Source organism: Rutilus rutilus (genome assembly GCF_951802725.1).
Source record: "Rutilus rutilus genome assembly, chromosome: 11".
In the NCBI taxonomy this organism is placed as follows: domain Eukaryota; kingdom Metazoa; phylum Chordata; class Actinopteri; order Cypriniformes; family Leuciscidae; genus Rutilus; species Rutilus rutilus.
This window is the reverse complement of record NC_140216.1, coordinates 17,440,780-17,584,958: the sequence shown is the minus strand read 5'-3', so window position 1 is coordinate 17,584,958 and position 144,179 is coordinate 17,440,780. Positions and strand designations below refer to the sequence as shown.

The window sequence follows — 144,179 nt, the reverse complement described above, 5'->3', positions numbered from 1 at the left end:
AAGGTAAACCAACATATGAAATGGATGAGTCCAATCCTGACTGGGCTCCAACACTGCACCTGGGACACTCTGAAGTGCATGTTACCGAGTCAGACCGGTATTCTCGTCGACTACAACGACAACAAATGACCGTGCCAGTAGCAGGAGACGACTCTGAATCCCAAATGCAGGGAGAAACCACTGCAGCACAAGAAAAGGAAGGTGATGACCAGGCAGAGGCAGAAGTGACAGCAGATGCGGGAGGTGGTGACCAGGCAGAGGTGGGAGCTGTAGAAGATGAATGTGAAGAATGGGCGGATGTGGAAGCCGCAGAGGATGAGGAAGGTGGAAACCAGGCAGAAGATGAAACAACAGCTAAGAGACAAAGAACAGAATGTCAGTTCTGTGAGCGCAACAGTGCAGAAATCAACCGTCTGTTGCAGGAGAACAGGGAGCTTAGGTGTGAGCTGAACAAGAGAAAGATGGATGAGGACTTCTTAAAGGGTAACACAAATAAGGTCAGGTACTACACAGGACTTCCATGCTTTGCCATTTTATTGTCATTGTTCACCAATGTTAAGGCTTTCCTGCCAGGTACCAAAAAGTTGTCATCCTTTCAAATGCTTTTGTTGACACTCATACATCTTAGGCTTGATCTTCCTGTACAGCACCTTGCCCATCTCTTTAATGTTTCACCTACAACTCTTTCCACTGCCTTTACTGACACCATAAATGTTTTGAATGCACGGCTTAATCCATTGGTGTGCTGGCCAGAGAGGCATTGCTTACAAGCTACAATGCCACATCAATTAAGCAGAAAATGTATCATGTTTATAATAAAATTTTTGGTATGGTCTTACCTTGCTCTTGATGTCTGCGTTTCAAGGCCATCTCCACCAACATTTTTCCATGAGAGTAATGGGCCATTACGTTATCACAGAGTAATAATAGAAACAAGCACTCGGCAGTCTACACTTTATTTCAAAAGATGTGTCGTGTGTTGTGTTACGTTTGGTGTAAAGAGTGGCAATAAAAGAGCGGCAAACTTTGACAGTATGACAAAGCCAGAGTACAGTAACATCACAGCGGCACCGTAACATCTCTCTTGATGCCAGGCTAAACAAAGTCAGAACACCTTAACTCAACTTCAGCGTGCTGGAACAAAGGCAACTGTTACGGCGTTTTGCTGTGGTTTCTCGTATGGTTTTGGAAGTTACGGTTGTCATAGCCCTTTTTCTCGTTAAAACAATCAAATTGACTCAAAATATTTATTCACATGATAAAGTAGGTCTCAAATACCACAAAAATGACACTAACTAATTTTTGACCAAAAATGATGTTACGGCGTTTTGCCTTTGTAGGGCAGTATTGGTCTTGTTAAGTTCAAAAGTAACAGTCTAAAATGGGAAAAATCGATCACACTTTAGATTTAGCCGGGCTCAGACTACAGAGTTTTTAAATACTAACCGATTGTGAAATCAAGTTGCATCACGCACATAAAGCCGGGACACACTTAACGGCTGTAAGTTCGATTATGGGCCCTTTTATACACTCAGTGCAATGCGGTGCCAGGCGCGACGCAAGTGTTTTTAGCTAGTTTCAGCCCGACGCAGTTATCATTTTCACGTCCTGCTCCACGTCGTTTAAATGGCAAATGCATTTGCACCCATTTGTGTATTCAGTTGCATTGTTGGCGCATTGCTATTTTGAGGAAACTGAAATCAAAACGCTTAACCACTCGCCTCAAACCGTTAGTCTGCTATGAGCAGAGATGGGAGAGGAGGAGCGCTAAAGTAAAACCCTGCCCTCTGTTCAATATTCCGTTTCACTTGGAAATACGTCACAACACTGGAGAAAAGTCGTTTGCAACTTCCGGTTCACAGGGACTTTAAAGGGTGCATAACGCATACACTCTGCTTATTACACACTGGGACGTGCAGCACAAAAACATGCAGAATATTAAAAAATAAAAGGATTACAATGTGAAAGATTATTATATGGTGGAATCCGGCTTGTCCCGTAAATGGTCTGCTTGCGCACTTTTAACCTTGCGCACGAAGCCATGAGCAGATCTGTTTGCTCTCTGGAGAAGCGTTCAGCCTTTCTTTCCGCTTGCAAATTCCGTCATGTAAATAACAACCCACCATGGTGCGAGCGCAACTGGCATTTAAAAGGAATGGGAAATGACACTCTAATTGGTTTATTGCACGTTACGCCCAAAACAATTAATATGCAACGTGCCTATATAATAATATAATAGTCAAAGTTTAGAGTTAATTAATAGACATTATAAAATCTCAGTTGAGAGAAGATATAAACCCTGAAATAACACTGAGCAATAAAGCCAGAGATGAACAGTTTTTTGTAATGTATTGTCATATCTGTGTCCTCTTATGTCAGATTCTTACATTTAATCAATAAATTCAATCCGAATTAGTATGTCTATTACCAATCAAATAAAATCAGTATTTACAAAATCCATTTTTGTATTTACACTTAATGCAGATCAAACAGAGCATGAATGGATTTGCACTGCAATTCTAATTGCATAATCAGTGTCAATGCATTAATAAATAATTAATTACTGTTTTATTTACTTTTCCTCCAAAATGTAAAGGATTACTCTTAATTTTTCTTTCTAATTACAGTTACTTCCGATGTAATTCCTGTATAGACTACATAACAATTCTATATAAAACAATAGTAGATTTATCATCAAAATTGCACATGCTAAAATGTAAGTAACCTTCTTACATTACATTACACTTTGTAATTAGATTACTACTAATTACTCTCTATCAAAAGGATTCCATTACTTATTGCTAATTATTTTCTCAATCCCATATCAACCCTGAGCAGTTGAACAATGCAAAGCTGGACATGAAACTGCTCTTTTAGTTCTTTCAAATAAATAATATTGTAATAATGACCTGTCAGTCAGCGCTAGCAGCTGGGTGCATTATGGGTAATAGTTTGTTGGGAGTTGATTTATGCGTTATTAAAGCAAGATGGTTGGGTTTTTGTGTTAGTAAAGTTATGTGTGTTTATGTTCAAGTTAGTTCAGGGGCCTGTACCATGATGGTAGTTGAACAAACTCGGGGTTACAGGATTGGTTTTGAGTCGACAAAACCAAACCGATGCAATCAGGCTTTATTGGTACCATGACGCAGCTCATCAACTTTCTCTGTCAACTCAGGCTTTGATCCTTAAGCTATGATTATGGCTATGAAGGTGGTATTGCTGCCATCCACAGACAAACTCTCAAGCTTCGCCCTCTCCCCATCCCATCTGTTCCCTCTTTTGAACACCTCTCATTTAAACTCTTAGGCCCCACTCCTCTGACTATTTCAACAATATATCGCCCTCCCAAACCCAATCCTTCCTTCCTGTCAGATTTCTCAGAATTTATAACTCAACTCTGCTCAACTTCATCAACCATATTACTCGTAGGTGACCACATCGACTCTTCCACCTCCAAACCCACCACGGATTTCTTGGACATTATACACAGTTTTAATTTCATACAACATGTCAATTTCTCCACCCACACCCGTGGACACACTTTGGACTTGGTCTGCTCTACTGGACTTAATATTGACACTCTCTCACACACAGACCTGGCCATATCTGATCATCTCGCCATAACATTTCACATCAACCTCCCCAGCCCTCATTCCAAGCAGACACGCACCATATCTTACCGAAATCTAAAGTCCCTCTGTCTCACCTCCCTCTCCTCCCATATCGCAAACACAATTTCCATACCCAGCATCCCTGAAAACTCAACCACCGCCGACCTAGTAGTTCACTACAATTGCACACTCACATCCAGCCTCAATACTCTCGCACCAGTTAAAACTGCAACAGTTACATTCTCCCGCTCTGCTCCCTGGTTCACCCCTGAACTGCACAAACTCAAAAAAGAACGCAGACAACTGGAACACCTACATAAGAAAACTGGACTCACTGTACACCTACAAGCCTACAAGGATCACAGCCATCATTATAGATCAGCGCTCACATCAGCCCGCACAGCTTTTTATTCTGGTATCATTCACTCTGGATCCTCCAACCCCCGGACTCTGTTTGCCACAGTTAATAAACTACTGAAACCCATTGACAATATCACTCACTTATTCACCATGGACAAATGCAATAATTTCATCGACTCCTTTAAATACAAAATTGACAGCATTCACCAAGAACTCTCTGTGAACATCTCTCCTAGCACAGACCCTCAACCTGACTCATCCCTTCCATTTCACACCACTCTCCCCTCCCTATCAGTCATTACAGAAACCGATCTCACTAACCATTTCAACAAAATCCACCTCACAACCTGCCCACTGGACCCCATCCATCTGCACTGGTCAAGCTTTGCCTCCCCTGCCTCAGCCCACTCATCATGGTCATCATCAACTCCTCTCTCACCTCTGGAACAGTTCCCTCTTCCCTCAAAGTTGCCGCCATCACACCAATACTCCTTGGTGTCTAAAATCCTGGAACGCTCGGTCACTTCTCAACTAAAACATCACCTCCTCTCCAATCAGCTCTACGAAAACTTTCAGTCTGGATTCCGCACTCATCACTCTACTGAAACTGCACTGCTCAAAGTAACAAATTACCTCCTGCTCGCCTCTGACTCTGGTTCCCTCTCCATTCTCCTCCTACTTGACCTCTCTGCCGCTTTCGACACCATTGACCACTCCATCCTTCTACAATGCCTACAACATCTTGACATCTCTGGCTCAGCTCTCTCCTGGTTCACCTCCTACCTCACCAACAGATCTCAATTCTTATCCATCAACAACTTTACGTCTCACACCATACCTGTCAATCAAGGAGTCCCTCAAGGCTCGGTGCTAGGTCCCCTTCTGTTTGCTTCCCCTTGGACTTATTCATAATCACGGACTAAAATTCCACAGTTACGCAGATGACACACAACTATACCTCAGCACCAGATCCATCACTCCTGCCACAGTATTAACCATCACAAACTGCCTCTCTGCAATAAAATCCTGGATGAACGCCAACTTCCTTAAACTCAACTGCAATAAATCGGAAATCATCGTCATTGGTCCCAAATCACTCCTCCCCTCCTCCCAAGACTTCACTCTCTCCGTTGATGGCCATACAGTTACCACCTCTCCCCAGATCCGAAATCTTGGTTTCATTTTTGACCCCACACTCACATTTAAGCCCCATATCCGTCATATCACCAAAACTGCCTTTTTCCACCTACGTAACATTGCCTACGCCCCACCCTCTCCACATCTGCTGCTGAAACTCTCATTGCAGCAAACCCATCACCAAATCAACGCACCGAACTTTGGGGGACCGAGCCTTCGCCATCGCTGCCCCCACCCTTTGGAACTCACTCCCCATCCACATCAGAAACTCGGACTCACTGACCACCTACAAAAAACTGCTCAAAACTCACCTGTTTTAGCTCGCCTACAATCTATAATAGCACTCTCATCTTTGTTTGTTTGTTTCATTTGTAAAGCGTCTTTGAGTTCCTTGGAAAGCGCTATATAAGACTTATGTATTATTATTACTCCACGCGCGCGTGCACATAAAAGAGTGACGTCGACACTGAACAACCAATCGCGTTCGATATGGATAGAGCAAGAGCTATATATTTTTCCGCGCAGGAGCAAGAGATTATTCTTCAGAAATATGAAGAATATAGAAGTGTTTTTCAAGCACGCAGTAACACTGTATCTGCTGCCAAAGCAAGAGAACAATCTTGGAGGAAGATTGCTGGTTGCGTTAATGCGTAGGCTAAGTTAAACAATTAATGTACATTTTTGTAGGCTAATCATATTAAAAATGTATTAAATGCTAAAATGAAAATGTGTGTATTCGTGTTCATACATACATACATACATACATACATACATACATACATACATACATACATGTATGTGTGTGTAAAGGTATGTAAAATGTGAATGTATAGGCTATTACATCCTAAGAAAGATTGATATTCATTGATTTTTAGATGCAACCCCAACTCCAAACGTTCTTGGCAGCAGATCAAGACAAAATATAAAAATATAATTCAAAGTGGTGAGTATTTACCACAACCTTTTATTATTTTTGTGAACATTTAATCACAAACACTTGTTTGCAGCAAACAGAAAAAAGTGTGAAATAAGGAAAACTGGGGGAGGGCCACCTCCTCAAGATTACACTGTGGCGGAGGAGTTGGCGCTGAGTAACAATAAGATTATAGATGGGATTGCAAGTGCTGTACGGTCTGACCCTGGTTCTGGCTCCTCTAAGCAAGTGACACTGGGTATGTGTGTGCAATGCATTACTAATGTTTTGAAAAAAAGTTAAATATGGCTGACTCTGTTCTGCAGTAGAGGGAAATACAGTGTCCCTGTTGAAGCCAGCACACATGCACACAGTCTCCTGCACAGAGGTCAGTATGCAGCAGACAGAACACAATGAACATAACCTGCTTTATAACAGTTATGCTTTACATTGGCCTTTTATTTATTAGGGTGAACCAAATGATGAAGACACTGTCTGTGTGTTCTGAGACAGTTGCTGAGGTGAATGCACTGGGCTTTTTATTATGGCACACATTTTAATGTCATAATTAAGTGACTGGCCCTTACGCATCTCTTTTATTGTAGGATTTTTCACAACCTGCCCCAGAAACTGAAGCCTCTACCTCAATGGGCTACAGAAGGAATGTGAACAAGGTAATGCTTTAAACCCTTGACATAAATTACAGTCAGTCCTATGTTTGTAGAAAGTCATGCCACTTTTTGTGATTTGATCAACCTCCAGAAAATGTGTAATGATTGTTTGTGGTGGAATTGTTTCAGGTGGAAACAGACTCAGTCAGGGCCCTTTACAAAAGGAGTCTAGAACTAGACCGTTCACTGAAGGAGCTGGACTGTGAGCTGAGGAGGCTCCAAATTAAAATAATTAAATTGGAGATCAAACAGCTGGAAAAAACAGATCTCAGTATGTGAACTTTTTTTAACCAAGTAAGCCTTTAGTATGAACACTATGAATGTTTATTAATGTAATTTTTCTTGCTCTCTTTCTTCCTCCCTAGCCACATGACCAATAAAACAGTTTGAGACCTATCTGCAGTGTCAGTGTGCTTTTAAAAATATTAAAATATTGTATTGTGATTGCATCTCTGACAGCTGCGCCAGCTGAGTGGTCAAGTGTGATGGGATCAATTTCATCAGGGAGAAGCTGGTTTTGTGGTGGTACTCGCTCCTTTCTGATAGTGGCTATATTATGCAGAATGGCACATGTAGCCACTATCTGTGATGCCCGCTCTGGTGACACTAGGGCTAAACGATACATCGAATTTTCATCGTCATATGAACTTGCGCGATGAACACATCGCAACAGACAGCCTGACACGATGAATAAGGGAAAGCAGTTTATTACATGCACCAAGCGCATGTAATAAACGTTTGACCTATCACGTTTAGCCCTGAAGACATGGTTGGCGCGTTCATGCTATTTGGCCAATCAGGTGAAGCCCCAGTAAGTGTCAGCTACGCTCAGATTGATTTGTGAGGTGTCAATTTAGTTGCGACACTGTGCCGTTAGCAAATACGATGGCGGAGGAAGGAGAGAAGAGTGAGGAAAATGTGGTGGCTGACGAAGACCTTGTGGTGAAAAAGAACAGCACTTCAGCTATGGAATTATTTTGGATTTAGGAGAGATGACGCGTTACAAACACAGGTAACTTAGACTAACCATGTTCCATACACAATGATATTCCGTACAGATGACCTTTTCCCGCCGATCGCTGAATAAATATGAGCCATTACAGTTATTTTAAATGGCCATTTTTATTTCTATTTATTTATTTATTTGAGTATAAAAGTTATTTTCCCCACATTTGTTTTATTCAAAGAGAGATGTTTTTGTTGAGTTTACAAAAAAAATATTTTAAAAGGAGCAGGGGAAATTGAACGTTAATTTCTTATAGTTATAATGCCTCATTTATGTGTAATTTGTTCAATAAAAGCATGTCAAATTATCTATTTGATTTCTTTATTCAGTGGGAATAGGCTATTCAATGTTTAGGTTCGCAAAGAACCTATTAAAGCACTAAGACATTGGAACAGTATAGCTAACATTCACATTTGAATATTTATCGCAAGTCATATCGTCATCGCAATATTAAAACAATGTTATGGCACATCGCAGCTTTTCCTCATATCGTGCAGCCCTAGGTGACACTCTTAAATGCCTAAGGCAGTTGAAACGTACCTTTAGGATGCCAAAGGTCATCTCGATCTTGACCCTGGTTTTACTGAGGGCCACATCGAAGCGGTTTTGTGGCCCTGTCTGAGGGTCAGGATAGGGGGTTAGCAAAAAACCTCTGGCATGCATAACCTCTATCTCCTACCAACAGGCCATCAAAAAGCCCTGTCATAGAACAGAAAAGGGGAAAATTGTGTAAGTTTTGCTATTAAAATTAAAACTTTAGTGTACTGTACCAAATTTAACTTGCCTTCCTCAAAGCGCTGACACAAAATAGACTCACGGAAAATTTGTGAGTCATGCACTGAGCCTGGCCATTTGGCATCCAAACTTGTGATCATGCATTCATGATCACAAGTCATCTGCAGATGAAATGTACAGTAAATAATTGTCCTATCTGTTAGTTACTATTTATTTAAAGATTGATCTCAATGCAAATAAAAATCATTTCACATAGGCTATATAGTAGCCCTACCTGAACATTAAGGCTGTGAAAGGACTTTGTTCACATGATCTGCCTCATGTTCTCCTAGAGCTGTGGAGTTTGCAACATGTGTGCAGTCTATTGCTCCTATGACTCTAGGGAATCCTATCATAGGAATTAAAAATATATATTTAAAATCATTCTTAACAGGTAGCTACTGCAGACTATTGTATAATAGATTTCTAAGTGTGAAATATGCTTTTTTTTGAAGAAAAAAAAATTAGTGTGAAAGGTTAAATTTGTTCATGTGATGTCACCCTATCAAGATTATCTTACCGGCAATTTTATAAAAGCCCTCTTTTATGGACATGGTCGATAAATGTCCAGGGAACACAATGAAGCTATTTATGTACCCCTGCAGAGCGAGGACCACCTTGCTAATGGTTTGACAGACCGTGTTTTTCCCTAGATTCTCTGCATCACCGACCGCATACAAGTATGTACCACTTGCAAAAAAACGCAACGCAATACATACCATTTGCGGACGGTACAGTAAGGGCATGGCTTCGAGTCACATTTGTTATGTGCGGCTCAAGAAGTTCACAAAGATAAGACATTCCTTCCGTGGAAAATCTGTATCTTTCATACAAGTAAGTATCAGGAAAGTCAAATGGATTTTGTCTGTCCCTAAAAACTCTTTCTCTACGAAGTGCTCGTCTAACAATTTGCGCGGAGATGTCCACAGGATTTGGGAGAAAAGGTGAAGCCATTGCAACAGAGAACAGACGCTGGGAATTAGTTACGTCACCTATATGTTTCTTTGCTCACAGCTGATTGGTCAAACTTCAGTCTGAGATCTTGAATCCAGAACATAACCTGCCCCGGAGCAGGTTAGCCGTGCAGTGTAAGATACCATGGCGACGAACACCGATTAAAGCCTAAAGCTACTTTCATAGTACCTAAAACCCAGGGTTGGCGGAAACTAAACTGGAACATAGCTGGCTAGCCACCTAAACCTGCTTTATGGTATAGGCCCCAGATGTTATTGGTTCATTTACTGCTTTATGTAAAAATGTGGTTCTCACCGTCATGGAGGGAGATGTGTAAGGGAGTGACTTGACAATGGGGTTTTGTTTCTGTATGTAATATTGAAATCAGGTTAAATGAAAAGATAGAAGACAGTATTGACTCCTGCTGGTATGTTATACTGATGCTCATTCCGCAGAATTTAATTTATGGTCGTATGGTAAATGAGACATGAGTGTTCATAGCTCGTGCTAGCAATAGTGAGCAATAGCAAGTATAGTGAAAATAATATAGCATAGCTTAGCTTTAGTCAGCCACCACATTATATTGAATAACTGGCAGTTACTACAATATAAAAGTGCAGAAATTATTCAATTTAAAAAAGTGAACTTACTGAATGTTCTCCAAGTAAACATAAAACAGTAAAATGAAGTGTTCATGCATCATACTTAAATTATGAAAACATACAATGTTTTGTTGTTCAAATTAAATAGTTTTAGTTTTCATTGGAGTTTGCGTTTTTTGTTAGCGCGTGCGCAGTTTGAGACTTCAGCTACTCGGCGGTTAGGTGTCTATGGAAGTAAAATAATGCCAAATGTTTTTGAAACAACCTAGGTTATGCTCGGCAATCTACTGCTTTTCCTGCAGTTCCTGGATGTCAATGTTGAATTTACTGTCGAATTTGAACCACTGAATTTGTGGAAGCAAATTTGCAAAGTGAAATAAAATGGACCGAAAATTGCCTGTTAAATATTATAGTTTGTATTTTTAAACAGTTTGACTATTTTGGAAGTGAAATATGAAAGGTGAATATGGATTATTTAATTTTTAATAATGAAAATGTGTTTGAAATGTTTTGAATTGAAATATTCACAGCTTAAATATTCAACCATGTTGAATTTCAGCCCATAAAAATGCAAGCCCTAAAAATACAATGCATTAAATGCAAGCATGGTTAATGCAATGCCTATTTTTTTTTTTTCAAGTAGTGCAATTCAACAGGCTTTTTCGTTTCAAAAACATTTGGCATTATTTTACTTCCATAGGTGTCTGTCTGCTGCAAAGACTGTAAAAAAATATCTGTCTGTCTGCTGCTGGTGAGAAGTCGGTAGCGGAGTGCTGCCTTCAATTCAGCGTTTCTGCAGACAGAGATGGGCAGTATTTTAATTACATGTATTTGAAATACAGTGAGGAAAATAAGTATTTGAACACCCTGCTATTTTGCAAGTTCTCCCACTTAGAAATCATGGAGGGGTCTGAAATTGTCATCGTAGGTGCATGTCCACTGTGAGAGACATAATCTAAAAAATAAATAAAAAAAATCACAATGTATGATTTTTTAACTATTTATTTGTATGATACAGCTGCAAATAAGTATTTGAACACCTGAGAAAATCGATGTTAATATTTGGTACAGTAGCCTTTGTTTGCAATTACAGAGTGGTACTACCAAATATACCGTTTTTAAAAAAATACAACAAAATTCAAAACGCGGAAAATTCAGGTCGTATAGAAAGTAATTTAGCGGTCGGGAGCATTTTGGCCGATTACAGAGCTGCACTGCAGTTTTCTGGCGCAAACGTGGTGGTGGTTCAAGAGAATCCGTGTATCATTCATTCAGGTGTTTTTTGGTTTGATATTAAGAGTAGAAAAATAAGAAAACAGCTTGAATATTAGATTTCTAATATTCTTAAAATAGTCCTCTGCTGCTGCAGTTGTAAGGATTCTTAACACGTTTAGGCCTATTGCAACTACATTTAATCTTTTTCTCATCAAACAACCAGACTAACGAATGGCTCGACACAACCCATACCGAAGAGCCTACAGGACTTTCTTCTGTGTAGACCAGCAGTTCTCAAGTGCCAGGGGGTCCATGAAAATAATTTGCTATAAGCAAAATATCAGAGGAGGAAGAGTGCTTTCCTGAACAGCAGCACAATACTGATTTTATACAATTACAAAAAAATAGCCTACTTAGTTCCAAATAGCCTAAATCGTTGCACATCCTCAGTGTCCTTGGCCTGAAAACTTTCCAGCAGTTTAGCAGCTTGAGATGCTCTCTGAAGCGCAGACAGGAGCCGAAACACAACGATGTATCTTGTCCAAAAACCTGCTTGAGCTTATTTAACTGTTATTTATTTTATTATAATGTATTGATTGAAAAACGGACTTTAGATGTTGAATATTAAAATTCAGCTTTCCAACAAAAATCAGCGCTGATTAAGAAATAAACAGGGAGTGCAGGTTAAGATTATTCGTTTACAGTGAATTTATGAATTAGTATGGGCTGCTGGTGGTGCTTGAGACTATATTTGTCATTTTGTGTTTCTGTGGGGGGAAAAAATGAACAATAATAAGGCTATAAGGATACGCTAAAAGATGCTAAATGTAAAATGTTTTTCTCTATTTAACAGCATTAGACTGTCTTACAACAGTGAAAGACACCTTCCCTTTTCATCAGGTAAATTGCATGTCTTGTGTGGCTGGATGTTGGGCTCGTGAACAATAATAACGTTGTTCATCCTATCGTTACTGAAATATAAATGTGGGCGCGATCAGCCGTCAAAAGATTCTGCTTGGTTTTAAAGCCTTCACTTATGATCTCTCATGTGAAGGTGGGCATACGCAAAATCCACTTAAAGATAGATTGTATCATCCCATAAATTTTGCGTTTGAAAGGGAAACTCCCCTAGGCAAGGCAAGTTTATTTATATAGCACATTTCATACACAATGGTAATTCAAAGTGTTTTACATAGAAGAAATTAAAATAATCAAAAGAAATAAGAATAATTAAAACAGTTTAGAATAAAAAAATACAAACAGTCGGACGAACAGTGGCACAGTGCTCATTCATTAAATGCATAGCTAAACAGATGTGTTTTGAGTCTGGATTTGAATGTGACTACTGTAGGAGCACATCTGATGTCTACTGGAAGGTGGTTCCAGCTGCGGCTGGCATAATAGCTAAAAGCGGACTCACGATGTTTAGAGTGAACCCTTGGTACAGTGGTGGTCAGAATTAATAGCACCCCTGGTAAATACAATCAAAAATGGCTGTAAAAAATAAATCTGCATTGTTTATCCTTTTGATCTTTCATTCAAAAAAATGCACAAAAATCTAACCTTTCATTGAAGTAAAAGAATTGAAAGTGGGGGGTAAATCACATTATAAAATAAATGCTTTTCTCCAAAACATGCTGGCCATAATTATTGGCTGTTATTCCCTGTTATTAAATACTTTTTGCAACCTCCTGTTGCCAAGATAACAGCTCTGAGTTTTCTTCTATAATGCCTGATGAGTTTGGAGAACACCTGACGAGATCAGAGACCATTCCTCTATACAGAAGCTCTCCAGATCCTTCAGATTCACAAGTTCATGTTGGTGCTTCTTCTGTTCAGTTCACCCCACTCATTTTCTATAGGGTTCAGTTTAGGGGACTGGGACGGTCATGGCAGAAGCTTCATTTTGTGCTCAGTTACCCATTTTTGTGTTGATTTTGATGTTTGTTTTGGACCATTGTCCTGATGGAAGATCCAACCACAGCCCATTATAAGATTTCTAGCAGAGGCAGTCAGGTTTTGATTTTTTATCTGTTGGTATTTGCTAGAATCCATAATACCATGTATCTGAAGAAGATGTACAGGACCTCCAGCAAAAAAATAGGCCCACAACATATAAGATCCAGCAGTAAATTTAACCGTAGGCATGGGGTACTTTTTAACCCTGTTTGCACCAAACACATCTGGTGGGTTTGCTGCCAAAAAGCCCTTTTTTGTTTCATCTGACCATAGAATCTGGTCCCTTTTGAAGTTCCAGTCATGTCTGACAACTGAATATGCTGAAGTTTACTTTTTGAGGAGCGAGGAGGATTTTTCTTGAAACCCTCCCAAACAACATGTGGTTGTGTAAGGGTTGTTTGATAATTTTTTTAAGGCTTTCTGACCCCCAAGACTCAAGTCATCTCTGCAATTCTCCATCTGTGATCCTTGGAGAGTCTTTGGCCACTCAAACTTTCCACCTTGCATTAAGACAATATAGACACGTCCTCTTCCTGACAGATTCGTAACATCTTTAGTTGATTGGAACTTCTTAATTATTGCCCTGATGGTCAAAATGGGGATTTTCAATTCTTTAGCTATTTTCTTACACTTTATATTTTTTGATGCTCAACAATCTTTTGATGCACATCAGAACTATATTATTTGGTTTTACTCATTGTGATGGACGATTAAAGAAATTTGGCCTTTGTGTATTCGTCATATTTAAACTCCTGTGAAACAAGAAGTCATAGCAGACAATTTCATGTTCCTAGTCACCCTGGTGTGCTAAATAAAGGTCAATATTAATGGGAATATACTTCAGAGATATTTTACTCGTAAAACATTCTAGGGGTGCCAATAATTGTGGCCGATGTGTTTTGGAGAAAAACATTTATTACATAATGTGATTTCCTCCCCACTTTCGATTATTTTACTTCAATGAAAGGTTCGATTTTTGCGAATTTTTTGAATGAAAGATCAAAAGGATAAACAATGCAGATTTATTTTTTACAGCCATTTTTGATCATATTTACCAGGGGTGCCATTAATTCTGACCACCACTGTATTTCTAGCTGATGTGATCTGTTGGGTTTATATTCAGTGAGCATATCTGGAGTGTATTGAGGTCCTAGGCCATTGAATGATTTATATACCAGTAATAATACTTTAAAATCAATCCTAAATGTAACTGGGAGCCAGTGTAAAGACCTGAGGACTGGTGTGATATGTTCATATTTTCTGGTTCTGCTCAGAATCCTGGCAGCAGCATTCTGTATGAGCAGCAACTGCAAGTTTCTCTATAGTCTTGACTGTAAACATTCTGATAGTATGCTGATTTAGTTATTGCTTTGACATGACTACTGAAACTAAGGTCTGACTCCAGAATCACACCAAGATTCCTGACTTGATTTTTAGTTGTTTGACCCTAGAGTGAAGGTATGCGTTCACCTTGAGAACTTCATCTTTGTTTCCAAACGCAATGACTTCAGTTTTGTCTTTGTTTAACTGAAGAAAGATTTGGCACATCCAACTATCGACTTCATCAATGCATTGGCACAGGAAGTCAATGGGGCTGTAATCGTTAGGCGATAGGGCTAAGTAGATCTGTGTGTCGTCTGCATAGCTGTGGTAAACAATTTGGTTCTTTTTCATTATTTGGCTCAGTGGGAGCATATACAGGTTGAACAGGAGTGGCGCAAGAATTGAGCCTTGAGGGAATCCGCATGTCATGGATGTCCACTCAGACTTATGGTCTCCTATACTCACATAATAACCTTTCCCTTCTAAATATGACCTGAACCATTTTAGGACTATCCCAGAAAGCCCCAGCCAGTTTTCCAGCCTGTCAAGAAGTATGTTATGATTGACAGTGTCAAATGCAGCACTGAGGTCAGGTATCAAGGAGAAAATCAACAGAGTCAGCAGATATGCTTGGTGTTAAAGATATAGCCTTCATAAATAGTACACTAGTGTTCTCATTTAAGCATCTCTAATTGAGCATCTAGCTTCAATGGCAGGAGAGATCAATATATTCAAGAAAATACAGAAATGATTAGTGCTACATCCTTAATAACAATCGATGAAATGTTTAGACCCTTACTGATAAGTAAATCAAGAGTGTGTCCACGATTGTGTGTGGGTCCATGTACATGCTGAGTCAGATCAAACGTTTTTAAAACAGTTTTGATTTATTTTTCCATATTGGTTTCTGCATCTATGTGAATGTTAAAATCTCCAGTAATGGCAAAACAGTCAAACTCTGAGGTAATTGTTGATAACAGTTCTGTAAAGTCCTCAGCAGGCTGGAGAGTATTTAGGAGGCCTGTAAATAATGATAAGTAAAATGCGTGGAGCACCTTTTAACACAATACCCAGATATTCGAAAGATGGGTAATTCCCAAATTATATTTGCTTACATTGACAGACATCTTTAAAAAGAGCAGCTACACCCCACCTCTTCTACCCGCTCTGCATATAGCCTACTCATAAAAGTAAAGTTAGGAGGGGATGTTTCATTGAGGACTGTTGCACTGCAGCTGTCTTCTAGCCATGTTTCATTTAGAAACATAAAATCCAGGTTGTTTGTGGTTAAGTCGTTGACTAGAAGTGATTTATTTTTAAGTGAGTGGATCTTTAAAAGTGCTAACTTAACAGTCTTACTTTTTGTCCCCACAGCAATCATAGGTTGACGTGTAATAGGCACCAGATTAGTTAGGTTTGTTGTACGGTGTTTGAAGGCCTTAGACTTTCTATCATGTAATAGAACATCAGTAGAGAAAGATACAGGCACACTGGGACCTGACACATATCACTGAGAGCTGGTATCAGTTGTTTTTGGTTCACCTCGAGCTGATGGAGGAGGCATTGTGGCAGAGGCCGAAGAGCTCTCACAGAAGGAGGGGGAGGGCGAGCTGGGCCCGCAGGCTTTGGTGGTTGTGGGGCCTGACGTTTTTTGGTTGATATCTGGTGGCTCGCAACAAAAGAGTGGGATAGTTAGGTTCCAGCATACATCAGTTCTTCCATTTTCTCTGAGAAGCACAGAAGTGGAGATGCTGGAGAGAGGGATAATGTGTCTGGTGAGAGGGGCTGTTGCTCTGGTGTTATCGGAGGCTGTAATATGCTGTCCTAGCTTCCCTGGCTGTTTTCCAGGAAGTTGTCCTTGGGTGCTGAATCTTGGAGCAGTTCTAATATGTAACAGTCTGTCTGTGGTGAGCTCTGTGGGCAGGACTCAGCTGAGATTGTGTCCGTGAGCAGAGGTTGTTGTGGCTGAGTGGTGTTATCATTGTCCTTGTGTGATTTGTCAACCGCATGTCCATTCAGGTGCTGAAGTGAATTCCTGTGGTTATTCATACTGTGTCCAGGTGTGTGTGTGCCATTCAGATTGAGTGGATTGGCACACACTGTAGAAGGATGATGGATGGAGAAGTAGATATTGTCGTTTAGAACTCTTGAACCAAGTTTGTTTGGGTGGTGGCCATCCTGTTGAAACAGCTGTCTCTGACTCCAGAAAAGATTGAAGTTGTCAATGAAGTTTTATATTGCAGGCTTTTTGCAGCCATGTATTAAGCCCAAGCAACCGTGAAAACCTGTTTGTTCCTCTTACTGGGAGTGGTCCACTGATGAATGTCTGAACTTTCAGAAAGTTCATTGAAATCCTTTTTAAGGAGTTCTGACTGCTCTTTATGAATACCATTCTTCCCCACTTGAATGATAAGTCGATTTGCAGTCTTATGTTTCATCAGAACGTTCTGAAGTTCATTCCCTGTTTACATCGGAAGTTGTTGCTTGTGGAAGGCAGCACGTAGTTTAATCCCTGCTGCTAATGTTTCTGATTATGGAGTCACCCACTATAAGAGTCCTGTGCTAGGCTGCGCTCTGAGCTGAGTGCCGCTGTCTGCTTGACCTTGAGTGCCAGTTAGCATCAGTATTCGATTTGATCTTTATTTGATCACATTCATCATGTTGAATTCAATCATATTCAAGTTGGCAGTTATATATTCAAGTTGGCAGTTATAAAACCTCTTATTAAGAAACCACAATTAGATAACACCATATACATCATATAACACCAATTCTATCATCTCTACACTGGTTACCTATAAAGTTCCGTATCAATTACAAAGTATTACTACTGACCTATAAAGCCCTAAATGGTTTAGCTCCCCTGTATTTAACGGAACTTCTATCGCACTACAATCCATCGCGCTCTTTAAGATCACTAAATTCGAGGCTTCTGGTCATTCCTAGGATATCTAAGTCCACTAAAGGAGGGAGGGCGTTTTCACATTTAGCTCCTAAACTCTGGAATAGTCTTCCTGATATTGTTCGAGTCTCAGATTCGCTGTCCCAGTTTAAAACTAGATTAAAGACGCATCTCTTTAGCCAAGCATTCACATAATAATTACCTTTTATACCACAGTTGAATCAGATTGAATGCATTAATATTATGAACAGCAGCTACGCTAATTATTTCCCATCTGCTTTTCTGTTGCGTCCCGAGATAAATACAGATCGTCAGCTCCAGTTTGTATCCAGCCTCCCATGGAAACTACAGATGCCCCAACACCCGTGAAGAGACGACTCGACGCCCGTGAAGAGAAGACTCGACGCCCGTGACGAGACGACTCGACGCCCGTGAAGAGACGACTCGACACCCGTGAAGAGACGACTCGACGCCCGTGAAGAGACGACTCGACGCCCGTGAAGAGACGACTCGACGCTGGCGATATGTTTATGCCCTAAATCAATACATGATTAACTAACTGTATTTCTCTATGTACATTTCTGAAATGCACTTTCTGTAAAGCTGCTTTGAAACAATATGTATTGTGAAAAGCGCTATACAAATACATTTGAATTGAATTGAATTGAATTGAATGTTTTGGGATTCCACATCTACATTCATTAATACTTCAAATATGTTCTCAAGATGTATAGGCGGTGGTAGGAAACCACTGTTTGCAATCCTTGTCAAAGCCGTATCTGGGGTAGAGGATGCTACCGCGGCAATATGTGATGCTCGTGACAATCTGATGTCTCGAGTGCCTTTGGGTCTCGCTCCCTGTTTGTGCCATCGATTTGTATGTCGATCAGTTATGGCTTGTTTTTCTACACTCAGTATGGTCTGTCGGGGAGCACTAGATTCATGGGACTCACCGGCTGTATGCTGAGGGCGTCCATGACGAAGCACTGTTGTGTGTTCCGTCTGGTTTGGTGGTCCCACAAGTAACTTTGTTCAAGAACTGCAATCCTTTGTAAAAGTCTGTGGCTGTTTGTGCAGCAAGTAGATTCTTGAACCAGAAGTGGCATTTTCTCTCTTATCCTTTTGAATGTAGGTAGTTGTGTTTTCCCTTCCCCGGAATGTAAGCTGATGGCTTTCAGTGGTAAACTGGTCGGATTAAAATAATTCTGCTTTTTTGTAGTAATCCAAGCTTTGTCGTTTGAGCACTGTGCTGATTTGCTGAAGTTAAAATTAGGTGATAAAAGGAGATAAAATATAAAAATATAAAAGCGATAGAGCAAAGCGCGGAGCAGTAAGCAAGAGCGACCTAACAGTAGCTGAACAGGAAGTCGTGAAATATATTTTTCCCTATAGTGAAATATAATTTTTATTTTAAATATTATTCACTATTTTTCTATATACTGAAATAGTGAATCAGTTGTATTATATACCCATATATTGTGGAAAATAGGAATTATATCTGAAGACCTCCGATGTAAAAGCCTCTAAAAGCCACCTATGTCAAAAAAAAGATAATAATATTGAGTGAATGCTCTCCGCACATAGTATATACGTTCATCAAATACTTTCACTTCAAACTCACTAAATCCCAGCCTCAGCCCATTCAGAAATGTCGGTACTTAGGTAGAAACCTATATATAGGAGCCTTATAAAAATGTTAATATTAAAGAAAAACGTTAGACGGACTTAGAGGCTTTTGCATCTGAAGTCTTCATATGTTGTTACAATGCTATCCTTTGGCTTAGTGTGTGAATTTAATCAGCTCAGTGACAGCAGATGAAAATTATCTGTTTATATAACACCAGTGCTCATTAATGTGTGTTGTCATTGACAAATAAATAAATACAGTTTATATATATATATATATATATATATATATATATATATATATATGTATATATATATATATATATATATATATATATATATATATATATAAACTGTATTTGAATATATATATATATATATATATATATATATATATATATATATATGCATTCATTTAACACATGTACAAACACAATTTAAATATTAAATATTTTAAATTACACAGAATTTAGTGAATATGCTACATATTTAGTCAATTTGCTCTAAGCGGCCTGGATCCGACTGCTGGTCCTTGACTTTGAGTGGGTGACTTGTCCACACCTGCATTGTCCTGTCGAAGGAACAGACATAATCATGTAATGCTGACCAGATTTAATGAGTGATTCTTAAAGAAAATCTAAAGCCAAACTGCTTCTACCTTTTCAATATGAGGGGTCCGAATTGAAAAGGATATGATTATTGTCCCAGATTAAATTATTAAAGTGTTTAATAATTTCTAAATCTAAGTAAAATTGAGAGATAGGAGGGTCTAACCAGTGCTCTTTTCCGGGTCAGCTGGGACCTGGGCTGAAGGCTGCTCTGAGTTCTCTGGTTCAGTTGTGAAGTGGTTATCCGAGGGACTTGATGGTTGTAGCTCCTCAGTTTAAGATTCTGCTGCATCTTGTTGTCAATTTCCACACATAGTTTTTGTGGAGGTGTCTGACACAAACCTACATTGTCCTGTTGAGGGAACAGATACATGTATAATCGTACAATGCTGGGCAGGTTTAATGAGTGCTTCTTAGACTAAATCTAAAGGTGTATTTTTTTAAATATAAAAATATAATATAAATATAAAACGATTTTAAATAAAGGACCTTGAAAACATAGTAGCATAGTTAAAGGCAGTGTTTTCTTTTTTTGAATAAATCTTAAAATGAGTAAAAACAAGAGATAGAAGGGACGCTTCAGTGCTCCATGGGCACACCCTCTCACTCCAACAGGGCATGGGTGCTCCCTGGGGAGACCCGGGAGGTTGTTGTGGGGAACGCGGTGGAACACATCTCCATCGATGCCAATGTAACCAGGTTTCACTGTCAGAAGCCTGACACTGTGAGAGTATCCATCCCTAACTTCAGTCAAACATAGCAAACCAGTGGGGTGCATGAAAATGGAATGGGCAAGACCACTTCAGGGGAACATGGGGAACATGGCAAGACCTGGACCTGGCCGGTGTCAGTTCATCCTTTGAATTCCCATACTCTGTGACCCACTCTCACTTCCCTCACTCCTGTGGCCCCTAGATGCAAATGTCAGAACTCAAAATGTTAGTTTACAAACTATGGTAAAATATATGGTATGTTCATAATTGTACTAAGTATTGTGCAAGGAGCTGTGTGAATTTATGATTTGATCATCTTCCTATAATCATAATTGTTAAAAAGGCCTACACTAAAAAAAAAAAAAAAAAAAAAAATATTGGGGTAGAAACAATTTTCACTCAGAAATGTTACAATTGATACAAAGAAAAGGCAAGTAATACATTGAATATGCTATATGCATGGAACGTTCTTACGAACTTCCACAATTATATAAGCCAGCTGGAAAACTTCCAGTGAAACAGCACTTGTTGGTGAGTTTTGACAGTATCAATAGTGTAGCCTAATAGGTTCAGGTTCAAGGTTCAAGGTTCAAAGGTTTTATTTGTCACATACTCATACAAGATGCGCAGTGAAATGTTTTTGTGACACGCCCTGTACTTCTGTGCTTAATTGTAATAAAAATAAATACAATGTAACAAAAAAAAAAAAAACTATTTGTAACAGTAATACTGTAATAGTTTAAAATTAAGTGCTGTGAGAACAACAGCTGAGCACTGCTGTGTTCCTTCTCAGCAAAATTCAATTCGAAAATCAGTTTTCACACTTTCCCCTCTGATGTATCTAACTGTTCTCTCAGACATTTCTTGTAAAATCTTCAGTACTTTACTGGCAATTTTAATCACGTTTTTTACAATTGTACTGCAAAAAAGTACGTTTTGTTTTACTGTGAGTTTACAGTATTGGAAAACAAAAATGTAAAGTTTTTTATTCTTGTTGGGTTTAGCTGTGCTGCTATACTTTTTTTGTTGTTGGTTTATTTTGTAATGTTGGTGTATTTTGTTTTTATTTGTTGAATGTCACTATTGTTGTGTTTTGTATGTCGAGAATTGATGTTGCAACTTTCAAAGTTGTATCTCAGCAGTTGCTACACTATTGTGACAGATCATTCTACAAACAGTTATGAATATGAAATGAGTTATTTGTTAATATTCATGCTTAATTCTAGAATAAAATCTTCTCATTCATGCTAAGAATAGTTTGACTATTCCAATTAATGGAATACACTAGATCTAAATGTTCTGTAAATCAAAAAATTATTTGATTTATTCTAACAAATTTTTTCATTTGTCACACTTCTGACTTGGCTAGATCAGAAATTTAAAGGTCTAAGATCCCAAGCAAATGGAACACTAATCACCATTACTGTGATTTCAAAACAATTACAGTATAGTAAACAATTACATTTCTTACAGTGGCATGGTTAAATAAACCTTTAAAATGTGAATTCACAGTAAAACAAGATCAGTAGATTACTGTGATGTTAGCATCATTCTGCTGTTGATTTACAGTCATTTGTAAGAAAATTACCCAGCATGCATTGAGTTCACAGTAAAAAAAAATGACTACAGTAATTTATTGTAAAGGAATACTCTTTAATCCTGTAAAATCCTGGCAATTATTTATAGTGTGCTGTAGACCTTTTTTTGGTGGGTGACAGCAACACCAGAGGCATTTGACTTTAGAGTGCTGCAGACTGTTCCAGAGCTCTCACTAGTTCAGTGACATGTATACAGTATATTGAATAGCGAAGGACTCATGCTACATCCCTGTCTCACTTCATGATTCTGAGGGAGGATATTCTTGTTCAGTCAAAAACTGTGAGGAATTAGACTCCACTGCTTATTCAAACAACAATTCACACATAGTTTCAGAGACAAGTCTGATCTGCATTCAAAGCTAAATGGAGGGCCACATGATGTAACCCCATTAAATGGGTCCTATTATGCCCTTTTTAGAAAGTCTTGATTTTGTATTTGGGGCGGTGAACAGTCTTACAAAAGTGAGAGCTTATAAAAAATTACAGTAAATGCTATGTCAACACTAATGTTGGCTAGCAGGCAAGCAGAGCCAAACAGATTTGCCCTTTGTTTACATTGAGGCAACAACATTAAACTTAGAATTGGAACTGTTAATAGAAAACGCAACTAGAAATAATAAGACATAAGTTGTAACCCACAAACAACAGATTGTCCCAACAAAGTGGAAACTGATCTGTTTCAGGACAGACTGATCTCATGAAATGGCGTATGTATGACACGCCAATTCGTATTTCCATTTTTGGCGTGCTATCAACACGCATAATCGCTTTTCAGCGTGTTTATCAACGCCGTTGACTTAACGTTACATTACTCTCTATATAAATATATATGACTTACCCCAACCCCGTCCCTAAACCTACCCGTCACTGGGGTTAATACCATTTATGAGTCTTCCCCTACCATCCTAGTAAAAAAATATCGCTCCCCAGATGTAGATTTACATTTTGCTTCGTTTCGCTCGGACATTTAGACATACACGCGGAATCACTCGGACATTTAACGGCGTAGACATACACGCGGAAGATGACGGCGTGGACATACACGCGGATAGCTCAAAATGCGTATAGATAACACGCCACTTGACTTGAAAGTGGCGTGTATGTTTACGCAAAGTCATGATGTCATGTTGTTCAGGAGAAGCTTTTGAGAGTAGCCTGCATTGTACTCTCTTAGGTTCTGGAAGACAAACATTGGGGTTATAATGTTCAGGAACAGAGTTTAAAATAAATTTTAACCACTCTAGGTTTGTCAGCCTTAGGAAGGTCAAACAAATGAGTTTTGTAAATGGGGTGGAAAAAACTGTGTCTATATGGCATAGCCACAACACTGTCTTCTCTAACACAGCTCAACCAGGCCTCGTCCACTTTTTTGCGTATTCCGTGGGCAGAGATTATTTAAATAAGGAATATTGTGACTTCATAAGATCTGGAGTCATTTGTTGTAGTTCTTGGAAAGTGGATTCTGTTAAATAAAATATCTCCCTTTAGAGTGCACTTTGAGCTTTGTAACCTTGCTTTTTTATGCTCAAACAGCAACATTACAGATCCAAATCCAAATTTTTCCAGATCCAAATCCAATATCATATGTTTTCCCAATTAAACAACACATATTGTATTTATTTTGACAAACACTGTGTTTTTAATGTGGCACACAGGTGGAATATATTTATGGAGGAATCACACCAGTGACAAGAAACACTGGGGCCATGAGAGGATCATCTGAAGACCGAAAATGCAAGAACCAGAGCAGCTTTAGCAGGAAACTCTGGGCCAGGGAGGATGAGAGATGAGCTCTGGGACTAGAGCAGCCTTGGACTCCAGCTCTGGCTGAGGCTGCGACAGCGAACACTGGGGAGGCTTTGGCTGGAACTTCTTTGGCAGCCGTCATGAAAGAAACCTTTGTGATGGACATGATGGGCATCAGTGTGACCCGTTCAGTCATGTCAGGAACCTTTGGAAAGCTGCGCAACTGGAGCTGCTGAGCTGTGGAACCATAGCAGTATCCTCCAGGTTGGGACAGGGACTTGTTATATGACATCTCTGACCTTCTTCTGGAGTAGCAGCATCAGGATCCCGGGGTATTTTATTTAGTTACATTTTATTTAACAGGGACAATGGATAGTCAATGACAGCCCCAGAATTAGCTACAGAGCTAAAATTCATCTGCTGTCCCTGGGCAGGAAAGACTAAAGCACATAACATAACTAAAACATTCAGCAGCAATAACATATACAATAAACTTCTCACATAACAAATGAAAAATACATTCCAAATAATATAATACAACAATACTTTCAAAAATATTACCCTATAATGAATATTTCATCTAAAATAAACAAGATAAAAAAAAAAAACTACCAAGATTATATAACCAGTTTCTAAAACACAGTATCAATGATCACATGTTTGACTCATCTTTAACCATATTTTCAAATGTAACTTAAATTGTGAAAAAGTAGGACACCATATGATATTGGTTGGTGTATTATTTCAGTTATTAACTGCTCTAACAGCTGAACAACCAAAATCAGTAATTATAAAATGCACTTCACAATCACCTTTTGATGAAGCTCGTTTGTCTTGTGTTCTCAGTGCACAAAGAGACAAATTATTTCAGGGGTGGTGGTGCAGGATTATTAACAATTTCATACATTAAATAATAGGGGTGTAACGATACCCTCATGTCACGATTCGATACATATCACGATACTGAACTCAAGATTCAATATTATCGCGATACTCCAATACATGGTAAAAGGTTAACAAAAAATGTACTGTTGATTAAAATGCAAAATGTTATATTACATTGAGGGTGTAAATGAATAGGCTGGGACTTGGTGCTGGTAACCTAATGCACAGGACATAGTGACACCAGAATAAAAATATTGATGAATCTGAAGCTGAAAATACAGAATTATTTAAGACGAATATGCTTGCACTCTGTCACTGACTAGATACATTTAAAATAATGTAGGCCACTTTTTACTGGTAACATAAGACATTTGGCATTATCAGAACCCACAAATATTTCCCCATTGCATTATTATACATTATATTCAACAGTATAGTTTAATGTAGTACTGACACTAAAACTCCGTAAACGTGATTTTTTTCACACACAGTAATTTTCAATGTGGATGAACTGTTTAATTTGTCAATGGAGATATCTATTTGGTCTATGAAAAATCATACTTTTTAACATGCTTACAAACTAAAAAGTAGGGGCCCCAGGGTAGAGCCTTGAGGAACTCCTGTGGAACAATCTCTTAGGGAATATGTATGCATTTCAATCCGAGTGCACTGTTTCCTAGATATAAGATAAGACTAAATCCCTTTCATTGTATTGACTGAAAAACGAAATGATAATTTAGATAAGAGTATTTGATGATTTAGCATATCAAATGCATTTTGTAGATCAAGGAGCACAGCACCTCTGTGTCTTGTCTGGTTTTGACCTTACTTGCTATGCTGAATAAAATAACATACAGCAGTTTCCATCCAATGCAATTTTTGGAACCCAAATTGCATAGGACAATAAATTTGTCACGTTTTGAGTTTCTTTGTTCATGTTTAGAGTTCAATGTTAATTGGTTCTTTCTTCCTTCTGTTTCCCTGGCTGTCAAGTTACAGATTGATTTGAGTCTCATTAGATCCTTGGTTGCCCTGTGAAATAGATTTAAACCCTGTGTTTTGTTCTGTTTAGTTGTCTGTTATAGTTGCGTGTTACCGGTTGTTCTATTTCATAGTGAAGAGTGTTTTGTTTCTAGTTATTTTGTTAATAAACCTTTTTCTGCTGCACTTAGATCCTGTCTTACTATTATTTGCAACTGTATTGTGACAATTATTTTGTGTATTAAAAAATTCACAAATTGCTCAGTTACTTTTTTCCCCTGCTATTTTAGTCAGTTCACCGGCCTTGAAAACTGGGGTTACTAGCCCAGTTTTCCAACAATTTGGGAATGTAGATTGTCTAATTGATAGATTTACAAAATAAGTGGGACTAAAATAAACTAATTCGTTATACATCAGCGTCCATCAAACTGATATCGCTGCTGTCTGGGACAAGTTGCCTGCTTCCCGTGGTACTCGCCCTTCTCAAAATACTCTAGAGGGCAGTATATTGCTGTCCCTGGAGGAAAGAGTTTGTCTCATGTGTAATGTTGCTTTACCACTGCATGTTTTCTCTACATTTGGCATTTATTTTAGTCACTGCAACAATATTATTATTGGCTTTTCTTCTTCTGAGTATGTAGTTAGTGCATTGTTAATATATCACTGTATTCTTTTCATTTAATATTTTTGTCAGCAGTATTTTAATAAGTGTCTTTTTTTTTCATCTTCATCATTGGTGAAATAAAATAATTTGTCAATGAACATTATCTTCAGAAACTTAGTTGATGAAATTGATGAGATGAGACTGGTTATGGCAAATACTCATCTGAAAGAGCTTTAGTGTGACATGTCTAATGGTGAAACACGTTTGAGAGATAATACATACCAGAGTAGCACCACACCCGAAATCAATCCAAGGTTCAGCATCTTGATGTCCCGATGGATCACCCCCCGGGAACAGCACACAACAACGGCGTCAATCACCTGCCACATGAAATGACGCGCCAACTTCTCACTGAAGAGGTTGCTATGATACTGCCAGAAGTGGTGAATGTCCACGAAGGGCGTGGGGTGCTCTCCATTATGTACTGGTCTGGATTGTCCTGCCAGTCCAGCAACTCTATGATGTGGCGACAGCTGAGGCCTTGATTGGCCATGAGTATCAGGGCCACCTCAAGTGGATCTGGTCTATGGTCAGGCTAGAGAAAGAAATATATATATATATATATATTTTTTTTTTAAGATGGTTAGATGAAGTTGTTTCTCAAATAAGGATTTAGGCCAGTCTCTTTCTCTATTGAAATATTTGTACTCCGTGATTTAGGTATCAGAGTATCAGAGCCACCTCAAGTGGATCTGGTCTATGGTCAGGCTAGAGAAAGAAATATATATATATATATATATATATATATATATATATTTAAGATGGTTAGATGAAGTTGTTTCTCAAATAAGGATTTAGGCCAGTCTCTTTCTCTATTGAAATATTTGTACTCCGTGATTTACATTAATCTTAGATGTTATAAATTGCAAACAGTGACTTAGATGAGATGACACGGTCTACTTACAAAATTGATGTATAGCATGTTCTCCGTCTTCACTGCGAATTGCAGCCACCTGAAGGCCATCCTTATGATGGGTCCCTTCAAAGACGGCACCAGATCCTCCTTCCCCATTCTTTTATCCGATGCCACATTTACAGCAAATATGGTCTAATAAAACATAATTCTAGATCTAAAGAGAGGAATATCAACCAATGCAACTATATTAAATATTGCAGATTCATATTAATTCTTAATTTACTGCTACTTTTGACTAGTTGAAATTTGAAAAACTTAATTTCATCAAACTATAGGTCATAATCTACATACAGCATTTATCACATGTTATGGAAGAAAGTCACTTTTTTATAATGTGATGGTGTTGTGTGTGTAAATAATGACATCTCCTGGATGGTGCAGCATCGTTCAGTATCCTGGTCCACCACACCCTGATTTACCTGCTCATCATGACCTTTGGTAAATTTGGGGTGAGCACCACTTGGGAAAAAAAGAGGAAAACCTCCGAAACCTCCTATTTTTCTGCCTCTTATTCTTTGTTTTCTCTCCCACTCTATCCTTTTTCTCCTGCCAGCCTCCCTCACTGATACCCACAGGTGTCTCGCCAGGACGAGGATGGATCTCCGCCTTGTGGTTGGTGGGTTGTATGCTGACTGAGGGGGCTTTTCTCTGGGGTCACCTCTCGTATCTTATAGGTGTTGCGAGGTCATAGTCATGGAATTTAATGGCTCTTTTTTTTATTTTTATCATTAGTGGGTGGAGTCCTATTTCTGCTCTGCAGACATTATTTTGAGTTTTTTGATGTAGGCCTACCTATTTTTTTTACAGTCTATGAGGCCTACTCATATATTTTTTCAGAATTCTGAGTCTCTATTGGGCATTTTTTCCATTTAGTGAACCTTTGGTTTGTGAGCGGGCTCCAGACCTCACATCCGTAGAGATACAGTAGGTTGTATAACCAATTAAATTATTTTTAGCCAGATTTTAATTGGGATGTCATTTTGATATTTTTCTTAATAGCTTAATATGCTCGTAATGCTTGTTTTGGATCATTCATAGCCTTGAAGTTCCCTGTGTTGCTGGTGTTAATACCGAGATATGTGTAGTTTTGAGTGAGTTCAAGGGACATGTTGTCTAATCTGTTATGACCATAAGTTATGATGTTGGTCTTGGAGACTGTGTTTCGGGGTTAACTGACAGATCTGACAAGGTGTGCTGGAGGTCTAATGCCTGCAATCATTCAGTCAAATGCACAAAACCTGCAAACTAAAAACATTATAAACTTTTACCAGGCGATAAACAATTATAGTTTAGCCATACGTTCCGGTTGAAATTATATTACCTTTTTAAGTAATCCATGAAACCTGCTGAGAAACAAAGAGCATGAACTAAAATTCTCAGTTCCATGCGCATGTCCGGAAACTATGATTGAAGAAGATCTGCTTTATGTTTGGCACTGGCCGTCCTTTTACAAAGTTGTCCATGCCTAACCATCATGCATAACTCATTCATGTTTTTTTCATACATGGCTCCCTGCAATACTCAATTTTGATTATTCAATTGCACCATCTAGCGGCCTTTTATTGCACGACGACAACCGCTACAACTGCAATAGACCGTTCAAGCGGGTAGGCCACTCCGAGACTTGAGGTAATACAATATGTCAAATTAATATTTTGTGTTCAATCATTGACTTGTGTGGCGATACTAATTTGAATAATTTCGGAGTGGGGTCTTGTTTCTTGTTGCATAACAATGACTGCTGTATGCCTTGCTGCACCCCCTTTTTATAAAATAATTTGTTATTATTTGTTAGTGATCTGTGAATTTATTTTATGCTGGCTAAAAGTTATGTCTGTTTGTTAATGTGGAATTTGTGGACACAAATTAGATTGGTGTGGTAAGACATTGTTTTTATTTTGAAGTCAAAAGTTGTGAAACCCTGCTTCCTAAGAATTTGAGCAGAAGGCCAGCTACTAGTGTTTTTATTACTTAGTTTACTAATTATTATAATTCATGGAGTTATTATTTAATAATTCTAGGCTATCTATTACATCAACATTGCTGATCACCATAGCCTAGGTTAAGTGAGTGGAATCCTATCCAATAAAAATTAATAATCTATTTAATTAAATTCCTTAGAATAAACAATTATTTGCAGAATATGCTTAGAGTATTCTTGTGCTATTTTTATTTGCCTGTCACTATTTAATTATTCAGCTGTAGGCTATCATTCAATGAATGTATATATCTGAATATTTCATTTAGTATTGCACAGTGATATCAGATGCATTTTATATATTCAGAAAAGTTTAAGTTATTAAGTGGTTTAAGTATAGCCTACATCATCTTTTAAATATTGTGCAATAACCAATAAATGTGAAATCCTGTGCTAAACGTACACGTATGTATATGTTACAATTTAACAGTAAATGCAATGTTTTAAGGGGGATATCTTCCCCAATTTCCCCTATGCAAATTGGTAAGGTTTTTTAAGTTTCAAAACCACAAAACCTTTGCATCACAATCCATATTATGGGATTTTGCGCCATCTAGAGTGCAGCGTAAGACTTTTACTGATCTCATAGGTTGCTTTAATCAAAAACATAAATATGTAATGCAATTCTATAAATTGAGATGTGGATATCAGACGCATGCAAAGTTAAGAGTCTTTGCAACATGCAAACACAACCACCGCTATGCGCACAAGTTACTACACTTAGTTACATCTGATTGGTTTGTTACTTCAGCGATTTTTCTGTACCGTCGTCTGATTGGTCCAATAGTTTTGCGATGAGTCTCCTAGCCAATCATTGCTAATTTTTGAGTTATTTATTAGTAACCAGAATGAGGAGGAAAGATTGACTTCCGTGTTTTTGCTTTAGTCTTGGTTGTTTTCTCCGTCATCATGGGTGCGTGTATGGCCTTGTGTTCGCTGGCGAGCTGCGTAAGTATAATATTGTTTTAAAATGGCTTAGCCTACTTTTTTCCCTCACTTTATGTTGTCAAACTTCAACGGGTAACGTAAAGACAGCAACGCATTTTCCCCCAAAAACATTTCTTTTTCATATAGGAGGCTGTTTCCTTGTTTTGTTTACGTATAAACTATAAAGTGTTGAGAAAACATAAATAAATGACTGTAACGTTATAGCCATTTCTTTGTTATCTCAAAACTTTATAAACCATATAGCTACTTTTCCTCACGAGTTTTTCGGCCACATTTGATTTGACACTTTCCTTCAGACTTAACATTTCCATTTTATCAGTATTTAATATAAATGTTTAACATACAGACCCAAACTACTCATATAGTTGACATATTGTAGGTCGTTCCCCCTGTATGACAGGGAAATTAGAGTATTTGCTGTTTTGAACTGTGTTCTTGTCCTGTAGGCGTCCTGTCTGTGCGGCTCTGCGCCATGTCTTTTATCAGGATGTTGCCCTTCTACATACAACTCCACTGTGACCCGTCTGGCCTTCTCCTTTTTTCTGCTGCTGGGCACTATAGTGTCCATCATCATGATCCTGCCAGGCATGGAGACACAGCTAAAGAAGGTACACAGACTGCTGTCTACAGGTAGTGCGTGGGCTCACAGCATTGCTGGTGTGCTCATGAGGATCCAAGTTTGAATCTGTCCCGATGATCCCACTTCCTCTCTCTGCATTCCAGTCCTAAAAAACAAAAACAATGAAAACATATAGACCAGTGGCAGAAATAGTTTGTAGTAAAGAGCAATATTTGAAGATTTCTTAATTTGAGCGCAGGAATAAACACAAATCTGTAGGTTTATATTTTCATGTGTATTAAAAGAAAGTTAATCATTTTTTTTTTTTTTTTTTTTTTTTTACATAAACAGTTCTTTGGCTGGTTTGTCTGCCTTCTCTCATTTGTGCTATGCTTTAGTAGATTTATGAAAACACAGCAAGCTTAAGAGAGGCAGCTGAGACATTCTGTTTGCATTATTTATGCAATTTTGTGGGTTATACATATCATTATCTTAAATGTAAAATGGTTGTTCTTTTCATTAACTTTAGATTTTTTTTTTTTTTTTGAGGATTTATAAACACCCACAGTATGTTAGTAAGATGTTAAAACACATTCTGGACGTGATTAAAATGCATTCTTTGATCACTGTGTAAAACTGCAGATGTTTTTCTTTTTTGGTGAATTTATCAACAGATTCCTGGTTTTTGTGAAGGAGGCTCTTCTATACCAGGGATTGAAGGGAAGGTGAACTGTGAGATCATTGTTGGCTATAAGTCGGTCTACAGGATGTGCTTTGCCATGGCCTGTTTCTTCTTCCTCTTCTCCATCATCATGATCCGTGTGAGAAGCAGCAAGGATCCACGAGCCACAATTCAAAATGGGTATATTTTTACTGTTTGCTGTTCCAGCTGGCATTCTCATAAAATCTTTACTAACTCAAATATTTTCACTAACAAGTGTTGCCCTCTACTGTAGAAAGCGTTTTTTTTTTTTTTTTTTTTTTTTTTTTATATATATGTGAAATTCCTGTTTCTGTCCAGGAAGTCTTACATAATGACTCATGTCAATGTGACTTTTTTCTTTTTCAGTTTCTGGTTCTTCAAGTTCTTGATTCTGGTCGCTCTTACTGTGGGAGCTTTCTTTATTCCAGATGGAGCATTCAACACAGGTAAGTAAGCTGATAAATAAGAAAATAAAGACTATAGTTCAGTAATTACATGAAAAAAAAAAAAAGGTTGTTGCTGTTTTTAATATATTTTTTGTTTCACAAATATTTTTCCACTCATTACAAGTTATGGTAAATGGCCAGTGTGATCTTTGTGCGGCTGTTCTATTAAAGATAAATCACTCTTTATTGTCATTCACAGCTACGTAGGTTTTTTTCAGTACTCATAGTTCCCATGCATGAATCGGTGGGCGGGGCTAAAGAACAAGTAATCCAAACAAGTAATTTTGGCTTGGTTTCAATAAAAGCTGTTTTTGGACTAACAAGGACGTTTTGATTTCTGAAACGTACAGGATATCTTTTTAGTACAATGACCTCTTATAGGTCAAAAGACCAAGGAATGGTCTTTTGAATGGTAAAGGGGACCATGACCCCTTTAAAAAGTCTTCTAGTTATGCTTTGCTGTAAATCATTTTATTTAAAAAAAGAATTGCTCTTTGTGAGTGCAGTCTCTATAAAATAAGTCACTTTAAGGTGGCATGGACAGCTGGTAAAGTCATGTCAGTTCATTGGGTCAAAAGGAATGGATGTAAAACTTAAATGTTGTCCATTGCAGTGTGGTACTACTTTGGTGTGGTTGGGTCCTTCATCTTCATTCTGATTCAGCTCATTCTGCTGGTGGATTTTGCTCACACCTGGAACCAAAAGTGGGTGGAGAACGCAGAGGACGGGAACCATAAATGCTGGTATGCAGGTATGTTCAGCAACATTGTTTCCCCATGACTAAGCTTTAAAACTGATGACGGTAAAAGCTGAAAGCATGTGAAACGATAGAGTCACAAGCATTACAATCTATTATGTCCTAACCAGCTGCAGCATTGAGAAGCAATAGACTTTTTCACAGACTATGATGATGCAATTCCACAATTACTAACATGGTAAATCTAGGAAGGTTTTTTTTTTTATAGCACTATAGTTTGTGTTATATTACTTTGACATTAACTTGCAGAGAACTAGTTAACGCTGCAACATGAGTGTTTATAATACAACGGCTAAGGGATTCACGGCTAATTTGGCATCTTTCTTTATTATAACCAATGTAATAAGTCTCACTATGTTTTTTTTTTTTTTTTTTGCTCTTTTGTAAAGTCATGGAAATGGCATCATAGTTTGCCTTTGGCTATTTGAGTAAATGAGAATGCAAAAATTTGATTTGTTGTAGTTTCCGTTCGCCACTATTGAAGTTTAGCCAACTATGATGACTTCCGCTTCGGAGAACCCCGGAAATGTGAATATTGACAGATGTGTGTTTTCTCCACAGCCCTGCTCTCTTTCACATTGGTGAACTATATCTGTGCCTTCGCTGCTGTGGTTTTGTTCTATGTATTCTACACACAGCCAGATGACTGCACAGAGCACAAAGTCTTCATCAGCCTCAACCTCATCTTTTGTATCATTGTGTCTGTGGTGGCTATCCTTCCAAAAGTGCAGGTCATTCCCACACTCATTTGATCCATTTGTGCTCATTTGTTTTCTTGTTTTTCTCTTTGTCACTCTTATGCAGCGCCAAGACTACGCTCAAAAGGCTAAAGCTGTTCTGCTTTGGGGTGTTTTGGGTTTTGTGGGAGTGTGTAGAATCAAAATGTGAACATTTGCATTGTATATGTGTTACAGGAATCTCAGCCGAGTTCTGGTCTGCTCCAGCCGTCTGTCATCTCTCTCTACACCATGTATCTCACATGGTCTGCTATGAGCAACAACCCCAGTAAGTCTCACAACTAGATCACATGTCCATACCAGCATTAACCTCTTTAATGCTGTTTCACTTTTGTTTATTTTAATAGATGTTTGGATTGAATTACTAATTTAGTTACTAATGTATGTTGACCCTTCTCTTTAAAAGAAAGTTTCTGAAAAACACTGTCTGGTGTTTACATGTACAATAAAAAGTTGATAAATTAGGAATTTGACATTGAGGTGATTTACATTTAAAAAAAGTGAAATCAGAGTAAATCAGATCCAAAAAATTAGGTTTGATTTATCAGGTTTTGTTTAAACGTTCTAGAACAACGATCTATTGTGGTTACATAAGTTAAAAATAAATGATGTTTAAATACAGTAGCTGTAATGTTCAGCATCTATCCAAATTTTTTGTTTGTTTTTCACCTTTATTTGGATAGTATATTGCCTGGACAATATATTTTGATAGTGACAATATATTTAACTCTGACTCGGTCAGCAGGTTACTCACAAACCCCCCCCCAATTGGTTTTTTTTTCACCAATTGGTATGTGTTCAAAGAGGCTGCCACATCTGATGGTGTGATAAGATATTGAAGAATATGCTTCATCTGTTACACGTTACATCAACAAATGTGTAGATGATGTTGCTCCCTCCAGGAAAATAACAGATCCCCCAAACCAGAAACCTTTATGCAGATGTCTGCTCGCTCCTCAAACTATGAGATGCTGCTTTCAGGGAAGGTGACAAAGCAGCATTGAAGGAACCAAGGAACAAACTCACTGCTGGAATAAAAAGAGCCCAGGCCACATACTCCCACAGGATCCAGGAACACCTGGAGACTAATGACCCCCGGCGAATGTAGAAAGGGCTAAAGGACCTTACCGACTACAAGAGCAAAAACTACAACAATGCTTCTGTTAATGATCCTTTTTGCCTCATGCATTGAACAATTATTTTGCTATTTAGGCAAAATAAGGGTGCTGTCCCTTACAACAACTGGGGTAAAAAGGACTCTACAGAGAGTGAACCAACGCAAGGCTACTGGCCCAGATGGGATTCCTGGACAGGTGCTGAAAGAATGCTCGCACCGGCTGACAGATGTCCTTACAGACATCTTTAACATCTCGCTAACACAGTCTGTGGTTCCAGCATGCCTCAAAACTTCCATCTTCATTCCTGTACCAAAAAAATCAACAATAACCTGCTTCAATGACTATCGGCCTGTGGCACTCGCATCAATCATCATGAAGTGCCTTGAACGGCTGGTCATGACTTGCATCAAGACCATCATCCCACCCACACTGGACCCCTTACAGTTTGCTTACTGACACAATCGCTCTACTGCAGATGCCATATCATATGTCATCCACCTGGCTCTTTCAAATCTGAAACACAAGAACACGTATGTCACAATGCTTTTCATCGATTTCAGTTCAGCAGTTAATACTACTCTGCCACAGACACTCATCAGTAAACTCTTCATACTCTGACTTAACGCCACACTCTGCAACTGGGTTCTGGACTTCCTCACTTTAACAGAACTCAGGTAGTAAGGATCCACGAGAATACATCACACTCTCTCACTCTGAACACCAGAACCCTTCAAGACTGTTCCCAGTCCATTACTGTTCACACTACTCACCCATGACTGTATTGCTCAGCATCAGAACAATCACATCAAGTTCGCTGACGATACAACAGTGGTGGGCCTAATCTCACATAACGAGACAGAGTACAGAGAGGAGGTAAGAGACCTTGAGCTGTGGTGCACAGAAAACAATATGTCCCTTAACTTCAACAAGACGAATGAAGTGATTGTAGACTTCAGGAAATCTGCTATTTACCCTCCACTGCACATTAATGGAGCGGCGTTGGAAAGTTCCTGGGGGTACACATAACTAATGATTTCTCCTGGAACCAGAACACCACTTTCCTGGTAAAGAAGGCCCAATAATGTCTACACTTCCTGAGAAGGCTTAAAAAAAGCTGGCACGAGTAAGAATTTTTTTTTACAAACATAAACTTTTACAGATGTGTAGTGGAGAGCATCTTGACCAATAACATCACAGTCTGGTTTGGCAGCTGTTCTGCCACTGACAAGCGGGCCCTACAGAGGGTGGTAAAGTTTTCCTAGAACATCATTGTGTCCAGACTTCCATCTATGGAGGACATATACAAAGTCCGGTGCATTAAGAGAGCAACCAGAATTGTAAAGGGCAGCACCCATCCCTCTGCTGGATTATTCTGCCCACTGCCATCTGGAAGAAGATTCAGAAGTGTCCGAGCACGGACCACGAGAACAGCTTTTCTCCCCAGGCGATCAGGTTACTTAACAGCGCTGGCTGACTACTGCCATTCCCCCTGCCCCCTACCCTATAGGGAGAGAAATTACAATAAAAATACTTGAACTTAAGTCTGACGTCACGTGCCACCGTTTCCGGGTTCAAACGCTCTATCAGATGCCAAAACCAAACAACATATGGTACTAATAATCTCTCACGCTGTGCAGTAAACTATGTTTCTAAACTTTATCTTCATTCCGAAATACCAGATGGCCAAGCAGTGATTCATATTTTATCTATTGTTAAAATATTGGTGTCTGGGTTGCCATGAGTCCAGAGATTGTAATGTAGCCTACACTGTGAGTTTAAAAAAGCTTACCTTAAATGTGTAATACAAATAAATAGTTCTAATAAACAGCTGAATCTCACTTGAAACGATTGAAGGCTTGACACCGGAAATAGTAATCCGTCCATGACTTTTAAACGGATAGAGGGGACAGGAAGCAATGTGGTAGAGAGAAGCTGACAACTCACTTGTCTAATATATTTTGTATATATTTTCGTAATATATTTCTGCTGTTTTGCTAATTTATACCTCCTGTTAACTTCAAGTCAAGTCAAGTCACCGCGGTTTTAACAATATAGATTGTTTCAAAGCAGCTTTACAGTGATAATAGGAAATTAAAGTAACAGAGATTGGTTTGGCTTCACAGCAGCTCTAGAATAAAGTTATTGTCCAGCTGAAGTTAGTTTTGATTGATTCACTTCCGTCACAACGAACATTAGTTATTAACTTAACACAACACCGTTCTAACAGAAAAGCCTTAAGTTCTCTCTGCGCAAATTTTAAAAACGCGAACCTATGAGAACGCTGATGGTGTGCACATGCATATTACGTAGGTATGCGCGTTTGAATATATATGTGCGCAGATGTGTAGTCCTTCACAAACCAACCCTCAACAAACTACTTGTCTGGCCTTAAAATTTATAATACAGAATTTTTATCACTTCTGCGTAGCCACATGAAACCGGAATTATCCCGACCAGGTTTTGTCTGTACAGAGATAAAGGGAAGGGAAGGAGGCCTTCACAGGGGAGAGACTAGTTGACACTTCAGGACTGCGTTATCGTCGTGTCCGGGCGCAGGTCCTTCATCAGATCTGGATACGGCCTGGATCTGGACTGCGGTAAACCTCGGGATAAACAGAGAGACTAATATTAGCGTAGACGCCATTCTTCTTATGATGTAACAAGTACATCAGGATTTATGGGAAGTGTTCCCAGTTCCGGCTGACCTAATCTATGCAGCCTAACATTGAATTATAGAAGTCTATAATGTGTTATGTGTATGCTAGGTCAAAGAGATGCGTTTTTAGTCTAGATTTAATTGAGTGTGTCTGCTTCCCGGACAATGTTAGGAAGACTGTTCCAAAGTTTTGGTGCTAAATAGGAAAAGGATCTACCGCCAGCAGTCGATTTTGATATTCTAGGTATTATCAACTGGCCGAAATTTTGAGATTGCAATAGACGTGAAGGACTATAATGCGTTAAGAGCTCGCTCAAGTACTGCGGAGCTAAACCATTTAGAAACTCTATTGGACTATATAGTTCAGAAACTCTGTTAGAGTTCAACCACACACCCTCTCTTTAAAACCTCACCCTCCAAAATGTGCAAAATGAATGACAAGCAAAGAGAGAGAGTCTAATAGGCCATATCAGAGACAAGTGACAAATTGCACCCAAATTTTTCACAACACCGATTTCAGTGTTAAGTGAGTGGGTATCTTAGTATAGTATCTTAATCAGCATGGCTGCATTTATTTGATCAAAAAATACAGTAAAAACAGTATTATTGTGAAATACTATTACGATTTCAAAAAACTGTTTTCTATTTTTATATATTTTTTAAATTGTATTTATTTGTGTGGAGACAAAGCTGATTTTTCAGCATCATTACTCCAGTCTTCCATTTCACATGATCCTTCAGAAATCCTTCTAATAAGATGTAAACTGTAATACATTATTTTTTAGGATTCCTTGTTTCTTAAACTTCAAAAGAACTGCATTTAAAAAAAGAAATAAATCTATTGTAACATTATAACAGTTTTGATCTAATAAATGCTTCCTTGCTGAATGAAAGCAATAATAAAATAAAAAATTTATAAAAAAAAAAAGTTAATGGCCTCAAACTTTGACCAGTAGGTTATTGTCTGATGGTCTCTTAATAATCGTTTTCTCACACTACATGATTCCATTACAAAAGATAGAAATCACTTGCTTATAGACGCTATACCAGAACAAAGGAATTCTTGGAAAGACATCGGAAAATTCCAGACGCCAGTTGTTTGTTTACATAAGTGAATGCTGGGAAATAAGACATAAACACATGGAGCTGCTTGAATGGAAAAAATGACATACCTCAGCAACCTCCAGGCCAAATGTAATAGGATTTAATGCAATTAAACTTTAAAGGAGCATTTTTACTGTGGAGCACAGTATGAAAGTTGTCCCAATTATTGGCCCTCAATCATGAACTCAGAATAATTGCATTATAGCCAGTTAGCATGTGTAAAATGAATAACAGGATCAGTATCTATTTTAGAGTTTTACTGTATGCTGTTGTTTCCTTTATGAATTAACATGTATGACACATCTTTTTTTCTCTCTGTGCACAGATCGTAAGTGTAACCCCAGTCTGTTGAGTCTAGTCAATGGCGGGCCAACAGCACCCACTCCCACCAGTGCCCCCGGTATCCATACACAGTGGTGGGATGCTCAGAGCATTGTGGGTTTGGTCATCTTCCTCCTGTGCACACTGTATGCCAGGTGAGCTTATAACCATCATCCTTACCACTGCTAGCAACAGACAAGGACTATTTAATATCATTAGTTAAATGAAAACCAGTGATGCTGAGCAGTATATCTAATATAAAATATTTCAATATTTTTTTAACCTTTTTATTGTATTCAAATAAATAAATGTATTGTAGAATTTGCTTCGAAATGGCTTAAAAACAATTACAAATAAATTATAATCAAAGCATGAAAAACATTTTACCTTAATGCCCTCATGCTCATTACTTGTCTACTGACAGGATTTGTAGGAAATACAATGTCCAAATGAAAAGCACATTGAAATAATTGCTATGTTCATGATATTTGCTTATTTTACATTCCTGCGTAAAGTTTGGGGTCATAAAAGGATTAGTTCAATCCAGAATAAAATGTCCTGATCATTTTCTGACCCCCATGTCATCCAGGATGTTCATGTCTTTCTTTCTTCAGTCAAAAAGAAATTAAGGTTTTTGAGGAAAACATTCCAGGATTTTTCTCCATATAGTGGATTTCAGTGGGGACCAACGGGTTGAAGGTCCAAATTGCAGTTTCAATGAAGCTTCAAAGGGCTCTACACGATCCCAGCCGAGGAATAAGGGTCTTATCTAGCGAAACGATTGGTCATCTTGCACTAGCTCTGCGATGCCCATCCACAACTTCACGCATTATGTAATCACGTTGGAAAGGTCACGTGTGACATAGGCGGAAAAAAAACTCCATTTGATTTTCTCCAAAATCATTTAACATCGTTGTTTTACCTTTTTTTGTAAAGGGCATTTGACCTAGTCTTTGCACGTTCGCTTTGTTAACACTGGGTCAGTGCTTCTGCTACACGCGTGACCTTTCCAACATAATTATGTAATGCGTGAAGTCGTGGATGCTCATCGCAGAGCTAGTGCAAGACGAGCATTTGTGGTTAAAAAGTATGACTGTTCGAAGAAAATGACAGATTGTTTCGCTAGATAAGACCTTTAACCCATTGGTTCCCGTTGAAGTCCACTATATGGAGAAAAATCCTGGAATATTTTCCTCAAAAACCTTTCTTTCTTCAGTCGAAAAGAAACTAAGACATGAACATCTTGGAAGACGGGGGTGAGTAAATTATCAGGAAATTTTAATTCTGGAGTGAACTACTCCTTTAAGATTTTTAAATGTGTTTGAAAGAAGTCTCTTATGCTCAACAAGGCTGCATTTATTTGACCAACATTATTGTGAAATATTATTTAATTTAAAGTAAAAAATTTCTGTTTGAATTTAATTTAAAATGTAGTTTATGCCTGAATTTTCAGCAGCAATTCAGTCACATGATACTTCAGAAATCATTTAAATCTGTTTTAAAAATGTATTATTAAAAAATATATATATATATATCTTTCTGACCCCAAAGTTTTGAATGGCACTATATATCATCATCAAATCATATTCAGTATATCCGCCAAAAATATAAAATTGTAAAAAAAATGTTTTTGTAAAATGTCTAACTAAGCCACATTTTACATGTTTTCTTCTCTTTTTCTAGCATTCGTTCCTCAAACAACAGCCAGGTGAACAAGCTCATGCAGACAGAGGAAGTTCAGGGGCTGGCGAGCGCTGATGAGCATGTCTCTGAGGATGGCGTGAGACGAGCTGTGGATAACGAAGAGGACAGCGTCACATACAGCTACTCGTTTTTCCATTTCTCCCTCTTCCTTGCCTCCCTCTACATCATGATGACCTTGACCAACTGGTATCAGTGAGTGTCTAGAGCAGGGGTATTCAATTAAAGTTCCAAGAGGTCCGGTCTCTATATTTCCTTCCCAGCGGAGGTCCGGGCTATATATATACACTACCGTTCAAAAGTTTTTTTTAATGTTTTTAAAAGAAGTATCTTCTGCTCACCAAGGCTGCATTTATTTGATAAAAAACAATAATAATAAAAAAAACAGTAATATTGTGAAATATTATGACAATTTAAATGACTGTTTTCTATTTTTATATATTTTAAACTGTAATTTATTCCTGTGATCAAAGCTGAATTTTCAGCATCATTACTCCAGTCTTCAGTGTCACATGATCCTTCAGAAGTCATTCTAATATGATGATTTGATGCTCAAGAAACATTTATGATTATTATCAATGTTGAAAACAGTTATTTACGTTTTTATTTCATGATGCTATGATGATTAGAAAGTTCAAAAGAACAGCATTTATCTGAAATCTAAAGCTTTTGTAACATTAAACACTACCGTTCAAAAGTTTGGGGTCAGTAAGAATTTTAATTTTATTTTTTGGAGAAAGAAATAAAATAAATCAATACTTTTATTCATCAAGGATGAGTTAAACTGATCAAAAGTTACAGTAAAGACATTTATAATGTTAGAAAATATTCTATTTTAAATAAATGCTGTTCTTTTGAACTTTCTATTCATCAAAGAATTTTGAAAAAAATGTATACACAACTGTTTTCAACATTGATAATAATAATGAATGTTTCTTGAGCATCAAATCATCATATTAGAATGATTTCTGAAGGATCATGTGGCACTGAAAATTCAGCTTTGATCACAGGAATAAATTACAGTTTAAAATATATTAAAATAGAAAACAGTCATTTTAAAATGTCACAATACTTCACAATATTACTGTTTTTTTTTTTTTTTTTTTTTTTTATCAAATAAATGCAGCCTTGGTGAGCAGAAGATACTTCTTTTAAAAACATAAAAAAATCTTACTGACCCCAAACTTTTGAACGGGAGTGTATATATAGTCTTCAATGATTAGATGAGGATATTGGGCCCTCAGAGCCAAAGCAGTGGCATCTGAGAATTTTTCTATATACTGTGTATATATACAGTGCTCAGCGTAAAAAGTGCTCCTTTGAAAAGTAAAATTAACACCCTAATTTGAGTTAAACTGAAAAATGTGTATTCTAAGTTATATTATTAAGCTTACTTTTATGTTATAAGTAAAACAGATGTTATATTAAACTTAGTCTTGTCAACATTTTGGAAATTGTTTTTGTTCATTGAGATAAAATTTCATTTACGCTGAGCACTGTATATATATGTATATATATATATATATATATATAAAAAAAATACAACTTTCATCAGTTGAGTCCAATTAGCTATGAAGATTAAAAGGTTAGATCAGGTGTTTTATCAAGCTATTATTATCTAAACATTTAGATGCATATGAAAGGCAGAAGGCCATGTGACAGAAAAATATTGTATGTGGATTCAGGGTTTACATTTTTTAAGTATGGGCCATTTTTTTATATTTTGCTTAAAATAAGCATCTACTAAAAACAATGTACATAATCAAAATGCCCTTATCATGAGCAGAGCTAAGTGGACCAGTAAATTTCAAAGTTTAAGTTGTCTTTCCTTGCCATCTACTAATATTTTTCCCAATTATAACATTGTTTATTATGAAATGTTCTTAACATGCTGAATAATAATGCTAAATGTAGATGAAAAAAAGAAATTGTCACAATCCTGGTTTGTCATATGTATGTATGACAGATAAAAATAACTATATTTGCAGCATTGTTTTCTGCAGTGTTTTAGCAAAAGTTCTATCTAGTAAAATCAATCTATTTTACTGCTCACTGTGTTTCTGCTACAACAACACTGTGTTGTTAAAATAACCACTCATCTGCAGCTCTTAATGTGGTGCTTTAGTGGGAGAGAGAAACAACGTGCATGGAACGGAAAGGGCTTGAATGAAGCGTGTTTGGCTCTAGACAAAAATATTAGAGGAAATAGTGCCGAAAGATCATTACCATAAATGACCCTGAGCACTTGTGCTGTGTACCGCTCCGTTGTTTTGATGAACTGCTCACTTTAAACTGTAGAAACTGTAACATGATGCTACAGTTGTCATTATGTCTCACAGTCCGCCATTTGAATATGCCTGGTCTAGAATATCCTAAAACAACACAACCTGTGATCGCCCAGTATTTTCCCTTTCATTTTGTCCATAGGCATTTCAAAACAGGTCTTCAATCCTCCGTAATCAGTTTGTATGGAGAAAATAAATTGGGTTTTTTTCTTTTGGAAACAAATAGTTCCACTTTACATCATGCCGTTTTTGAGTTGAGTTCTGTGTATATGTTAATGTGAAAGGATTGAGTGCTAATTATTCCTTAATTTTTTTATTATTTCCTTCTCAGGCCTGAAACCGACTATGCAGCCATGAAAACCACTATGCCATCTGTGTGGGTGAAGATCTGTTCGAGTTGGCTGGGACTGGCACTGTACCTCTGGACTCTTGTGGCTCCGGTAATCCTGGCCGACCGAGACTTCAGCTAAACGCCCATACGATTCTACAAGTGGCCTTATACATATTACCTTATGCTGAGTTCACTTAGTAAATTACAGAAGTTTTTGTTTCTTAAGATGTTTTGAGCCCTTGAATTATGCACACTTGTAAATCTTCATAGGACACTTTTCATTTACATTTTTGTTGTTACATAATCAAAAACCTTTATCAAACCTCTTCAACCTAACCCACAATACACCTGTCATAAATGAGGCTTCGATCTAGGTAAAGACTAAATAGGGCACTTTTATGTATAACTCTTTCTGTTTTAAAAAATTATCTAGAATTCTTTGTGAATTCATGTATACTTCAATTCACATAATCTGACATCACACATTATTTTATACATCCATTTCTGGATATTTTATTGTTCTTTATATCTGTCTTGGGTCCAATTCTGTTACAAATTGCACTACGTTTGATCAAATCAAAGATGAATGTTCAGTTGGAAATGAAGATCGCCTTATACGTCAAGATTTTGATGAAACATTTTTGTAAAGGAGTGTATCCATTTACACTTTCAAAGCTTTATGATGACATTCCTGACCAAAAAGATTCTAGTTCTGGTTTTGTACTTTATTCATTCTTATAAAACTGATTATTAAAGAAAATGTACACAAGAAGTTATGGTTCATCAATCAATTTATTCAAACCCTGCTACTGTAATACAGCAAGTTATTCCCTCTAGATGGAAGTGTTGTTGTATATGGTTACTTGTGTTTTTATTATTATTTTAGAAAATGAAAGCCAAATGACCGCCAAACAAATATAATTATTTAACTTGCATCTGTTCAAACCCTGCAATGTTATGATATGTGTCGTTATCCGTGAAGAATGTAATTTGCTAGTGATGTAATAGTGAGATCCTAAAGTGTACTGCTTGGTTGTGTGACGTGGCTGATGGTGCTACACCATGGAATCCTTTTCCCTTTACGCATCACTTTGTGCTGACCTCACTAATTGTGCTCTCTCACTTTCCACCCGCCGGCTGTCCCACTGCGGGTATCTCCCTGTCTATCTTGTCGTTATTCCTGATGGTTTTATGTCAGCGCAGCGGTGCATACACACACTCCAGGGAGCAGGAGGCAAAACTAATTCTGTTATATAACCAGTAACTACACCACCACAACATAGTCTAAAGTAGGACTGTGTCTGCTTGAGTAAGGTGGCTGCCATCATGTCAGCACGGGAAGCTGAAAGCCCAAAACAGTCTTTTCACAATATTAAACTCCCTCTTAAGGGACTGACTCAAATAGAGGATGATGCACTGGCTAGGGACCCTATTGCACTGACTAGATGTGTGTGTTAGCTGTCAGGGTAATTAAAGGTTCAGCTGCCCTGCCGCTGAGACTCAAGTGTGGTGTGTAGGGAGGCTGCCATGGTTATGTAGCTGGAAAAACAGCAACGGTTTACACCTGCTCCATAACAACAACAGTAATTGCTCCTAATGGTGTCTGATTGTGTTGGCCATTGGAGCTCATTTTAGGACCTACAGTGGGGATAGTGCACCAGGGGAGAGGCAAAAAAGCTTTCATTATGAAAAATGTTTCAGAAATGCTGTTTAGTGGATCTTTTTTAAAGTCAGCATGAAATGCTCTTCCGATGACGAACTTCCATCACTCATCCTCTGTCTGTTGCTCTGTTCCGTACACAACAAATCCAGAGAAACGATTCTACACATGAAATATGACACAGGTTTAGTTCACTTCAAAATGAAAACTCATTTTATTCACGTTCAAGTTGTTTCAAACTTGTATGAATTTCTTTATTCTGCTGAACACAAAAAAAAAGATATTTAGAAGAATGTCGCTAACCAAACAGTTGATGTATCCCATTGACTTCCATAGTATTTTTTGTTCCTATTATTTTAGTCAAATGGGGTCCATCAACTGTTACTGACATTCTTCAAAATATAAAATAAATGATGACAGAATTTTCATTTTGAAGTGAACTATTCCTTTAAGATATGTATGGGATTTGTATGTGATCTTCGTACGATTTGGGTTATTTTGAGAACAATAAAGGATGTGTACATCCTGTGTGAAATGCTAAGCAGGTGCAGCGACTAGCTGCTTATTGTATAAAAGGATATAAATAACATATTTCAACAACATTATATGACCAAAACTCACATTCGATCGTAATTGGAGGTTATTACAAACACTCAATTGTGGTTTAAAGTGGGTTTTGAGTAAAAGCATAGTATTAATTAATAAATTGTCTTATGTAGCGTAATGCTAATTGTAGCTCTAATACAGGTGCAGTTATATTTCATGATATATTTTGTCATAAGAATTCACATAAGGTCATAAGAAAATGTTTTGTTTTGTTTTCTAGAATGTAATGATAAATGTATATTGGGATCAAAGTGATGCGGATTGGCATGCCATGTACAGCTAGAATAAAGGCTAATAATGACTGAATAAAAACAAAAGAATAATGATAAATGAACAATGAAGATTAGGTCTCATACTCAGCAGAGGTGTAAAAGGTTTGTCGAATGAGAGCAATAGAAACTGGGGCAGTTTGCCATGCCTGACATAGAGTGCAGGGGAGCTTACAGGGGGCTATTTTATTAGCCTCAATCATGTTTGATTTTTGATCTGGTCGAGACTTTAGTTATTATGTGACAGACACTGTAACAGTAATCACATTTTACACTTTTTAGAGAAAATAAGAATTAGCCTTGGACCTCCAGAAGCTCCCTCAGTAGGATTTACTGATAAAAATATCATAACTTTAGAACTCATAACAATACAAAAAGTCTTTTTTGTCTGAATTATCATTCTCAAACACAGACCAATGACGCCTAAAAAACAGCATATCATGATGAAAGCAGTTTTATTTAAAATGATTCTTGTGAACAGGAAAGTTCGATTAATTTTGAAAAAAACACATAGCCTACATAGGCCTACTGCTCAAAATGAATCTAAAAAGCATTGCGTAGCCCAATTCATGTTTGTTAAACTTGAGTGGGAATGAACTGTTCATAATGTGATCCTCTACACATGTGGCTGCTCTGCTAGACTAGTGAAATTTAGGAAAACTGACTTCATTCATCCAAGTTGACTGAAAGTCAGTTTGGCTCAGAAAAGTGAAGTTCTGATTAAAGCTCGAGCTGCAGTTTGTACGCCACTTGCGTTTCTTTATTGTCTAATACAATTAACAACATTCAGACATTTTAAGTGAGATCTAAGTATCCTAACGTGTTTTGGGGAAACTGTAGGTCTGCATGGAAAACAAACTCTCTGTAAACGCATGCAGTGGGACAAGCGTGCGGGTGCACTGCCACTGACAGTTCATTGAAGGGGGCGTGGCGCGAGCCGCTCAATGGTCTCGTGCGGGATAGCGTGGCGCGCGGCGCTTGCGCTCATCGAAGCAGCGTGTTCTGCGCGAGATTGCAGTTCTGCTTGTGCCAGCCTGCCCTGGACGAGAGGAAAGACATGTGCCAGCATCTAACAGACCTGCCTCTCCGGACGTAAATGCTACAAGGCAATCGGTTGACCGAGTCATCGTGGAATTAAAGATGGTGAGGGAACGGCCACGCTTTCAGGTAAACGTCTTTTCTGACATTGTTTTACTGAGCTTTATTGTGTACACAGATCTGTCCTGCAGGGTACAGTAACAGAACATTACACCCGAAGAACCCAAGTCTGCCCCATGCGGTCTGCAAAATATGCTTTATTCGCCAGATCTTTTATAACGACGCCAAATGCAAACGTTCAGTGCGTCAATTATTTATATTCTAATGTCTTTGCAGTGAAGTCACATGAGCCGTAGGGCTCATTAGGTAGGGCACACCAATCTAGGTGCCAAGGCACAGGGTGGGTATATGTTGCATTGTCAGTGGTGTAAAGGGGGTCACTAAACATGTTCAGTGGCTTCGGTAAGACTACAGTCATGTGTTTCCCAGCTGCCCTCTTGTTGATAGCCATTTTAACATGCAAGCTCTTTGTTAGCGGGAGTAAACGTTAATATAGTGGAACTGAAGTAAAATGACATCATCGCTCTTTTCTTACCGTTTATGATTTCAAGTGCAGTTTATAGCATCATCAGGAAATCCAGACTCTCAGCACTGAGAACTTGGAGCATTAAATATATAATTAAGGGCAAATGCAGATTAAAGCAAATGTAATAGCCTATAGCCTACTGAATTTATAGCGCCTGGTCAACGCGTTAATCTTTGTATTTTGCCGTTTTGTCGCTAAAACGCCGGACTGAACTATTGGAGTATTGTAGGCACACAGAATTCCCGGCATTGTCCAGAGCGCGATGAAATCATCAATAATGTTGCATAATCACAGAATGCGGGATTGGGTTAAACGGGGGTCATTGCGTGCGTGTCAATCCTAGAAAGATGCGAAATGCCACCTCATAATGACGATTAGTCTATCAATCTAGCAGTCCATCGCGTCGTTTGTTCATCGCCTTTGTTAACATAGACATACACGCGCAGTAGGGCAGCATTAGTCTACATTAGCCTAAAGAAAACAGAGTGATTCTGCTTTTCTTTATTGCACGAGAATTCGAGGCGAGCGTCCTAATCGCAACGCGACAAAAGCTTCGATGCTAAAGGAGCTTTCACACCGCGCTAGTTTGAATCGTTGTTCTCTATACCCAGGCGTCGCGTTTTGTGACATTATCGTGTCGTTTTTTAGACGAAGTGTAATGTTAACAATTCAGATTTAGTCTCGAAAACCCAGCGCTCTGTCTAATTGTTCTAAATGGAAAGCTCCCTAATAGTAGGCTATACGCTTTGGTGATTATAAAGGAGCGTTGTAGTTTTGTCGCGTCGCTCGCGCTGTCGATGGGATGACGCTATCTCTTGCTCATGTGATTTATGTTAATGTGGCCTAATTATAGTCCACCTTTTTGTCATTTCCAGCCATACTCTGCCTGAATAAGCCAAAGGCACATTATAAAATGAAAATAATTTGAGCAAATGAGATTATTGAAAAATGAAATCAAGGGGTTTAGATTTTACCTACTGTAAAACTGATATTACCCATCCATCATCACCCAGAAACCTAGACTTCTGGGCTGTACAAGAGTATTCTTGTGTTTGAGATATTCAGAGAAATAGTTGTGATGTAAATCTGATTTTTTTTTTTTTTTTTAATGCATGTTGTGGTTTAATAAAATGTCATGTGAGTAGCCTAATAACTCTGGAGTCATAGAAAAATTATGTCATAAGCACTGATTGGCTGATGATACCACAAGAACACACAGTCTCAAACCATTCTAGTAACTAATTGACGGAATTGGATAACATTTACAATTTCACTTACACTATTATTATAATATAATGTAATATGAGTTTATTATTGTTACACAGACAGATGTTTCTGTAATTTAAAATGTGACCAAAGTATGCAACAAATTAAATGTAAGTAGTACGATGCACCACATTATCATGGATTGTTGTTAAATTTTTTGTAGCCTTTATTTAATATTTAATAAGTGTGCTTAATTGTATTGAATGTGCATTTGTAGTGCTCTTCAAACCTTAAAAGTATATTTTTTAAAAACATGTACTTGCAGATAATATAATATGAATTAAATAAAATTCCACTTATGTGTACTTCAAAAGAGTACACTTTCATTGATATGTTTCTTAACACAGTAAAGTAAACTTTTTGAAAAGTGCACTTTTTAAAAGTCCAATTAATGTCAAATGAAAAGTTTTACTTTAAGTAGCCTACTTTTTAAGTCTTTAAAATTTTAATGTTTTGACTAACATACTGAAGCACATGTAAGCTACTTTATTATACTTTTTACTGTAATGTTTTATTCAATATTACATTTAAAGTAAAATATTTTAGTTCACCGGGCCGGCAGTACACTTTAACCATATTTCAAATACAATAGAAGTAATTATACAATTTCATATAAATAATATTTGTACTCAAGTTCTACTTAAGTTGTCACGGTCATGTTTAATTTCATTGTCTTGTTTAGTTTCTAGTCATCATTTGCTTTGTCACTGTTTTGCCTGTAAGTGTACTTCTTTTCCATAAGGACTTGAAAAAAATAGTTCACTAAAATGTTTTAATTCTGTCATAATTTACTCATCCAACATAAAATAATTTTAGAAGAATGTTTCAGCTATTTTTGCCTATACAATTAAAGTTAGTGGGATTCAAAAGCACATTATCCTCACTGACCTTCGTTGTGCAAAATAATAATAAAAATAATAATAATAATTGAGGTCTAAAAGTCATACAGGGGCAGAATGACATGAATGTGAGTAGTAGCCTAGATTTTAATTTTTTTTGTGAACTGTCCCTTTAAAGTAAATGTGTGTGTATGAGATGTGCCATTGGCTATTCTCACTACAGATGAAGGCTTAATTGCCCAATTAATTAGGAATGAATGTATCATATTCTGAATAATGAATAACATTATTATTATTATTATTAATGTCAATAATAATAATCATTCATAGACCATCCAACAAATTCCAGTTATTAATCAAACCCAGTACACCCAAATGATCCACTAGCCAGGAATGTGTTGTGATGGAATCAGTTCTTTCACGCAGGGCCCACAAAGGAACCTTTCCTTGTGTTTCAGATGGCCTGGCATACTGACATACTGATAAGGCAGTCTTAATGACTTTCCATGAAGAAGTGGGATTTTTCAGGTTGCATCGGACAGGCCATAGGAATCTCCCCAGTGGTTTCCAGGAAAGCCTGTGACAATATTTATCTTTCACTTCTTTTTCTAAGAGAGCATAAGCGCAATGTTGCTCAAGAACGACCGGGATCTTGCCTCACACAGCTTACTTTCTGTCTACGGCACTGAGCTTCTCCTTTTTGTCCAGTTGGCCTGCAGTTCTCAGCTCAAATCCACATGCAATAGGCCGCAGTGTATAAATGACTGGTAAACTTTACAACTTTTCAACAGAGTCCAGCATTAAAGTAACAGAGGAAAGAAAAGGAAACTGGTTTCGTAATGACAGCCTTATATTGTGTGTAAAGTGAATGGTATCTGGTTATGTAACCAAATATAAAGATACTTCTTACATCGCTCAATGGCTACCTCATATAATCCCAAGTATTCCCTTAAACTCAAACCTGATGCTTAACTGTCCTTCCCGTAACTCCCGTAACTCAGCTCTCCTCTTTGCTAAATGTGTTCTGCCAGCATAAGGTTTAGCTCACAGTGCCTTTTCTCTCTGAGGTTATTTAAGACAATCCCTCTGTAATCATACTTAAAGCCTCAGCCGTTATAGTCCAGAGGAATAAAGCCTCGATTGTGAAACTGATAGGCCCAGAGCCCAAATGGCACTCTGAAGGTGTGTCATCAGAGCCAATACGGAGTTTGATTTCTTGATACCTGATACAGGCACAGTTCAGAAGGAATTAAACCCATACTATCCAGACAAGAGCCAAACAAGGGCCAAATCTGCTTTAGTGCTTGAGCTGTTTGATAAGTGTATGAGAGGGATGACAACATGACTCATATTTGGTGATGTGCACCATGCTGAAGCTCTGGCTTTGATATTGACTCTGCCAAAGTTTAAAACTTGAGGAGATTACAGTAAGTCCAAGTTGGCCAAATATGTTGAATTTAGGGTTACCGTGATACCAAAATGTCAGCAGTCAATGCTGATGCCAGTGAAATTTCACTCTTCTTTGTACTAATTTTAATACCACAGCCAAACAAAAACACCATTGAACACACACTACTGATCTGCAGTGTAAATATTTACAAATTAAATTAAAACAACTGAATCTAGCCTTACAATACTTACAGAACTACGTTATGTATTCATAACTGTAATAAGCCTCAAATGCCTTAATTATTTAGTAAAATGACTAGGTAATAAAAAACAGCAGATTTCCTGTAAAGCATTATTTTATTAAGCAAAATAATTAGATAAAGATAATTAAATAAATAGAAAGCATGAGAAGGACATGAGAAGGACATGAGGAAGATTAAACATGAAACTGTACTACCGATACTAACAATGATTTTAGCATCATCTTGGTACTGAAGTACTGGCTCTTGCATCCCTAGATGCATTCATTTCTCTGTACTGTAAAATTCCCCACAGCTTCCCCTCAAATCAAAGCAGTGCTAAGCCACTGAATTATGTAAACATTACAGGCTGTCTATGATTTCAAAGGTTTTAGTGTACAGCCATCAGCAAATTCCAGTAAAGTCTATATTGATATCAATGTCTCATTTACATGTAGACACTTTGAGTTGCTGTCAGTCAGGTGGACCCTTTGGAGAACTGGGACTTGGACTGGGGTCCAGCCCACCTGAGCAGTGCACAATAACAATATCCCCTTAACTGTAATCAGAGATTTGAGAGTTTCAATATGCATGGGCTAGAATTTGGTATATAGGAAAGGAAACTGTAGTTATAGGTACTTAAAAAGAGTAATCATTCTTAAAACACTGTACCCAACAATTAAAGGTAGGGTAGGCAATTATTGCGGAGAGGTTAGCAATAGCAAGTTAGCTTTGAAAGCATGAGATCCCACTCTCCCTTCAGAGCGCTCTTCAAAGCCACGGCTTCTCCAAACCACATGAACTCACACAGCCAGAGCAGAGACTGCAAAGCATCACGAGAAATGAGTCTCAGTAATGATGAAATGATGACTCAAACCACTTAACATTAGAATAATAATGAATGTAAACAACTTGCAGAGCTCTTACTTGTACCACCTGACTGCTGCAGATTCATTTCGGCGTTGATAGTGTTGACATAGAAACTCACAGATTTGAATCTGAGGACGTGAATAGTTCCAGGTTGCCAACTCGTAATTACGGTAACAACATAGCGTAAACAAAGTATAAACTCTTTGTTTTGGTTCAGGAGGAGATGTAAAAGGTGGCTTCTGTTTGTTTGTGGCGCTCAGTGACTGTCTGTCCACAACTCCGTATACCCTTACGGAACGCGCCGATGATGTGTGATGTCTGCGTGAGCACGGAGGTATGGAGATACATATGTACAGGCAGGTTGGACATTGTATCATTACATATGGCCTGAAAGCAATGATTGGATGAACATGTTTTGGTCCTGGGACTTCCACAGAAGATATACAGTATGTATATGTTTTAATATTAAGACACTTCTATTATTGATTGCTGTCAGGATGTGATGAGAGTTTAAACCGGTAAAACAAAAAGTGTTTATAAAACAAATTTCCTACCCTACCTTTAAGCCTTTACAATTGACAGATATTTGTAAAAGTTTTTTTTTTACAATACTGTGTTATAATATGTAACCACCTACCATTGGTCCATGGTAAATACGTAATATGTAGGAATGTTTTGCGATTCTGCTTTCTTTGACATGGAAATACATTTCTGATACTAGAAATTTCAAGGTGTATTAGTACTGATTTATTTCTGTATCTCATTGTTTGCCATTCAAAGTATCTCTTTATTTTCTTGCCTTTGCCTTAACCCTTAAAGACATTTTTGGAGCACCTGACTCGTCTGTTCTTTTCTTTGTTTTTCTAACCCATTATAGCAGTCAGCATCAAGTGCCATATATCATTTTAAACAGGAGAACTTGAAGTTACAATTTAGCTACAATTTATTACTTGGATATTCTAGATTTCCAGATGAAATTTTGTCTGCATGTAACAATCCCTAAGCAATTTATAGCCATTTATTACAACATTGTTACAGGCGATTTTCAGTGAAAAGCTGGTGTTTTTTTTAATTTATTTACTGACAATGTAGATGTGTCCAAAAAAGTTCAGGAAATAAAATAAATAGAAACATTGTTATATAATAATAAAACACTGAAGCAAAAGTGACTTAAATTATAATGTAATATATAATAATATAATATAATTATAAATGATGATGATCTAATATATGTTACTTTTGCTACAGTGTATATATAGGCTGTGTGTGTGTGTGTGTGTGTATTCAATCTGAACATGAACAACAAACTTGCAGCAAGTAGTGAAAACAATTGTGAAAATTGTCTTGTGCAACAAAAATACAAATTATTTTCACAAACTATATAAGAAGTATTGGGTTTCTTTGACGAATCAATGCTGATCAAAACTTGATGACGCAATCACATTCATTATGGAGTCTCTGAATGTCCAAAAGCGAAAAACCCGATAAAAGCCACAAATCTCCTCTTTAAATGACTTTTTAAAGCATACAGATTGGATTAGCGGTTCAAAAGTTATTAAACATTTAAGAATAATTGTTATTTTTAGCCGCCGGTGGCGGTATAGGTCTTTTATTAATCCAGTCCAGATTAGCTAGATCTGCTGCTGGATCCTTCCTTCCATCTGTTTTATTGTTGCACTGTTGTGGTAGGACAAGGTTTGTGTATAAGATTAAAGCAAGATGAATTATAAAGGTTCGAGGACCTCATTCAAAATGCCCTCGACTTAATCCAAACTCAAGTGGGATGCCTGGTGCTCCTTGACTTCCTGTTGTGATTTGGGATGAGTGGTTTAATGTGCATGTTTTGTCCTTGGCCCGCCTGCTTTGCCCCTGTCCACGGTGCTGAAGCACATCTTGTTTGGAACCCAGAACAATGCTGGGGCTTGACTAGGCCTGTCATGAAAACTACTTTTCATTGGCCGATATACATTGTCCCAGAAATAATTGAGATATGCAATATTATTGTCATTTTAAGACTATTTTATGCCTCTAAATATATAATCATAATATAACAGAATAATAATGTAAGTAGGCCTACACCATTTCAAATGACAATGAACTTTATTCTTAAGAATATTTAGATACTGGATATGAAGTGTCAAAACACAATAATAATATTGAAATAATAATAAACCTTTGCTAACAAAAAGTGCAAAATAAGTTGAAAAACAAACACAAAATGCACTTACATGTAGATTTTTCATTTACATTATTTTCCTGACCTTTTCTCATTAAAGGGTGTACACTATTGCAAAAAAATCTTTGAGGGCCGTGGTTTACAACGCTGCGTCTATCTATCTATGAATGCTATAGATTTCAGGGCAGGAGGGATTTGGAAGTGTGCCGTAGCCTGTCTCTTAATTCAGTGTGGGTGAAATGAGAGAACATATGTCTGGTCCCTCTCCGCATGACATCACCTTGCTATCAGAACTGATCTGTTTGTCTGCACTGCTCTCATGGGGTGCAGCCATTGTCCCTTTCATAATAAATCTCTCTCCTCACTTTCTTTGCTCTCAATAATCCAGGATAGTCAAAATTGGAATTGTTTTTTTTAGACAACAGATGTTTAGCTGCTTTGTTTCATTTTAAATTGTTGCTGGTAACACCAGTTGTGGCATTAACGACTTAGGCTCACTGGAAAATGTTACTCTACCTACATTTTTGCAAAATCGTACATATGCATACGATTCACGGTAGTTTCCAGCTGAAATGAACACTACTGGCATTAAAACCCCAACAACTTTTTACACAAGATTATCGAGTATTCCTTGCATGATACATGTTATGACCTCAAAATACTTTTAAAATAGTTCATGCTTTGTAAACTAATACATTTTCACATTTGCATCAAATAACCAGCTCCTTATGTATGGCTTTTCTGGTGTAGAAAACTTTCCCGGTAGCTCACCTGGTACAGCATTGAGCTCTACAAAAGCTTATAGAAGCAAGCTAAAATGGCATGGTTAGGTCAGCACATGCATTTTTATTTCATGTTATGTTGTTTTGTTCACACAACCGGTTAGGTTTAGGATGTGTTTAGTGTAAGAGGTTCAAAGGAGCATTAACCTTTTATCGGGACTTCCAAAACATTTCATTTCTGAACTGTCGCAATACGTATGCAACAACAAACATAATAAAACGTTGCAAGATTCACTTTCATTTGTTTTGGATAAAACTTAGATAAAAATGCTTTTAGCGGCATTCACTGGACATTTCACTTTGAAAGTGTCGCAAAATGCTCAAGAAGCTACGTAATATGATTTTGCAGACGTGTTGCCTCAGGCATGTTTTTCCAATGTTCCTGGGTTGGAAATTACACAGTGAACATCAAGATTCAAGCTTGGGTCTGTATGACACAACAGTAGCTATTTAACATTAGCTGAGTGTTAATATCCTGCCTGACACCATTAGCTAGTGCAGTTGCCTATATACTCCAATATTCCAATAAATGTTGTACATTTATATTTTTATGAATCGCATCACATAATGCTTTCATCTCATCTCAGCTCAACCACTTACTCAGCAGTTAAGACAAGACAATACTATGTAGGTGATCCGCACATGTCCATCATTTCTCTATGTGTGTACTAAAAGTGTGTGCAGGCCTGATATGATGTGTGAAGCAATAAGCTTGTGATTTTCAGGTAAATGTAGATTGGAAAAGCTTGGCAAAGGGAGCTGCCCTTTGTCCTGGAAACTGTATGAGGAATATGTTGCGCTTTTAAATCACATTATTGCATAGTAGATTTGTATACTTTTAGTTCACCTGAGTTGTCTGATATAATAAGGCCATTTGGTGTGGATGGTTTCTGTGCATCTTTGCTTGATATGAAAATAGGGATGCTTGTCCCTTGTGTTGTGTAGGGCATCTTATTGATTTTGCCCTACTAGAAATCAAGAGCCAGTGATGCCACTGCTAGTTCCGCCAAAATTTAGTTTTGATTGACTTGAAAAAAAATCATGCATTCGCTATGTTCTCTTTTCCTAAGGGTGTGTTCACACAGGTTTGTCCTCTGGTGCGATTGTTCTTTTAGTGTGGTTCATTTGAATAAGTGTGAACGCTGCTAGCTGAACCCTGGTGTGCACCAAACAAGCGGACTGAGACCCCTGAAAAGGTAGGTCTTGGTCCGCTTCCAAATGAACTCTGGTATGCTTTGACAGAAATGTGAATGCAACATGTACCAAAGACATCTAAACAAACCAAAAACAAGACATGATGTCACCAGATCTGTCACCAGAAAGGATAGAATGCTGAAGCATAGCTGTTTTTTTCTCGTCATAGGAGCTACTTTGCCCATTTAAATTCTCCTTGCAGCAGATCTTCATTTGCATGCAATTCCTATTCCTGGCACTGTTTTGACTGTTTTACACATTTTAAGTAAGTAAGTTTAAGTCACATTTCAAAACACATGAATGCGTACAGCAAGGAGCAAACAAAAGCATCACGAGTATTGCCATATAAATGCATAAATTCGAGTCACAAACCGCTCCAAGTATAACGACACATTCAATCTCTTCTAAATCTACAGTAGTTACTATGTGAATGCAGCATAAGCTTGTTTTGGTTCAGGAGGAACTGTAAAAGTTGGCTGCTGTTTCGTTTGCGGTGCTCACGCTGAGGTCAAACATTTTATGGTCCTATGCCTTCCACAGACTATATATATACATATAAATACATTTAGATCACTTACCTTAGTGATTGCTATCAAGATGTGAAGAGACTTTCAACCAGCATAAAAAAATAAATAAATCTAGAACAAATCAGCTACCCTGCCTTTAAGTACATCATCAGAGTATTTAAAATGCAGTTTTTCCTTTTGGAATTTTCAGTGTGAACACACTACTCAGTAGTATAGTGCATAAGTACTATTCTAGTACTAAGTACTGTATGTGCCTACTGACTTTGCTTTCTAAGACTGATACTAGACATTTTTTTGCACTGATCTTCAAGGCCATTACATTTTGACATTCCTGAGAAATGTTATTTAATTATTTATGTATTTATTTACTTACTTACTTACTTGTAGGGAAACCAAAAACTGTGTAACATTGCCAGAATTAACTCTGTTATCTTATTATTCGTATATAGTTGTATTATATATACATATATATATTATTTCCAAATGTTCTGTGATGGGGTTGAAATGAGAATGACCCAATATATACTGTTTTTATGGTTTTGTATGTTCTGTGTATGCTGTTGGTGGAGGATGGATTTTCTTTAGATTTTTGTCAAAACAAGTGCAAACATGTTCTTTTTTATATTTATAATCCATTACAAAACCGCCATTCTAATCCTCAGCCACACTTTTTTTTAATGATATAAGTGATTGCCTCTTTTCCATCTAAACATCTCTGTCTTAGTCAGTGAACTACCATTTAACAGTGTTGTACAACTTTTTCCAAAAACATTTTAATGATTTTCATCCTACAAGTCACTACACTAACTTTATACACTGTAAAGATGCTGATCATCTTTTGGTAAAATAATGAGGGCTTTTCCAGTAAGCAACACAAGAAACAGTAATAGCGAGTGGTAAGTCAGGAATGAGACTGTTAGGGTGCTCAGTGAGGCTCTTTACTGGAAGTAAGGTGACTCATATGTGATGAATTTTCTTTGAGTTCTCCTACGCTTTCTGGTTGGATAGAGTTGGTTTGATCCATCTTGGTTTAATTTGCCAAGGTCCAAACTTGTGATCTTGTGCTGTGACAGCATTTTAACAGCAGTGACAATAATATGCTGGGCTCACCTTTTCCAAGAGAGACTATATTACTATTGGACAAATATTGGCAGTGTTACATACTGTGTAAACAGGGCTGTTTTTACAGTTAATAACACATCTTCCAGAAAAGCCCCACCACAAAATATGTTGTGGCTACAAATATATGTTTGAAGTGCAGGGGTCTCTGCATGTACTTCTGTACCTTTTTTCAGATCACATTTTTATTTGAAGGAGTGGTCCAGTCTATGGTTTTCTTGTTACATTAGCTGGGAAGGCCATCATAGCTTTAGTTTTTAGGGCTGTTTGTTTAAGTGCGTGTACATATTTTCATGTATTAGTGTATGTATGTGAGTTTATGGACAAGGGGTGTGACTGGTCCCCACCCCAGACGAGTTCTTTTTTTAGCCCTATCAGGCGTCCCTCTGGATGCTTACAGGGAAATGGAAGACCCTCATTTATTGTAAATAAATGGCACATACACATACACATTTTCTTTGACACTCTTAAACAAACACACGTATACTTACATTTAAAATTTACATAAACGAGAACCAACAAGGAGTGACTAAAGCACAGGAATATATATACACTATACAAACAAAGGCAGCTAGATAAGGAACATATGGAAGAAAATTAATGCCAAATGTATTTGAAACAAGAAAGCTTGATGAATTACACTAATTGAAAAAATATGTATTGCATTAACCATGCTTACATTTTAATGCATTGTATTTTTTAGGAATTGCATTTTTATGGGCTGAAATTCAACATGGTTATATATTTAAGCTGTGAAAATTTAAATTCAAAACATTTCAAACACATTTTCATTATTAAAAATTAAATTAACCATATTCATCTTTCACATTTCACTTCCAAAATATTCGGTCTGTTTAAAAATACAACCTATAATATTTTCGGTCAATTTTACAGGCAATTTTCGGTCCATTTTATTTCGCTTTACAAATTTGCTTCCACAAATTCAGTGGTTCAAATTCGACAGAAAATTCAACACTGCACATCCGGGAACTGCAGTAATAGCAGTAGAGTGCCTTCTCCTCTCCAAAACACAAGATGGCCACCTGATTGAGGATTATGTGGAGGAATTTTTAGAGCTCTCCTACATGGTACCTTGAAATGAGGGCACCTTAAAAACAGTGTTTTTGGAGCGGGTTGGACTATCATCTTGTCAAACAGGTTCCAGCGGTTTCAACAACCACTTGTTCCCTGCAGCGGTACATCAAGGATGTCCTGTGGCTAAGTGGACCAGCGTCCAGTGACTGCTCCAGCCCCTGAGTTCAGCCCAGAGCCCGCTCCTCCAGCCCATGAACCCAATCCAGTTAATAACCTCAGAGCCCCTCCCAAGAAAATAGTCCCCGGTCATAGTGGCCAAGCCTGGCTCCCATGGCAAGGCCACGAAGGCTGATCCTCCCTGGCCTCTTGAACTTTCTGATCCGCCCTGGCCTCCTGAACTGTCGGATCCTCCCTGGCCTCCTGAACTGTCAGATCCACCCTGGCCTCCTGAACTGTCGGATCTTCCCTGGGCTCCTGAACTGTCGGATCCTCCCTGGCCTCCTGAACTGTCTGATCCGCCCTGGCCTCCTGAACTGTTGGATCCTCCCTGGTCCCTCCTGAACTGTCGGATCCGCCTTGGCCTCCTGAACTGTCGGATCCTCACTGGCCTCCTGAACTGTCTGATCCACCCTGGCCTCCTGAACTGTCTGATCCGCCCTGGCCTCCTGAACTGTCGGATCCTCCCTGGTCCCACCTGAACTGTCAGATCCTCCCTGGCCTCCTGAACTGTCGGATCCGCCCTGGCCTCCTGAACTGTCGGATCCACCCTGGCCTCCTGAACTGTCGGATCCGCTTGGCCTCCTGAACTGTCGGATCCTCCCTGGCCTCCTGAACTGTCGGATCCACCCTGGCCTCCTGAACTGTCGGATCCGCTTGGCCTCCTGAACTGTCGGATCCTCCCTGGTCTCCTGAACTGTCGGATCCACCCTGGCCTCCTGAACTGTCGGATCCGCTTGGCCTCCTGAACTGTCTGATCCGCCCCTGGCCTCCTGAACTGTCTGATCCACCCTGGCCTCCTGAACTGTCGGATCCTCCCTGGCCTCCTGAACTGTCGGATCCACCCTGGCCTCCTGAACTGTCGGATCCTCCCTGGCCTCCTGAACTGTCGGATCCTCCCTGGCCTCCTGAACTGTCGGATCCTCCCTGGCCTCCTGAACTGTCACATCCGTCCTGGCCTCCTGAATTGTCGGATCCGCCCTGGCCTAGGGGTGGGCGATATCTCGATATTTAAAATATATCGAGATATTTTTTAAACACGATATGGATTTTGACATATCGTATATATCGATATATTGTTTATATTTAATTCTGATTTCGCCACTTTGCTTGTTTGCCTTCTCTGTGCTATGTGTGCTCGCCCCCGCCTCCTTGCTTTTGTTCCCCCTCCCCTCGCGTGTTGTCTCATTCAACATGGCGGCGCCCGCAACCAGCCCGGACTCCCGGAGGCTACAGAACTCGTCTAAAAAAAAAGGACAACTGGCTCCATTATATGGAGATTAGGGGTGTAACGATACATGTATTCGTATTGAACCGTTCGGTACGAGGCTTTGGGTCCGGTTTTCGGTACGCATTTTTCCTGCCGACTAAAATTTCGTTATTTCAAATGTAGGCGCTCATAATGTAAGAGATGCCGGCGCGACCACAACATTGCCCGACATCAAATGGTAAACGCAATGCAAGCGGAACGAAACTGCTCGTTATTGTGTGGTTGAAGGACCGTTTATCAGTTTGGACCAGTGCAGCGTGAGCCGATCGTGATCATGCGACACTGTTACTACACAGCGCTAATAAGAGATCCAGTAAAGAAAGCATTTTGAATTCGCCACAGAAGTATTAAAGGACAAGTTCGGTATTTTACACTTAAAGCCCTGTTTACAGATCGTTTCTGATGAAATAGAACGGTTAAGATTAAAATTTGGACACATGCTGCTGGCCCGAGAATTTTCGGTTTCTTTCGCTTTCCCCCCCACCTACAGAATGGCTGCATATGTGCACTGGAACAATCCTTCCTAAAACACATTAAACTTTCGTTTACAAAGACGTGAAACTCAAAAAAAATCGCTGCAAAAGATGCTTTCCAACAGGTTTTATCGTAGTTTTTGTCCAACTCCATTGACTTGTTTTGGATGTGCTGTGAGGTACGGTATTACTCCGCCGCCAGAAACTGGACTGGAGTGTCTATTATTCAAGCTCTCAACGGAAGAATGTACGGGTGTGAGGCGTTTGGAAAAATAGGTCCACAGTTTTACAACGAATGGTAAAACACCTGTTGGAAAGCATCTTTTGCAGCGATTTTTGTGTGAGCATATCAGTGAACACCCCTGACCACTCGGTGAGTTTCACGTCTTTGTAAACGAAAGTTTAATGCGTTTTAGGAAGGATTGTTCCAGTGCCCATAGGCAGCCATTCTGTAGGTGGGGGGGAAAGCGAAAGCGAAAGTTCTCGGGACAGCAGCATGTGTCCAAATTTTAATCTTAACCGTTCTATTTCATCAGAAACGATCTGTAAACGGCTTTAAGTGTAAAATACCGAACTTGTCCTTTAACATCGCTGCGAGATCTAGTGAGAAGCATTCACATTTCTCCGTTATTAACGGATCAAACAGCACTGACGTGGAAACCAGGAGAAACATTGTGCCATGAATGAACTATCCAGTGTCCACAGATCAGCAACATTCACCATGGATTTACTGTAGTAACACTAACTGCAACCATGGAAGTTTGGCAGGAATAGTAGGCTATAATGCCTTCAAGTAACATTACGTCGGTTTTATTTTGACATTATGAATACAATTGCCTCAAATGTTAATCTGAACTAAAATAAACCTTTGTTTATAACTAACTTACTGTTACATTTAATTTTCTGTTTTGTTTTATATGCTCCTAAGAAGAGTCAATTATAGCTCCAGAATTGCTCAAAGTAAAACAATATCATACTTTATGATGTTAGTTTTAATTATAAAAAAATTATTATTTAAAAATGTCGCAGAAGCACTTTGTTCCTACATGAACTGCCTACCTCTTTGCACTCCAATAAAAAAGACTTTGTGGTATTTGGCATATTTGTTTTTGTAGTAGTTTTTGGGGAGTTATTTTTCCTGTAAAGATATCGAGATATATATCGTATATCGAGATATAGCAAAATATAGCAAGATATATTTTTTGCTCCATATCGCCCAGCCCTACCCTGGCCCCCTGAACTGTCGCTGCCGCCACTGGAGGCCCCCTGTCCCGCTAGGCCTCACCCTCTTCGGCCTCCAGGGCTACCCCCCTCCCAACCCTGTAAAGTCTTTGTGGCGTGAGGACACGCCTTCCGGGAGGGGGGCGTTCTGTCATGATGTCAGTTTATTTTGATTTCTGTTCTTGTCTGTTCTGTCTTCCTCCGCCCCCTGTCTGTTTGTTTCTATAGTTTCTGATTGATTGTTAGTTCAGTTCAGGTGTGTCTTGTTAATTTGCTCTGTCTGTTTAAACACTGTGTTCTGTCTTGTTCTTTGTCAGTTCTTAACATTGCATTTTGTTGGTTGTTCTGTTCCCGATCTTGTTCTTGTTCCTGATCCTGAGAATTTGTTTGGTATAGATTTGAGTTTATTTGTAAATAAAGACTGCTGCACTTAGATTCTGTTTCTTCTCTGCTGCAACCACCATTGTAACAATTACATCTCGGTTGTTAAGTTTTCTTAACTTATATTATAGCTTGTGCAACACTGTGCTGTAATACTACTGTTATAAAGAAAATGCTTAACATGGCTTATTAGACTAATGCAGTAATAAAAGATCAAACTCAGTATACACGTTGATGTACAATACACAACACTATATACCATATACAACAAGCAGATGAGGCCAGAAAGTGTTTTGCCATATACAATCATTAAATCTCTGTAAAAAAACAAAAAACAAAACCTTTAACTTGGCTTAATGCATGTAGGCTATAAAAAGACCAAACTCGCTATTTTGGTCATGCAAGCTACACTGCACACTTAGCATTTTCTTTATAATGGTTTTCTATGGGAGGATACGCATTGCATTAATATTCTGGGCTTAATCTGCTTAACTGTACATAGTATGTTATACCGAATTTGGTCTTTTATCATCAAAATAAACCACATTAAGAGTTTTTTTTATGTGAAAATGCCTAGTTCGTTATCACAAATTTAGGGACCATCTCTAAAGTTACATACAACATTGGTATACACATTTCTAACTTCAATAACATTTTAGTAGAATGTGCGTCTTGCTTGCATTTTGCTTGCATCAGTGCGTCGAAAGCACACATACTGTACACATTTTGTTTGTGGTTCAATATAATGGACTCAGCGTGCTTACTGTACGACTCCTGTACGTCACTGATCGTCTTTACATTAAAACTACTAGTGATACAGTGGTTTGCTTTATCCAGCAGAGAAACGTAGTTTGCATATCATCTCGCCATCGGTGGGATGTTTTGACGTTCCGTTGAGTGTATTTCACTCAGCACGATCCGTGAGGACTCGCGCTCTTCAGTAACAATGACAAGCTTGTGTTTTAAAGCTAAACAGACACTGGAATGAATAATTAACTGAAAACTGGAAATGTGAGTCACTGTTCTCTCTGCCATCTCTGATGTAATAAGCCTAATTTTCTTTACATTTGCACTGTTTTGGATTGATTGTTTGAAAGAATTCGCTCACTGAATCATTGGGCTGAAAATTTTCCCGGATTTTAGCGGCTTAAAATTATCTGATCGCAAACAGAGAAGTGGAATTGGGTTAAAGGGTTAGAATATAAATTTCTGCCTACCTGTCACGATTTGGTCTCGTCTTGGTCACGTTTCATGTCTTTAGGCTTGTTCGACTTGAACCGGCGCTGCACAGACCGATCGGTTTATGACATCAAAGTACCGCGAGAGCAATTCAAAAGCATAAGGAGCCGTCTACTTTCTATTCGCTCTCGCGGTACTTTGATGTCATTCCCTGATCGGTCTGTGCAGCGCCGGTTCAAGTCGAACAAGCCTTTTGTCATGTTTCATGTCTGTCATGTGATCCCCTGTTCAAAGTCATGTGATCCTGCAATGTGTTCCCTTGTCTGATGTGTCATGTTGTCATTGGTTCATTGTTTCATTGTTTCATTGTTCACAGGTGTCCCTTGTCAGGTCATTAGTCTTGTGTATTTAAGCCTTCATGTTTGCCATGTCTTTTGTCAAGTATTGTTTCCTGTAGTCCACTATTGTGTAAGTCTATGTTCGCCTTTATGTCCACGGTTTTGTGGACCGTGCCGTGCCGTGCCGTGCCGTGCCGTGTTTTATGTTTAATATTTTTTTGTTTAAATAAACTGCACTTGGGTTCTCAATAAGCTTGCCTCCAGTGGATCCGTTACACTAGCAGGGATAAAGGTGTTTGTGGCATTGTAAATTCTCAGTGTGATAAACTCCTGACTTCTAAGATCTACAGCCCAGTTTATAAACCCCCTTTTTTAGAATGGGGTCCCTCACAAAAGGATGATCATATTGGGGGTCTATGGCATCTAAAAATTTAAAACCCCTGGTTTAGACTATATGTGAGTGAGTGATTGTCCCTCTCTGTTTTGCAGGTGACATTGAGCCCAGAGTTTTCTCCTTTGGTGCAAAGAACAGGATTTTCAGACAGACCCACCTTGAGTACACTGGTAAGACAGAGACTCATAGTGTCTGATATTCTAGTCTAATGTGACATGACAGGCAAGGACAGGTTGAATGTTGAGTAATTCTGGGTACATGTATTCTGTCTATAGTTATCTGCTGTACTGTTATCCTTTCTTTGGAGAGAGCTGGTACAGGTCTTATAAAGTATTATTTTTTTTATTAATGTGCAGTGACTACGCTTTCATGTACATTTCAGTTTTTCAAATATACTGTTGTTTTTGAAAAATGACTAATAAATTTGTCCGTTGCACCACATCTCATAGGTGAGCACACATTTTTAAAAACACGTCTTGAATCCCTTCTTCACTAAAGATACAGTTGCTTGGCATCTTGCATTTTTAAAGGCTCCTTATGCCTGTCACTTTTAAGTTAAAAAAGACATTGTCAGATAAGACAGAAACTAAAGCACTTCTCAAAGAAAAAGTGCTGTTTAAAGGTGATTTTCAATGATTTACACCACAGAGTTTACAGTAGAGCTTAAATCGGGCCTAACAAATCAAGCCCGACCCTAGCCGAGCACGCTGTGTCCGAGCCCGGCCCGACCCGACACGTTCACTGTAATTATGAGCCCGAGCCCGATTTAAACCCGACCATTTTTAATATGTGGGCCGTTATAACCAGGGGCGGCGCCAGAATTTTTTTTAAGCAGGTGCTGCTGTGCTAGATCATTTAGGCTACAGGGGGGAGCTGCGCAGTTATATATATTATATAAATACTATTAATAAATGAGCAAAAATTGGCCACTCAATATTCAATATTCAATTATTTTAATTATCACAATTAAAGTTTTAATTTTATTAAATTGAACAAGCACAACATTCAGCATTCAATCAAATATTCTTAAAGATTAATTATTATTAATAATGTTACTTCAACATATTGTTATTTCAACATAATATGTGTGTGAGCAACAAGCAAGATGTACATTTGTAAATTCGGTGACAGCGTGTGTTACGAGTTTCAAATGGTGTAAGTGACCGCGGCGCGCCGGCGACTCCATGTCATGATTATATTGTCTGCTATATTGCTTTTTATGTATTAAATCCAGGCAATTGGTTGATGAAAAATGTATTAAAATTAAGATACAATTTATACTAAATGAAATTCACTTTAAAGAAAAGCTTTCTTCAAAACAAAACTTAAACTTGAAACTATGTGCTTACTTAATGGCTAAAACACATAGGCTACTACAGACTCTTTTTTTGTACAAATTGCAGCACATTCATTTAATTCTGAATTTTGCACATGTAAGTTGAAAGGCATTTGTTTGTGCATAGTAAAACATATCTGTAACATTTATCAAGTTCATAATTGTGCGTGCATTCATTAATTATTATCTTAATGAATAGGCCTAATGCGACAAGGAAGAAGCATGTAAACTGCGTTGTTTGTTTATTCAGAAATAGTTGAATGGATCGGGAAAGTAACAAAAGAGGATATTGAGGCCTGAGGCTGACTACTATAATAATTTCTGTCATGGCAAGACTGCTTCATGTGTCTGTTCATCGTCGAAGTCCCCGTTTTTTTGCTGTCATAGGCAAGCAGCGTGCCGCATTTAATGCACGAGACAAAGCCAACACATATGTTGTCACTCCCCACGACTAGTTTAAAATGTTTCCATACCTCCGATTTTCCTCCAAACTTGCTCAAAGTTAATTCTCCTGTTTAATTTTTTTTCTTTGCTTCTTCAAGCTCCATGCTCTACTTAGAATAGCAACTTAGAATAGCCTACAGCACGCACAGCAGGTGTGATGCGTCACGCGTGTGAGACTGCGAGTGGACGAGACGCTGCGCATGACACGTGACGTGCTTTATCAAGGGCCCGACCCGACCCGAGGTCTCTCTGTCCGGGCTCGGGCTCGGGCAGAGAATTTAAGCTCTAGTTTACAGTTTTATTTTTGCTGTTGTTGTGTGAATGGTATTTTTGTGAATGGGCCAATGCTTGTGTATACACAGTGCATATGGTGCATTTACCGGAATCTGGAAATTATAGGCGATTTACCTATTTTAATGTCTGAAAGCAGCTATTGTAGCTGTAAAGTAATGGGAAAAAGAAAGGGGATCCAGGACAGATCCCTGAGGTACCCCATGTCCCCTTTCCACAAACAATGTGCTGCTGCTGGTGTGGTTATCTCAGTGACAGTGCCTCAGGATAGTGCCTGCCCAACAAGGCTATGGATCTGCAGAGCCAGTTGTTCAGTGCAGGCTTAGTCCCAGATCAACCCTTAAGGAATTGAGATCCTGGGGTTGAATCTGCGTCCAGACTATAAAACCTGCCGACCATCCTGCTACAGCACAAACATTTTGTAAGGATGCACCCCTAATGAGTCCTAGTGGAGTGCGCCCTAACCCCTAGAGGTGAAGCCATTCCGTGCACCTCATAGGAGAGGGAGATCGTATCAGTGATCTAATGCGAGATACGTTCCCTCTATTGTGGCTCCTAAAGCAGACCTGAAGCTGAGAGGATTTACGCCACTGGCCTGAGCTGTGGACATAGTTCCTCAGAGCACAGACCGGACATAAAAGGTGAGAACCACTGGCTGACCAGCCATAGAAGGAACTTTTGATATATAGCCGGTCTGGGAAAGTTCAAATGTATTCTTAAAATTAAGAGTAAACAATGTGTCATGTTTGTTAATGGGAAGCTTGTTTAGTAACATATTTGTGTCATGTCATCATTCAGAGAGGTTTGTAGTTTCCCCAGTCCAGTACCAGCATAAGCACCAGCACAATTTGAGTGAAAATGGTAAATATTTACTCAGGATGCAAATTTAGTCCTAACGCTATCCCTATACCTACTCCTACCAATAACTTATCCCTAAAATCAGAGAGAAATGATAGATGAATAACACTGATGTAGAAACAACTAATCCTGCTTGTAAGCCTAAACTTGACATAAACTGTAAGCCTCCCTCAAACCGGATTGGTTGATTGGAATGTTGTTCCAGGATCAACAAAGATGATCCAGGAACATGTTGTACTTGGTGTTGTACCAATGAACATGTTGTACTACATGTTGTACCAATAAGGTTTGAGGGAAGTTTACAGTTTATGTCAAGATTCCTTGGTGAAATCATGTTCACCTAGTTAAAAAAAAAAAAAAAAAAAAAAAAAAAGACTAAAAGTGAAAAAGGAGAAGACATTAAACCAATGTCAGAACTTTTTTGTTGTGATATTTACTTTTTCTGATGATATTAGGGGGCATTTTTACCTTCATGAGGTCATATTTTTTCTAACCATATGAAAATGGGATAGCACGTGAAAGTGTGTTGTCCATTTACATTACTTAATTTTAAACTTTTCCTATTCATTACAATTCTCAATATGAAAAATTGTAGCTCTTCCCTATTCAAATCAACATCAAAATCAAAATGTATGCAAAGTATTCAGAGATACAAAAATAATTTACAAACAGCTAGACAAGCACCAAAACACCCTGAAGCAGCATTGAAGCTCATTCTAGTCTAAACTGGTCTTTTCAGCACTGATGTGTTTCAAGTTTGCCCTTTCTCACCCAGCAGCCTATTACCTTTAGTACAGCACAAAGTACTGCACACTGAGCTTCAGATTCCTTCAAACTGTATGAATGGAAAGAAACAGAAAACTTTGGTGATGTCAGAGCTCCTGATCCTATTTCAGCTGGAGCAGAGGACATTCTCCAGAGCCACTCTAACTGGACCCCCTTTTTTCCACCTGTGGCCATTCTTTTCCATTTTTCCATTCTTTCCATTCTTTCCATCCTGTCCCTTACGTAAAATAAGTTTATTCAAGTGTTCTATTAGTATACTTCTTTTAAACAAAAAAAAAAGAAATTAAACTATAAGAAAGTATACTTTCAGTCTACATTTTATATATTTCTCAGAAATATACTTAAAATTACACTTAAGTGTACTTGACTTATACTGAGAGAAAAGTCATCAAGTATATTTGGCCTGTACTTGTACTCAATCTTTTGATCGAGACTTAAGTATAATTAAGTATTGAAAGTATACTTGGCTTGTAGTTGTGTTAACTCTTTTGATCGAGTAGCCTATTAAATATACTTTTTTTACATCGTTTTTCATATACAGTCTTATGAAACTTACATTGTTTGAAAATATTGATTAGAATATTGATATAAAACAGATATGTTTCTAATTCTGCGTATCTGAATTTTTGTGTAGGCTAGTCCACTGAAAGTGTACATAGGAATTTACTTTAATTCTACTTTACTCTTTCCCCACCATTGACTGAATTTTCCAGCCATCCATGTTTTCACTGTTATACGGTAGGGGGCGCTATGACACATCTTCTAGTACAGAATCTCCGTATCCGTATTCGTATAAAAAAATATATCTACATTTGAACATAGTAGTATACTGCAAGTGCAAAAATAATATATAAATAGCATAATGTTATGTTCACTTAAAGAAAACTTACAAGTATACTTGCAGTATAAACTATACTAAACTAGTAGTTTACTGAGAGTACACTTCAGTGTGTACTTTCATAAACTAAAAAATGTACTACTTGTATTAAAATAGTAAACTACTAGTATACTTATAAGTTCACTTGTAGTACAGATGCATTACAAATGAGAAACCTATAGTTGTGTGCTTAAAGTTTACGGCTGTTACACTTGTAGTACACTTAAACGTATTCTTCATATACTAAAAGTGGTCCCGAGCAGTATTGAAATAGTACACTTACAAGTTTACACATTGATATTTGTATACTTACAACATAAAGTATACTTGAACATTACTTACGTGTACTTGTAAACTTGTAAACTTATGTGTACTTACGTGTAAAATGAACTTGAAGTATACTTCTTTTTCGTAGGGGGTGCTGAAAGCTGAATGGGAAAGTGTGCTTGAAGTGTGTCCCCTCAATCTCTCCACACTAGAAAAAGAAAACACAAAGCAAAATAACTAGAAATGTCCAGTTCTGTCCGGAATGAATGAGGGAATCCTTAAAATGCTTCTAATAATGTGTCAACAGACACTAGATATGCATTATACAAAATTACCTTTCAGTTAGTGCTGTTGAAGATTGCGTGGGAAATACAGCTTCTACTATAATTTTATCAAATATGATTCGTTTTGTTTATATTTGCGGTTAGTCAAAGTCTTTTTGCTAATCCATTTCAATTTGGAATTGAAATTCCAATTCCCCCCCACCCCTCCCTGAAAGTATATGACACATTTTGGCATTGATAAGTGGTATCTGTGCCTCCTCACTCATAGAAAATCTTTACTGTCAATTCACCGTACATGAAGCATAATCTCAACTCCCCTTTGCCTCACGGTTACTGTGCTAGACTACGGCAGCTCATTCATACATTCAGCCTCTCTCTCTCCCTGGCTCTCTCGCTATGACTCACTCGCTCTCAGCCTCGCAGCCTTCACTCAAAGCCTGACTGCTCACACATATTAGCAAGGCTGAAGAGGAGACCTGCAGCTTCCAGGTAAAAAAACAAAACAATGATGATTACTAGTCTAATCTGCTTGATTACCAGATTTCACACACATCCACTTCTGCAGAGCTCACATTTACAGGATCTTGATGCTGCTTATCTTAAAGGGCTCTAAGCTATCTGTATAGTTCGTATTATGTGTTATACTGAATTGTGAGAGTCATATGTCTGGTTGTACAGTATGTACCAACTGACGTTGAGTTTGGGAGGCTGTGTGCTGCCTGTAGTGTGCTGTGCGTGTGTGTGTGTTTCAAATGGCTGCCAGTACAGAAGGCTAGCAAAGAGAGAATGAATGGACTGACTGTACTGTGTATGTGTCCTCCTCTACGCTGCTGCTGTATGAATGAGACTCGGGGCGGATGGATGCCGGGGTTGGCCCAGGGCTTTTTCACTGGTGGGAGGGGAAATTTAAATCCCGGGAGATGGACGTGAACTACAGTCTAGATGAAGTCATTCGGATTGGGCTGATTGTTTGCTAATGATAAGCGTCAGGTGTACAGAAAAAAACTTGGAAGAATAAATGCATAGGAAAGCCAAGAGATTGCTTATCTGGAATGCCTGACACAGGTGTTTAGTGCATCAACAGATTCAGATTGACTGCCGAGCATATATGCTTTGTGTAGTTTATCTATGTCTGCATGAGTTATGTTTATGTAATATGAAGTTATAAAGAGAGATTTCATTATTAGCATGCAGTAACTGCAAACAGAACAAATGTTGCTCTGATATCTCAGAATTTCTCCAGTATTGTTAAAATATGCTTTTTATCTGTCTTGGTCCTTTTAACTTATAATGACAATGTTTGTGAGCATTTTTAAAGCTTTATTTATCACGTTATAGAGCCACAATAGTGCAATGACTTTGCTAATCCTGGGCTGATCATTTGTATTTAATTTAAAATGAAAGAAATCCTATTATTATTATTATTGCACTCATCTTTTGAAATTGAATTGGAAATTTGTTTTATTTGATTATTTAAAGGACACAGTGAAAAGTTGTTTTTCCTTGTCCATCACCTCCTGTCTTGAGATATGGGGATTTTTGGAGGGAAGGGGGGCACCTTGGCTTGTCAGGCGCTCACTCTGTAGTCAGGGAGGATGCTGGGAGATAAATTTAGCCCTCCAGCTTTGCTTCCATCTGCCATTGCATGGTTTAGGGCCGTTGCTATAGGAACCACCATGGGTGCCCATTAGTGAGCGAAAGGGAATTTTGGCGAGGTTTCTTAAACGTATTTAAACAACATATTTTAAATTTGGTTAAGTACAGTGTAAAGCTTCTGTTTTGTGTGGCTGGGGTTTTAACAGAGTGGACGAAGCTTTATTCCCAGTTTCTAACCATCTGAGCCTGGCAGGGTTATGCTGTGGTTTGGTAAGACTCATCACTGACCTTGTTATAAAATATATTAAAATGCTCACAGGTGCCCAGTGACCATACACAGGGCAGCTGTATGATTCTCTTTGTCACATACAGTATTGAATGTTTTCATGTTCTCATGGTTTCAGTACAAACATTGCCCATAGTTCTTCCCTTTTGCTGGCACAATCCCTTTTAGTATACATTTCATCTGCGGTCTAGGAGAACATCATGCTTTTGACTTGATTACCTGCAGAGATGAACTCCCCAAAAGAGTTTCAAGTTAAATTCTAATTAGGGCTGAACGATTTTGGAAAATAATCTAATATATAATCTCAAATATAATTTTGTTTACCAATATTGCGATTGTGATTTAATATGCGATTATTTTTTAAGCTCTTTATCGTCTGTATTATTCAAAAAAGACAAGCAAATCATTGTATAGTAGGGATGGAAATCTTTAGGCACCTCATGATCCAATTCCTAAACCGATTCTTGATCTACTTTTCTTATTAATCTTATTAATAAAACTTTAAATCTTTTTTTTTTTTTTTTTTTTTTTTTTTGCGTATGTAATTATAAGTACTTTTAGAAATAATTACACATTAAAAAATTTAATTAAAACAATGTTAAGAATTTTAAATAGGCTATATAAACTATATAGCTTCAAAACAAAAGCTAGTAAATAACAATGAGGAACAAAATAATAATAATAATAATTAGGCTACAAGCAATAAACAAAGTGTGCTTTCAGTAGGCTATTTAAGAGTAGGCTACTGAACGTTTTCCATTCAAGAGCTGTGAGTGATTTTTCTTTATCAGTTTAGATCCGATAAGCTGCATTCACACTAATCCACAGATCTCTTTTGAAATATAAGATGGTTTGTCCTGTCTGTTTAATCCCTTAAGATATAACTGACTGTGTTTACATTCATTTAATAATTGAAATTGAAATTGAAAGCAGCCTACTGTCAGTGAGTTTCATATTTTTAATATATAAGCCCACTGCATTCCAAAAGACATAAATTATGCCTTTGTAGAGCATAATTTCACGAGCTTCATTATATTACTCGCGCATTACAAGAGTAACATAGAGCAAAGCGTGAGTTTCTCAGAGCACATATCCTGTGCAATTAAGCTTGCGAATGTCATCGTAATTCGTTTCAACCTTTCCGAACTTTATGAATGATTATTTTACGGAAGGTTCGAGTGGTGTGTGCGTGAGGAATTGGAAGCAAGCAGAATACGGGTGTTTCTAAAGCACACGCAGCGTCATCACGCATCTGCGTTTAAAAACTAAGCTCAGAATCAATTCTGAAATTCTCTGAATCGATCCAGAATCGTTGGAGAGATAATCTGTAACACAATATCACATAAATTAAACATAAACTGTTCTTTCCTGTAAGCCAGGCCTATATGCGTAGCGTGCCAAGTTGATGCTTCCTCTGTGGACTCTCGCGTGTCTCGTGATCAGAGTATAATCGCAGCCTTTGCGGTTACAAAATTGCGTTTCGTCATATCGCAATATTATCGCAAATGCAATTAATCGTTCAGCCCTAATTCTCTTAATCAAGAACATATTTGGAAAAACAGCTCAGAGAAGACAGATCAGTCTCTCTTGTAGAAGCAATATGTGTAGTTTTAATACAGAATTGTGTAACAGTTATAGAACTGTATTTGAGATAAAATGAGTCATTATGATGTGCCACTGCAGTCTGTGATTCAAGGTCGCCAGTGTTTTTGAGTGGGAGGACAGAACAGGTGGTTCTAGAGAGATGAATGCTTACTTGACTCACATCCAAGTCCAGACAACCACCATGTTTTACGCCTCCTACACTATCCGTCCGACCTACATATACTCATCAAACCTAAAAAGCATGAGCCACAGAATGACATGTGAATACAACCCTGGCAGTTTTATCTGGCTTTGTTTAAATTTTCAGATTGTTGAATTTATTTTATTTTATTTGAAGTCTTCAAATCACAGTGCCCTTTTGTTAAAACAAAGTTTTATTTAGTATGTCAATGCTATCAATTAATTTTCCATGACTCAATTATTTTGAGTAACTGAATATAATTGTCACCTGTCAGATTCTCTACTTTCCACAATACAGCATTCTTAAATCATACACTCATCACTTGTGCTGGAATGTATAATTGGCAGGGATTTTGATATGTACCAGCAGGATCCCCTGTGATTCCACACCTAACCGCCCCCTAAAGCAAAGCGTGGGTGCCAATACCAGCTGGTCAGTGAGTGGGATGCCTAATTCCTTATTGTGTTCTAGTGAAAGTAGTGTCAGAGTCAGTGAGTGCTGTCCGAAATTGTGCTTTTGTTAAGAATACCAAAGAACCTGTAGTATTCACTCTTTGTTACTACATACATTACTCTTTTTTATATGCACATACATGTACACAGACACTTTAGTGTTACTTTAAGTCCAGGTAGACAGCTTTTATTTGACCAATTTACTTGTAACAGTCAATGTGAACAACTGTATGTTAATAGCTGGAAAAAGGTTAGTTACGATCCCATTAGATGTAGTTCATTAAGTGATTTAGTAATTTCAGAAGTTTTGGTACTTTGGTACAACTAAATTAAAAAAGAAAAAGTAACATGCCAGTCTTTCTGCAGTATTGGAAATAGCAAGTACAAACTCAGAACGATAACTTCGATCTGTCTGACTGTCAGGCTACTGCTTTCAAATGCTCACATATTTATTTTGTGTGCATGCTCTGTGTGATCTGGAGGCTTTGAGCATTGCTACACACATGAATATAGGGTGTATTGTGTGATATTATATCAGCAATTATAATGTAGAATTGACAGTCTGACTAATTCTGTTGCCTTCTGGTATTTCCCAGAATTTGTATCTTTGAAGTGGATCATCATCTGAACCAGGCAGAACATAAAACATCAGCAGAACACAGGGACTTGAAAACCAGACAGGGCACTCATGGAAAAACAAAGTTGCCATGGATTTCCAAGGACAAGAAGGGACAAGAAACAGAAGAGGCAGAATTATCTGTAACTGAAAAAGTTATAGTGGTATTCCACAAAATTAATTTGAAGAAGCTATTCTCACATCAAGCAATGATGTATACAGAATGCTACAGTTGTGACGATCCATGCATATGTTGAATGAAACAATGTATTAAGCGATGCTCTGAATCAATTAAATTATTTGGTCATTCGCAGTCTGGAATAAACAGTACTTCAGGCTTTCATCAAATTTTATGGAGGCCTTGCATAGCCAGTTGACCACAGGGGAGCAATCTGGAGGTTTAGAAAAGCAGAATGAGACTCCAGTGGACAACCCCCAGCCACATTCAGTCCCACAGTATCATGAACAGAACAAGGTTGGCACCCAGCAGCATCATGGACAAAAGCAAAAACGTATTAATCCTGAGAGAAAGCGTCTCAGATTACAGAAGAAAACTGCTCAGGAGACAGATAATGTTGAAGAGGTAAAGCCACCAAGGCTATCTGGTAGTTCTGAATATCCTGATGATAACATGAAGCAGCCTAGTGAAATGCCATCTGGATCTTCATCCTCAGCAGTATCAGCTATACCATCCTGTTCCATGGATGAGGCCCTGGAAAGTACACCTCGACAAAAACGTGAGCGTAAACCTCAAAAGCCCGGAAAGTATGTGTGCTCATATTGTGGTCGTGCTTGTGCCAAGCCCAGTGTGCTTCAAAAACACATTCGTTCCCACACTGGAGAGAGACCTTACCCATGTGCACCATGCGGGTTCTCCTTCAAGACTAAAAGTAACCTGTACAAGCACAGAAAATCACATACTCATAGGGTGAAAGCTGGTCTGACTGCAGATAGGGAAGGACCAAGTATAAGTTGTTCGGAGGAGCCACTTACAGAATCAGAAGATGAAAGCCAACCATCCTCCTTTTTAGAAAAACAAAGGATGTCCATTCAAAAGCAAAATACCACAGAAAAGTGCTCTGATAAACAGTTACAAGGTACAGAAGATTCTCATGCAGTTAAAAAGAGACTTGCAATGAGACTTAGCAGAGGAAGACGTACACCTATAGGATCATCTGATGAAACATCCTCATCATTTGGTCTAAGTAGCAAAGGTAGCACAGAGTCAGGCTATTTCTCTCGATCTGAGAGCACAGAAGTCTCTCAAGATAGTCCACCAAACACAAGTGCCAAAAGCTATGCAGAGGTCATCCTGGGAAAGTTTGGTCGTCTTGGTCAGTTACAGAGGACTGCTCATCAGCAACATGCCCATCCTGCTGGGCAAGAAAGTAAAAGAATTCCATTCTCTGTGCCAAAAAAGCAAGTTATTGACCACATAACAAAACTCATCACCATCAATGAGGCTGTGGTAGACACCAGTAAGATTGACAGTGTCAAACCAAGAAGGTTCTCACTCTCTAGGAGAAGCAGCACAGAACTGAAGCCAGCCTCTTCTAAAGAGCCTTTCCTTCACAGTCCAAAAGAAATAGATGTGAGTACAAAGAGCAGTGGTTCAATTACTCTTGGTGTACCTTGTGAGAAATTTCAGCACCATTCTCTCAGTATGGAACAAACTGACGCAACATCAACTGCTCCTCTTCTGAGAAGTCACTCCATGCCCTCAGATGCAAGCGTTAGTGATGTGTCTGAAACTTCTCTTAGTCTTCGCCTTAGCCAATCCTTTGATGACCAGCAACCAGTTCATAATCGGCGTCATGGTATGCTAAGACGACAGCCTGCCATTGAATTGCCCATCGGTGCTGAAATTACCATAGACGGACATCCCTATTCCAGCTCATCATTTCATCCCTCAGTTCCTGCAGTGCCTGATCCCAGCCAGAAACAAGAGCCACTTGAGTGTGATGCATGTGGTATAGTTTTTAATGACTGGGAGAGATATCAAACACACTGCATGGTTCATATTTCTCAACAAACTGAAATTCCAGTCTATCAAGTGGAAGAACACAAAAGAACATTCACAACTCGTCCTGGTGCTTTTGCATTTAGAAAAAGAAGAAAAGAAGAGAGTATAGAACTTGACGATCCTTCTTTACCCTCAGTTTCTTATATATCACTCAAAGGATATATGCCATCTTGTGAACAGCCTATTAAAGGGACCATTGAATTAGGTCAAGAACATGGCACAGAATGTGCTTTGAAAGGAATATCTGTCATACAACATACTAGTTCATTTGAGAAACATGATAGTACTTTAAAAAACCCTGGACCAGATGAGGTCTCTCATCCTCATGATGTCTCCCATTGTTCTCCTTGCTCACAATCACAGTCAACTAAACCATACTTCCGTAAACTTGTACGGCAACACAATGTCCAAGTGCCAGAGATTCTGGTCACTGAAGATTCAAACACCAACACATTGACAGTATCACCCCCTCCAACTGTACCTAAAATCAAGGACGCTGAAAAGGTCAGTGAGTTCCAATGGCCCCAAAGAAGTCCAACTTTAGCCCAACTTCCAATTGAGAAGTTACCGCCTAAAAAGAAACGTCTCCGTCTTGCAGAAGCTGCCCAGTCATCAGGGGACTCAAGCTTTGAATCAATGTCCCTGCCTCACAGTCCAAGTCAAGACAGTTGTGTATCTCACACCTCCAGTCGATCAACTTCATTTGAAGAGGCTTGCAAAGCTGATGCAGATATGACACCAACTAGGAGATCAAGAGCCACTCATACTTTGACAATTCCCACAAATTCTCACAGAGAAATGAGGCGCTCTGCATCTGAGCAGGCACCCCATGTTCCTCAACATGTTAACCTTATTAAGGAAGCTCGCAGTAAGTCTTTTGACTACAGCAGTTTGTCTCCAGATCGGACCCCTGCAGGATGGAGAGAGAGGCGGAAATGCCTTCTAATGAGGCATAGTGCAGTGAGGGAACCTGAGGAGGAGGATCAATCTTCTAAAATCTTCAACACCAGTTCTCCAACTCAAAGGATTAGCACATCACCTAGCCATAGCCCAGCAATCTCTTACAGTCCAACCACCACCCATCTTCTGTCTTTAAGCAATACTGTACACACATTTAGTGAGAAGCAGATAATGCAATCACAGGATGTTTTATCAGAGAATACCCAGCAGAATGCATTGCAGTTGACACCATTGATTCATACTGACCAGCCCACAACAATGGGAAGTCTGCTTTGTCCATCAGGTGCTGCCAGAGCTCATTATTCTTCAATGTCAACAGGACTCAAGCTTGAAATTCCAATGGAGAATGAATTGGTGAATTCTGATACAAGGGTCAACCAACCATACCTCACTCATTATCGCCACCATCAGAATCTTGGTTTTGATGTTACTTCAAACACAGAACTACTGAGACCTTTACCAGCTCAGAGAATTCCAGTCCGTCTTAATTCACACCTTCCACACCATACAGGCTCTATTTATACTACAGCTTCACAAACATTTGCCTCAAGGCCTCAGGAACCTTGCTGCTCTGGAGTCAGTTCAGTTCAAGTGGTCTCAAAGTTTGAAATCATGGACCAACAACCAATATCTGATGGATCCAAATCAGTAAGTGCTGGAGCAACCAAACGTGTGCTATCCCCGACAAGCAGTGAGGAGCTCAGCCCAGAAAGTGAGCAACAGCAGAAACGTGTGAAAGAGGAGGAGAAAAAACAGGAAAATGGAAGGGGAAATGATGAAGTTTTGATTGAATGCAAGAAGGATGAAAGACTGGGTGAGCAAAGTGTCATCTTACCAACAGAACACAAAGAACCACCATTTCTGACTCTTAACACTAACCTTACTTTTACCTGGTGCTATCTAAACTACATAAAGCCCAATCCATCTATACAGAGTGAACAACAAAACTCAGTCTATTCTTCATGGTGTACAAGTACCCGCAATCCAAACCCTCCTGGCCTGACAAGCAAGGAAATGCTAGCCCTGTTGCACTGCAGGCAGAGACCAGAACCTCTCATCTACACCATGGCAGCCATGTCACCCCCTCTAGACAGGAAACAAGAGACACCTGAGTCCCAAAAGCCTAACGTGACTGAGGTAAATGTAACAACTCTTGCATTCATCACGTCAATTATTTCTGCCCTGCTTGGAAAATCAGCTTTAGCTTGTAGCTGTGTTTTATAACATGGTAGCTGGTTTCTAGCTGCTCCAAGCTGGTTATTAGTTGGTTAACCAGCTACCATGTTCCCAAAACAGCTTGTCCACTTTAAACTTAATTTTTCAGTTGGGAGAATAACTGTTATGCTAGCTGACATTGATATTATTAAATGGAGGGATTATGTGTTTTTTTTAGCTCAGTATTTTAAAAGGCATATGAGGGTTTAAGTAATACAAAGGTAAGTGACTTACAGTCCCCACTCCACAGTTTTAAAATGTGATTAAACTTAACTTTCACAAGACAACATTAATGTAAACTTGTAAATTTTACTTATAAAAAGTATACAAAGTCAACTTAAAATGTTGAATGAGACTCCCCCCCCCCATCTCTGTCTCCCTGGGCTCCCGGAATAGGGTTGGTGAACTTGCCCGTGTCTCTCTCGAGTGTAGGTACATGCCACTCAGCCCACAGAACCGAAAGAAGCCCAGCAAGCTGAGTTGACAGAGGTAGAAAAGAAAACCGCAGTGGAGAAGGAGGACCGACTATCTACCTCCAAGTACAGCTCACGGGTACAGATTTGTGAGGGAGGGTAAGTCATAATAATACATAACACTTGTATAAATGCAACGAAAATAAAGTGTAAAAGCATAATGAATGCTTTACACAATTTGCAGTAAATCATTCTTACTGTGTTTGCAAGGCAGCATTGTATAGAAATATATATTTGTTTATTTTCCTCACACTTTTCTGCAAGAAATTCAGCCTAAACCTCCATAGATACCTTTTTAGATTTACCTTTAAGTTTTATTCTTCAGTGTAGTCTAAGTGCTGTCTAGTTTTGCTTTTGTAAACATTATACTTGTGAAATGTAAAATTAAAGGGGTGGTATAATGCCCTTTTCACAAGATGTAAAATAAGTCTTTGATGTCCCCAGAGTGTGTATGTGAAGTTTTAGCTCAAAATACCTCACGGATATTTTTATATAGCATGTTAAAATTGTCATTTTTAAGGCGAGACACTACAGGTGAATAGGGTAAAATTTTTAACTAGCAGATATCACCATGAAACTTTCCCAGTTGATTACCTACATTAAGATGAGAAAAAAATGTATTACAAGTTTTCTGTAATTGCACAATTTTTTCATTGTGTTCACATATTAGATGGGAAAAAAATTACAGAGGGATTTATGGATATCTACTTTTGTTATCCTGTAAATCAGAATATACTGTCAATAGCCTTAAAAAAAATATTTTCGCCATGTTTTTTGGAATAAAATGTTATATAAATCAGGCTAGGAATAATATATTTACAAATCCCTCTGTAAATGTCTTTATAATATAACTAGGTACAAGACTGGCAAGTTTGGTGTATATAGGTGCTACTGAAGTGGAGATTTCGGACTTGGAGTATGAGAGAAAAGTCATTTTGAGAAAACGGGCTTTAAAGGAGACATATCATGCTTTTAAATTGTTCCTTTTTACATATAAATCATACATTTGTAGTCTATATAAAGCGGAACTGCAATGCTTGGGTCTGAATTCTTCATTATTATAGCTCCACAGGCCCCTTTTCTACCCCTTTTCTGATGTGCGTCTGAGAGCAAATCGTTTTGGTGCGGTCTCTTTAAATACTATTGAGACACTTCATACCCCGCCCCCTCTCCAGGTTGCAGAAGTTCAACTCCACCCCGTTCGGCCATTTTTATAGTTTGATAGCAGAGATACGATTATCTAGCGGCACAGAAACTTTTTATTCACAAGTTATTAACAAAATGTCAACAACGGAAGACTTGTCCAGCCAGCCTTACATGTTCGAGCCAGAGCGAGATGAAAATGAAGACGACGAACCTGTAGAACAACGTATTCATATGGATGTATCGCACTGGTGTGTACTGTATTTACACATGAAACTTTGGTCTTCCGACCTTTTACCACCGTGTCGATTTATTTCGATTAATATGTGCGAGGGAGAGAGAGCAAGACAGCGTCTAGTTTGGAGACGGTGATGTCTTGTTTACACTTTCGCCTGGCTCTGAAGAGAGAGAGAGAGCGCGCGCGCGCGACCGGGTCTCTCTCTCTGCTCGTTCTTTCAGTTAAACATGCGCCCTTGTCACAAGCGCGGCAGTTTATCTACATTAGACGGTGTAATGAAGTGTGTGGGTTACTACATCCAACAACCGAACATTTTAACTTACCCTCTCGTAACTTCTGCATCCTTTAGCTTGGACTACAAAATTGCAGCGAGAAATAAAAATGGCGGATTGCTCGAAGTGTTGGGCCGGAAGTCAATGTCCTTATTTGGCAGTTCCGCTGCAAATACTGTGACGTAATAGTTCAAAAAACGTCATAGATATCAGAAAAATCGGAACAGGTTGAAAAATATGACCAAAACAGAATATAAAGATATCAACGAAGCACCTGAAGAGAATAATTTCATATTTTCTGTACTTCTAAACACTCCAAATATACAACAAAATGCATTTAGGGGCTAAAAAAGTGCATTTGGCATGATATGTCCCCTTTAAAGATTTATCATCAGCCAATGAGATTGCGCATTCAGCCCTTTTACTTTCACGATTGGTTGCTGATAAAAAGGAAATGACCATATTTGGATCCGACAGCATTGTACAGGAGAGAGAGAGCTTTCCAGCGGTGCATGTGATGACAGGGTGCAGACAGCGATCGCGGGGCAGCATGTTGATTAAGAATGCCAACTTTTGTTGAATTTATGAGAAATCTACAGACGCAAACAGACAAAGTGTAGTAAAATAAAGACCTAAATGTGTATTTCGGACTTTTTTTCACCACAAGTCTGAAAGAAGACATGTTATTGAAGACAAATATCCAAAAATCTCAAAATTGACCAGTAAAAAAAAAACTATGTTTTTGCCTACCGTGTCTCGCCTTAAGGGTGAGCAAAAATGCACCGTTTTGTGTCTGTTCCTTTAAATGCAAATGACCTGCTGCTCGTGGCACAGAGGGTGGAGCTTCAACAGCTTGTACTCACACAGACATTCACTGAAAATCTCTAAAACTTTTAGACTTTTATGTTCAAACTGGATTCAGACAATGATGGAGAGACTCAAGAAGAAGTGACAACATGTAGAAGCAACAGGACATTTCTGAATGGTTAGTTGATGAATTTATGTAGCTTATGTGTAGTTATCTTCTAGTCATTGATTAGCATATTCTGTCTTGAGCTATAAATAGTTTTTCGGGGGTGGGGTTTATGTACATTTTAGGGTTAATGATGTCACTAACCCGGGAGGAAGCTTGTGTAGTCCCAACCAGCCGTTTGTTGCCGTCCTTAAAAAGCGATTTCTTTAAAAGCAAATATCTCCCTTTGCTTTGAACTTTGAGCGTTGTAACTTTAGAGGTGTTGTTTATGCTCAAACAGCAACATTACACACTAACTAAAGTTAAAAAAGTGAAATCATAATCAACCACCCCTTTAAAGTTAATCAGTGTTGACTTACATCATTAGCATTTGGCCATTCAAAATGAAACATAGAGTGATAATGTCATTGTACAATTTGCATATTTGTGATTCATGTTCTAATTTGCATTTATTTGCATACTGATTTGTGGTCTTCTTTCTTTTCTCTCATGCATTTATTTAAACATTTATATCTGTATTTACACCTCAAATATGATGTCATGTTAGCTGTTGATTCTTGTACACAGATGTAAGAAAACCAGATGTGTGTGAGCATCACAATAAGCAAGATATACTCTGATATACTATTTCATATGAAAACCAGAAACGAACCTATCATTTTTTTTTTTTTGCTGCCTTGCAAGCACTGTTTTTTTAAGCAAATTTTAGCCGTTTTTAATACTGTCATAGATACAGCAGCTATGAATGTCCTCTTCTCCACACCCATATGAAAGCTAGAATCTTTGTAGTTCCTGCACTGTGCATCCTGCTCATACTGTATGTGTGGTGGCTTTCTGTCACTAGTTTGTCAGTATTTTGAGCAGTGTTGTTCTTGCCCCGCTGCAGGAGATCAGTTGGCTGTCAGAGCCAACACGGACCGTCTGTTACACAGGCCGAGCCAGGAAACTACCTAGCCTGGCGGTCACTTCCTGTGGAACCCCACAGAGTCCCATTTACACCATACTGCATCAATGATTTTGGTCATTGAGCTGAAGGCATATGGAGATGGCCAAGAGGCAGTAGAGTCACATTTTGAGGTGTTTTCAGATGAATGAAAATAAACATCTAAGAGATTTAAGTGGTTTTTAGCTGGATTTGCTTTAATACCCAAATTATCCAAATTATAAGTGGCAACCAAACACAGTTCCAAAATTGATTGTTATACAAAAGTAAATTATATATTTATTGAAAACTGCATAGGCCCAAGAAAAGCCACAATTATTTACATGAACAGCTGAATTGGAAATGTAGGTCACAAATTTTGGTCACGTCATATGCATTTGCAGGTCAGATATGGAAGTAAAATAATGCCAAATGTTTTTGAAACAAAAAGCCTGTTGAATTGCACTACTTGGAAAAAAAATAGGCATTGCATTAACCATGCTTGCATTTTAATGCATTGTATTTTTAGGGCTTGCATTTTTATGGGCTGAAATTCAACATGGTTGAATATTTAAGATGTGAATATTTCAATTAAAAACATTTCAAACACATTTTCATTATAAAAAATTAAATAATCCATATTCACCCTTCATATTTCACTTCCAAAATATTCAATCTGTTTAAAAATACAACCTATAATATTCAACAGGCATTTTTCAGTCCATTTTATTTCGCTTTGCAAATTCGCTTCCACAAATTCAGTGGTTCAAATTCGACAGTAAATTCAACATTGACATTCAGGAGCTGCAGGAAAAGCAGTAGATTGCCGAGCATGCTCTCCATCTGCTGATAGTCATCCTCACCAGCAGGAGGTGCAAAAGCGCGTGTTGTTGACGAAGACCAGCAACAGTTAGAACAAGCCATTCATTCATAAAACTCATTTACAGCAATGTAAGTGTATTTGTGATTATTATGACGGCGGTTTTAAGTTAAATTCAGTGTCGGTTCTGATTAATTCGGTTCGGGAGTATAGATAAAAGCCCACCCGCACTTACAATTGATTGGTTGGGTCCTTACATGCGCTTCGTGAGGCACACTAGCACACACACGCAAGGTCTCTCGCTCCCTCTCTCTTCACGTTCTTCTCCCGGTAGACGTAGAATCCACAGCTAGATCAATGAGTATAGAAGCTCTATGATTACGACCATCATTTGAAGTGTCACACAGTTCTGAAATTATCGTACATTATAGGATTTTTTGTCATTATTGATCGTACATCTTACAGAGGTCAAAATTATCGTACAAATACGATAATTATCGTACGTCTGGCAACACTGACGAGATTCCGCTGTGGGGCGTATATTTCACAACACTGTCGTAAAAAACTCACTTGCGGCGGCCTCCTCCCCCTCTCTACCGCTGCTCATGTGCGTTTGTTATGATCGGAGCAAGCCAACTGTATCGTGTGGAGCTATGTCTACCAAGGTGGGTAATACATCATACATGCGTGTGTGTTTATGTCGAATTGCCGTAAAGCAATTCGTGTTTCGCGCTCGTTCTCGTTCTCGCTTTTCACGAGACTTCCAATTTCTATCTTGCCGGGACGGTAGTCCCCAAGTTGCAAGGTTGGTTTTCCGCCTGGGAACAGCCAATATCACCAGAACAGGTTGTTTAACCATCCAAATGATTTCTAGACAGTTTTATTAAGTTAAAAAAGTTACCAAGTTCTGCTTTAACTTTATATTGTGGCGATGTTGTGCATGCAGGCTATAGGGTTTCCCTCAATACTTCAGGATTCCCCTGCTGGACATATAAAATGCTTAACGTTGCTTAATGGACTAATTACAGTGATATAAAAGACCAAACTCGCAGGCAAGCAGATGGACTCAGAATATGAACTTAACGCGCAAAGCTTAATGCTGAGCGTTTCCCAGTGATAGACTGGCATAAAGTTGGCTTGACGTTGGACTTTTGCACATTTAGGGGCCGTCTCTAAAGTGTATACGACATTGGTATACACGTTTCTAACTTCAATAGCATTTGAATAGAACGACTTACAGTCATAAAACCAACTGCAAAGTGTACGTGTAGTGTCAGGCATACTGCGCACCCTTTGGATTTTTTATATTTATTCAAATAAATTAAAGTTTGCTATTGAAGTTAGAAACGTGTATGCCAATGTTGTATGCAACTTTGGAGACGGTCCCTAAATGTGCGAATGTCCAATGTCAAGCCAGTTTTACACTTATTAGGCTACATTTAGTCATTTAGCAGACGCTTTTATCCAAAGCGATTTACAGTTAAACTAACAATAGGAGGACAACAATATGCAAGTGCTATGACTCTTCCCAGTTTAAACTAATGCAATACACGTAGGCATAGCCATATACATATATATATAATATATATATATAAAGAAAGAGAGAGAGAGAGAGAGAGAGAGAGAGAATAGAATAGAAGAGAAAAGAAAGTGTTAGTATTAATTGATCAAGTGTTGATTTTGTGCCAGTATATCACGAAATGCTCAGCATGAAACTTGCGCGTTAAGTTCATATTCTGAGTCCATCTGCTTGCCTGTAGCCTATATAGTAGCCTACAGCCTACATTCCCAATAAGGTGCGAGTTTGGTCTTTTATATCACTGTATTAGTCCATTAAGCTACGTTAAGCGTTTTGTCCCAACAGAAGGGGAATCCTTGAGTATGATGAGGTATTGAGGGAAACCGATTATAATCCCGTTCATGGTAGAGAAAGCTGATAACATGTTGAATGAAACATAAACACAGCTTTTGTGTCTTTATCATCTTTTCCGCATATAGACTGACACAGATAATCATTTTCATTTTATGAATGAATGGCTTGTTCTAACTGTTGCTGGTCTTCGTCAACAACATGCGCTTTGCACCTCCTGCTGGTGAGGTTGACTAACAGCAGATGGAGAGTATGCTCAGCAATCTACTGCTTTTCCTGCAGTTCCTGGATGTCAATGTTGAATTTACTGTCGAATTTGAACCACTGAATTTGTGGAAGCGAATTTGCAAAGCGAAATAAAATGGACTGAAAAATGCCTGTTGAATATTATAGGTTGTATTTTTAAACAGTTTGAATATTTTGGAAGTGAAATATGAAAGGTGAATATGGATTATTGAATTTTTAATAATGAAAATGTGTTTTTAATTGAAATATTCACAGCTTAAATATTCAACCATGTTGAATTTCAGCCCCTAAAAATGCAAGCCCTGAAAATACAATGCATTAAAATGCAAGCATGGTAATGCAATGCCTATTTTTTTCAAGTAGTGCAATTCAACAGGCTTTTTTATTTCAAAAACATCTGGCATTATTTTGCTTCCATAGTCAGAGTTCACCAAAACTTCTTTGCATTAGTTTGCGTATCCGGTCTCCCATGCACATGTATAAATGCATAAGAATGAAAGACGATGGAAGGTAAAGCCTAGTGTGGCCATTTTAACTGCTTATTTTAACCCTTGTTGCAATTGAACCCATATTTAATGTAGAATTTGGGCGTAGTTTGATTGGATGCATGGACTTGAACATGAGCAACAAAAGATATGTACAGTATAATGTTTTTTCCAACCAGTTAATAAACCTATTTATTTTGCTCTTTTACTTTGCACAATTAGTAGCTACTTTAAAAAAAAAAAAAAAAAAATTGCATTTAGCATTTCTCTATCCTGTCAAAACAGACCTGTGACCTAATTTGGGTCTCGACCAACCAGTTGAAAACCACGAGTGTAATTCCCAAAGTATACTTCCGTTTTAATTTAAGAGCTTAATGTATGCACACAGCCGAACGCATAAATCCTAAAAAGTTTTGTTCACGAACACAATGCATATGCGTACAAATGTATATATAGCCTTTCAATGTCTATTTAATTTAATGTCTGTGCTACTTCTTTCCAAAAGTTAAGAGGGATAAGATGTCTTTGTACTCGTTTAAACTTGTTTAAACGTTTAAAAGTTGTGGGTATCTCTTGACCCCCTCATGCAAGCAGTCATCGAATTTGCCTCTCGAATTTGCCAGTCATCGAATCTGCCTCCGACTTTGCCGTCTATTGTTGTTGCCATCATTAGTAGTTTGTTGTTGTTCCATCTCATCCATTTCTTTTACGAATGTAAAAATTACAATTACAGAGTTCGAAAAATTGGGCTGTCTTGATGACAAAATTTGAGCACTTTGAGTACATAAAGCACATAAAAACCAAATACTTTGATCTAAAGCCCAAATTAGTATACTAGCGACACATACGCACTCTAAATTTTTATGTTTGTCAAGTGTCCAGTTGTGACCATTAAACAAGTCATGATTTTTTCTTGACAACATTTGGGAGGAACCCATTCATATTGCCTATCCAATCAGTACAAGAGGAGGCCTATATATATATATATATAGCCGACTCATCTATGTTCCTCGACAGTTTTCTGCATTTGGACCCGCCCAATTGCAGCTGTGTCAGAGATTGAGCTGTTCCCATCTGATGACGCATTCCTCTTCTCCCGAAATCTTTTGCCGCACTCCACCGAACTAAGCAGCACCCACTCTCCGCCGGGTGCTGCCACGGTGCTGCCACAGAGCTTCTGGCTCCATTGCGTGGTTGCCAGCCCATCCGTTCTGTTCTCCACACCCCAAGATGCAGAGCCCTGCTCCTACAGGTAAGGCAACCACCATCCTCCTTGCCATCTTAGTACACCCTTGCCCATCCAACTATATCTGCAATCGAGAAATGGACACTGTAGGGATTAAGACATGAATAAAGCATAGTAATATCAATTGTACATCAACCTGCAGACAGTTTGCTCCTTTTTACCCTCTAAGGCTGCCAGTAGAGTGAACAAAGACTGTAGGTGCCCAAAGCCACATCCCTTTCAAACACAGTCTTCCTCCCATGCATCGGGCCGCGGCAGCAGGCCTTCAGCGAGCCTGGGCTGCGCCCCAGATTCCGCCGCTGCCAGGCCCTACTCTCGTCCTCCCTCTGCTCAGCCACACACCGCGGCTTTCCCCAGCGCTGCACCCAGTACAACAATGCCTGCTCCTCTCAACAAATGCCTTCCCCCTAGTGTGAGCAAGCTCAGCCATCTCAGCCATTTCATCCTGCCGTCTCTAACCCTCCTCATTGTCCTTTGCCTGCAGCTCCTAACGCGAGGCTGCCTCCGCTAGTGACACACGGCCAGATAACATTTCCCTCTCCTCCCTCTGCCTCTAACCTTTTCCCCTATCAGTGGCCTACAGCTTCTCCCGCAGACCCTAGTGTGAGGATGACTCCGCTAGCGGCGCAGGCCCAGTCATCAGTCTCAAATTCTCTTTTTTGTTCTTTGCCTACAGCTCCAACCACTGGCCCTAGCGTGAGGCTGCCTCTGCTAGCGGCGCAGACCCAGACAGCTGATTTTCCACCCCAGCTTTCCTCTTCCTTTACCTTCCCCGTTACTACCCAAGCCCCAGGGGCCGACCTAAGCGTGAGACTGCCTCTGCAAACAACCCAGGAGCTTCTTCCTCCTAACTCTCTTCCCCAGGCTAGGTCATAATTTTCCCTCTTCTCTGCAACACATATGCCCATACCATCGAATGCCATTGCTTTGGAGCCGCTCCCTGTCGCCAGCAACATCAGAGCACAGATTTTGTCAGGTGCAGACATTGATTTATCTTTCCTACTCTCCCTGCTTCCCCTAATTGAATCAAGTCACCAAACTGATTGTGACGATTTTTTAGTTACCTAGAAAAATTCAGCTCATAGCCCATCCCGGATCCTTTCCTTCTCAGAATTCTGTATCGCTTTCAGTCGATACAGCGGAATCATTTGTGCTGCTTTTCCCCATAGGAGGTGAGAATTTAATTGAGAATCTTGCGATAATAGCAGAGCTTGTGTTATCATATGGAAGAACCCACTTTTACACCTATCACAAGCTGTTTTCAGCTAAATGCGTCGTTCAAGTCTCACAATGGAATTAGTGCCCCTATTGGGGCGTGCTGGACACAGACCTCCACAATAGATTCTTCTTAGACTGTCTGAACATTTCATGTGCAGTATGTAGATCGGTCGCCCATTCCACCACGGCTTGTCCCCAAGTAAATCCCTCAATTCCTCCATGTCCTGTTCCAAACCAAACAAAATCATCCAGTTACATCCCATGCACAGCAACCACCAATTTCGACTTTTCTGGTACGGATTCCAGAAGAAGACCCTCAGCTTTTCTTCCAGCAGACAGGTCTGCAATAACTTTAATACAGGGAAATGTACAAGACAGCGTTGTCGGTTTTTGCACATCTGCAGCTACTGCAGCGCCGCTCTTGCCTAATATGCCCTGTCATGAGATCTATTAATTAAAAAAAATGTAATTGCTTGTTGACTCCAGAAAATATTTTCCGTTTGTCTACTGAATTGTCTTGCCACCCTAATCCTGACTTTACTAACTATTTTCAGCCTGGTCTCGAGCATGGTTTTGAACCCAGAGTAGAAAGCCTTCCCTCACAAAATATTATTTGTGATAATCTTCAATTCGCCCTCATAGAACCTGACACAGAAGACAACCTGATCAGTAAGGAAGTTAATTCAGGCTTCATGATCAACCCATTTTAAAAAATGATTAATAATCAACCTCTCAGCCCTGCATAAATGTTCCGTTCCCAAGCATAAACTGCCTTATCCCACTTTTCCCTTCACTATCACAACATCGATCAAGCAAAAACATTAAGCTTGGGATTCCAATTGCCCAGAACAAAACAAGGGGCCCAGCCACGTCCGTTGAATTTTTGGGCATTAACTTAAACACTGTAAAATTCCAGATCTCATTGCCTAAAGAGAAAATCAACAGAATAATTCTGGTCGCATCCACCCTACTAGACAGCCCAAATTGTTCTGAACGCAAACTCCCATCTCTGCTCGGCCACCTAAACTTCACACTGTACATAATTCTGCAAGGCTGCTCTTTCATCTCACATCTTCTCTCCCTTGCGTCCTCGGTTTACGCGTTAGAAGACCAAATCTCTCTAACTAATTTGTGCCGTGACGAGCTTAATTTATGGATAGCCTTCCTTAAACAATGCAACAGTCTATCATTCTTCTACAGCAACCTGGTTTCTCTCGCTCTCCAACTTTTCACCAAAGCAGATCCCTCCATCAGCTTCAGGTGATTTTATCAAGGCTGATGGTTCGTGTCTATGTGGCCACATCAGTTTTTAGACACAAGGCAGTTCCCAGCTTTGAACTGTATCCTCTCATCGTAGCAGCCTTTCTATGGGGGAAAGAATGGTCTACAAGCAACATCGTAGTTTACTGCAACAACGAAGCAACCGTGCACTGCATCAATAAAAAACGTTCTCACTCCCAAGCAATGATGCCACTCATAAGACTCCTAATTTGGATCGCAGCCTGCAATCAATTCATTATAACTGCTAAGCATGTTCCTGGGTCCAAAGACCAAATTACTGACTCTCTCTCTCACTTTTCCTTTCAGAAATTCAGGCAGCTGGCTTCAGAAGCGGACCCCAACCCGACCCCAGTACCTCAATATTCTGAGTTAATTTTCTCATAAATCACCCTTTGAGGCCATTGCTCGACTCTTCTCTTAACTCCATATTTCAAGCCTTTTCTCATAGAACCCTCCAATCTTACCTAACAGCATAGAGATGTTTTAAAACTTTTCCACTCACATTCAACCTGCCCTTCCCAGACTTTTCTCTTCTCACTATCTATGTCAAAATCTATTTCCCACCGGTCTTCCGGCTGGGGCTTACCCATTAGATCACTGTGAGTTTTGAGCTCCTGTCGGATGCTGTGAGAGCCCTCCCGGGCAAAACGGCTAAAGTTCCATCCTCGTTTGCCAGCTGGCATAGGCTTACCCGTCTGACGCTGTGAGTATTGCGCTCCCGTCAGACGTCGTGAGAGCCCTCCATGGTCGAAAACTATTTTCTGCCCATATGCTGGCTGGAGCATTCCTATCTGATCGCCGTGAGTATTGAACTCCTGCCGGATGCTGTGAAAGCCTCCCAGTCGAGCAGCTAAGCTCCATCTCCATTCAGCTGCCGGCAGGGCTAACCCAACACCCATCGAACTCCCATCGGAAGCTGCAAGAGCCCTCCCGGTCCAGCGGCCAACCTACTCCCTGCAAACACTGCACTATCAGCCTTGTACTTTGCAATCTTTTTTTGGGTGTCTGTACCGTTTCCTGGCTGCTTTTTGCTCTATCTGGTTATTTGTAAGTGTGAACACGTTAATTTGTACCTGTTTAAAATTGAGTTTCATGTATCTCTTAACCCCCTCACACAAACACTTGTCAAGTCTGCCGTCTTTTGAGATCTAAGAGATGCTTATTAGAGTGAGTGGTTATTTTTAATAAAAGAGAGAGGTCTATATAATAAAGATAAATAAATCTGTGCTATGGATTAAAGCTATAAATCAGTCTGGTTTCAAGCCCTATGTTAACTACAAAAGAAGTCAGACAAACTTATAGAAAGAAATTGAACTGAAAGAAATGTAATTCTTCAAGGTTATGTAGTCTGTAACTTATGGCGCTTTTCCATTACCAGTACCAGCTCAACTCGACTCGACTCGCCTCGTCTTGGCTCGGCTCGGCTCGCTTTTCGCTCCGTTTTCCATTGCAGATAGTACCTCCACAATAGTACCTGGTCGTCATAGCGACGCCACAGGAAACTGCCGTGACTTAATCTTCTACGCGACACACACCCGCTACCCACACACACAGGACAATGGAGGAAATCGAGTGTATGCTGTTTTTGGATGTTTTTGTTTTTGCTGTTTTTTATTCAGGATACTCCGTCTGGCGCGTGCAATGATGACGCAGTGAATGGTGATGATTTTCTCTGACCAATCAGCAGTCTGCCGTGTTTTCACGTCACATTTTAGTATCGCCTCAGCTCGCTCAGAACCTCGCCGGAGGTGATATGAAAAAAAGTACCTGGAAGCAGGTACAGGTACAACTTTTACACAGTGGAAAACCAAACAAAGGTGAGTGGAGGTGAGCCGAGGCGAGCTGGTACTGTGTAGTGGAAAAGCGCCATTAGTCTGTCGTGACTTAGCTCAGTTTACAGACACAAGTCTTCCTAAAAACAACCACCTGTGGCGCTTCTGAAGAATTATAGCATTTTTAACACAGCATACTCTTCACAGCAGCCATGAAATTGATAATTTGGCTGTGCTGTTTCTCCATCCAAGTATGGTCTTTAGTTTAGGAGACATTTCTGTCTCTTCAGAATGAGAACACTGAAGGTGGTTAAGATGGTTTGTGCATCTTAAAATGGAAGCTCTGAGGTTTTAGTTGATGAATGAGGAGAGTGATTTTGCGTGAAAGTTTGGGAAATGGATTGAGCCAGCATTTCAGGTGAATGGTAATTATGTGGTTTCTGCACAGTTCATCCTCACATAATGTATATGTCATGAATTTTCACATCTTTATGTGTCATGATTGATCCCCTTTCTTCAGGCCATGTCTTACCTTTCAATAATAAACTGTCAATATTTCTCATACTTAGATTTAGTTATTAAATGTCAGTGCATAACTCATTCCACACCATGCTACAGACCTGAATGAGACTGAAAAATCTCATTTTAAAATCAAATAATGCATTTTCAGACATCTTGAAAAAAAAAAAAAAGTCTTTTCCCACAAATTTTGTATGCATGCAAATTGGATAATACAGACCCTTTCCAAAAAATTTGAATATCATGGAAAAGTTTATTTATTTCCATAATTCCATTCAAAACGTTAAACTTCCATAGATTATAGATTCAGGGCCCACAACTTAAACGATTTCAAGTATTTAGTTGTTTATTTGTACATAATTTGGGCTTCCAGCTCATAAAACCCACGAAAACAGGATTTCAAAAAATTAGAATATTACATGAAATCACACAGTAATTACACAGTGATACCATGGTCATTGAACTAGGTTTTGGTTCTTTTGGCAGTGTGGGCAGGTGCAAATCCTGCTGGAAAATGAAGGAAGCATGAAGTGCTCTGAAAATGTCCTGGTAGACGGCTGCGTTGAGACTGGATTTAATAAAGCACAGTGGACCAAAGTCCTCTTTTCTGATGAGAGCAAATTTTGCATCTCATTTGGAAACCAAGGTCCCAGAGTCTGGAGGAAGAATGGAGAGGCACACAATCCAAGATGCTTGAAGTCCAGTGTGAAGTTTCCACAGTCTGTGTTGGTTTGGGGAGCCATGTCATCGGCTGGTGTTGGTCCACTGTGCTGTCCACTCAACGTAGCCGTCTACCAGGACATTTTCAGAGCACTTCATGCTTCCTTCAGCAGACAAGCTTTATGGAGATGCTGATTTCATTTTCCATTTTCATATTTTTTTGCTATTTTATTAAATAGGTTTCACATGTAAATCAACAACATTTACAATTTGAACAATATTTCAAGTGTAATCTTTCTTTGTAAAAAGCATACATTTTATCATACGTATTTCAAAGTTAAAGGGATACTCCACTTTTTTCGGAAATATGCTCATTTTACAACTCCCCCAGAGTTAAACAGTTGAGTTTTACAGTTTTAGAATCCATTCAGCCGAACTCCGGGTCTGACGGTACCACTTTTAGCATAGCTTAGCATAGATCATTGATTCAGACGAGTCCAGTAGCATTTCTTTCAAAATGACCAAAGAGTTTCAATATTTTTCCTATTTAAAACTTGACTCTTCTGTAGTTAAACCGTGTACTAAGATTGACGGAAAATGAAAAGTTGCGATTTTCTAAGCCTATATGGCTAGGAACTACTCTCATTCCGGCGTAATAATCAAGGAACTGTGCGGCCGTACCATGGGTGCAGCAGGCGTAGTGATATGAAGCAGCGCCTAAAAATAGTCCCCAGCTCGGTAACTTCTTCCAACGTGACCGGGACTAAGTTTGTCTAACCTATTAGACCTATTTTCAGGCGCTGCGTCATATCACTACGCCTGCTGCACCCATGGTACGGCCGCACAGTTCCTTGATTATTACGCCGGAATGAGAGTAGTTCCTAGCCATATAGGCTTAGAAAATCGCAACTTTTCATTTTCCGTCGATCTTAGTACACGGTTTAACTACAGAAGAGTAAAGTTTTAAATAGGAAAAATATTGAAACTCTTTGGTCATTTTGAAAGAAATGCTACTGGACTCGTCTGAATCAATGATCTATGCTAAGCTATGCTAAAAGTGGTACCGTCAGACCCGGAGTTCGGCTGAATGGATTCTAAAACGGTAAAACTCATCTGTTTAACTCTGGGGGAGTTGTAAAATGAGCATATTTCCGAAAAAAGTGGAGTATCCCTTTAAGGATTCATTAGTTTGAATTGGAAAAAACACTCTTAGTTGATATTTCAGTATACCTACTTTATTTTAGACAAAACATCCCATACTATATATTTAACATATGAGCAGAAATTGGAGAACAAAAGCTTATTTGATGTGGCAGTAGTCTATTTTACTGTGATACTTTATAATCTATCCAAAACTAATCAACGAAATCTTGTCTAAACATTAATTTTTCGTCTGTAACATATCGTTTTTATAATATATTTATATAGGGCATATAAATGTTAATTTGCAGTTTAATACGTTGCTTATACAAAGACATTTTATTTTAACATATTTCAGTCGATTTTTACTCATCTCAGTATAGCAATATAGTTTAGAAAAAGCTAAACTAGTAGATGTGGTCATGTTCATGTAAAAATAGCATGTTGTAAGTGCGTGTAGTAAACAACAGATGCATCTGTGCCGTTCATTCACACATAGACACATGATGCATATTTAAACAGTCTTTTTGCGGTTTACATACACTATATTGCACTCAAGAATAAAGACCTTACTATTCACAATCCTCAGCCGTTGCTCCTCGAAATGAAACCAAAACCAGCACTTTTGAGGTACATTGTTCCAGGATAATAATTACTATTACGCTATTATTATTCCTCACAGCGTCGCAAGGTGACGTAAAGTACATGAATCTGATTAAACTTTGTGTGTTTTATCGAATTGATGTGGCCGTTGACAGATTTGCATGGATCGCCTCAGATCATTTGCGTTTCAATAGTGTGCGCTCTCCGTGGGCGTGTTCACATTAGCAGATAATGAGTTGCCATGAGAACGACTGATATCTCTCTCTTTTCATACAGATTACATAAACAGATAATATTTGTTTCTATTTTTAATTTGATCATTTAAAAGTAGACACTTAAATGATTATAAATATGTATTGCTCTTGCCTGTGTGACTAGTATTCGCTGAGTTTTGGTTAAGTTTAGAGACGTGCTCCAGAAAAAACGTTCACGGAGACGGAGAGGCACACCCTGTTTATTTTCTAAGCACAATGTTTTGTTTCAATTGCAAGTGGACGCATGAAAAAGTAGACATTTAACAATTTATTTTTTTATATTTTTTAAGTCTGTATGACCATAAATGACGGAGTATTTTAAGTCTATTTTGCTGCTATGTGAAAAAAATCCAGCAAAACGCGCCGACACGTTTGTCGACCCCAGAGGGTAAATGAAGCACAGGTGTGGCCGATCAGCACTTACTCCTGGCTGCTGATTAAATGATGAGAAGTAATTACAGGGTGATGCTGAAGTGCACTCTGGAGACTCGTCATCACTCCCCCGCTTAAGCGTCGACCTGGTCCTGGAACAACACAGGGGAGAAGACAGGGGTAGGTGGTGAGTTACACCAGACAGACCACACCAACCTGCCCACATCCTTGACAATCCATCCGTATTTCCATTTGCTGCCCCGGCCCGATGTTGCACCTTGAAGTGGAAATCTTGGAGGGCGAGGAACCAGCGAGTCACCCTGGCATTCGTATCCTTTGCCCGGGCCATGCACTGCAATGGAGCATGGTAAGTCACCAGAGTAAAGTTCTGCCCTAACAGGTAATACCACAACTTCAGAACTGCCCACTTTATGGCCAGAGCTTCTTTTTCCACTGTGGCGTACTTGGTTTCAGCTGGAGTAAGCTTCCGGCTAAGGTACACCACCGGATGTTCCTCTCCGTGCAGTATCTGGGACAGGACAGCTCCCAGCCCAGAGTCGGAAGCATCTGTCTGGAGTGTGAAGGGGCAGTTAAAATCAGGGGCATAAAGGACTGGAGAAGAAGCCAACGCTGACTTTAATGCTTGGAGGGCTGCTTCAGCATCTGATGTCCATTCTAGTCTCTCGGGCTGCCCCTTCTTGGTCAGGTCTGTCAGGGGGCAAGCTATTGCGGAGAGGTTAGGGATGAAACATCTGTAGTAACCTGCCAACCCCAGAAAGGCCTGATGAGGTCTCAACAGGATGTCCATCATATGCTGGAAGGTTGCTGGAGCCCCATGCACCCCGAAGGGTAAAACCCGGTACTGCCAGTGGCCACTAGGGGTGCTAAAGGCTGTTTTCTCCTGGGATGCAGCTGTGAGAGGGACCTGCCAGTATCCCTTTATCAGGTCCAAGGTGGAAATATATCGGGCTCTACCATGACGCTCTATGAGCTCATCTACTCGGGGCATGGGGTAGCTGTCGAAGATGGAAACTTCGTTGAGTTTCCGAAAATCATTGCAGAAACGGAGGGTTCCATCAGGCTTTGGGACCATCACAATGGGACTGGACCATGGGCTCTGTAATGCTTTGATGACCCCTCAACATCTGCTGGACTTCTTCCTCAATAGTTTGTCGACGAGCCTCTGGGACCCTGTAGGGGCACTGCCGGACAATAGTTCCAGGGGGATTGCGAATCTCATGCTAAATTAAGTTGGTCTGCCCTGGTAATTCTGAAAACACATCTCGGAACTGTCTGACCAGGGATTCAAGTTCTATCCTCTAGAGTGCCTGACAATTGTGGGCCCAAATCAACCACTGGTCCTTCAGCTTGCGAAAAAGCGGCCAGATGTTCTCGAGGTGCTGTCCATTTCTTCAGCAGGTTGATATGGTAAATTTGTTCTGCTCTCCTCCTTCCCGGCTGGCGGACTCTATACGTCACTGGCCCAACCCGCTCAATTATGGTGTAGGGTCCCTGCCAGGACGCCAGGAATTTAGAAGTGGCACACGGAACCAGGACGAGGACCCGATCTCCTGGCTGGAATTCCCGAGCTTGAGCGGGTCGGTTATAGAGGCGTTGCTGTGCACGCTGGGCCAAGGCTAGATGTTCTCGCACTAATGGCATGACTCGGTCAGTCTTCTGTCTCATATCTCATACGTGCTCTATCATTGTTCGATGTGGGGAGGGCTGACGTTCCCATGCATCCCGGGCTACGTCGAGGAGACCTTGCGGTTACCGCCCAAACTACAACTCAAAGGGGGTAAACCCTGTGGAGGCTTGAGGGACTTCACGGATACAAAAAGCACATACGGGATCATGAGATCCCAGTCACGTCCGTCCTCAGCTACCACCCGCCGTAACATCTGCTTTAGAGTCTGATTGAAATGCTCAACTAGTCCATCCATTTGGGGGTGGTAGACTGAAGTACGGAGCTGTTTGACTCGTAGTAACTGGCATAGGTCTTTCATGAGCTTGGAAATGAACGGAGTGCCCTGGTCAGTCAGGATCTCGGCCAGAATGCCCACCCGGCTGAACAGAAGAAACAGTTCCTTGGCAATGTTTTTCTATGTAGCCTTCCGAAGGGGTACAGCTTCGGGGTATCGGGTTGCATAATCCACGATGATGAGTATGTGCTCGTGGCCCCATACAGACTTCGGCAGCGGTCCCACCAGGTCCATCCCGATACGCTCAAAGGGCACCTTGATAATTGGCAATGGGATAAGTGGGCTGGGGGGAGGTTGTAGTGGTGATGTTCTTTGACAAGTTGGGCAGCTTTGGCTGAACCGCTTCACCTCAGCGTCCAGGCCAGGCCAGGCCAATGGAACCGATCTCGAACACACTGAATTGTGTTCTTCACCCCTAGGTGCCCTGCTACCGGGTGTGAGTGGGCTAGCTCCAACATAATTTCAGTCTTGGACTTCAGCACTACCAACATGTGTTTCTCCTCCCACCGCCATTGGGCGACACAGTAAAGCAGGCAATTTTTCACTATGAAGTGCGGGTAGGGGTGGGGGGCTGGATGTTGGGCTTCTCCCTCCACCTCCCTAACCTGTGACCAACAATTCCGTAGCCTATCATCTCTCTCGCTGTTCGCATCCAAACAAGCCCCCTTCAGTGATCTGTTGGAAGAAATCAGTATACAGGTTAGGGGGCGAATTTTGTGACTCACCTTTTCTCTCGCTGTCGGTGGCCTGCAGGACTGGTTGGCTAGCAGTCCGACAGTGGGTCCTTTGTTTTCGGTGACTCCTGTTCCAACTACCAGGTTGTTTGTTGGTTGCTAGCAGGTGGTCAAACCCCGGCCAATCCCTTCCAAGCAGTACAGGGACCGGGAGGTCCTTTACCACTCCTTCCTCCACCGGCCAGGACTTCGATCCAGCAGAGATGGTGACCGTTTGGGCAGGCACATAACAGGTGTCTCCGTGTACGCAGGTGATGGGGATAGACGATTTACTGCCTGGCCGGGCCTTGATGATTTGAGGTTGTACCAGGCTCACTGAGTTGCCTGAATCCAGAATCACATTCACAATCTTCCCTCCGACCCGCACTTGCTGTGCAGGCGCCTCCAGCGGTAGAGCTTGGTGGACAATACAACCTGCTAGCCATACTTTGGCATTGGGTGGGTGTGGGTCAGTTGGCATAGGTTCATCCCATGGTGTGGACGCTGCCGGCCTGTTTCCTGGTCTTGAGATGCCCTCTGGTGATCGCCATTCTGGGGGTACCCTCCGGGGAAACGTGGCTTTGCTCTCTCCGGCGTCCCGAGCTTGGGGTGCCTCCATCAGCTCCACCGCCTCTACGAGTTCTGCAAGGGTTGCGGGATTCCTCATACTAACTGCTTTCCAATGAACTCAAGGTAATGTGGTCCACCACCACCCTTTCAGCTACCTGGCCAGCCGTGGGATTCCCAGAGAGAAGCCAAAGTTGAGCTAATTGTGACAGCTGGGCGGCTTGAACTCCTGCAGGTAGTTGCAGGTCATACACCTATTCATGGAAGCGTTGTGCAGCACACACCGGGGAAAGCCCCACTCGTGCCAGGATTTCCTGTTTTAAATCCACATACAACTCATTTGAGGGGGCCTGGGGTGAATAGTAGGCTCGTAAATAAGCCTCAACATCATCATGCTCTGTTAATTTTGTGAGCAGCTGCTGGGCCTGGACACGGGGTTCTGGAAGGGGTATACGGCCTGCAGTTCCCAGCCTTAATTGCCCAAGCGCAAGCTCCATACATTTTTGTCTGCCGGAGAGTTGTTCTACGAACTGCTGTTGGCGAATGCTGACATCGGTAAGCCGGTGGATAATTTCCTCCATTATGAGAGAAAGTGTGGTTTCTGCAATAAGGTAAACAGAGGTGTCATCAGCATAAAAAGTATGAGCTCATTCAGCAAAAATCTGTATTCCCGTATTCTCCACCACTTTGGCTGTCATGAATGCGAGAGGAAGCAAGATGCAGGTAAAAGATGTTTATTATAAATAAACAGTGATGATCAGATCCAAACAACACAACACACAGGGCAGGAAAGTAATGCAGGGACCTTGATGGGCTACCAGGCTGATGGTGGATGACAGGTGAATGAGTAATCCGTTAATCCAGAAGAACGATGATGACGACAGGAAACGAAGACACGAAGAGACTAATCCAACAGGAACGATGATCACGAAGGACGCCAAACAGGACAGGAACCAACCCCGGTAAACACCACAACGATCTGACAACACAAGACACCAGTCACTGAGAATATATAGGTGAGTAGAGTGGAATCAGCTGGCGCTGATGATCAGCGGTAATCGGAGGACACACCCACACTAATCACACACACTACACACAATCATATGAGACAAGGAAGAGGCAACGAAGACATTGCATTTCTCATTGCAACCTCGAACCTTCAACAACTAGAGATCGAAGGTAGCGTTCGTTTTGACGCTGTAACAGTGGCGGGCTGAATGAGGACACAGACCGAACTGACTTGCAGTGCACACGTCCCTGGAGGATTTTTATTGAACATGAAGTAATATCTTAATGTGGGAATTACTGTGCTCAAAGGTTGATTAAGTGATGAAGGTGCAGAAAAGGTCTGTGGCTTTCCAGTGTTAGAAGGCCAGTGCTGATCAGTTAATCCTCACTTGAATCTGGAGAAGCACAGACAAAGAGAACACTATTAGCATTTCCTGCAGTGTAGAACTAGCTCACCCTTTCATTGGCTGCGTTTACACTTGGCATTAACATGCAACCTGTATCCGGATGTTGTCCACATACGCTTTGAAAAGACAAGTGTAAACGTGCTTCTGATCGGAATGTTATTTGATCAGCGTGTCCAGGTTCAGAGGTAGTTGAGGATGCATTGTGATTGGATTTCAGTGTAATGTAAACGCAATCCAGCCATCGTGTCTGCATTCACTGGTGGACGTCACACAAAACCCCGCCCAATGTCTTTATTCCCCCTCCTCTTTCCAGAACTGAGAGCTGTGTGGTTTTGCAATACAGTCGAGTGCGAAGTACATCGCAAATATACTGAAATGTTTGCCTTCGCAGTTCGCACCCAAAAGTTGCAGAACCATAGCCTGGCAAGCCAGACCTACATCAAGATGTTAGGTCTGGCAACTCACCATAGACACGGCTCTATCCGAGGGGCGGGATAAACGGCTGTCTTTCAAATTCCCTCTGCACGCAATAGGACAACGCTTCAACCAACCAGAGCGTTTTCCCAACAGCGGAGCTAACGTTAGTTGATAGATTCAAATTTTGCCATATCTGGCCGGCAAAAGTACGAACACATCTTCCTTTTTTTAAGGATGACTTAAGTACCGTTCTTTGCTCTTTTCTCAAAGAAAAACTTAACTCCAAGTCCTCCAGAGTCGCGGCCAAAGCCGATTCGAAAGACTGTTCTCCAGCAGCCGTCATTCTGTTTTCAAGTAGCAGGGAACCGTCGCAACTCTGTCGTCATTACGTTAAGCCCGCCCCGCCTACTCTATACACGACTTGATTGGCCTGGCCCAATTTAGGTTTTTGCAGCTCGAAAGTCAATGGAGAGTTGCTAGACTACCCTGGCTGCAAAATACATTTTGCTGCCGCTAGGGTGCGTCTAGATTTCTAGGCTAGCAGAACCATTCATTTTCTGTAAAGAACGCGCATTTTTCCCACCACAGCTGGCAATGTTCTCAGACCCATACGTTTCTCTGTACCGTTTCCATTATGGCATCTATCCACAATTTTAGTACTTGCAGCCTCATCATCCTCCTCATTTTGCAAGATTTGTAAAATGTCCCCTGACTGAAAACTGTTTTTAAAAGAAAACCCACCACTTCAGGTCGACACCGGAGCCATCCTTTTTTTTTTCTTTTTTTTTTGTTGGGAATGCGAGATCCGATCTGTTATCCAGATACAGAAGCCACTTGATGTGGACAGGTGTAAACCGTGTCCTGATTGGCTTGTGATCCGATCTGCTTGATCGGATCGCGATGATCGCATGTTAATGCCAAGTGTAAACGCAGCCATTCTCTTGCTCTGCTTATATTCTCTCTTCTTAATGAAGAACAGGTGTGGCCGATCAGCACTTGCTCCTGGCTGCTGATTGAATCTGTCGCGGATGTTAGATCCACTGTCTTACTCATGTCGTGTGTGTGTGTGTGTGTGTTGTTCGTACTGATTGTTTCGCGTGGGCGTTACTGCTGATTACTTATTCCCTCATCAGTGCCAGCTGCATCCCATCTAGCCAGCCTATTTAATGCCTTGTCTTTCGTCTTGTGTTTGTCAGATTGTTGTTGGAGCTTCTCCGTGTCTTTACCTGTTCCTGTTCTCCTCGTGTGTTCTCTCGTCTGCTTTTGAGTTCATCGTGTTGTGCTGGATTCCTGTTTCCAGTCCCGTTGTGGATTCTACACTCTGATCAGCATTCATCACTTCTGGGTTGCCCATCGAAGTCCCTGCGTCACCACTCTCCTGCTGTCTGCGGCGTTTGGACTTACAGTTGTTTATTCCCAATAAAGAGATATTTTACTTGCATCTTGCATCCGCGTATACTTTACGTAACAGAATGATGAGAAGTAATTACAGGGCGACGCTGAAGTGCACTCTGGAGACTCGTCACAGGGTCTAGACGAAGTCCGAACACAAGTGGTCACAGAAGATTTAAAAATGCATTTTAAGACCAGGTGTAAACGGTAATGCGTCTTGACTGACCACTTGTGGATTATTGAAAATGCATCTTAATACCAAGTGTAAATGTTTTAACCACCACGCAAAGCACCTTAGCAACTATGTAGCAACATGCTAAAAAACGCTCAGAAATGCTTTTTTTTTTTGCATGCACAAGCATCACTCATATTTTCTACAGAACAGATTAAATCTAATTATTATATAATGCACTGCCTTTTGGACACACTTTAATAAAAAATTTTGGAATTCCGGTATGTTTAGAATGACATTGGTTATTTATTGGATCATATTAATTCCATCTTTACTTTGTGGTGAACAGTAGTCTGTTACTGTGAATATATCGCATCACAACCTAAATAGCTGCACAGCCTCAATCTAAAAAACTAAATAGCCCAAAATTGAACTCTATTATGGCTGTTATTTTTAAGAAAGCTGGCAACACAATTCTTGATTTGTACTCATGGTATTGGTTATGAGCTGCTGGTTGGGTCCAGGGTTCCCCCCTTTCAGCTGTTTGCATTGGCACAGAAGCCCGGGCTCTGGGCACAGAGCGGCATTGCAAGATCCCCATGTTTGAGCCGGGGTGGTGGTGATGGGGGTCGAAGGGAGGGGGGGCCCTAGAACTTGACATTATAAATGGTGCTCTGTTTGAGGTCAAGTGGAGGCCCCATTTTGGGACTTTCTGGACACAAACAGGGTGGATAACCAGCCAGACTACCCATGTGTGTGTGTCTGTGGGTAGGCGGAAGGGGTGTGTTTGGATATATATGCATGTGTGGTGTCTGAAAGAGGGTCTGTGCCAAGCATACCAAGTTGTTTTAGAGCACCTTTAAAAGCATACCATGCAGGTGCTATAGATTGGAGACCAGATCTCCCACACAGACCTGTGAGATCAATGTAAAGGCCTCTTTATGCACATATTCTAGCCCAGAGGCTTTGCTTTGCTTTGCTGGTATTTTAATTAACCTAAAGGTGATGTTGAGAACTTGCAGTGTCAATGTCAACCTACATGTGCTGCTTTTCTGTTCCATTCTGTTTGTTTAACTTATTAAACATTGAAAAAATAGTGCTGATATGATTCACCTTTTTGCTGCACGCATTTCATCCAGTTAAGGGGTTTGTTCAGGCAAAGTCTTTATTTAATCACCCTCATGTTTGTCCAAACCCAAATGAGATTCCCTTGTAAAAAAAGAAGTGTACTTAATATGTTCAACTGTAGTCTACGTCAAATTTTGCAAAAGTTAATTTAAAAAAAATATATATAGATTAATATATAATATCATTAATTAAGTGCACTTTCATGACTGTTTCTTAACACACTAAATGCTTAAGTGTACTTTTTAATAATCAGTTTAATTACAATACAATCAGCAGAAACTTTTAACCATATTTCAAAGACAATAGAATTAGTTATGAACTTGTATTTAAACATGTACTGAAGTCCTGCTTATAACTGCTTATAAGTACATATACATTTAAACTATAATACATTTTCATTTAATTACAATTATCATGGAATTAAGTGCCAGAAAACATTACATTCAGTTTATACTTGTGTGTAGTCTTTTACAGTATTTAATTTCTGTAATAAGTACTTCTTTTTCACAAGGGTTCAGAAGGGTTTTTTTTATAATAAGAACTGTCAAGCTCCAGAAATGTCAAAAGTAGTCCATAGGGCTTGTGCGAGTCTTCTGAATCCATATGATAGCTTTGTTTGGAAAACATTTTTAGTGAATTATTCGCTAATTTAATTATGTGTTTGATTCGCTAATTAAACACATGGTTGTCATCAGTGATTATACAGTATATTGATCTCACAAGATATGTGATGTTATGATGATGATTTTTTAATTAATAGAATTTAGTTATTCTAAACATGTATGTAATTCAAAATTTGTGTTTTGTTTCTTAAACCAGTGTGTCCAGATTTTTAAAGCTTTGGCCATGAAGTTTCCATTTGGTTCATCACTTATTTTATGATATTTTTCTGGTGCTTGGTTTGTTACCTTTAGAGTTTGAAAACCACAATTCCCATTATGATAAAGAACATTCTGCAATATTTTTCTTTCCAACATTTTCGTGTTATCTATAGTCTTTCCCTTTAGTAGTTCAACTTATAAGGGGCAGTTTGTTATCTGTCAGTGACTCCTGATCATTGGAAAAGCCCGGTGAATGTTCACACAACATATTCTTTCAGCTTTAATGTTGTGTTTTCCAGCTACAGGTCAAGTGAGGAATACGTGTATGTACGTGGCCGGGGGAGAGGACGATATGTATGTGAAGAGTGTGGAATACGCTGTAAGAAACCCAGCATGCTGCGCAAACACATTCGACTACACACGGACGATCGACCTTACGTCTGCCAGCACTGTAACTTTGCCTTCAAAACCAAAGGTATGCTGCACCACTGATGAATTTGTGGCTTTTAGTTCATGTCTGTCCATATTATATTAATATTATTGATAAAGTAAAATATACATTTAATATTTATATTAACTTTGAGCCCATCTACTATACGCTAGTGTACTATACCTATTAACCTTTAGCAGATATACATTTAAAATGTACATTCCAAAATAAATAATCTCCTGCTCAAGGGCAAATGCAAATATTTGGTCAAATAAAGTGTACTGTGGAATAAGATTGCCACTCTCCCTAACTCCACCTGCCCCTGACTAGTAATAGCAAGAAGCAAATTTAAACTAATTTACGATAAGGACAAGACCATCAATATGCTCCCTGTCCTGTAATAGAAATATTGCCAACACATCAAAAATAGAGGTTTATAATAGATGTTATTGTATCACTAGTTCGATGACTTCGGAGGTTGTTTACATGGACAAAGTCTACACCTGGATTCTCACAGGGACGAACTTGATATAAATAAGTTTCTTTTTTTTTCATTCCCATGTTGAAGCTCTCATACTGTTTTCCTCAGGGAATTTAACCAAACATATGAAGTCAAAGGCTCATGGGAAGAGGTGTCCAGAGGGAACTGCTCCAGGACCAGTTCAGTGTGAGCTTGAGACAGATGAGGGAGGTGAGAAACTTGTTTTTGAAAGAAGTCTCTTCCCTTTGCTCACCAAGGCTACATTTATTTAATCACAAATACACTAAAACAGTAATATTATTACAATATAAAATAACTGTTTTTTAATATGTTTTAAAATGTAATTTATATCTGTTATGGCAAAGCTGCATTTTCAGCAGCCATGTACATGTATAATTTATATAAATTCAGACAAATTCTGTCTGAAGTATTAGTTACTCAATAACTTCTTTTTGTAGTTCTGTTTGTTGAAAGCATTAAAACTTTGTCTGTCAATTTGACTTAAAAAATGATCAAAGCAAATGGGCTTTATGCACAGCTGCACTACTTCCTGAACTTCAGGCAGGTCCTTTGTTTCCTGTCTGCCATTATTGGACCAACTGATTAATCCAGGTGGTCAGGCACACCTGGATTAATCAGTTTGTCCAATAAAGGCAGACAGGAAACAAAGGACCTGCCTGAAGTTCAGGAAGTGGTGCAGCTGTGCATAAAGCCCATTATATGATACATCAATTAATCTGATTATTTGGAAATAAATTATGTATTTACCATGAATTATTGTGGCATTTGGATTAAGTGTGGTTACTTAGCTAGTGATTGAATTGGTTAAATGTATTTGTCTTTTTTGTTTGCATAATTAAGATACAGTGACTCTCTTGTGCTGCAGGTGACAGTGATAAACGTTTCCTTGAGACGGATCTGGCGGAGGAGCACCAGTTCTCAGATGCAGAGGAGACAGATGTGGATGAGGCTGATGATAATGATGAGGGTGACGAGCAAGCATCATGCTCCTCTTCATCATCTAAGAGTGCGTCTCTCTCCAGAGATAATTCTGGCTCCTGTGACATCTCAGGCTTTTCAAACCCAGGCTGGGAACAACATCCCAAACCGCCTGTCAGTATGAGCCCCCGAAAACCGAGCCACTATGGAGAAGCTGCCTCTCCGAAGACCACAAAGTCTATAGTAACCCTTCCACACCTCGAACCCACTACAGGGAAATGCTCATCCCCCATCCGCAGCCTGTCTCCTGGCCTGCAAATGTCCCCTGCTTTACCACAGTCTCCTCAGCGAGACATGTCCCCTCTACGTTGTCCCTCTCCGAGACATAGTCTCTTTCCATCATCCTGCCTTTCCTCTTTGTCTCCTTCTGAACACCCAGCCTCATCGTTCCCAGAGAGACGCGTGTCCCCCATTAGAACCTTGTCCCCCATACAGCCTTCGTCTCACAGTTGTCCACTTGCGTTGACTGTTGGGGCCAGCGTGACTGTTCAGTACCAAGCTGATAGACCGAGAGATTCTACAAAAGCCTCACCCAACAGATTAAATCTCAAGACCAAACCGGTAAGTGTCTTTATGTAGATCTTTCTGACTGAATGTAAGAAGTAACAAGTGACCATAATGCTGATAAGAAAAAGTTAAACGACCATGCCATTTATTTAGTGCATTTTTATATTGGCCTGATCAAAAATAATGGTTTCCCGTTTAAACCTGTTTTGTTTAGTTTCTCTAAAATAAAATGACACTTTTATTACCCTTATACCCATAGAATTTTTTTTTTTTTTTTTAAATGTATTTAAATAGTATTCTCGCTTGACAACAGTGTTGATGTGCAGAACACATACTGGCTAGCTTTACTGACTCCATTCATCCTTGTTTCAATAGTGAGTAAATTGTGGGTTTCTAGTCTTGATAGCTAAATATGTAGATGCTTCTTTCTTTGTCTAAGTTTGTTTTACTCCACTTATAGAAAGATTTTTTTTTTATTAGTGCACAAAAAGACACCCAAATATATCCAAGATAAACATCCAAAAACACATATCCTGATTCTAAAAGCACACTGTGTGTTATTTTTGTGTCGCACCTTTATTACAAAAAGAAGTCAAGCCACCGGTCTTTACATACAATTAAAGCCAAAACCTTAGATAGTAACCCATGAAATGATGAATGCATACTCATCTGTTTACCATCTACTGTATGAAGTAAAAATTTGGGAAGAACCAGGACTATCTTTAGCTGTCAAGACCGTAGCTGCAAAAAAAAGATTAACCACACTGTTTAGAAATAACGTCCTTTTGCCTAGAATAAAGATGACTGCACTAGTGGTCACTCTACAATATCCAACAGACCACTTGGTGATTTCACTAAAAAAAATGTCTTTCTGGCTACCCTCAAGGAGAAAACACACAGTCCTAAGAGAAGGACCAACATGACACAGTCTTGGCCTCTGCCACATGGGCGTCTCTCCAGGAACATGCAGCTGAAAGAAGGCCAGCGTGTGTTAAGTCACCTGCCACTGCACTCCCAGCCCCAGGTGATGATTCCCAATCTCAGCCTCACGATTCCTATAGGCGGGATCCAGATGGTGCAGCCACGCTCCAATATGCTCCTCCGAAGCGCTTCTCTGAACCACAGTGTGGCCCAGATGACTGTCACTGTACTGACAAAGGAGAAAGGGGCAGATGGGAGTCCTACAGTTGAAGTTCCTCATCGTAAAAATCAGCTGATAGTGTTCACGGAGCCTACGGTGGAGATGAGCTCTAAGAGTAACACTTGTTCCGATGAAGACAAGGAGAAAATCCGGGGAGTTATTCAGTCAGAGCTAGTATCAAAAAAGAAGGAGGTTCCCAGCGTTCCCATGACGACCTGGAAGAGTATCTCTCAGAGAAATAACAGAAAGCATTCTCGAAGTCCCAAGAAAGCTCAGCCGGTAGACAGCTCAAGAACATCCATGGACACAAAGTGTTAAAGAAAAGGTTCAGCCAAAAATGACAATTCTTTCTTCATTTATGCATGCGTAAAATATGTCATTCCAAACCTGCATGTTTGGCAGAATGTTCAGTTTTGCTCTTTTTAAACAGTGGCATTTGGTACTGTCTAGAATTGTCAGAAATGAACGGGCTTGGGGCAAAAATGATACCAAAATGCACAAGACTGCCTGCATAGACACAAATCAACACCTGCATCTTCATCACCGCCCTCTTGCGTGTTTGATATGCAGGCAGGAGAAGTAAAAACAGGATTATTTACATTGTGTTTCCACTGTGTTAGTTATACTGAAAGCTTCAGTGAAAGTGCAGAAATCTAGTTGTGCTCTACGCATTACTGTGATAGGCTACAACGCTCATCCCTGCAACCTTTTATGCAATGTGAGTAGATATGAATATAGTGTAATGCTGTAATCAACCCTTTTCACAACTAGATAAAATAATACGTTTTTTTCTTAAATAGGGGAGAGTGGGGTAAGATGAGCCTTTTTTTTTTTTTTTTACTTGTGTGTTCCTCAAGATAAGAGAAAATTAGGCAGAAGTACATTGAATGTATAAAAAAAAAAAAAAAGGGTTCTAAAAATATGGCTTCTTATTAAAAAGTGTTGCTGTGGCTCAATTTACCCCAGGATAGGGGTAAGTTGATCTGAGTCAGAGGGTTGCATCATCTGGGTGTAAACTGACCATCTAACTGAATGTGAATCAACCCCTTGTAATTTACCTAACCCATCATTTACCTATTTTAAAAAAACTAATTTAGTAACTAAGTTGTAATTTCAATATCTTTAATTGTTTATATTTCTGAAACAGTATGTTTAACATCAAAGTTGTAACCTTCCCAAAAACCAGACTAAACAGAGAGTTTGTTGAGTAAAATTAAACAACAACTGAATTAGAATGAATGAATAAATGTCACTGACACTAATAAACATTTTAGTCAAAACAAAAGGTTCTTGGCATGGTAGTTTTTCTGCAATGTTAGGCCATTAGGGACTATGGGTGGAAAGATATATATGATTAACTGGGATGCACCAATACCACTTTTTCAGAACGAGTCAGATACCGATACCGATACCGAAACCCGATACCTGTATTTTCACTGCATTTCTAACATTTCTAATTGTATTTAAAAGATAAACCAAAAGAATATAAATCATATTAGTTTGCTTAATTTGTCCATCAAATATATATTTCTTTCAGTTATTTTCATGGTTAATTAAGCCTGCTAAAATGCATTGTATGAGCTTCTGTTACTTTCTACATAAACTGGTGTGAATAAGACGTGAAAGACAATTCAATTCAGTATTTGCGCGCTGTCTATCAATTTTCAGACTGGTCGCTTTGGATGTTTCGTTCATGGAACTTCTTGACCTGCAAACGTCCTGTAATAATGTAGGGAACCACCCATTATACATAAATCATGTAACAGTTCATGTTTTACTTACATATACGATTTAGTTTTAATCCAAATAACACGTGCTGAGTGAACGATTAGCAATCAGAGCATTCAACAGAAGTGCTCTCTCTCTCTCTCTCTCTCTCTCTCTCTCTCTCTCTCTCTCTCTCTCTCTCTCTCTCTCTCTCTCTCTCTCTCTCTCTCGGCTGTGTTATAAGTTTTGATGTGATTTAGGTGGTTTGTATTGTTGTTGCTAATGCTTTGATAAGATATTGTGTCTATAAATAGTTGTTTCCACTAAAAAAGTATGCATTTTTACAATACAAATCTTTAAGGGCCGTTTTCTCAAAATGTTTTTTTTTTCTTTTTTTTCTCATACTCTGAGCCAGAAGTATCCACTTCAGCAGCACTTACATACACCAAACTTTCCAGTTGTATTCCTATCTATATTCTTAAGGTTTTTACAGAGGGGTTTGTTCATATATCATTCAGATTCTGATTTATACAAAATTGTATACCTAAAAACGGGGCGAAAATTGCTTTTTTATGGCTGTTGTTGGTATCGGAGAATTTTTGTACATGAGCTCAGTATCAGGTACCGGTATCGGTGCATCCCTAATGATTAAGCAACTTCTGGTTCTTATCAGAGAAGGATTTGGTGTACTGTACTTGCATTGTTCCTATCAAATAAGCTCAAACTAAAACTAAATAAAAAAGTATAAACTAAGCCATTTTGTGTAATATTACATTGAAATTATACCAGTTTATACTTCAGAGATTTAACTTAACTAGTGCCTTATGGTGGGGTAAGTTAAAACGCTGACCCCATAGCTGCCATTTTGGGCAAAACTAGCTAGCTTACCAATTCAGACTAATATTTAGCTAAATGATTTGCATAGTTTTATACATAGCTAAATCACCAATATGGATCATAAATATTTTTAGATCTGGACAAACTTGCTTTGATGTAACAGCCACATCTGTTATGCTAAATTTTTACTTTGACAAGCCAAAAACAGTTTTTAACCCTTTATGGGGCAAGTGACTATATTTAGTCACTTCCGCACTCATTCAAAATGCCCCCCCCCTGCCTCCGTTTGGAGTGCTAGAGTCATGTAGTTTGCTCTCAGCCAATCAGGGGAGATCAAGCTATCTGACAGATATTGACATCAAGGCATCTGACCAATCAGCAGTGGCCTGGCGCACCTCAAACACAGCCATCTTGCAGAAATCAAAAATATTGCTTTTTTGAACCTGGCTTCTCCCAAAGTTATAGTTATAACATCATAACTAAACATGGTAAGTTGATGTAACTCACAAATTATTTGGTTGAATAGTTGTGTTAAAGATTAGGATTGCTGTTATTTGCATAGCATTTGTAAAAATTAGTTTAATGATTGGCTGAAAACTAAATGCACCATATTTGATCATATGCCCCGTTTACCTAAGTCGAGGAAGTGTCCATTTTTAGACATATGCCTTATGAACGTTTTTTTTTTTTTTATTATAGTTAAATGGCATACACGGGTGCTTATTGTTCGTGTGAGGCCTAGTACTGTGTGAATTGATTGTAATTACTGAATATTGGTTTGTGATAAAACGCAATTATGAGCAAATATAAGCTCATGGCCATAGGTGAGAGTAGGAACGGAAAATAGACCGGAAAATCGAGAGCTTTGCCTGGCAGCTCCTTCTTCACCACGACAGACCGGTACATAAACTGCATTACTGCAGAAGCTGCACCAATCCGTCTTCAATCTCCCGTTCAGGCCTTCCCTCACTCGTGAACAAAACCCCAAGATACTTGAACTCCTCCACTTGAGGCAGGAGCTCTCCACCAACCTGAAGTGAGCAAGCCACCCTTTTCCGACTGAGGACCATGGCCTCGGATTTGGAGGTGCTAATTCTCATCCCAGCCGGTTCACACTCGGCTTCAAACCATCCCAGTGCATGCTGAAGGTCCTGGCCTGATGAGGCCAGCACGACAACATCATCCGCAAAGAGCAGAGATGAAATTGTATGGTCCCCAAACCTGAAACCCTCCGGCCCCTGGCTGTGCCTAGAAATTCTGTCCATAAAAATTATTAACAGAACCGGCGACAAAGGGCAGCCCTGTTGGAGTCCAACATGCACCGGGAACAAGTCTGACTTACTGCCGGCAATGCGAACCAAGCTTCTGCTCCTACAGGGACCGGATAGCCCTTAGGAAAGGGCCCCGGACCCCAAACTCCCGGAGCACCCTCCACAAGATGCCCGTATCAGTACCTAAAGACAGAGATGTCTCTAAATAAATGTTCCTTGCAGTTTGTGCCTATAATAAATAAATGTTCCTTGCAGTTTGTGTGTGTTTGTGTCATATATTTTTTTAATTCACTCTCTGTAATTTATTTTACCCTAGACAGGCAAGTGCTCATATATGGTAACTTCATTGACCTTGATTTGCAATGCAAAGATGAAAAAAATTGAGAAATTTTTTTTTTGTTTAAATGTCCTTTAACATCCCCCATTAGGGTTCTGAGGTTAAAAATTTGAATTTCCAAATATTTCAATGAGTGCCCTATAAAGGGTTAAAGTAAATGGGTGCCTTCCACTCCTCCCGTGTGCTTCTCCTTTTCACAGTCTGTCAGAAATATGATGGGTGGTTCCAAAATATATGGTCAAATGACAATAAAAGTGTATGGTTGCCAAGATAAAGGGGGTGGGTCAACTTACCCACTGACTCATCTTGCCCCACTCCCCTCTACTCATTTAAATTTTACAGTGAAATATAACATTTCTTATTTTGATTTATTCAGTAATTTTACTTAATGCTAATTTGTATTAATTACTTATAACTTAATAATAATAATAATAATAATAATTATTATTATTATTATTATTATATAATCACAAAATCTTGGCCAAATTGTGCATCCCTTAAAAACAAGCAAAGCAAACCTGTTTTTAATTAACATTTTAAATTGCAAATCGCAATTCGATTTTCCCTTAACAGCAGCTGTATACTCAAAGATTTTCAAAAGAGTTCCACATACTTATTCCAGTAACAATTTACAGTAAGGTTTCAATAGTTAACATTAGTTGAAGCATTCAATACTATTAACAAACAACGAGCAATACATTTGTTAGACTATTTATTAATCTTTGTTAATGTTAGTTAATAAAAAAGTATTCATTCAAGTTCATTGTTAGGTTATGGTAACTGCAGGTCCATTAATTAACATTAACAGACACAACTTTTAATTTAATTAATACATTAGTAAATGCTAAAATTAGCATAAACAAGGATCAAGAAATGCTTAAAGGGCATGTGTTGTATGGATCACTTAAGGGTACTTTTCGTTGCTTCAACATTCTGCTTTGCATGCCGGTTTGGATATGAGGGTGAGAAAATGATGACAGAACTTTATTTTTGGGTGAACTATCCTTTTATAGGTCTGTCAGATTTCTGTGTACCACAGAAAATGTCACAGGTCATGATTCAAGTCACTTGGACTAAAGCTTTGCTGAATAACCAGAGTCATTTTTGCTTTGTTTAACCTTATGTAGATACATTATGTTCCTGATCTATGTATATTTTCCTGTCTGCATTCTACATAAACACCAAACACACAAATATGTGTGTGTGATCAGTGTGTAATAAAATGAAAACATTTATTTCATATATTTAACAAAATTATATATAAGGTGCCAATAAAATTCAACTCCCATTTTCACGTTTTATTGTGTTACTGCATGGAACCATTGAACGGGGGAAAAAAATCCTCTCATTAAAAATATATCTATATCCTGCTGTAAATCTTAATAGAAATCCTACTGTACAAATGTATGTTTTTATATGCATTTATACTATATTCTATGGCATTGCAGTGTGTATGTGTTTTTCTTTGTTGTATGTGATGGTCGGTAGAATATTTTTGGCCAGCATTTTAAACACTCATGCATTTCCAGTGAATAGTCTAGAATATGGTCAAACCCAGAAGATGAGCAGCTCTGGTTGATGGTTCAGTTGTTCTTGTGGTGTTGATTATTTAGATGTGGGAAGATGTCAGTATGGTGTTCCTCCCGTTGTGACGTATCCAGATAGACGGAGATCTCTTGTGTAATCTTACAGACAGGACAAAGTATTATCAGAAATATAAGAGTAACATGAATTTAAATTAAATGATGTTACAAGAGTCTGCTGTTGCTTTGGCCATGTTTATTTATTCGATAATCTATGCACAAAATGATTATGTGTTCTGTCATACTTGTATTTCAAACTATATGCAAAGATATTGTTAATGTATGGATTCTGATAACTAATGCTATTAATAGCATTTTTATATTCATGTATATTCATGAAAATCTGATGTCATTTTAATTAAATACAATCATTATATCTGGTAACGCTATTTTACAGTGTCCTTGTTTTCACAAGCGTTTCCATCACTCCTCAGTGTTTACACAGGTTTGCGTTTTTGAAGTTTGCGCAGAGATAACCTTTTTTTCCAAAAAAATTCAAGGCTTGCACCTTGGAATCTATTTCAGGGTTTGCGTTCTCGAGCCACCAGCACTGTTGTTGTGCGGATGAGCGGGCCGGAGAACGTTGAGTGTTTTCTGTTAGAACGGTGTCGTGTTAGCGGCCCCTAAGTTAATAACTAATGATCTTTGCAACAGAAGTGAATCAATCAATCAAAACCAACTTTAGCTGGACAATAACTTTATTCTAGAACTGCTGTAAAGCCAAAACAATCTCTGTACTGTAATTTCCTATTATCATTGTAAAGCTGCTTTGAAACAATCTATATTGTTAAAAGCGCTATATAAATGAAGGTGACTTGACTTGACTTGTTACACGTTACATGTAATTACGGTAGTAATAACTATAAATTATGCATAATTACATGCAACTAACCCTAAACCAAACCCCAATTCTAACCCTAACCTATTAGTCACCTTCATTTAGATAGCCCTTTTTTACAATACAGATTGTTTCAAAGCAACTTTACAGTGATAACAGGAAATTAATGCAACAAAGATTGTTTTTGGCTGTACAGCAGATCTAGAAGAAAGTCACTGTCCAGCTTAAGTAAGTTTTTAATGGATTAATTTCACACGACACAGGTTTCAACTGAAAACAGAAAACTTTTTTTATTGAATTGTACACTTTTAGTGTACTTCAAATCTTAAAAGTCACAAATCTTAAATGTTACGATTTAAACACACTTAACACTTTTAAAAACTGCATGTTACTTTGTAATAAGTTAATGTATCGTATAATATAATGTACTAGATTGTCACTTCATTATAAATCTGTAATTACACATTTTATAAATACTTTATAGGTTTCAATATAAATTACATAAAAGTATATTTTAGTTTAAGCTTATAATTTGGCAGCACACTTTAACCAAATAATTAATTTAGAAGTAATTATGAAATGACAAATAAAGATGTTAAGTACTTAAGTCTTATTTAAATGCACTTAAGTCTTATTTAAAAGGCTTTAAAAAGCACTAATTAAAGCACACAATAATTTTAACCACATTTCCATGTCAATAATTTAAACAATTATGCAGTCTGAAACCATCACATTCTTTAGTATTTAAGTATTCTTCAGTATATATTCCTTAAAGTATATTATAGCTGTAATAAATACTCTTTTTAAAAGTATGTTAAAGTTGACTTCTTTTTCACAAGGGTAAGTTTAATGTACAGCAATATTCTATCATTTCTGGATAGAGTTGCTCTAGAGAATTGTCTCAGCTAGTGGAATGGCTTGGTGTTTAAGGTAGATGGGAGAGCATAGGTTCTTGTATAACACCAGCATATTTCAGCAGTGTCATGCTGCTAACCAGGAAAACATTAACTGTACACTTAACCTTAAAATAATGATATTGTTGACTCCACTTGAAGGCAGTAAAGTGTGTGACCTTATGAATATGCTCAGAAGATACCATAGAACTTTGGTGATAACGCCCCCTACTGGCACATGATCATACTTCTAAATAATGTACTTTGATTCTTTATATCACGCTTAATGAATGGCTCCGTGGTTGATTGAATAGTTGTTCAGTTTTTTTTTTTAAAGTTTTATCAGTCATAAATCAGATTTTTTTAAAATGAATTTTACTAACAAACTAATATCACAATATCATCATATTTAAAATTATTGTCATAGCTGTTGAAAAACAAGTGAACACAATAAAACCACACTAAAGTTGTCAAATTGTACAGTCACATGTGTTTTATAGAATTGATATATTATTTAAGAATATATTTATAAATGCTGAAAAATGACAACTTATCCCATAAAGTGTGATATCATGCCTCAACATGACCCCAGCCTCCCTATATTTATATTAGAACATCAGGCTTCATTAATAACTATTTCTTTACTTTTTCACTCATTCATTTGTAGCGTTCTTTTTTCTTAAGGAACTGAGAATGCTAATGTAATAAATGGAGTGTCTACTCTCAGTTCGTCACTAGAGGGAGCTGTAAATGCGCTGAAACTTAAATGAAAGGTTCTCATGCTTAAAGTCAACGTGTTGACAACGTGTTCAAAGTGCTATCGATAGCTAAATAGACTCTACATAGTACAGTACAGATAAACGAATGAAATTATCTTATCCATTTTTCAATTAAAAATAATTACAAAATAATCCTATAACAGTATATTGCATACACGAAATACAGACATAATGATTTTTATACTGTACAAACTCTATGCTCTAACGGTAAGATTTATAAGCTGTTTTCCAAATGGGGACCAAAATTTGTCCCCATAATGTAGGGTTTACCTGAACCACAACACACACACACACACACACACAGTATAGAGCTCAGCAACCATTGGTTATGAGTTTAGGTATCAGCATTGACATTTGTTTACTGATGTTTATTTAGAATATGTACGTTTCAATAAGACAGTGAGGGTTTTTCAGTCAGGCCCGTATGGTGCTTGATTTCCAGACCCAGATCATGAAATGTTTGCGTTCTTTACTGTGATGCAGGTCATAGCTCACACCAGAGGAATGTACAGGAAACGGAAATGGACATGTGTGTGTGTCTACCCTATCCTCTACCGTCATTGCCTTCATAGTCATTGGTCAAAGATAATGGATCATCTCATGCAGGATTCCAAGAAAGTGATTCCATTTGTCATTGTTTGGAATTCCTCAAACACCTCTGTTACTGGGGGCATAAACATCAAAGCGATTATACCTTCAGGTAGCCTGTGATAAGGATGCATTTTGCAATTTTGAGGGTGTGTTCGAAAACACCTAGATTAAGCATAGCTATTACTCATAGGCCTATACGGAGAGTTAGTGATGTGAACATAAGCAATGTATTAAATTTTGCTCATCCTGCACCGTTACACTTAAGCAACCATCTACTGCATTAGCAATGCCCTAGCAACCACATAACCACACCTTGGAAACCTCCCACAACAATCTTAATTTTTTTTAAACATTTCTTTTTAACATTTCTGTAAAAGGGATTTGTATAGGGATCCCTTGTGAAAAAACTATATTTATTTATTTAAAAACTACTTCTTTAATTGTATACTGTGTATTGAATGTAATGATTTCAGTTTAAATGCAGCTAGCTGAACTTAAGAGTGCTTTAATGACTCACTTAAAGGGATAGTTCACCCAAAAATGAAAATTGGCCCACGATTTACTCACCCTGAATCCATCCTAGGTGTATATGACATTCTTCTTTCAGACGAATACAATCGGAGTTATATTAAAAAATGTCCTGGCTCTTCCCAGCTTTATAATGGGAGTGAATGGGTATATGATTTTGGAAGTCAGATGGAAGTGCATCTATCCATGATTAAAGTGCTCCACACGGCTCTGGGGAGTTAATAAAGGGCTTCTGAAGTGAAGCGTTGTGTTTGTGTAAGAAACATATCCATATTTAAAACTTTATAGACTAAAATAGCTTCCGACATAACTCTGATTGATTCGTCTGAAAAAAGAATGTCATACACCTATGGCTTCAGAGTGAGTAAATCATGGGCTATTTCATTTTTGGGTGAACTATCCATTTAAAAAGGACTTAGATATGAATATGTAATTTCATATTTACGCCTCTTATTTTTGAAATGTGGTTAAGATGTACTGACAAGCATTTATGGTAAACTACAATATACTTCAACCTTCTATCAAAACTTACAGATAATGGTGAAGTTGCAACTTAGTCAATTAAAAATATAATAACTTTAAATGTTATATTGGATAAAACACTACAGCCAAATTATAAACAAGTACTTTGTGCTTTAGTATGTTAGTCATAGTCAACATGACAACATAATGATTTAAAATGTACTATAAGTAAATATTTTAAATTAACACTATTACAAGTGCTATTCTTGAAAGTGTTATCTGCAAGTATAGTTTTAAAAAAAAAAAACTTCAAATTTGAAGTACACTACAAGTGCACAATGAAGAGGCTACAATTAAGAACACTTCTTTTTCACAAGGGATAGTTCAGTCAAATAAAAATTCTGTCATCATTTACTCCTTCAGGTTATTCCAAATCTTTATTCGGTGATAAAGTCAAACAAAGTAATTTAGTCTTTTTGTCCATTTAATGGAAGTCAGTGGGGTGCAAAAGAACCCCAATTGACCCCGTTCGCAAAGACCTTTAGTTACTGTTGCTATGTCCGACAAGCCACGCCGCTCTCACGCCGCACACCATGTTCTCACGCAGTGAAAAATACATTGCGGAGCAAAGAGGACACTGACAGCGTGCTGATAGACAGGACATGGAACTTACTTTTGATATGAAACAAAGTCTCAACTTTCAAATTTGGTCATGTTTTTAGAGAAATTTCAACAATAAATATTGTTTTGTGGCTCTTTAATGTGTCTGACAGATCTCTGTACAGCCTCAGTTAAAGCTGCTCGTGAACCGATCATCTCTTCCTTTTAGTTGATTTGTAGCATCAAATAAACATGAATGAACATAAGAAGGAATGTTGTTTTAACTGCGGAAAGACATCAGTACAATCAGTTTTCAAGTTCAAATCCTCCAACGTTAACTCTCCTGACTGCTTTGTCGGAAAAAAATGGCGGATGGTGGATTATGATTGGTCAGATCGCCTGTCAATCAAACTCCATGCAAAGGGTCAATTGAAAACCAATTTACTTTAGAGGTATAAAAATAAAATAAAAAAAAGTGACCAAAAAAAGAAAACCTGATTATTATTATTATTTTTTTTTTTTTCATGGAAGAAAATTATGACAGAATTTTCATGTGAAGGGTGAACTATACCTTTAATATGTCACTGATACTGTATGTGATGTCTTAAAATGGGTCTATGTGGAATGGCTCACTTCACTATTCCAAAGCTAAGTTTCAACAATGACATCATTATTCCTGCATTGTTTAACAATTTTGCATGTCATATTTGCTGCTCTCCCAGTTTTGGTCGGGAAAGTCTTATGGAGCATAAGGTGTCAAAGTGCAGAGGAGCAGTGCATTCCTGAGAGCTTCTGAATGAATTCCACAGGCGCTTTCAGTTGTTTTGTGTTTGTCTGAGCAATAGCGCCACATTCCTTCAACAAGCCACCACGTTAAGTGGAAGAGGAAATGGATAAAGCGACATTGTTAGATTGTGACTGTAGAAACCGAGACAGAAAAACAGAGAGTAAGTCTGAGGTGTAGTGTGAGTGTACTGAGCAATCATTAACTTATCAAGCACAAGAATCTGTCTAAGAAAAACATTTTTATATACAGCACAATTAATCATATTCTTATGACTTTAAGCTCTTAGTTCATAAATCTGACATGTATGCAATATTTGATTGGGAAAATAGCAACATGTAATGATACAAGATGGGTTATGATCTTCAAAAATGATGGGACACTTAACAAACAGCTTTTAGTTATTGTTGTATCTTCTTGACCTCCACATTTCTAACAGGACAAATAATCTGTGGGGTGCCATTGTTTGGTAAATTGTGACATCACTCTGGCATTTCCTGCCCCCCTGCAGTGACTCCTGACTGTTTAATATTTGTCCAGTTTATAGGAGGAACATTTTTGTTTTGTAGGGCAGTTGCTGTATAAATTATCATGTGATATTCTCTATCCCATATATAACATCACATAACATATTATTGCAGAAGCCATCGTTTTTTTTTTTTTTAAATTGCATATCATGCATTTTAATTATAATAACCAACAAAGTAACCAACTCTCTAAATAAATAAATGCTTTAGTTATATTCTGTTAGAAAAAATATCAGGTTTTCTCTGCCATTACCATTATCATTAATTATTTGATATAGTCATAATATCGGCAAAATATGGAAAATAATTTAATTCAATGCTGGAAGAGCAGCTAGAGGACATTTGTGTGTACATTTCCTGTGTTTAATAAAATGTCTTCCTTCAGGTCAGAATATTTTGCATATTTGAATCAGTGACATTTGTTAACAGGAGTGTGCTGATAAGATTAATGACAGACAAATGATGCTGTCCTGACCTCCATTGATGGGGTTTCGTGTTTAATTTGCATATTTTCTGAATGTTATGTCATTTTCCCTGTGGTCAAATATATAAGGTTAGAAAAAAAAAAACTTTATTTTGATAGTCCACTTTAGACATTCTACTAACTATAAGTAACTTTGCAACTACATGTCAACTAGCTCTCATTAGAGTATTAGTAGACTTTAGTAGACTGTTAGGTTATGGTTAGGTGTTAGCTAGGGTTTGGGTTAGGAGAATAAGTTGACTTGTAGTTGCCAAGTTACTTACAGTATAGTCAGTAGCATGTCTGTTGGGGGACCAACAAAATAAAGTGTTAGCAAATATTAAGCAGTCTACTAATACTCTATTGATAGTTAAGTGACATGTAGTTGCAAAGTTACTTATAGTTAGTAGAATGTCTAAAGTGGACTATCGAAATAAAGTGTTACCAAAAGAGTCAACTGTCAGTGTCACATTATGAGTTATGAGCTTTTATATGATATATAAAATGTGTGTATACAGTAAAAGATCATTGCAAAACAAATTTAAGAAGGAAAATGTCATTGCTCAGATACACACACACACACACACACACACACACAGTAATATTGTTACTTTGCAATATTACTGTTTTTACTCAATATAATTAATGTTATAGAATCAAGAAATACACCCTAACCTGTGAGGATATAACCAATCTTATTATGCCATGACATATCCATAATCTGTGGTCCTGGACTGGATATCCTGGACATGCACTATCAGTCCTGCTTTTTCCTCCAGGGGTTTTCTGCACTAATGTGGAATGTATCCCTGGACACATGCAAAACATGCCATTAAATGCTATCTCCTCTGATGATGACAGCACGTGGGCTCCCCTGTGAAAAAAAAGAAAAGGTTTCCTGTTTCTGTGACACTGACTTATCCAGGGGGAGTTAATGACATCACTCCCTGTTCCATACCTTTCTTTTAATCTCCCCCCACATCATACATGCCCTGAACCAATCAGGAGGCAGAAAACTGAAATCAGTGGAACAGTCATTGTTTTGTAACCGTGTTAGCTCCAATCTCTGATCTCTGAAATGGGGAGGAGCGTTCTGGAGGATAAATGGAAGGCGGGCAGGTTGAGTTGAACACAAGCACCTGTCAGTCTCTCTCTTGAGCCCCGTGGACTGCAGACACTGACTGAACATCAACACTCAACTGGATTTAACAGACGTGTTAAACTCTTGAGAAACTACAATGGCTCTCTCACTGCGGATTGCTGTCTTTATCTCAGTTACACTATGTGTGCTACAGCAAGGTAAGATACTTCTACCTTTTAAAAGAAGAAGATTCAAAAGTGTTCTGTCCTCTTGTGTGAGTCACAAATGTATGAGCTGTGCACTTTCGGTTAGATTAATTATACGTTTCAGATTTTTTAGCTTGACAGCAATACGATTTTATGGAGCTTAGATGGAGATTTTTCATCTCAGATTTTGGAATTGAGAAAAGGTCTCCACTAATCAGATGTTATGATTAAATCGTCATATATGTCAGTGTATTCTCTTGTACTTTGTGACCCCACTGGTGGACATCTGCCAAAACATAACACACAAAGAAAATGATTGTCTTATTATCTTTACAGATAAGTGCAGCTGTCAGTACCCAGTGTCATATCTATATAGAGTAGTGCTTTTATACTGCATTTACATACTAGAATTTGTGCATTCATCAGATTACATGGAAATGAATTCTTTCCATGTAATTGATGGCATCGATGGGTCCATGATGAACCTTTAACATCCACGGAAACTTTCCAGTCCACAAACGGTTCTTTAGATTATTAAAATGCTTTTTCACACTAAGAAAAAATGGTTCTTTTAAGAAGGGTGCAATGAAAGGTTCTGTGTGGAACCAAAAATGGTTCTTCTATGGCATCACAGTAAAAAAAAAAAAAAAAAAAAAAAATATATATATATATATATATTTTTAAGAGTGGATGAAATATTGTGCAATTGGATCTGATCTGTACTTTTGTTGGTATACCGTATATTTGTAAGATTACCGTATATTTTAGGTTACCAGAAATCCATTTGTGAATGTTTCTTCAAAGATTCTGTGTGTTTTCTAGGGTTTGGATATCCACTATCCGAAAAGTCTGAAGCATCTAGCAATCCACCTGCTCTCAAACGGGTTCGTACCAAGCGCTGCTCCTGTAGCAGTTGGTTGGACAACGAGTGCATCTATTTCTGCCATTTGGACATCATCTGGGTCAACACACCAAGGTGAGTGTGTATATAAGATAAAATTGCATGAATTTAGGGAATGAGGTACTTGATAATTTTCAAAAAGACACCAGTTGAATTCATCTTAAATTAACAAAAGCTTTTCTTCTCATTGTAAAACCCCAAAATATGACTGGTAAAATGGTCCCAGTGCAAAATTAGGTCCAGAATATGTCATTTTAATAACATGTAGACACTGAAATACACAAAATTATAACATCTTGTGTGCATTTTAATGAATTATCTGCTAATTCTCTTCTTCGCATCTCATTACAGTAAGATAACCCCTTTTGGTCTGGGAAGTTCTCTTTCCCGTCGCCGGCGTTCCACTGGCCGTTGTGAATGTGCGAATCCCACTGATCGTACCTGCTCCAGTTTCTGTCACACCAGGTGAGCTCCACCCTGAAGATGAAATCAGATAGATACGTGTCATTTTTTCTGTCGTGGATGCCGTAGGCAGTCGTGTGTGACCTGCGGAGATCAGGGCAGTTTGTGTGGGAGGATTTACCAAGCTCTGATATGCATCCCTTTTTTGAGATAAAAGGAAATAAGGGAGTGAAAAAGAAAGCATCTAATGACTAAAGTAGTAATGAGTCATGCAGGTCCCAAAATCAAAGGACAACTATTTTTATTTTAAGTTTATTTTTTATCAGAACAGTCCTGTAGTTGTTCAAGGACGGCATTAGCTAATGTCTGTATTGGGAGAGACATTTGGATTTGGATGCCAGAGCAGAGTTTTTTTTATTTTATATATGTATATACAAAGCATATTTTATACAATAGCATTACCAGTCAAAATTTGGACACATTTGAATGACCAACTGTTAACTGGTGAATTTAGTGTGTGACCTTATTCTCAAATTTTATCTGCAGCTCAGAAAATCCAGATATGGAGATTGTGACCCAACTTGGTGACCAGTCAAATTACATGGGCAAAAGCAGTGATCATCTACTGTCAACTCTCAGGTAAATTTGCCATCAACATAAGCACTATTAGCACATGCTTTTGCTTCAATTAACACAAAATATCCTGCTCTGGGGCTAAACAATGTGTCATTTCCATTTGCAGGAAGGTGGTTAAAGACAACCTCATGACAGCGTCACGATCTGCTACACCCAAAAAGAAATCCAGAGCCAGGAATCTCTTGATCAGTTAGAGAGAGATGAAACGACGGTCGTGTGAGCATTTGAACAAAACCAATGCTGGATGAAGAGGATGTGCCTTGTGAGGAGAGGGGGCAAACATGGGGAATTCTCTGAATTCAAGATAGAACTGAGTGTTTTCTCAGTTGAGGTGGAGCAGAAACGTCTGTTCGCCAGAGTACAAGGATGATTTAGGTGGTGAAAAGAAGAACAGATCACCTTCTGCACCAGTAAAATTGTGACATTTCCAAATGAGTGAGCTGAAATCTGAAAAATCGCTGAAATACTGCAAACATTTTTGCAGGAAGTTATGGTGGGTTCTTTCTTGAAAAGACAAAAAATATATATGTATAAACATAAAAACCCTTTACCCTCAGACTGAAGGACTATTTTTTATTAATATTTTATTTTAATATCCTTTATTTATTAGAGTTTTTCTCTGTATCAGAGCTTAATTATATTATATTATTTATTTATTTATATATTTATTTAAATTTTATTTGGAAAATGAATGTGTCTGATGCTTTCTATGAACAACTGCTCAAGAAAGTGTCTAAATGAAAAGGAAAAAAAATGAAAAGGAAAAAGCTGTTGCCGTGAGGAATGTTTATCTGTTTTCCTTTTTACGACTTTTCCTTCCCTCCATTTTTACTCTTTTTTTCCCCCCTTCAGTGAAGGCGGAAGTATTTATTGCATACTTTCAGTTGGGTGTTTTTATTGTTCAGATACCAGCAAGTTTCAATAGCTCAACACTTGCCAAAAAATGCTGTTATTGTTTTCCTACATTACAAACCGGCTTCTACTGTCTGCTGGGTCCATTGTGTAAAAGACTTTAGTGCTACTGTATGTAGAGTTCCCATTACTGTCTCAAAATACCCTGAATTAAATGGAATCTATTAATGACTACATGTGTATTAGCCTACTATTTATACATGTACAGAGTTCTGACTATTGTAATACATTTAATTATCCTGACCTGCACCTGTTCTTGTTTTCTTCCTTATTCACATATACTTGAATGTTTAAACCTGAATTGCTTACGTCCAGAAGTCAGTTTATTTATTTAATTTATTCAATGAAATCTATTTTTTGTATCATTGTTTCTATTAATAAACAAACAATATACTATCAAATAACACAGAAGTCTTTATTGACTTATGGCAATTTTCTGTATTACACGGTCATTGGATCACGTCCAGATGAGTAAAATATCACATTAAACTCCTTGTTAAACATTAAATTCCTCCACAATGTACTGTAAATCCATCTTCTCATATACATCACACATTTATGAAACATGCAACTTTTAAATGAAAAAAGGGCATTTTATGCAACCCTTTATATGTGAACTAAATGTGAAACCATGTAAGATATTTTATTGTAATGTCAGTGTCATATCTGTGGCTGATGCTTTAAGATATCCTTGAAAAATGTTCATGCAGAACTTTGGAGTACTGAGAATTCCACATGTGCATTCAAACAGGTACGCAACATACCTATTTTAAAGGTCAGAAGAGATGTTAGCTACAGTATATGGATGAGGTGAGACTAAAAACATTTGTGTTATTTCATTTTTAACCAGAGTTTGACAGTCTTCTGAGACGGTATTTTATCTTTATCTTGTGCAGTCTCTTTGTCTACCACTCCATACCAGCTGCCCGAATGTTTACTCAATACTTGCAGTTTTGAAATTCCAAGGGACATTTAAGGTATTCCATAATGTAAGAGGAGAATATCATTATGTGGGTTGATCTATAGAATTTGGCTTATGTAAAAAAATAATTAAGTAAAATGTTTGAAATTCCTTACATAATTACTATGGGTTACTATGGAGTAATGTAACTAATGGAGCTTTCAATTGATTTTTGTATTAGATCAATTAGGCTACATTAAGTGCTGCATAATTAATTAAATGAACCACATTTAAATACAATGCAATTTTGCTGAAAATAAAAATGCTAAAGATGCAACAATTAAAAGATTATTACACTATTGTCACAGACAAATAAATTATTGCAAGGACACACTGTAAAAAATTTGCTGTAGTTATGCAGCTGTTTGCCAGTAACTTACTGTAGATTTAAATTTATGTTATTTACTGGCAACAGTTTGTTCAAAGTTAAATGAACATTAAACATTAACAAGTCTTTGTCTTTACAGAATAAAACTATAAAATAACACTCTAATGCAAAGCATTCTGGGAACCAGAAATCTTCATCAACCTTTTTCTGTTTTTTTTGCTTCAGATTTTGGTTCCCAGAATGCTTTGCATGAGGCTGTTATTTTAGTTTTATTCTGTAAAGATAAAGACTTGTTAATGTTTAATGTTCATTTAATTTTGAACAAATTGTTGCCAGTAAATAATATAAATTTAAATCTACAGTAAGTTACTGGCAAGTAGCTGCCAGTAATACTGTCATTTCTACAGATTTTTCTTACAGTGCAGATCTAGGAAAATTCCTTTTTATGAAATGTCAGGGCGTGATTAATTGTGTTAATATTTGTAAACATATTTTTACAAAGTTTAATTATAATACCACTATAACAGGTAAATTGACAGCCGTATAACCAACATGTCTTCAGCATATGGTAGTGTTTTTAGTAAGAGCTTTTCAATCTTGATAATATTTCAATACAGCAAATTTAAGTAGAGAATTTTAGATCCTTATGTACAACTAGGCCACAACTACAAGACTGAAACCAATTTTCTCCTCATCTCCTCTTTCTTTCTTCAGCGGAGATGAAAGCATCTTGTGCTCACACAGTTCTTTGAGAGTAAACAGCTGACTAAGTGTAAGAAAAAACAGGATGCTGTCTGCACATTCCCGCCGCATTCCTTCAGATGTGTAGTTAACGAACTAGGGAAAAAATGGAAAAACAGTGGAAAAACACTCTTTGAGAGGAACCTACGTGGCAAGGACGGAAACTGATTACGACTAAATTGTTGTGGTTGTCATAACACTGTGTGCTTTGTTTTAATATTTTCCTTTGTGTTCTTTAAGATTTTCAGTGTTGCTTAGGCCATTAGCAGTGGATGCAGGTGCATGTTTGTCTGCAGGTTAGCATGCATTCATTTAGAGGAAATATTATCTCTTCTGGATCATGTTTTTTTTTACAAACTAGGGTGATTGCAGCAGTCTGTTTCTGAAAGTTCCTAGTCTTCCTTTTCTTGCATTGCAGAAGTGTGTGTGTGTGTGTGTGTGTGTGTCTGAGATTTACCTATGCTTTGGGGACAAAATGCCCCAAGAGTTTAGCTCAAATTGTCCTCTCAAAAGGGGAAATTAAAATGCAGGGGTCTTCTTATAGGGGTAGGGTTAGTCTGTACTAATTATGTTTGGCCCTATATTGGGGGATTGGGATCAGGTATCGCTCTATAGTATTTGTATAAACTATTATTCTAAGAGTATTAGTAAAACTTGACATAACGTTGATGATGAAACGCTTAAAAAATGATTAAATTATGTTTTGATTAGATTTGAAAATTTATATTATGCTAGGTTCATAGTTGTACTGTAAGGCATATTATGGAACTTAATATAAAAACAATATAAATTAATGGGAAGTCCCCATCATGATATACAACCAAATATGTAACAAGAGTGTGTGACAATACATGTGAGATTAACATGTATCTAGCTGTGAAGCTCTGCACTATTTGTTGCATTCATTTCCTATTATCACTGTAAAGCTGCTTTGAAACAATTTGTATAGCAAAAAGCGCTATATAAATGAAAGTGACTTGACTTGACTCTGCCTGCCCAGAGGATGTAACATTCATGTGAAATTATACATGTTGCCTCTTATGTTATTTTTATAAAAAAGTTACTACATATACAGAACATGGCAAGGTTTCAGCAACAAAAATGTAATTGATTATTGATAACGACTAATAATTCTTCCATCAAGCAATGTAGTTCTCCAACAACATATTATCAGAACCGCTGTCAAGCAACACACAACATTGGTGCAGTAACTGATGAGGTCACAGGTGTGTGTTTATAAACTATTTTAGAACAACTTTGAATGCGGAACAAATGTATTCTAACTTAACCTCACAAGTGAATGATTTGAAAAACTCTTCATAGGCAGCAACTTTGTGAGCCACATAAACCATCCAAAAGACTCAATTTTGTAATGCTGAAAACATGCAAGGGCCAGGCCCATGGAGAGAAAGAGGACCTGGGGACTGAGGGAGAACAGAGGCCAGGTCAGAGCCGGCAGAGCAGGTGGCCAGGGTGGAGCAGTAAACCACCACAGCTGAGCAGGTGGAGCAGAAGACCACGGCAGAGCTGAAAACCACCACGACTGAACTGGCAGAGAAGAAGACCACCACGGCGGAGCTGGAAACCACCACAGCAGATTAAACAGAGCAGATAGTTCATAGGCACGTGACCGTGTCAGGCAGACAGAGAGTTCCAGGACGGCTTCCTTGGCCATTTTCTGACAGGCAGAGATGTGTCAGAGCTGACAGGGAGTTCAGGGATGACCTCTGTGGTCATGTTGGGGCAGTCAGAGTTCAGAGATGGTGGTCACGTCAGAGGGCACGTCAGAGTTCAGAATCTGCCCCCATTGCCATAACACGACAGACAGCGGGTTCAGGAAGGTAGGTATGCTGCTGCTGCCTCGGCAGGAGCTGTAGAAGGAACAGGAGGAGTGTGTGCAGCCCACACACACAAAATGGTAGTTGCCATCACAGAAAGCACAGCCAACCGTGGAAAGATGTCTGAGACCAATTGCACTGAGATGACCGGACTCGGGACCACCGGGCTTTGATGCTGAGACCACTGGACTAGGGACCACTGGACTAGGATGCGTTGAGACCGCTGGGCTTGAGTGCTGGGACCGCCAGACTTCAGATGCTGGCCGTTCGCGCATACATCAACGGAGGATCCGCCGCACTGAATACCAGTCTCCTCCACCCCGAGACGGATCCAGTTGCTAGGATGGTACTGGCCGATGGTGTCCGTGGTGGATCAAGCTCCACGACTCGTGCCTGTGTATATGCACTGAATGCTCTGGAGAGCTTCATAATTGATTGTATTTGCACTGAGTTTTTTGAAGAGCCGTGAGCATGACTTAGTAAAGCACGAGTAATGCAGAAGCCTCAGTAAAGCCGACCATGTCCTCTTCCTTCCTTATCCTGAATCACGTTACAAGGACCATCTGTGGAAAGTAGTGCATATAGATTTTCATTGAACATCTAAAACAGCAAAGAAATTGTCCTGAAAACGTGTGTGATAGGGTCAAGTCCAAAAATTCTGTGGTCCTCAAAGGAATTCTCCCCCTGACACAGAAGGATAAGACATAATCGTGCTAGATCCATTTTAGGTCAGTCGTTCTGTAATGCTGGGAGCACGGAAAGCAGGTGATGAACCGGATTTAAGTACAGGAGTTTTACTTATATTCCAAACGAAACATCATCAAACACTAACATCTAGGAACATGGGGAGCATAGCTAACAGGTATCCACACAGCAAACAACGACTGACAAAGGAACAAGGAAACACACAAGATAAGTAGGGCTAACAAGAGACAGGTGAAGGTGATTAGTTGCTATGGGAACAAACAAGGGTAACTATAGAAACTAACAAGGCAACAAATAAAACCGGAACTATCTGGAAGAAGAAAGAACACAGGAACAATGGGAACAAAACTATTAAACCTCCTTGCGCCCCTCAGGAACCCGATAATCAAGTCGTGCTTTCCCACAGTGAGTCGTGATGTGCAGCGGTAGCAGCAGACAGGAGAATGGAGGGAGACAGCCTTCGCTCCTGCTTCTAGCAGGAATGAAAGCATGACTCTGATCAGGCACTTCTCGGTGAGAAACAATCTGCAATCTCCGCACACAGGACAGGGACATCCTTGTCTGCCATTGGGGTAAACTGGACGCCGCTGAACCTGGGGGGACGCCAGGCAAACTGAATCGCACAGGCTGGAAAGCGCTAGCCAGGCTCCCAGACACCGTGCGAGCGAGACCAGTGGGACTACAGGGGTGGAGCACAGGGGCCTGACCCGGAAGGTAGCGTCCCAGAGTGCAGACATAGTGTGTGGTGTAACATTACATTAGCAATGCCAAAATCATGGGTTTGATTCCTAAGTAATGCATAAACATGACAAAATATGTAAGTCACTTTGGCTAAAAGTGCATGAATGGCAATGCATTCTGGAATTGAGCTCTCCATGAAGGTAAAGAAGTATGTCTTAGAAACAACCTGTTGAAACATCTTTGCTGACTAAGGGTTTTGAAACAGAGCTCAAACTAGCCAACATTCAGACTTCTGCTTTCTTAGAGCCCAAGACAAGTCTGCTGTTCCCAGGCTTTTTCATGTCCGGGCTTGAGACATATTTGAGCACATACAACAGCTCAAGATGCAGATCATGGTCATTCCTGTGTTGTGGCACACGTAGAGCAGATAGCCAAAACTGATATTCAGACGTCAAACCCTGCAGACAGTCAGACCCTCTTTATAAACAACCTTCAGAAAGCTCTGTAAACAGTCAAATCTGTCAGTTTAATTGCACTGGATAACTATCTTAATTTCTCATTCAAACCTGACAGTGATAACCATCTCTGGTTTACCCTGATCCACATACCAGAAAATGAAGGGAAACCTGGTGCAGGACGGTGGAATCTGCTCGGATTCATGTTGCGGGTGAATGCTGGAAGTCACGTCTACTGCGAGCAGGTGCATGAAGGTACGGCTGTTGACTGCAGATGCAGTTGTTTCCTATAACAGGTCTAAACACTTGGCAGAAGCAAACATATTTGTTTTTGTAGGAAGTCATTACTGCAGGTTGTGAAAAGAAGCAATACTATAGCATTGTCTATTGGATCAAGAATGGAGAAATTCTCATGGGAGTCACGTAAGAGTGCATTTCCCGCAGGGAAATATTACGTGTTTTGTGGAAGGAGGATCAACTATTTCAAATGAAAGACATCCTCCCTTCTCAAATCAGAAAGCAAAACACACTCTATTGAGAAGTACTCAACTTCAGAAGCACAGAGAGCCGTGTTTAAACAACAACAGATGCAAAATAGATTAGTTCTGCCACTAGTTGACACATAGGGTTGCACGTTGTATACGATATTGACCCAGCCACTTGTGTATTTGTCTGGACAGGTGTAAATATGTATGCATACCCTTGTGAAAAAAGAAGTGCATTTTAGCATACTTTTAAAAAAAGAGCACTTTGATTGAAAATGTTATGTAATATATTCATACACTTAACTGCATGTTATTTACAATTAAATGAAATTGTATATAGTTTAAATGTATTAAAAGTTGAATTATAGTTGAATTTAAGACCCAATTAAGCAGAACTTAAGTACATATTTATATGTAATTTTATAATTACTTCAATTGTTTTTGAAATATGGTAAAGTGTACTGCCAAATGTACTGACAAGTGGTAATGGTAAATTACAATATACTTTAATGCCATTTCTATTGAAACTTAATGTCATGAAATACTGCCATGTATTTAAATATATTTAATTACACATTTGTAATGATGAAGTTGCAATTTAATACATTTAAAATATATTAACTTTAAATGTATTATTGTATAACACCCTACAGTCAAAATTATTATCAAGTACTCCACATGTTCTTAAGTATGTTATCATCACATCAAAATAAGTGTACTTCAGATTACTAAAACAATGATTTAAAATGTACTTTGAAGTGAAACTTTTAATTTGACATTAGTACAAAGTGCACTTAAAAAAAAAGAAAAAAAAAGAAATAGTTCACCCAAAAAGGCGAACTTTTAAAAAGAAGATATTTTAAGAATGTCGATAACCAAACTGTTGGTAGTTCTACTGACTATAACTTTGCAAGTACATGTCAACTTATTCTAACCCTAACTCCACCAGTCTACGTATACTCTACTAACACTCGATGACAGTTAGTAGACATGTAGGTGCAACGTTAATTATAGACAACAGAATTTGTTAAAGGGACCATCAGAATAAAGTGAAACCATATCTTATTTTGTGTTCAGCAGAAGAAAGAAATTCATACAGGTTTGGAACAATTTGAGGTTGTGTAAATGATGACAGAATGTTCATTTTTGGGTGAACTATCCCATTAAATGGCATTTTTTAATGGCTATTATCTACACATTTTTAAAATATATTATGATTTGAAGTATACATTCAATACAGTTAAGCACACTCTTTTTCATAAGAGTAATGTAAACTGTATTAATCTACATGTTGTTGCTATTATCTAATTAAGGCTGATTGACTAGTTGTGGCATGTGGGTGCCTGTTATGTGCATCGGCTTTATTGTGCCCTATTTCAGGTCATTAGTTTGTGTCATGAACTTTTGGTGTGCTGACATTTCTTTTCAGATATTTACCGTAGGAAATGTTTGGTTGCCAAGGAGCTATATATCAAATAAACTCACACCTAAACACTCACTCACTGGGTGGACGGAGGTGGACTTGGTGTTGTGTCTGTAGCTATAGCTCTAGTTTAATAGGAAGGAAGAAGCGTAAGCAACAGAACCGTATAAGGGCGTTGTTCTGCATGCAGCTTTCCATGACATGCACTCAGAATAATGCAAATCAAAGAAAGGTATGACAGAATAACAAAGAGGTTTTAATTATAGGATGATTCTACAGAAGCTGTCCTCACAAGCATCTCAAGCAATCCAGAGATTAGAAAGAACTATTTATATGAAAGATCAGATCCATAAACTATTTAACTTATTTCAGACGAAAGATCAGATTTATTTATATGACAGATCAGAGCCATAAACCCGGCACTGGTGCCTTTCCATATCAGTAACATCACACTTTCCACTCTCCTTTAAGCTCATATGACACATAAGAACCTTTGAACTTGCAAAGTCATGCTAAAATCAATCAAATAGCCAGTTCAAATAGGAAGGAAGGAAGAATGTCAACTGTAAATGTGTTTGTATATAACAAAGAGAACAACAAACTATGCCATCATTAATTTTTTCAAATTGCTTGTCCCACAGGGTGACAGGGATGTTGGAACCTATCCCAGTGGCTCAGGCTGTAGGCAGGGAAACACCCTGTGCAGATCGCCATTCCATCATCAAAAGGCTTGGGTGAGACGACAGTTACACACACACATACCTGTATACGCTTTTAAAAATAAAAAGTTATTTATTATCATTGATGGATCTCATTCATTCTGACAGTGACGAGTGCTGTTAGACCGGTGAGGCAGACTTACATACAAATTTATGAAATTTACCAAAACTACCAAAATTGACTTTTGTCATCTTAAAGGAGCTGTATGTAAGAAATGTATTTCAATTAATCATAAAATGGCCCTGATATGTCACTAGACATTAAGAAATTATGTTCATTTCAAATACTTATATCACTGACAACAGTAGTCCGGCCAGGATATTGTCATTTAAAAAGTGAAGTTGCAGCCCTCAACTGATGTTGATGTTGTCATGTTGTGTTTTGGCCTGATGCCCCACCCTCCACCTTTCTACCAATCACGAAGTCAGTACTGTTTTGGCATCCGGGTTGCCAGCTCAGCTCTAGTTACCACAGCTGCAGCTACAAACGTTCGTGCTGGATCCTGCAGCCTATCTGGCAACCTCGAGTCAGGGGGGAGGGGGAGGGGATACACCGCTCTACAGTAATTTGTAGTGATTGCAGTACCAGTTTTGGCCACAATCTTACATACGGCTCCTTTAACAACCAATAGAGTGGTGCATAATGGAGTACAGCAGAGCAGCATTAAGAATATAAATATTGGGGGAACAAATTGGCCATTTTTAATGATTGGGGAGGGGGGTGAATTGTCCCCTTCAATGTCTATGGTGGTTACGGCCCTGCTTTGAGGAACTCAAAATAGCTCTTCTAAACCCCCTTTCTGTAACCTTTAGTGTATGGATGATTTAGTGTCTCAGTTTTCCTATACAGAGGTGCATTTCATACCATTAGCGCCTTATAATTCAGCCTCAATTATCACCCCGCAAGAACAATTATAGTGCTTTACAACTATAGAACAAAAAGAGTTAAATAAACTTATCACTTAATCTAAAACAACAACATGTTTATTAGATCCTATACCAACTAAGCTACTGAAAGAAGTGTTACCTGTAGTGGAAGAGCCTCTCCTCAATATTATTAACTCGTCTTTATCTTTAGGTCATGTTCCAAGAACATTTAAACTGGCAGTTATAAAACCTCTCATTAAGAAACCACAATTAGATCATAATAACCTAGCAAATTATAGACCCATTTCAAATCTTCCATTTATGTCTAAAATGTTAGAAAAAGTGGTGTCCGCTCAACTGTGTTCTTTCTTGCAAGAAAATGATATCTATGAAAAGTTTCAGTCAGGATTCAGGCCGCACCATAGCACTGAAACTGCGCTCGTTAAAATCACAAATGATTTACTTTTAGCTTCTGACCAAGGCTGTATCTCAATACTAGTTTTACTTGATCTTAGTGCTGTGTTCGATACTATAGATCACACAATACTCTTAGATCGACTACAAAATTATACTGGTGTTCAAGGACAAGCATTAAGCTGGTTCAGATCATACCTATCTGACCGCTACCATTTTGTCTATTTAAATGGAGAAAAATCGATCATAACTCCTGTAAACTATGGAGTGCCGCAGGGATCTGTGTTAGGCCCTCTATTATTCTCAGTATATATGATGCCACTTGGAAATATTATAAGGAAACATGGAATTAGTTTCCATTGTTATGCTGATGACACTCAAATATATATTTCATCACGGCCAGATGAAAACGCTAAATTATCCAAATTGACAGAGTGTGTTAAAGATATAAAAGATTGGATGACGTGTAATTTTCTTTTATTAAATCCAGACAAAACAGAGGTACTAATCATCAGCTCAAAAAACCGCCCACAAAACCTCTCGCAATACAACTTTAACATCGTAGGATGTCCTGTTACTTTATCCTCTACAGTAAAAGACCTGGGTGTTATACTCGACTGCAACCTGTCTTTCGAAAATCATATTTCATATGTTACAAAAACTGCCTTTTTCCACCTTAGAAACATTGCTAAGCTACGTAATATGCTATCAGTTTCTGATGCAGAAAAGTTAGTTCATGCATTCATGACCTCGAGACTAGATTACTGTAATGCTTTATTAGCTGGTTGTCCTTCATCCTCAATAAACAAGCTACAGTTAGTCCAAAATGCAGCTGCTAGAGTTCTTACTAGATCAAGAAAATATGATCATATAACACCGATTTTATCATCACTGCATTGGTTACCTATAAAGTTCTGTATTAATTACAAGGTATTGCTACTGACTTATAAAGCCCTAAACGGCTTAGCTCCAGTCTATTTAACGGATCTTCTATCGCCCTATAATCCATCGCGCTCTTTAAGATCACTAAATTCAAGGCTTTTGGTCATACCTAGGATATCCAGATCCACCAAAGGAGGGAGAGCATTTTCACATTTAGCTCCAAAACTCTGGAATAGCCTTCCTGATAGCGTTCGTTGCTCAGACTCGCTCTCCCAGTTTAAAACTAGATTAAAGTCGCATCTCTTCAGCCAGGCATTCATATAATATTTTTAATCTTACAGTTCAAATTACAATCCGGCCTCTAGTTAATAAACGCCAGAGGAGAACTGGCCCCCGACTGAGCCTGGGTTCTCCCAAGGTTTTTTTTTCTCCATTGGGTCACCTGATGGAGTTTTAGGACACCATTAGGTCACTTGATGGAGTTTTTCGGTTCCTTGCCACTGTTGCCTTTGGCTTGCTCAGTTGGGGATATTCTGGGGATATTTAATTTGATTTTATCAATCAATAAATTCCACTAGAAACAAACCTTGTTGTATTATTTTAATTTAATACTGTGAAGCTGCTTTGATACAATCTGTATTGTGAGAAGCGCTATACAAATATACTTGACTTGACTTGACTTGACCATTATATGGCAACACCATTAATCAAAAAGTATGCCATAAAGCTATTGGTGACACCATTTTCATGTTAATGCCAACAAGTTGAATATTAATTGTTTCCTAAATGTCTGCGCTTTACCAGAAAAATGCCAAATGATTTCTTGTCTTTCAGGTACCACATGTTTCTAAAACAGTCACAGATCTACATTGTGATCAAAGACAAACATTCTTTTCAGGAAGTAGTGAGGGGTTTTCCATGTTTGCCATAGTTGCCTGTATCTGAACTCTGACTGAGCTGGAATGATGGAATGGCAACATTCTGAGAACAGATTACCTTAATGGCTTTAATGAAAGATTTCACATACTTATAATTCTAACTAAAACCTTAATAAACTCTTATCATACCATAAGATTAAACCATTTCATTTTGCTTAGGGTCTCATACCTCCCCTTGTGGAAAAAAAGTGTGTTTTATTTTTATTGAATTTGAGTCATTCTCCTATGCTATTGACATAGTGAAAATAATCTTTTGTCATGCATTTAAGTATACTTTTATTATTTTGACTAACACACTTGTCAAAAGCACATGTCAAGTTTTAACCAAAGTGTGTATTTGATATTACATTACTAAATTGCATTACAAATGTATAATAACCACTGATCTATATAATGACGTTGTAAAAATGTACAGGGAGACTTTAGATTTAAAAATGGTGTCTCGTTAGGCAATGTTTTCTCAGTCAAATCATAAAATGTCCTATTGATTATATAGAACGCATGAGCTCACTAGGGAATACCAATATGGCGGCGCGGTGGCTTCACTGTTTATGACGTCATGAGCTATCCAGTCATTCTATATAGATCAGTGGTAATAACGCATGAAATACAAGATTTAATAAAAATTACATTAAAGCATATTTTAGTCCACTATAAATCCTTGGCAGTATTTCGTCAGAAAACAGAAGTAATTATGGAATTACATATAAAAATTTAAATTTAAATTCAAACTTAAGTTGGTCAAAAAAGCACTCTATGGGTTCAGCTAATTGCATTTAATATAAATGTAAACTATAATACGTTTCCACTTAATGGCAATTTAAGGGTTAGTTCACCCAAAGATGAAAATTCTGTCATCAATTACTCACCCTCATGTCATTACAAACCCATAAGACCTTCGTTCATCTTCAGAACACAAGTTAAGATATTTTTGATGAAATCCGAGAGCTTTCTGAACCATCCATCTGCTGTTGACGTAGTAAACATAGTGCAGTGCTTCCAGGTTCTACACCAGAATGCCGTCTAACCATTGCCCGACACTGTTCACGTGAACACCACGACGCATGCGTCTGATGCTGACGCAGGAGCTGGCCAATAATGAGGCGGCGTTCTGCCATAGAACCTGGAAGCGCTGCACTGTGTTTACTACGTCAACAGCGTAGGAGATTGACACAGACAAGAAGAAATTGTTGAATAAAGTCGTTCTTTTTGTTTTGTTTTTACTCACAAAAAGTATTCTCAACGCTTCATAACATTAAGGTTGAACCACTGTCGTCACATGGACTATTTTAACAATGTCTTTATACCTTTCTGGGCCATGAAACTTGCAATGACATCGCTGCCTATGGATGGTTCAGAGACTTCTCGGATTTCATCTGAAATATCTTAATTCGTGTTCCGAAGATGAACGAAGGTCTTACGGGTTTGCGGGTTACGGGAACGACATGAGGGTGAGTAATTAATGACAGAATTTTCATTTTTGGGTGAACTTACCCTTTAACATGCAATTAGTGTCCATTCAGTTTGCACTTCTTGACATGCAGCCATGAGTTTGCATGTAAATCTGACACAATGCATTTACAGAATATTCCAGGCATCACATTTTACTATTTATTTTAAAAATGACAGAGTTAATGTTTTATACACATTCATGCGATGGTGTTTACATCTTCTCCCCTCATTCCTGATTTGGAGTCATGATCTAATTATTTTTCACTATTGTCCGCTCCTGACCCACTGTTAGGTAATAGGTAAACATACCACAATACATCTGAGACTGCTTTCTCTGATGCTGATGACCTGGAGTTTGTAATCCATTAAACTCTTGTCCTGAAACACCCTCCAGATCAAGTCTGGTGCTTTGGCAGTCTGCGCTCCCATTGGGTACACCCAGATTCCTCTGTAGCTTGAAGCCATTGTTCCATTTTCCTGTGTGACTATATGACAATCTCCAGACTGTCAGATCTGCTAAATTTGGTCCTGCTTTCCACTGCTCAAAAAAAACAATCTTTCACCTCAAACAACATGTTATCGTTTTCCATGATGTGACAGACAGAGACCCATCTTGAAGGTTAGGAAAGATGACAGATTTAGCATACAGTGCAGAGGGGTCATAGTTACATATCAGGGTGCACTGGTCTGGAGGGATATGGACTGATCTGGAGACAGCCATGAACCAGGAACCAGAGGCAAATGACTCACAGTGATGTAAAAAGCATGGCTTTCTTTATTTAGCAAGAAAATGGTTTTGTCATGTAAGATTTGTCATGATATATGGAATGTTTTAGGCACAGTTTAGCAAAATCACAGGGTGAAAGTTTCAGGGAAAATTTGGATAGTTAGTTCATACAGTATTTTTTTCCACCAACAGAAAAATACAAAACAAGCCAAAGCATCACTCCTTGCATGTAAGCAAGCAACATAAACTAAAAAATCCTGGGTTGTTTCAACCCACAATTAGGTCAAATATGTATACAAGTGGTTTAATTTTTTTAAATTACATTTTTATACCTAACGTTTATGTTTGTCCATATTTTACAAATGGGTTAAAACAACCCAGCATTTTTAGAGTGTACAGACTAGAACGACAGTGTAACGGAGTATGTTGTTATGGGAAGAAGGAGGCGGGAGCCGCCGAACGTTCACAGACTTTTAATAAAATAATTAAACAAATACAAAACGAAAGTAAAGGCAGCAGTCCCTCACGGACGACTGCTGCCACATAATAACACATAAACAAAACACAACGTAAAATCCAGGCCTGGTCTCTCTCGATCTTCACTGTCACTGTTACTTCGCTCAACAGTAATCACGCCACCGGCCTCACGGCTCTCTGCCTCGTCCTGCTTGCCACAGACAGCAGTCTCCCCTCATCGCGCAAAAGGATCTGTAATGACTATACTCAGAGCGATTTCAGAGCGAGAGAATACACAGACACTCCGACTTTCAAAAACTATTTTCCACACTTCAGTCAAAATCACACAACTCTGCTTGCACTAAGGCCCGCTCACATATTCTTGTCTGAACCGTTATGAAGGTAGAGGGATATAAACAGTAAAATTGTTATTTTAAACTATTGCAATGCCACATGGCCAAACAAATTAAAGAACCATAACTACTTGTCATGTAAAATTCAATGATCCAGTGAGGTATATACTGCAAGTATCCATGCAGTAAGTGGGACATGGTGCTTGACACTGCTTGCATTTTTATTTTTTATTTTTTTTATAATCAAAAATGAATATTTTGTTTTGTGTGAACCTCTAAAGAAACATATATTCCAAGGCTTATTCATTTTTTATGTTTTGTATAAAACTTTTGCAGTTATTTCTTGTGTTTCTAGACTTATTGCAATGATGTCCCTGAAAACTATAAGCAACAGCACTACTCCTCCTCTATACTCCATAACCATTACAACAAATGTTAATGATTTCTAGACACATATTCAGCTTCTCATGACCTGAATAAATATGCACACAACTATATGATCTGTCCTTTATGAAACATCTGACAGATAACACGATAAGACCTAATTGAGCTGGCACACACTTGCTGGTAAGTAGAGATGGCTGTTAATCATCTCATAGGAGCTGAACAATGCAGATCAGAGTGAATGTGTGTATTTGTCAGACTTTTAGAATCTGGGCCACGCAGTTCTCCTGCCCGAAAGACTTGGTGAGATTATTTAGTGTTAAAGCCTTCATTGTGTGAGACACTGTCTTGTCTTATCTGATTCCTGCAGTTGAGGACTCAGATAATTGACTGTATTTCACACACCTGCAGCAGAGAACCAGTACAGTGCGTCATTAGAAACAACAGCACTATCTGTCTCTGTCCTGCCCGACACAGGAACAAGAAGCTTGATGACATCATGCAACCCCTAATCTGTAGACGGGAGAGAACAGATGCAACAAGGCCTGCGCTCATGATCACTGTGTGTGACAGCATATGTCAATTACTACAATGCTAACTCCTGCCTAGAAATGTCATCAAAAGTGGGAAAAGTTGGTCAAAATGTACACTTTACACACAAACTGACCACCAACCTCTGAACCATCTATGCTGCCTTCAAAAATCGATCAGATGAAGGTATCTCAGGAGACAGGATGTGGCACGATCAATGGATTCGGACGTGCCTTGTTACCTTCTCTGTATCCTACCTGCGGAGGCAGCATTCTTCAGTTTTCGGATGCAGCTAGTGTCAGTCAGGTGTCATGTCAGTGTCAGTGTTGTGTGACACTGGCACATGCCAATGAAGACCGGATGTGCCACCGGATGATCACTAAGCATAGCGACATGTGCCATTGGCTTCTGTGCGTCTGATGCCATGTCACTTGGCTACGTCTACATTAATATGGATACATTTGAAAACGCTCCGTCCACACTAGCGTTTTCAGGCGTTTTCCAACGTTTCAGTGTGGATGAGAAACTTTTGGAAAACGCCTGAAAACGCTAAATTCACCTTACTGCGCATGCGTAAAACCTCACTAAAGCTCACTGAGATGATACAGACGGAAAAATAAATAATAAAGTTATCGCGCAATTTTATTTAAGTAACATATTTTAGCAACAGTGTGAAAGTGTTTCACATTACAGGCACAATACTGGTATAAACATGAATATCTATTGGTACAATATGCGTCACATGACAAAACTTCCGTCATATTTTTTAAATATCTCCGTTTTGACAGTCCACACTACAACGCGAAAATGGCGTTTTCAAATTTATCCAATTGGAGAGCGTTTTCAAAAAGCTTTATTTTCAATAATAAAAATGGCATCTCAGTGTGGACAGAAGGCCAAAACAGAGAGAAAAAGATGCGCTTTCAAACAAAAACTTATTAGTGTGCACAAGGCCTCTCCAATGTTTCATTAAGTAATGTAACAGGCCTACCACTGATAGTGTTAACAAAAGCAGAAATAAACAAACAGGCTTCTATTTTAGCTTGCTTCTACAAGTATTTGAATATACAAGCCATTTTTGTTTAATGGGAATCGTATCCCCATGTACAGCTGTCTTCATCGCAAGTGCACTGATGTATCAGGTGAGCTACCAAGCAAGTTTACTGCATATGTCAAAATCTATTAGTTTACAAATCAGTTTTGAGGTCATTTTGTATTGTGCAACATTGCAAAATAAGTCTTTATTAAATGATAATCATCTCCTGTAATCATAATTTCTGTAAAAGGAATAAATGTTGTTGGTGTTTTACTTTCATTTCAGCTGGAAACTGCAGTGAATTGTATGTATGTAAGTTTTTGGAGTTAAAATGTAGGTACTGTAGAAGGCATGTTTTTCCGGTGAGCCTATGTTGTACAGTTTACACATTTAATTAGCTCTCTTCCAAAACCTAGCGAGCTGTCTACAGTTTACATAGTCAAGTTCTGCTGTTTACTATTGTAGACTACTGTTTATATAGGCATAAGCAATTAAATTTAACTTCATACTTTAACATAATTAAAATGATATCTCAGTTGCAATGAAAAGTCATCATGTAAACACCTTAGATGAGGAAAAATGGCATGTTTTAGATGTTAGAAAGATTGTTACTTGTTTTCTTATGCATTTATGCAAATCTAATTTAATTGTATCAGTAAATGCCACACTTCACGTGTGCATAAATTAAATTAGTTTGGATTATGATGCAGATATTCAGGTATTTAAGTATGTAAATGTGATATGCTCTACAGACATTCAACCCTGCCACAGCATTTTTATCAATTAATATTGTATAAACACAAAAAATAATAGCAATAGCTCAAACCAAAATTGGGTTAAAAAGTGCATACTATAAATAGGTTAAATAGTTTTGGATTAATTTGGAAATCTAACACTAAACAATAACACCACAGTTGTATATATTCTAAAAAATGTGTTTATTTTAATCTGCCATTTTGGATTATCCTTTGCACTAACACCATTGCAATGCATTCTGGGGTTTGTCTTATCTGTGACTTATTTATATGAATAATTGAAATCATTACATTTTAAAAATAGGGTTTTCTTATGTCAAAGTAAGTTTCATGTATCTTCTTGTGTTTTTGAAAACAAAACAAAAGTTTACTGATAACAGTATAAAGAGTTATTTGATCCTTCTTCCAAAACAACGAAATACAGCTGGCTGAACATGTTGTTTTAGTTGTTTATGTGGTGGATTATCGAAGAAAATGTAATGATGTGATGAAATATAGAACTGAATGAGCAATAAAAAAAGAGTTTTGTTCCTTTTCTGAAAAAAAAAAAAAAAACTTAGATTTTTCCATGATACAGTATGGTTGATATGTCTGTAGATTATATACATTTTGGATGTCATAAGGAAAAGTGATTTATAGTGATAACATGAACTACGTGCCCATCTCAAGTTTTGCTTCTTGCCACGGACCTCACAGACTTCATGTTCCCCATCAGGCCTCACATAGACCTCACATGAACATGTTTATCAGGCTCGATCAGAAACTGCATCCACTGGGTTCAGTTATAATCCTGACGACAGCCCCAAAGACATGTTCTCCTGTGATCTAATCTGATTAGCCCACAATCACACGTCATTGTTTTAAAATGCCATCAAGAACTTAGTAAGAGCTGTTATTGCTCATGTCTGAGATATTTCATGTGGTTCTATTATTAGTCTCTGACACAGAGGACAGGGAGAGTAAATCTCCAGTGAAGGGTGTGGGATGGTTAAACACATTGTTTGTGTGGTAGATTAAATGTTGCTTATCAAGGACAGTCGGAGGAATGCACTATATATATATATTTTTTGGCATCTGTTTTTTTTTGTGTGGCATTTAACACCTGGCATTTTAGCAAAGAATGGGGAAAACCTTTTATGAAAAATAGCTGCTGTACGTATGTTTGATTTAGAATGGTGCGTAAAAGGTAATTAATATCAAGTTGACTGATAGTTATCAGGATTTACACCGTTCAAAAAGTCAATAAGATTTAATATTTTTGAAAAAAGTATCCTCACCAAAGCTACATTTATTTGATAAAAACAACAACAAAAAAACAGTAAAAACATAATATTGTCACGGTTAGGTTCTGTTAGTTTCATTTTCATGGACTCTTAGTTTGCTTTCTTTAGCTCCTGTTGTTTATTGTTTAGTTTCCCGCCACTTATTAGTTACTATGGAGATTTATTAATCATCACAGGTGTCTGTCATAATTTCCCCCATTTGCTTTGTAAATTCCTCCTTGCCACTGTTGCCTTTGGCTTGCTCAGTTGGGGATATTCTGGGGATATTTCATTTGATTTTATCAATCAATAAATTCCACTATAAACAAACCTTGTTGTATTATTTTAATTTAATACTGTGAAGCTGCTTTGATACAATCTGTATTGTGAAAAGCGCTATACAAATATACTTGACTTGACTTGACTTGACTTGTATTTACTGTAAGTTGTAGTCCGTGAAAAAAATTAGATATCCAACAGATCCCTCAGAAATTAAGTAATAATTTCATCAGTGCCTCAGTTATAAGACGTGTAAGATTATTTATTGGTAATACATATTATGTTTGTGGAAAATTAATTTATACTGTACATTATTATAAAAAATCTTAATAACAATCACTGAATGCATGGGCTCAAAGAAGCACCTGTAAAAAAAATATATAAAAAATATTAAATATTTATATATATATATGTAGCCAAGCTGTTTGAACTTGAAAATGTTTTTCACTGAATTACACAGGAAAGTTTTGTGGTGTATTATGTAATCATGCATTGTAAAGTGAACACACACACACACACATGAAACAAAATACCTTGCCAAAACGTCTTTGTTAATTAAATATAAATCGTTTTTTTCAGAAATACTTTTCCATGATATACTGTATAGTTTAAACTAGTAATACTGTAGTAAACTACTAGTTTAGTTAGTAATATAAAATATTGTATTTATTTATTTATTGATTGATTTTCTGTCAAAACTAAATAATCAAAAAAAAATATGAATTCATCCGGAGTGTGCATACACTGTATAATTTTTGCACGACTTAAACTTTCTACTTGGCTTGAAATGTAATTGCTTACAGAAGACATATCCATAGTGCACCAGCATAAACTGTGCCATCAATATGTTGGCCTTCACTTCAGAACAAAGTTTTGTTACATAATAGAATTCATGAATAAATTCATTCAGAAATACAGTTCTCCACACACGTTTCTATTTACACTATCCTATTAAACTTGATGAATGAAAAAAAAAAAAAAAAAACTGTATGAAACAACACAATATAACACAAAACTTGAGATGGGCACGTAGTTCATGTTATCACTATGAATCACTTTGCTTTGTATGGTATCCGAAATGTATATAATCTATACACATGGGCTATTCCACTGAAATGCTTCACCGAATGGAGACAGTGAAAGTTGATTGGAATCATATAAGGAGAATGTTGGCTACTGTTGTTCTGAACTTCATCTGATAAATAGAGCGTATCCTGTTGTTTATGTGGTCATTCTAAAAAATATGTCAAATCATTCTTACAACTACAAGAGCTTAAATGTGATTTACAATGCGAGATACAGTTTGTTATGAAAAACAATGAATAGTAGTTTCCATTGTGCTCAATATCGCTTTGATCGGTCTCTGTATGTAACATAAAGGCGGGTACTTTAAGGTAGGGAAATAATGTGTGACTCAACTCTGATCATACTTCTACTGTACATTATCTGATGTTATAAAGCACCCTCAGACACACATGCATGTTTATTTTTCCCTCTGTGAAAACATATCGACGGGCCACACTTCAGGGGTCTGTCAGGGTGCTGTTTTCCACTCTAAATTTAGCCGTATTTGGATTATTTTTGGCTAAAGTATCACAGTTTATCTCAGAGAGGATGTAACAGTTATCAAACGGTCATTGTCCTGTTGTGAATAAACACAGACTGTAGGTTATCACCTCGTTGCAGTGTGTCTTATTTATTAGAGTTTTTTTCTAGAGTGGACTCTTCAGGAAAATACCCTGCTTTCCATCAGTTATGTGGAGAGCTGACTGCATGTTGTTTATTTTGTGATATAAGAGTGAACTCAAGCAATTGTATGTTAAGTTTTTCATGCTGGAAAGATAATAAAGATAAAAAAGTAGGTTACACTTTATTTTAAGGTGTTCTTGTTACAGTGCAATTATACATTTAAGTACAGAGTAATATGTACTTATTCTAGAGTTAGTTGCATGTGATTATGCATAATTTATTTATTACTATGGGTAACTATAACAACTGTATGTAACGTGTAACAATACTGTTACCAAATTTCACACTTTGATACCCTCATGAAAATGGACACTTAAGCATGATTTTTTTTTAAATAACATACTTATACTACATTAAAAGAACATACTTAAGTGCAAACTGAATGTAATGTTTTTGGACACTTCATTGCATTAAATGCAATTATTTGAATGTAATACCCACTTAAATAGGACTTGAGTAAACTAAAAAATACTTTAATGCCATTTCTATTGATGTAATATTGATTAATTATTATCTATTATCTATACTGTCTATTATTAATTATTTTCTACTTTGTGATGAACTTGATGACTCAATTTTTAGATTTTTTGGGGGGTGTTGCAACACTATCTCACGACCAATTCGTACGAATGATAAAAAGTTGGCTAATTCGTACGAATTCGTACAACCTCACTCGTTCGAATTTGTACGATTTGTCTAAACCCACGTGATGGGTAGGTTTAAGGGCGGGGTCAGGGGTAGGTCATTCGTATGAATTCATACGAATTGGGAAATTCATAAAATATGTACGATTTTG

The 144,179-nt window shown here is 38.5% G+C and overlaps 3 protein-coding genes and 1 pseudogene across 4 annotated transcripts; 3 read left to right on the top strand and 1 right to left on the bottom strand.

The window, feature by feature from the left end:
• Nucleotides 1-7,053: 7,053 nt before the first annotated feature.
• On the bottom strand, nt 7,054-9,426 carry LOC311300114 (putative nuclease HARBI1; annotated as a pseudogene). Its single transcript has 5 exons — nt 8,993-9,426; nt 8,708-8,821; nt 8,483-8,594; nt 8,169-8,397; nt 7,054-7,370 (listed from the first exon to the last, which is right to left on the bottom strand). The product of its transcript is annotated as a putative nuclease HARBI1 (transcript).
• Nucleotides 9,427-29,946: 20,520 nt separating this feature from the next.
• Nucleotides 29,947-43,580, top strand: serinc2 (serine incorporator 2). Its single transcript, XM_084422707.1, has 10 exons — nt 29,947-30,090; nt 30,537-30,698; nt 31,324-31,511; nt 31,719-31,798; nt 32,412-32,549; nt 33,117-33,286; nt 33,470-33,560; nt 38,496-38,646; nt 40,175-40,387; nt 42,809-43,580. Exons 1-10 carry the CDS (start codon nt 30,052-30,054, stop codon nt 42,945-42,947), a joined length of 1,371 nt encoding a protein of 456 aa, XP_084278833.1. The 5' UTR covers nt 29,947-30,051; the 3' UTR covers nt 42,948-43,580.
• Nucleotides 43,581-46,300: 2,720 nt separating this feature from the next.
• On the top strand, nt 46,301-110,925 carry hivep3a (HIVEP zinc finger 3a). Its single transcript, XM_084422706.1, has 8 exons — nt 46,301-46,510; nt 63,971-64,045; nt 73,735-77,874; nt 78,385-78,524; nt 103,366-103,541; nt 104,086-104,187; nt 104,864-105,537; nt 106,370-110,925. Exons 3-8 carry the CDS (start codon nt 74,107-74,109, stop codon nt 106,940-106,942), a joined length of 5,433 nt encoding a protein of 1,810 aa, XP_084278832.1. The 5' UTR covers nt 46,301-46,510; nt 63,971-64,045; nt 73,735-74,106; the 3' UTR covers nt 106,943-110,925.
• A 9,046-nt stretch (nt 110,926-119,971) lies between these two features.
• edn2 (endothelin 2) lies at nt 119,972-123,270 on the top strand. The gene is made up of 5 exons (XM_084424651.1): nt 119,972-120,123; nt 120,934-121,087; nt 121,364-121,477; nt 121,961-122,053; nt 122,157-123,270. Exons 1-5 carry the CDS (start codon nt 120,063-120,065, stop codon nt 122,242-122,244), a joined length of 510 nt encoding a protein of 169 aa, XP_084280777.1. The 5' UTR covers nt 119,972-120,062; the 3' UTR covers nt 122,245-123,270.
• Nucleotides 123,271-144,179: the final 20,909 nt, after the last annotated feature.

Coding starts and splice junctions, on each gene's coding strand:
- edn2 (XM_084424651.1), top strand. CDS start 120,063: ATGGCTCTCTCACTGCGGATTGCTGTCTTTATCTCAGTTACACTATGT. Junction 120,124..120,933: donor ACTATGTGTGCTACAGCAAG/GTAAGATACTTC, acceptor TGTGTTTTCTAG/GGTTTGGATATCCACTATCC. Junction 122,054..122,156: donor CATCTACTGTCAACTCTCAG/GTAAATTTGCCA, acceptor TTCCATTTGCAG/GAAGGTGGTTAAAGACAACC.
- serinc2 (XM_084422707.1), top strand. CDS start 30,052: ATGGGTGCGTGTATGGCCTTGTGTTCGCTGGCGAGCTGC. Junction 33,561..38,495: donor TGCTATGAGCAACAACCCCA/GTAAGTCTCACA, acceptor CTCTGTGCACAG/ATCGTAAGTGTAACCCCAGT. Junction 38,647..40,174: donor CTGTGCACACTGTATGCCAG/GTGAGCTTATAA, acceptor CTCTTTTTCTAG/CATTCGTTCCTCAAACAACA.
- hivep3a (XM_084422706.1), top strand. CDS start 74,107: ATGGAGGCCTTGCATAGCCAGTTGACCACAGGGGAGCAATCTGGAGGT. Junction 77,875..78,384: donor AAAAGCCTAACGTGACTGAG/GTAAATGTAACA, acceptor TCTCGAGTGTAG/GTACATGCCACTCAGCCCAC. Junction 105,538..106,369: donor TAAATCTCAAGACCAAACCG/GTAAGTGTCTTT, acceptor GCTACCCTCAAG/GAGAAAACACACAGTCCTAA.